Here is a 144,179-nt window from a genome sequence, read left to right on the forward strand (position 1 = left end):
AAAACCATAACATCTGCATTGGCAACTGTTATTGGGATGTTGACAAGACCTCACTTTATAGTTAATATTTCCTATACTATCAAAGAAATAAATAAGATTAAAAATGACTTTAGAGAAGGTTGGGCTATGATATGTCTGTGATTTTCTTTAGGGGAAAATTTTTTCATGTTCTACCCATGAATATTCTAACCCAGAGGAGTTCTTGTGGGAAAACTATCCTCAGTGTGTATTTGCTTGTTGGTTCCTGGAACCCACTAAACCTGCTTCAAGTAATTTGATACAATTATTAGTAGAATGGATCACATCAAATTATGCCGAAAGAGAAATGTAAAAGTGAGTTAAATGACCTTTGAATCCCCCCGCCCGAAACATTTTTCCATCACCAAAGAATTTTTTATCCTTTTTATTTTTCTTTTAAAACTGGATGCAAGTGACTGGAAATAAGATGGTTCAGTGCATAAGAGCACTTGCTGCTCCTCCACAGAATGAAACTAGATAGATAGATAGATAGATAGATAGATAGATAGATAGATAGATAGATAATAGATAGATAGATAGATAATAGATAGACAGACAGACAGACAGACAGACAGATAGATAGATAGATAGATAATTAAAAAGAGTTTTCAGGTCTTGGTAAAATTAAACCAGACTTGGAGAGATGTAGAACATTGTCCATTAATATCATTTTGTCAAAGAATGAAGAACAATGAAAGGAAGCTGCTTTACTTTTAAGGTGAACTGTTCCCCACAGTGCCTGTGTTTGATCACTTGGTCCCCAGCTGGTGGCACTGAGGGTATGGAATTTTTAGGAAGTGAAATCTTGCTGGAATAATGTGTTCCTGTGACCTCATTTTGAGGTGTGTAAATACAAAATTCTTGTCTGTAAATACAATACGTCCAGCTGCTTCCTCTTTCTGCCTTCATGCCTGCCTCTAGGCTACTACATAATCTCCACAGTGACTGACAGATCTTCTTGCCTGGAAGCTAGAATAAAGCCTTCCTTGTATTGTTTTGGCCAAGTATTTTGTTACAACAGTGGTATAAGTAAACAGAGCACAATTTCAGACACCAATCTCTGATCATAAAAACCCTTTTGTTTCCTATTTGCAAAGAATAAAACGTAAGTATGGCCACGGCTATGGCTGGCACCTAAAAGTCTGAGTCATTGTTTAATGATTAGTAAAGAACAGCATAATAAAGCCAATCAATATTATTGGCTGGAAGCTTTCTGTACACTAGAAGATATTCTAGCCTTGGCTGCGCAACAGTTAGTCTTTTGAGCTTCACTCAGGTATGTAAGAAATTTCAAGTCCCATGTGGTATTGAGAAGTATAAACCATGTTCAAAATCTGGGACATCATTGATGTTCCACATACACAGTAATTTTACACACAGTAAATGGGACAGATACAAGTGCAATAACCTAGCCCTTTTGAAGATAATGGATTATTTTAAGGATTTTCTGAAATTAGAAACTAAATGAAATCATATCCTTTAATGTAATGTTATGGTGACATTAACAAAACTATGATTAAGTATGGGACCAATTTTACTAATTTATAGACAAGTGTAAAATACAAGATGAAACATTATTTTTAAATTGCTTAAGAGAGTCTCTAAATACTTAAGAGAGTCTCTAAACACATAAACATATGTGTTTGAAATACAATAAAGTCATGTATTGAACAAATTGGAGAAGAAAACAACTTGGTATAGTCCTTTGGTTGTCATAGTAAAATGTTCCTTGTGCATAATGCTGTACTCCACCTCATTAGCTTGTAGATTAGTGTTCTAGTCATGACATGGCCATTGCACCATTAAAGTCTATAGATGTAATTACCTAAACATTTAAACAAGGTAGGAACTAGCAACAATGTATCACAAAGTAGGGAGGAACCTCAAACCTTCACACTTCCCTAGGGATTTATAAGTAGTTACTAAAACATGAGCGATCATATAGAAATATCTGCTTCACAGGCCTTTTGTGAATAAAATAGCAGAATACACAGTAGATGTTCAATAAAATCTATGATTGGTTGATCTGCAAAACATATAGTTGCATTTCATGCTCTTCATTTTTAATATAAATTACTTGTTATATTTATTAGCATATATTCATAATATATACTATAGAATAATGAATATTATTACTACATTTTCACACATGTATATACCGCATTTAAATCATATTTGTTTCCATAACTTTCATTTGTATTTCTTCCCTTCCACTAAGATCTTACCTTTCTCCTTACAGCTCTTCTTTTTTCTTCCAAAGTGTCTCATTAGAGTTGTTTACGGGACCATGGGCAGCTTGCCACAGCACCTCTGCCACCAACAAGTAACTACTTATAAATCCGTCAGGAAGCCTGAAGGCTTGAGGTCTCTCCCTACTTTGTGATACATTGTTGCTAGAGTCAGTCTTGTTCAGATTTTGTACGGTGACCACATCTGTAGACTTTAATGGTGCAATGGCCAGGCTGTAACCAGAACACTACTCTACCAGTCTTCCTGCCACTCCTCCACCCTTTTCTTCTGATGTTCCTTGAGCTTGAAGGGCATAGATGTCTTATTTGTGGCTGAGGACTTAATAATTATTCATTTATTTTATTCTCACATATTTCCTACTTATGAAGTAGGTTGAAATCAAATAATTGTCAGGATGTGTTGATCTAAGTGTTGTTGGCAGAGTCTTGCTTAGTGTTTTACCTGAATATTATTCAGCAGAATTTGGGTAAAGAACTATTTTTAGCTTTGATTTTAATGTACAAGGGATTCATTAATCCAAAATAAGCTTAAAGTGAGTTTGCTTCCTACAGTTTACAGAGGTTTTTTTTTTTTAAATCTACTTGAAATGCAGTTCACGTGAACATAGATAACTACCATGGAAGAGAGAAAGAAATACAGAACATAGTCCTATTAATCAAATCAGGACACCGACATGCAGTACTTAGATGAAGAAGAAAAAAGACTTCAAAGTACAAAATAAACTAAGGCTAGTTGTTCCTAAAATGTATATAAAGAATAAAAATTAACCTTTTAGTCATAAAAAAGTGGAAACTTTTGGAAAATAAATAGACACTAGATACATATAGTGGCCAAATACACTAGCAATGCAACTATTAGATAATGTGTTAATAAATGTATATTTCAAGTGTTATATCAGTTGCCAATGTATAAGCAGATTTTACTTTTGTGTTTACTGTCAAATTTTTACATTTATTTATTGTGTATATGGAAAGGGCAACATGGTGTGTGCATAGAGTTCAGAAGACAACTTGTGGGAGTCAGTCCTGTCCTCCCATGGTGTGGGTTCTGGAGCTTGAACTGAGGCTATCAGCTTTAGCTGCAAGAAGTTTTACCGACTGAGCCTTTATGTGGCCATTTCTTCCATCTTGGAGGAAAGTTTAAACCCAGGATTTTGAAGGAGAGGTAAAACAACCTGATGTTCAAAGGAAATGTGAAACATTTTATGCTGCAGGGGAAGCTCAAGAACAACACAACTCAATGACTTCAGAATGCCCTTGAAACTGTCCAGATTCACTATACCCCCTCCTTCCCAAGCATATGTAAGTAGTAAGAACTGCTGAGACTGACTGTCGGACAAGTTGAGCTGCCTGGGAGAAGCAGAGACCTTTTGTTTTATAGAACACAGCCATTCTATCAATCAGAAATATATTATTTTTGTAGGTTAGTCTAAGTTTTATCAGTACAAGTCTTTATCTCTTTATATATAATTGTTATGCGAATATTATATAGGTATTTGAGAGGGATATATTTTTAAAAGGTTCAAAAGTGAAAAAAATAAAACTTTCAAATATTATTCAATCATTTTTTGCTTTGTATAGTGATATTTAATTTGTAGTTTAATAAATAAATCTGAGTTGAAAACAGAGTGCAGGGCTAAGCCATTAGAGACCAAAGAGTGATGGCACATACCTTAATGCCAGGACTCAAGGCCACTTGAGATTGAATATGTCTAAAAAAAAATCGAATACACACAAAGGTGGTCCCAACACTCAGGAATCATACGCCTGTAATTCCAGCGCTTGGGAGGTGAAGACAGGAGTGATATGACTGGGTGGAGAGAGAGATATGAAGCAGGAGGAGACAACAGCAATGTAGTCTGAGGTTTTGTGGAGAGTGCTGCAGTTTGTAGTCACATTGAGGATAGGATCCCCCGCTTTGTTCATCGGAGACTTGGTAGATGTAAGAACTCTCTAGTGGTTTGGCTGCTTTGCTTTTCTGATCTTCAGCTTCAAACCCAATATCTGTCTCTAGGTTTTTATTATTCATGCTATATCTAGCACCCAATGTTTGGGGTATACATTAAGAGAAAAGCCATTTGACTGTGGTTTTGCAGCCACTGACACAGGCCATTGCTACATACAGCTAGAGTCACTGTCCTACCAACAAGGTTTTTCTTTCATCTCTCGTGGTGGGCTTCTCCTGAACCCCCTGCTTGGGATCCAGACTTACAGTGGAGTCTCTAGTTCAGAGAAGAGGCTAAGACTATTGAGCAACAAAGTGACACTAAAGTTAGCCAGCCTTTATATGAAGACCATGCCCTGGGTTCATGCCATGAAGCAACTTTGAGTGCTTTGGTCAGAACTGGAGAAGTAGGAAAGAAAATTGAGTCATTTACTAAAGTTATGCAGAGCCCAAAGGAAGCCTTCACAGATTTCTTACATAGACTGACTTCAGCAGCAAATAGAATGGTATCAAATTCAGAACCTAGCAAAATGATAATTGAACCTGTGGCTTTTGAAAATGCTAATTCTCAATTCAACAGGATAACTAAGCCTTTAAAAGCAAAGTCAGAACACTTGGATGAATAGATCTGAGATACAATCAATATTGAGTATCATGATCATGATGATGCTTGTTTAGGTTAGGTGATTTCCCATTATTTGAGGAATAATCGAAATGTCAAGTGTTATAATTGTGGCATCTCCATGGCTTCTTCCTAACTCTGTCTCCTTTCTTCTAGCATTCAGTATAGTTTTCTCCACCTAGCTCTATTCTACCCTATCACAGCCCCAAAACAGTTTCTTTATTAACCAATGGTATTCACAGCATACAGAGGGGAATCCCACATCATAAAGCAAAGAAAACCACCATACAGTCCACAATCCCAGTGAACCTAGACAACAGTGAGGACCGTAAGAGAGACACATGTATCTAATCTAAATGGGAAGTAGAAAAAGACAAGATCTCTGAGTAAATTGTGAGCATGGGAACCATGGGAGAGGACTGAAGGGGAGGAGAGAAAAAGGTGGGGGGGTAGAGAAAACTGTATATCTCAATAAAAATCAATAAAAAAGAATAGCATATAAAATATGAATAAATAATGTTGTCATGGAATTTCTGGTAGACATGGTTATTTGTGTAATAATAATTTCACCAGAATCTTGGATCTAAATTGGCCTCTTTAGGACATAAATGTTCAGCTTTTAGTGGTTTGAGTTTTATCTCAGGAAAAACAGAATGTAAGATGGGTCAAACATATAGAACTGGCAGGAGAGAAGGAAAATTAAATTCATATGTAACTTTTTGTCATGATATGAATGGTCATATAAATTACGACTAATTCTTAAAGAAGGTTTCATCTACCTTCCTGTACATGATTTCAGGTTTGATTCTCTGTTTTCTGAAATGAGCCATGTATATGCCTAACAGTGGCCTTTAACATCTCCAAAGGAGGATAGGGCCCCACAACAATAATTCCTCCAGGACAGTGGTAACACCACCAAATTAAAAAACACTACATAAATATCAGCTTTGGACTACAAACTGCTCAGAACAATTTCAAGGTGGCTAGCTGAGATAATCCAGCCTCACAGACTACTCTAGTCAGGACTGGAGACAAGACCTTCACGTTTCTATTACACAGAGACTGGACAATAAGTGATAAAGCTACATCTCCCAGGACTTGACAATTAACCCAAAACAAATGATAAAATACCACTCACAGGACTTGACAATTAAACAAAATTTTCTTTTCAGGATCCCCTAAAATTGTCATTGCCAGCACAGTGCAGAAAGTCATTTAAGAATACAATGACAACATTCCCAAGTTGTGTCTAGGTGGTTTTTAGTCATTCAATAGATTATGATTATTTGTCAGATGGAGTTTACTTTCTTTATCACAAAAGTAAGTCACTGGACAAGAAAATATTCTTGCCTCAACTGCTGGTAGTATGCTGTCCTAATTGGACAAGCAAAACACAAAAGAGAGTGACTTCCAAACCTTGTCAAGATGAGACAAGATAGTCCTTCAAAAATCCTGCTTCAAAGAAAAGTCTGTCAAATATTTTAGGCCTCTAGGCTGAAGATAGATATCCCAACATTGCAGAGAAACTTTGTGTGACTGTCCAGGTAGCCATCTGTTTCAGTCAAAATTTAACACTTTTTGGAAGTCATTTTCTTGCACTTCCTGCTTACTCAGTTAATATTATCTTCTTCTCAGGTCGTTGAGGTAGTTGAGGACTAAAGAGTTATAGATATAGGTTTCTTGTTCATAACTCTCAGAAAAGAAATTCACTACAGAAGTGTAAAGTGTATATGGTTGAGAGATACCAAAAGATAGTTTGAATTCAAGTTATAATAGAAAGCAAATTAAATATAAGACTTTGGACTCAGTAAGATAATATAGATAATGGAGTATTTTTTCTCACATGGACTAGACATTGTTGATGTACTTATTGCCTGTATGTACAGTATCTAGATATTATACTTATTGCACATAGTTTTTTATATTAGCTAAGACCTTTTTATCTATGACAGAAAAAGGAAATATAGTGATATTTTATTTGTGATTTAACAAATAAAGCTTGTCTAAAGATCAGAATGCATAGCTTCAACCCTAGAGGCCAAAAAGTGTTGGCACACACCTTAATCCTAGGACTCAAGACTACCCTGGGCTACGTGCGATTGAATCTGTCTAAAAAGATAAGTAGAGCCAGGAGATAGTGGTGCACACCTTAAATCCCAGCACTTTGGAGGCAGAGGCAGGTGTTTCAGGTCAGCCTAGTCTATAATAGCTAGTTCCAGATATATAGCCTGCTACTACAAAGAGAGGAACAAGAGGTAAGTGATCAGCCACCCGGTGGAACACTCCACTCTCTAGGCCCTCCATACTGAGACAAAATCTTGGGCCTCTCCCCCACCTGCCTCAGCTTCTCCAGCTAGCCAGCAGGAGAGTTTCCTGCAGATAGGATGCTCCAACACCCCTACCCTGCTAATCTCACCCAACCCCAAACTTGCCTATCCCCCCAGTAACCTAATGGGACTCTGAAACACAGCCAGCTACTATAGAGAGAGGACCAAGAGGTGAGTGGCCAGCCACCTGGCAGGATACCCTAATATCTAGGCCCTACATACTGGAGCAAACCCCAGGCACCTCCTCCTCCCACTGCCTCAATTTTTATAGAACCTCAGCAGGTGGGTTTCCTGCAGATAGGCTGCTCCAAAACCCCTGAGACTCAGACAGTGACAGTACAGAGCAGACCAAGAACAGTTCCCAAGACACAGACAGCCACTGCAGGGATTGGACCAAGATGTAAAGACACTGCCAGCATCAATTGAAAGAAGAGATGGATATGTGCCAATGCAAGAATTTATCTAACAACCTAAAAAGCAACATGGTAACACCAGAACCTAGTGGTCATACAACAGGAAGACTTGATCACCCTAACCTAGAAGAAGCAGAAGAAAATGATTTTAAATGAAACTTTATAAAAATGATGAAGACCATTAGAAAGGAAATAAAGCTATCGGGGTTCCCTGCCCTGTGGGAAGTCCAAGGACCACCCACCTCCATCCAGGTCTAGTAAGGTGAGCATCCAAACTGCCTAGGCTCCCACAAAGCCAGTACGTGCAGTAGGATCAAAAACCCATTGCCATTGGGCAGGGAACCCTGATAGCTCTATGGTCTGACAAGGGAGGGGAACTTGATTGGGGGAAGGGGAGGGAAATGGGAGGCGGTAGCGGGGAAGAGACAGAAATCTTTAATAAATAAATAAATGGGAAAAAAGAAAGGAAATAAAAAAATCTCATTTAAAGAAATGGAGAAAAATGTAAACAAAAAATTGGAATAAATTAATAAATCTCTCAGAGAAACCAAAGAAAACCAAGAAAAAAAATCAAACAGCTGAAGCAAACAGTTCAAGGCTTGAAATCAGAAATAGAGGCAATAAAGAAAACACAAATCAAGGGAAGTCAGGATATGGAAAATCTGGGTAAACAAATGGAAACTACAAAAGTAAACATAACCAACAGAATATAAGAAATGGAAGAAAGAATCTCAGGGGTTGAAGATACTATAGAGCAAATAGATTCATCGATCAAAGAAAAGATTAAATTCAATAAATTCTTAACACAAAACATCCAGGAACTCTGGGACACCATGAAAAGACCAAACCTAAAAATAATAGGGATAGAAAAAAAGGAAGAACTCCAGCTTAAAGGCACAGAAAATATATTTTAAAAAAAACATAGAAGAAAATTTACCAACCTATAGAAGGACATCTCTATGGAAGTACAAGATGCTTACAGAACACCAAATAGACTGGATCAAAAAAAAAATTCCCCTCACCATATAATAATGAAAACACAAAACATACACAACAAATCAACAATTTAAGAGCTGCAAAAGAAGAAGGTAAAATGACACACAAGGATAGACCAATAAGAATAACACCAAACTTCTTAGTGGAAACCATGAAAGCCCAAAGGTCCTGGGCAGATGTACTGCAGACACTAAGAGACCATGAATGCAAGCCCAGACTACTATACCCAGGAAAGCTTTCAACCACCACTGATAAAGAAAACAAGATATTTCATGACAAAATCAGATTTAAACAATATCTATATACAAATCCATACCTAAAGAAAGTACTAGAAGAAAAACCTAGCAAGCTAATTATACCCACAAAAACAACAGGAAAACCCAAAGAAGGGAAACAAACACACTACCACTAACAAATAACAGAAATTAGCCATCTTTGGTCATTAATATCTCTGAATATCAATGAACTCAATTCACCTATAAAAAAAACATGGGCTAAGAAAATAGATACAAAAGCAGGTTTCAGCTGTCTTCTATCTTCCAAAAACATACCTCTACCTCAAAATCAGACATTATCTCCTAGAAAATGATTGGGAAAAGTTTATCCAATCAAATGGACCTAAGAAACTAGTGTGTGTAGCTATCCTAACATCTAATAAAATAGACTTCAAACTAAAATCAATTAAAAGAGATGGAGAAGGACACTTTATACTCATAACAGGAAGTTATGCTCCATCAAGATGAAGTCTCATTTTAAACATCTATGCCCCAAATTAAAGAACACCTACATATGTGAAAGAAACATTACTAAAGCTTAAATCACAATCAAACCCCACACACTAATAGTTGAAGATTTCAACAGCCCACTCTCCCCAATGGACAGGTCAACCAGACAGAAACCCAACAGAAAAACAAGAGAACTAACAGATATCATGACTCAATGGAATTAACAGACTTCTGTAAAACATTCCACCCAAACACAAAAGAATGTACCTTCTTCCTTCTTCACAGCACTTCATGGAACCTTCTCTAAAACTGACCACATACTCAGTAACAAAGTAAGCCTCAACAGGTACAAAAAAAATGGAGTAACATCTGTATCTTGTCGGATCACCATGGTTTAAAATTAGAGTTCAACAGCAGCACTAATTTCAGAAATCCCATAAACAAAAGGAAATTAAACAGTTCTCTATTGAACCGTCCCTGGGTTAAGGGACTAGTAAAGAAATAAATTAAAAACTACATAGAATTCAATAAAAATAAAGGGACAACATACCCAAACCTATGGAACACTATGAAGCAGTGCTAAGAGGATAGTGCCTACATAAAGAAAGTGAAGAAAGTTCACATTAGTGACTTAATAGCACACCTGAAAGTTCTGAACAAAAAGAAGCAGACTGACCCAGGAGGAGGAGAAGACAGGAAATAATCAAATTGAGGGCTGAAATCAATAAAATAGAAACAAACAAAATACAAAGAATCAATGCAACAAAGAGCTGGTTCTTTGAGAAAATCAACAAGAGAAACAAACCCCTATCCAAACTAATAAAAATGCAGAGAGAGAGAACATCCAAATTAACAAAATCAGAAGTGAAAAGGAAGATATAACAACAGACACTGAAGAAATCCAGAGAATCATTAAGCCATACAACAAAAACCTGTACTCCAAAAATTGGAAAATGTAAAAGAAATGGAAATTTTTCTGCATAGGTACTACATACCAAGATTAAATCAAGACCAGGTGGACAATTTAAATAGACCTATAACCTGCACGGAAATAGAAGCTCTCATAAAAAGCCTTCCTACCAAAAAAAAGGACCAGGGCTGGATGGTTTCAGTGCAGAATTCTATCAGAACTACAAAGAAGAGCTGGTGCTTATACTCCTCAAAGTGTTCCACATAATAGAAACAAAGAAATTGCAAAACTCTTTTTATAAAGCTACAGACACTCTTATACCAAAACCACACAAAAACTCAAACACAAAAGAGAATTATAGACCAATCTCACTCATAAACATAGATGCAAAAATACTCAATAAAATACTGGCAAATCGAATCAAAGTACACATAAGAAAAATCATCCATCATGATCAAGTCAGCTTCATCCCAGAGATGCAGAGATGGTTCAACATACAAAAATCTATCAATGTAATCCACCATATAAATAAACTGAATAAAAAAAACCATATGATCATCTTATTAGATGTTGATAAACCATTTTACAAAATCCAACACCCCTTTATGATAAAGGTCTTGGAGAGATCAGGGATAGAAGGAACATATCTAAGCATAATAAAAGCAATATACAGCAAACGGACAATCAACATCAACTTAAATAGAGAGAAATTCAAAGTGATCCCATTTAAAAAGTAACAAGACAAGGTTGACCACTCACCTTATTCAACATAGTTCTTGAAGTTCTGGCTAGAGTAATAAGACAACAAAAGGACATCAAGGGGATTCAAACTGAAAAGGAAGAAGTCAAACTTTCATTATTTGCAAATGATTCGATAGTATACATAAGTGAATCCAAAAACTCTACAAGTAAATTTCTACAAATGATAAATACCTCAGTAATGTAGCATGATAAAATATCAACTGAAAAAAAATCAGTAGCCCTTTTATATGCAAATGATAAAGAAGCTGAGTGGGAAATCAGAGTAACACCACTATTCACAATAGCCACTAATAACATAAAATACCTTGGGGTAACACTAACCAAAGAAGTGAAAGACCTGTTCAACAAGAACTTTAAGTCTTTGAAGAAAGAAATTGAAGAAGATATCAGAAAATGGAAAGATCTCCCATGCTCTTGGATGGGTAGGATCAACGTAATAAAAGTGGCAATCCTGCCAAAAGTAATCTGTAGAGTCAATGCAATTCCCATCAAAATCCCAGTAGGATTCTTAACATACCTTGAAAAAACAATAATCAACTTCAAAGGAAAACAAAAAGACAGGATAGCCTAAACAATCCTGTACAATAAAGACTTCATGAGGCATCACCCTCCCAAACATCAAGTTCTATTACAGACCTACAGTAATGAAAACAGCATGGTACTGGCATAAGAACAGAGAGGTTGACCAATGGAATAGAATTGAAGACCTGGATATTAATCCATACACCTATGCACACCTGATTTTTGACAAAGAAGCTAAAATTATACAATGGTTAAAAAATGCATCTTTTACAAATGGTGCTGGTATACCTGGATGTCAACATGTAGAAGAATAAAAATAGATCAATATGAATTCCCATACACAAAACTCAAGTCCAAATGGATTAAAGACCTCAATATAATTCCAACCACACTGAATCTGATAGAAGAGAAAGGGAGAAGTAGCCTTCAATTCATGGGCACAGGAGACCACTTCCTAAATATAACATCAGTAACAGAGACACTGAGAACAACAATAAATAAATGGGACCTCCTAAAACTGAGAAGCTTCTGTAAAGCAAAGGACACAGTCAATAAGACAAAAAGGCAGCCTCCTGAATGGGGAAAATCTTCACCAACTCCACATCTTAGAGAGGACTGATCTCCAGAATATATAAGGAACTCAAGAAATTAGACATCAAAAATTTTAAATAACCCTATTTAAAAATGGGTTACAGAACTAAACAGAATTCTCAACAGAAGAATCTCAAATGGCTGAAAGACACTTAAGGAAATGCTGAACATCCTTAGCTATCAGGGAAATGCAAATCAAAAGAACTCTGAGATACCATATTACACCAGTCAGAGTGGCTAAGATCAAAAACACCAATGATAACTTATGCTGGAGAGGATGTGGAGTAAGGAGTACACTCATCCTTTGCTGGTGGAAATGCTAACTTGTACAACCACTTTGGAAATCAGTATGGCAGTTTCTCTGAAAATCAGTGTTCTCCAGGACCCAGCAATACCACTCTTGGGCATATATCCAACGATTCACAATCATATTACAAGGACATTTGTTCAACTATGTTAATAGCAGCATTATTTGCAATAGCCAGAGCCTGGAAACAACCTGGATGCCCCTGAACTCAAGAATGGATAAGGAAAATGTGGAAAATTTACACATTAGAGTACTACTCACCAGTAAAAAACAAGGACATCTTGAAATTTGCATGCAAATGGATAGAACTAGAAAAAACCATACTGAATGAGGTAACCCAGACCCAGAAAGATAAACATAGTATGTACTCACTCATAAGTGGATACTTGCTGTAAAGCAAAGTATATTGAGCCTATATTTCATGATCCTGGAGAAGCTAAGTAACAATGTGAACCCGAAGAAAAACATTTATAGATCCACCTGGAAAGATGGAAATAGACAAGATTGCCTGACAAAATTGGGAGCATGGAGGTAGGAGGAGTAGGGAGGATTGAAGGGGAAGAAGAGGGAAGAAGGGGAAGGGTGAGAAGAATTTGAGGGAACAGTATAGTTGAGATGGAGGAAGGACAGAGATGAGAGCAAAGAAAGATATATTTTGATTGAGGGAGCCATTATGGGGCTAGCAAGAAACCTGGCTCTAGAAAAACTTCCAGGAATCCACAAAGATGATCCTATTCTTGACAGTTTACAAAGAGGATTAGCTTATGTATTTCTTTTCTCAGAGTCAGTATCATTTACTGGTTGTAATTCTTTAGGCAAAATGGCCCTTATAGACTATTCTGTCTGAATTGTTATGAAGGGAGTATGAGGTGTAACCTTGGAGAAGATGAGTTATTGGGGTCAGACATTTAGGGTGCAAATCTATTCCACGTGCCATTCTCTCTCTGCCTCATAATAGTATCTCAAAATGTGAGATCTCAGTTATTGGTGCAGCTCTATGTCTGCCTACTTGCACACATGCTCCCTGCTCTGATGACCATTTGAAACTCTAAGCCCCAAATTAAAGTTTTATCTTAAGAAGTTGTCTTGGCCATGGTGTTTAATCAAAGCAAAAGATAAGTTATTATGGCACTTGAACTGACTGTGTAACTTGGGATGGCCTTGGACTACTGATCCTCCTATCTCCTCTCAAGAGCTGGGATTATAGTCACATGCCACTTTACCATGTTTGATGCAGAGACTGTCATGAAGGGCCTCATGCAGGTAATTGAGGTCTGTGACACATCTCAGCCTTACTCTTAAAACTCTTAAGGAAAGTCTGAAGCTGTGGAGAATGATGACAACTTGACGGGGGATGTAGAGAGAGAAGAAAAGAATGAGAAGAGTGGGTACTTGTGCACAGCAAAGCTGGCAAATGATGAAAAGCATTTGGATGTCACATTCGAGGAAAGGAGAGAGAAATTTACTAACAATTTCATTGAATTCTGATATAGAAACCTAACTAGAATAATATAAATAATTTGGAAGCTAATTAATATTCTAGTTATCGACTTTAAGGGTTAAAATTTTATCCATAGAAATAATAAAATGACAATTATTTGTTCATAGATCTATTGTCATTGATTTGTAATGGTGCCTGATATTTGACTGCCATGCAAGCGTGGACTGATTATAAAAAATAGCATATTAACACATATATGGATTAAAACTTCATTTAGCTTTTAATATTCATATATTTGCAATGAATTTATCAGAAAGAACAATAAAGACTAATTTTAAATTAATTAAGTAAATAAATACCTCTAAAAAGTAAATGTTGTGTGCCTTTTCTTATTTTCTTATATGTGTGAGTGTGTGTGATATTCATTGTATGAATGTGCTTAAGCATATGTGTGTGGGAATATATGTGTACATGTGTGAGCATGTACATGGAGACCCAAGGTAGATATCACAAATCATCCTGTGTCTATCTCTCTACCTTGTTGACTAAGGGAGGATCTCCTCCAGAACTCGTTGATATCCAGCTTGCTTGTCTCTGCCTTCCAAGGTTGGAATTAAAAAACTTGTCATTTATGTGTATGTGTTAAGGGACCAGACTCTGATCCTTTTGCTTGTAGATGAGTGCCTAACCACTGACCCATCACCCAGCAAATGTTAAACAAAAATCAGTGAATAAACTTTTTGTTACACAGTATTCAAGTGTTCTTGGTAAATAAAACCCAGTCTCAGCTCAGCGGTGGTGGTGTGTGTCTTTAATCCCAGAACTCAGGAGGCAAAAGGGGGTTAAATCAGTTCAAGACCAGCATGATCTACAGAGTTCCAAGATAGCCAGAGCTACACAGAGAAACAGTGTCTCCCAAAATAAAAACAAAAAGAAACAGACAAAAACAATTCCAATAGGTTTATGAACAAGTTTTGTAACTGAAAAAGAAATACATGCAGAAAGAAATGCATGGCTTGGGAGCAGAGGAAATTAGTTGTGGAAGTGAATATTTATGATTTCTTACTTAAAATTGGTCAGGAAAGCAGGTAATTTTTGAGGCTTCAAGAAGTTATTGCTTCATAACAAAGGAGAGATTTGAGGGGCAGATTTTCTTTCAGCATCATCTTTTAAGTTCCAAATGTGTAACAAAAATTAGCAAGTACACACAAGCACACACGCACACACACACACACACACAGAGAGAGAGAGAGAGAGACAGAGAGAGAGAGAGAGAGAGAGAGAGAGAGAGAGAGAGTCAAACATACAAGAACAAGAAGCATACTAGTAAATAACATGGTAGTAGAGGAGACACGTGCCTTCTTCCTCCACACTCAAACAACAAATAGGTCTACAAATAATCACAACCTTCGGACAGGATCAAATGTTAAGTATTTCTGAGTTATTGAAATATATATCCAACTTTCTCACACACTCATAGGATGAACAATATGCATTGGTGTAATAGAAGTGCAATCTGTCCATTTGTCATGGTGTGAATAACCTTAGAAAACATAGGTTAAGTAAAATAAACCAAATACACTTGCAAAAGGGCTCCATAATGCTGAACTCACAAAAGTATTGGAGATTCAAAAGGATAGAGACAGGAGGAGAGTGGGTATGAGGGACAGAAAGTTGCTGTTAAGAGAATGCAAAATTCTGATTAGAAAAAGGAATGACTTCTAGGTATCAACTCCAGCATGATGGGCATAGTTGATACTGGCATAACTGGGGATTTGTTGTTTTCTAGATTTAGTATGTGTATTTCATCATCTGAGAGTGCCATGGAGGCCAGATGAGACCACTGAAGCCCCTAAAGTTGGATTTGCTGGCAATTGTGAGTTACCAGTCCCAAGTCTGGAAATTTCTAAGGAAATGGTCTCACCATTAATGATGATAAATATGTGAAGTGATGGCTACTTTACTATCTTAATTTAGTCTATAATATACAATATTCCTTTAATACATTTAGGTTTATTCATTTAAAATTATAAGAAGATTGCTTACAAGTATTTTAGGAAAAAAGTTAATATTTAAGGTACTAAACTAATCCAAAAACATGAAAAACATGTAAGACACTGTCATAGTGAAGTCTATCATTTTATAACATAAATAATTTCATGAATAAATGAAAGTTACAAATGAAATTTAAAATTATATTAAAATTAAATACACTTTTAATCGCAGTGCTTGAAAGGCAGAGACAGGTGGATGTCTGTGAGTTTGAGGCCAGCCTGGTCTACAGAACAAGTTCCAGGACAAGCTCCAAATACAGAGAAATCCTGTATCAAATAAACAAAACAAAAATTTATAATTTGAATATATCAAAATGGCATATTCTATCAGAGAATAAAATGCTGACAATTTTAAAGACAGTGAGCAAAATTAGTTTCCATAATGCATGAACTCTTTAATAAATAAAAAGTATATATATTTGATATGAACATAGTAAAATATCTAAACAAAGAATTCTTTTTAGAGCACAAACAATGACTGTGATAAAAAGACACCAGTCTGCAAATCCTGTTTGTCTAACAGAATAGAAAAATAAAATATTTACAATTGTCTTCATTCAGTTCCTGAAGCACAAATCGCCAAATATATTAGAGGTATTTATACAATGTTAAAGTATTAAGGCATTATGTTGCCTAAGTGTAAAGTTCATGACTTTTAAACTTCAAAATCACACTTCTAATGTTTTGTATTTTCAAAAATCATAACAAGCACTCGAGGGCATGATCTAAAGCACCATTTATAATACAATACAGACAAACAGTTCTTAAAATCATCTCTGTGTAGAAAGTTGAAAAGTTGGAGTACAGGTATGGAAGAGCTACTGCAGAGGAAAGAGCTTGTCATGCATCATGGACGAGGAACTGAGTTTGAATTCCCAGAACCACATAAAAGCCAGACACAATGGCAGCCTTCCAGAATCCTTGAGCTCTTGCAATGAGGGGAAAGCTACCAAAAGTTCCGGGGCCAACTGGACTGCCACATGCAACTGTGAACAAAGACAGAGTTTGTCTCAAACAAGGTGAGGGCCAACAATGAGGTTGACCTCTGACTTCCTTAGTTGCCTGGTACATGTTTATCTATACCTTCAAGCTATACACCTGTTACATGCATTCCCAGGAGAGAAAAAGTCAATGTAGAGCCATATGATATAACACAACTAAAATGTTAAATAAAAAGTTAGTGGTTCTTGACAAACTAATGTATATAATCTCTATCATTTTTTCATTGAAACATCCTCTAAGAACTTTGGGAAGATAAACTTACCACGCATGCTTGTCAAATTCACTGTCTGTTTGGCAATGTGTTAGGTATGTATTGGTGTAGACTTATAGAGAAATGTCTTGAAAGACATTCAACGCCTGAGAACAAATGCCATTTCAGGTGAGTACAAAGACCAGGTTGTGTATAAATAGCATGTGTTGTATGTGTACAATTGCTATCCTTTAGAAAGACTAAGTACTATATTTTAATAAAAAATGGGAGCCTTAAAAGTGAACAAATAGAATTAATTTGTTATTTGAAAGGAGACACCTATAAAACTGCTGACATTAAAGACATAATTTAGTGAGAGATGAGATTTCTGTTTGTGATAATGTCTCTATTGGTACATATATCATGGACTATTATAATAAAGGTGTTTGTACACATCAGTGAACAAACTTTTATATTCCAGCAATCTCTGAGTAATTCTGTATAGTGCACAATCCATCAAAATTATGAGAACTTCCCTTATTCCTTTTCTATCTTACTAGGAATAATGGATACTTTGTTTGGAGATGAGAAGTTGCTCTTAGAACTCAGTGAATTAAATCTGTGAGTTAACTGGATAGGCTAATGCAAAAAACCCTGGAAGTTAGAAAATATCTGCATATCAGGTTTGTCTTTTTGTGGTAAATACAGTCTATTTACATAGAAAACATGAAGCAGAGAACACATTGGGCTAGAGGCACTGCAGAGAACTCTGACATACAGAGTTCTGGAATTCTGTCTCTCAGAGTAAAACAGTTCTTAAAATTAATTTAAACTGAACTAAATTTCTCCTGGAAACAAATCATCATTTTAAAACACACTTCTCCAGAAACAGAACTTGAAAAGGGCTTTAATAAAAAGTTGATTAATAGCTGGTTATTGAAAGGTTTCAGCACTTATAAGGAAGTGATGTGTATCTAATACAGGATTTGAAAGAGAGAGTGTAGTGACATTCCATTTGTATTTTAATAAATAAAGCTTGCCTGAAGATCAGAGAGTAAAACAGCCACACTGGTCAGTCTTACAGTCCAGGCAGTGGTAACAGACACCTTTAATCCCAGTGGCCACACTAGTTTGCTATGGAAACCAGGCAGTATTGGTGCATGCATTTAATACCAGCCCTAGAGATGAATATGAGACAGGAGGAGACAGCTCTCACATAGTCTCATTCTGAGATTTCTGGAGTCAGGATCACTATTTCAGACTGATGTAGGGGTGAGAGCCAGAGGCTGGCTGTTTTTGTTTTCTGACATTATTGTTGAACTCTAATATCTGTCTCTGGGAGAGTGAATGCAGGTTGTTCAGCTTGATAGAAAGCACCTTTACCCACTAAGGCATCTCACTTCCCCAGAATTTGACTTATTAACCACCCAAGTGGGAATTATTAGCCACAAAAGTGGAAATATGAGTTTTGTTGTTGAATACCAAGGCATGAACATGATGAGAAGCTTGAGGAAGTGGAATTCTTTCTACTTAAACCGACATATGAGGAGAGAAATGGTGAAGCAATTTAGAGACAAGCGTGTCAGAGAGGTTTCCAGAAATTACAGTACAATGGCTGAATGTGGAGGTTTCCCTGTGACAGGATTGAAACTTACACCCTAGCAGATATTAGTATGTTCTGTGGGAGCTCCTTCGGCTCCTTCAGCCAACAGCCTTTAAGATACCAGCCCACTTGGGTGTAGTCTTTCTGGCTTGAAAAAGCAGCGGGAGCCATGTGCTCCCTCTCTTGCTTCTAACTCCCTTCCAGTTACCAGAGTCTTTTCCTGATTGTGCAGCTGTAGTAGGAAAAAAGGCCATGCAGTTTTAAAATGCTGGCTTTCTGGGCTGTGCTCCTAGCATGGCCTCTGTCACTTGCAAGAGACAGAGCATTTAGATGGGGTTTGTGAGTAAAGTGCTACAGTGTGCCTAAAAGGGAGCAGAGGTTATATCTTTCTGAAATCTTTGATAGAGTTGAAGGATAAATAGATATAGTTTTCCTTTGTTATGATAAAAGATTATATATATATATATATATATATATATATATATATATATATATATATATAGTAACTAATTCTTGCTTGATAACTGTTTTGTTATATGTAATTTTACTATGTTAAAGTTGAAGCCTTCCTTTTTGTTTAAACAGAAAAAGAGGAAATGGTGTAGGAGGTTTTTCTGTCTATGTGCTGCTTTCATTGGTTGAATAAAGAAACTGTCTTGGCCTTTTGATAGGGCGGCACTTAGGTAGGCAGAATAGACAGAACTGAATGCTGGGAAGAAGGGCAGAGAGAGAGAGCCGCCATGGAACTACCAGGTCAGACATGTTGAATCTTTCCCGGTAATCCACGACCTTGTGGTGACATACAGATGATTAGAAATGGGTTGTATCAAGATGTGGGAGTTAGCCAATAAGAGGCTAGAACTAATGGGCTAAACAATGTTTAAATGAATACAGTTTCTGTGTGGTTATTTCGGGTGTAAGCTAGCAGGGCAGCTGGAATGAAAAGCAGGCCCGCTCTTTCCTACTACAAGTATGCCCATATGCTGGGTTTTACATATGGGGAAACTGAAGCCTAAAAGTTAAGGGACATGCTCAGCTCACCTTGCTAGAAGTTCTTATTTGAACCCCAACAATTATGATTCACATGTGCTGTTGAATGCTATCCTCTGGACATGCCAATGGCCTTCTTGAAATGTCACCGTAACTACCCATGGAAGACCTGCACAAGATGGGGCTTATTGACTTTCCACAAGAGACTGAGGTAGGGATCCTAGGGCCCTGCATCTCCCTGAGAGGGTATACAGGCAGTTAACAGTTACTGGGAGAGGGAATTCTCATTTCCTTTAATAGTGTGGCCACCAATAAGTTGTCCATGCTTTGGAAGCAACCTCAGTTAAACTCATTGGCTCACCAAGCTGGACATAGCTGGACATGTTTCTGTCATGGGAGTCTTATCTGGGGTAAATAGACATTTATTTCACGTATCCCAAAAACATGTTCACGGAACAAAGTACCTGAACTTCATATCAGCACGCCATCTCACTCAAAAATAGTTCTTTCTTTTTCTGTCCTCTGCTTTCCTCATAAGTCTATGCAGTTAATCAGACCTACTAACATCATTCAGCTTTTTGGGTCACCTAGCTCTACCCACTATGCTCACTTCCCAATGTGGGTGAGGAAATAAAGAAGGCCGTGTGCACTGTAACTCAGTTGTTACATATCAGTCTCATCATTGCCCGTTAAACAGACCTCAGAAGAGTTAAACTATTCAATTCTCTAACTACATGCTTGCAAAACACTAAAAATAGCACTTACTTCATAGGCTTTTATGGTTAAATCAACTAATTGATATGAAGCAATTAGAACCCTGTTCACACCTATTAATACTGTTACTGCTTTATAAAATCATTTGAGATGCAATTAATACACTGTAAAAGTCACTTTTTAATACATATAATTTAGTGGTCATTAGCATGGCCATGCAATAATTCAACTGTCACCAATGTCACATTTTCATACCCTCAAAATAAATTGCATGCCATTAATGGTCATTCTCCACTTTCTGGTCTCCTGGGCCCCAGCAACAACCCTCACTTTTCCTGTCTCTATGGGTTTCTCTGTTCTAAACCTTTCATGTAATGGTATGATATAGTGCACAACCTTTTGTGACTAGCTTTCTTATTTGCCACATGTCCAAAATTCATCTGTGCACATGTTTTAGACTGCATTTTTTATTAAATTAAATAATGCATGATGTATCTATATCTATACATTTATCAATCAATGGTAACTTTTTATATCCATTTAACTACTACAAATAATCCTTTTAAAATTATCAAGAACTTGGGCTTGGGAGATGGTTCAATCCATAAAATTCTTGCCATATAGGTAATGGGATCTGATTTCAGTTTGCAAGTCTCTACATAAAAGCTAGGTATGGGGGCTTGAGGGATAGCTCCTGCATTAAGAGTCTAGAGCAGAGAGGGCAGAGAAGGGACATTATAGAACTCATTGTTCATCTTGACTTGCCAAATGTGCCAAATTGGTGAGTTCCAGGTTTAGTCAGATATCTTGTCCAAAACAGAAAGTGAAAAACAGTTGCAGGAGATACCCAGCATGGACTTGTGACCTCCACATATATATACAGATACGTTCATGCACATACATGTACACCATGTATATGTAAACACATACATGCATCCAAAGATTATAACTTCTGTGTCCTGATATATTTTCACTTTTATTTGGTATATACCTGGGGATAAAGTAGCTGAGAGATGAAGTAATTTTATGAAATGTCTGAGGTATCATAAAATGGTTGCTATAGCAACTCCTTCATACCCCACTGCTACTAACAATATTTGTGACTATGGTTTCTTCACATACTGGCCAATGATTACCATATTTTTAAATTTTTAACTACTGTAGATGTTGTAAATTAATATCTCATTAATGTTTTGATTTCCCTAATTGTTAATGAAGTCAAACATATTTCCATGTTTATTAATCAGTTTTACATCTTCTTTGAAGAAATGCTTTATTCAAATTATTCATCAAATTTTTAGGTAGATAATTTATCTTCTACTTCTTTTTGTTTGGTATTGGAAAATGTTTACCTTCATTTTGGGATATATTTTCACATACTTGACAGTTTGATTTGGAATACACTTTAGAAATGTTTTGTCAATGATTTTTTATCTACTTTTTCCTTGTGTTGATTTTGCTTGGTGTAGTATTTATGAATATAATGCCAAAGACATATCATGAAAGTTTGCTTCTGTGGTTTCTTCTAAGAAGACCTTTTTTGTTTTACTCATAAGTATTAAATTAGTTAGATTTATTTTATTTATTTTGTGTATGTTTCTATGCTTTATGTATGAGCATGTGTGTGTGTGTGTGTGTGTGTGTGTGTGTGTGTGTGTGTGTGTATGAGTGTAATGGTGTCTGCACTTTACTCTGTACATGTAGAACTCAGAAGATGGTCTTGGGTATCAGTCCTCATATCCTTGTTTGAGATAGAATCATTCTCTGTTTGCCACCATGAGGCATATCCAGGCTAGTTGGATCCTGAACTTCATCTTGTCTGTACTTCTCATCTCATTGTGGGATCACTGAAATGATAAGATGTGAACTACCACCTGTTTTTATATGGGTTCTGAGGATCCAAACTCAAGCTGTCAGGTTTCTATGGTAGGTACTTGTCTGCCTAACCATTTCCCTGGTCCAAGACCAACAGCTAATTTTAGCATATGAAATGAAATCTGACTCTACTTACATGGTTTTTGAGAAAGTATTTTACTTTCCATGTCATTTATTAAGAAAGATTGTTTTCCTTTTGAATTATCCTGACATTCTTTGTATTTCTAACATCACACATCAAAAAGATAAAATCAGCTGCAAAAGCAGATTGAAGAAGAAAAGGTTTGTCATGGGTCACAGGTTGGGGACACAGTCTGTCTTGGTGGTAGTCCTAGTATCGGGAGTGTGAGACAGCTGGTCATGCAGCATCCAGACAACAAGCAACGGACCCCAGTTCTGCTCAGCCCAGGACCCCAGTGTATGTGATAGCTATGCCAATATGTAAGATCCTCTCTTTAGCTCAAGTAATCTTGTCTAGAAACGGCGTCATAGACGTGCTAGCACTTTGTTTCCACAGTGTGTCTACACTCTGTTAAACTAATGGTCAACATTAGCCATCATGCTCTTGTAAAAGAAGGCATCAGCCATAAAGATGGGAGGATTTATTTCTCAACTCTTTCAGACATGTTGCAGTTCTTCTTGCAGATCCTTACACTACCACCCCATGGACTTAGTTACAAACCCATGCAGCACAGCTTAAATCTTCAGGTACAATTCTAAAGCTTGCTAGTTGTTTCATATCCTTTATACATTCTTATGAACTTTGGGATTGGCAAACAAACTCAAGAGGAAAGTGCACTTAGGATTTCAATAGGATAGCACATCTAAAGACATCAGCGTTCTAATCTTTGACCATAAATACCACTTCATTTGATTATGTATAATTTCATTTCTTTCAGAAATTCTGTAACTCTGCTAAATTACTCCTATTTTCTTCATCCTGGGCTGTGATGATTGAAATTGTCTAGTTAATAAACATAAATTTTACACTGACAAAGTAAGTAAAATGTATTTTGTGCCTAGGTACCATTGTCTGCATTCTTATTAGATCAGTTCACTAGACTAAAAGTTCTAAATGTGTATTCTTCATAGCATGGCTTATATAACATTGTGTTATTTTAAGATAAAGGCAGGTTTCCTTTTTTCAAATAGATTTCCTTTTTCATTCACTGACACTCAGTTACTAGTAGAATGTAAATTAAGATAACAACAAAACAGTTGTATTGTCCTTATAGAAAAATCTATCTGTGTTTCATCATTGAGTGTGAAGTTACCTGTGGGTCTTTCTCTATTCCCCATGCCTAACTGAGAAAGATGCCTTCTATTGATAGTTGACAAGTATGCTATGCACACTGGACTGCCATCACAAAATTGTGTAGCGTGTTTACACATTTTAAATAGTAAGGATTTGGGAATTCATTATCTCCCTGCTGGAGGCTGGAGCCCTAGCTCAGTGAGCTGATATGGCCATTTTCAGAAATAATCTCTTCTCCTGCCTTGTAAATGATTGTCTTCTTGCTGTGTTCGAGCACGATCTTTCCTATTGTATTCACTTGGAAAGAGAGAAGTGGAGCTCGAGGATATTTCTCCAGTCTCTTTTGATAAGGCCATATTTCCTTCATAATAAAATCCATACCTCTTAACTCTTTGAATCTCAATTACATTTTATAAAAAACCTAATCTTCAAGTACAGTCAAATCTCAGTGTTAAAGATTTGACATATGAATTATAGAAAGATATATAGCATCAAGTCCTTAACATCAAGTGTGGAGATTTTTATAAAAGGATACTATATATATCAAAGGTCGCTTCCTATAATGACAGAGTTCTATTGGCTTATTCTTTGGTGAGCAGTGTATTAATTTTCATATGTCAAACTGTTCTTAAGATAAACCCTTCCTTGCTGTGGTGGAGAATGTGTTTGAGATGTTGCTGGAATCAATCTGCTAATATTTTATGGGGGCATGCGTTTATGCTCATAGGAATTGCTGCTGGGCACATGGAGGTGTCTTATAAGGTCTTTTTTTTTAAAGCTGAGATAGCAGTACATTTATTGAAACAGTTGGTCAACATCCCCTACTTGTGTGTTCTAAGGCTTGATGCAGCATTTTCTTAGCTAGAGTTTCTATTGGTGTAAAGAGACACCATGACCACAGCAACTCCTATAAATGAAAAATATTCAGTTGGGATAGTTTACATTTTCCGAGGTTTAATCCATTTTCATCATGGTGAGACATGGTGACGTGCAGGCAGATGTAATGCTGGAGAAGTAGCTTAGACTCCTACATCTTGACCAGCAGGCAACAGGAAGTGGGCTGTCTTACTGTACTTGGCCTGAACACATATAAGACCTCAAAGCTTGCCTCCACACTTCCTCCAACAAGACCACACCTAGTCCAAGAAGGCCACACCTCCTAATAGTGCCACTCCCTTTCGGGACCATTTCATTTCAACACTGCATGCATGCATATTAATTCTATTTTGTGTACTCAGTAAATGGAGGCTATGAATCTTTGACCATGTAAGCTTCTATGAGTTTACTGCTTATTAACTGAACCCTTTTGTGATAGGTATATTCAGATGTTAATATTTCTGGACTCAGTTCTATTTATTTGTGTTTGTTGTCAGAGGTAAAAGAGGTTAAGATATTTAACAGTTGTTTCTCTTTTAAGAGAAGAAATAACCTGTGGATTCCTGTCTGTTCCTGTTCTTCCTTTAGGAATCCTTGGAGATCGTCAGTACCAACTGCAGCATTTCAAATGAATGCTTGGAAAATCCTGTGAAAGCTTGCTAAGGTGAAAGGATTAAAGTGATGGGAGAATCGGTGAATCCTGGCATCCACTTGAGAAGACAACACATGACTCAGCTGTTACAATGTTTTGTCTATTGTTTACCCAATTAAATTTCAGTGTATTACCATCATTAATGTGTATTATTTTCTTCATCAGGCAAAATTTTCTCCATTCTGAAACAGTCAAGCTGATATTTATGATACCCATGTGTTTGTGGGGAAAATAAATAACTAACAATAAGGAAAATTTAGAACAAATTCTGCCTTTTGGGTAAAGATAATTTCCATATAGAATCTTAAGTCACATTATGACAAAATAAGTATAAATCAAATATCAAAGCAGAAGACTTGCAAGGAAATACATTATCCTCTGCAGATACCTCTGCGGAGGACATGCAGAGATCAAGGGGAAACATGTTGGAGTTGTTTCTTTCCACCATGTGGTGAAATCAACTTGAACCACTGAGTCATCTTGCTGGCCCTCATTCAGGGACTTTTATGATATGAAAGAAATTCAGAAAGCTCCTACAACTTTAATGTGTGTATGTGTATTGTGTGCCTATGTGTGTGATGATGTGTATAACACATTAATGTGTGCGCGCACATGAGTTTGCCAGTTTATTCACCTATGTGTGCATGCATGTGGAGGCCCAGTCAGAGGCTGACATTAGGATGCCATTTTGTAGCTAATTTTTTGAAAGAGGATTTCTTACTACAATTGAAGCTAGCCATTTAAGCTACACTTCCTGGCCACTTAACCCCAGGTATCCCTTCTTTCTTCACTCTCGCTACAAATCTGAGTTGAGCAGATTTACATGGATGCTGGGATCTGAACTCAGGTCCTTGTGCTTGTGCAACAAGCACTTTACCCACCTGTGCCTCAGAGACACTGAAAATAGGGAAGTAAAGGAAAGTGCCTACATCTTTGAGCAGTTTTGAGCAATTATATTGCTTAAAATTTATCACACAGGCAAGCAAGTATCATTGATTTAAAGAAGAAACACATTCTATATTCCTGCTTCATCCTAAAATCATTTTGTTGAGAGTCGGGGTCATGGGCATCACAAGTGAATATCATTGATTTCCGACAGACTACTTAATATGACTCTCAACCTTTTATTTCACTCATTGCCCAACAAATAACATATTTCTAAATCTACTAAGCTGTTGTAAGATGTGTGAGTGCTGCTGTAATTCCAAAGAGTCTTCAATCAATCTTCATGTTACTTTAACACAATACTGGTTCAACTGAAATATTTCAATCATGGTATTTAAGAAATACCTTCTACTCAACTCATTAACTTTAACCCAAAATTTTACCTCAAATTGAGGAAATAAAGAAATGTATGTATTTCCAATCTCTACTGTTTCTTGAGATTTTAACATTTTTTGCACTTATCCGGTTCATTTCCTGGGTGATTACTGAGTAATCATTCTGAATCAGTTGGATGGAGAGGAAGGAGGCAGGTGTCCAGGTGACTAGAAAGTCATCTGGTATTTATACAGGTTTCCCCAGGTGTTTGTCTTGCCTTTCCTTTCTTGGAATGTTAAAAATTACCTAAAATCCAGTTCAAGTGACATGCCTGTACTCGTAGCACTTGAAACGGAAGTAGAAACACCAGAAATTCAAGGCTAGCCACAGACATCTAGCAAGTTTGAGGAAAGTCCTGTCATAAAAACAAAAGAAGAGGGTGGAAAACGTGTTTGCAGCAAAAGTTCAACAACCTGGGTTTGGATCCTCAGAATCCCTGTAAAAAGCCAGCCATAGGTGGTACATGCCTGCAAACCTGGAAGTGCATGGAGTCAAGCAGCCAAGACAGATAGAGGCCCAAAGTTCTTTGATTAGACATCCAATGAAAATTCATGAGCTCCAGGTTCCAGAAAATATATGATTCAATATTTTAAAGGTGGAGAGTAATCAAGGAAAGATTTCAACTATCTACTTCTGGCCTCTATGTTTACACACACGTGTTTAAACACCACACATAGAAACACACACACACACACACACACACACACACATGCATATATCTGTATGCACCACGTGGACTGGATGCATCTATGTTAACAAGTACCAAAACTGTGTAACAATACACACCTCACCACCATCCCCATGACTCCTACAAACAGCAAATATATAATGTACGTATGTATGTGTAGCTCACCCCCCTGTATCATTGCAATCCTTGACTTTACCAGGTATAGTGGTGACTTTTTCTTCTGTACCTCACAGACATGGAAAATACTTTCAAATGTGTGTATAAAGGTTACTTGTAATTAAATTTCATCCAGAAAACATTTCCCTTCCCAAACAACATCTCCGAGACTCCTAAACCATCTAAATTCCCCTTAAAGACAGAAGGCTGTCTTCTACCTTCTACTATATAGTCTAGTAGGTAGAGAATTTGCCTTACAAATATGAAGGCCAAAGTTCTGAACTCATTGGAAAAATGCCTGGTCGAGTAGATGGTACTTTTAATGGCAGCATCAGGAAGGTAGAGACATGTGGATTACCAGAGCCACTCTGCCTTACTGGATGAGGGTGAATCGGTTATCTGAGAATTCCTATCACAAAAAGAAAGGTGGCTATCTCCTGACATGTAACATTCAAATTATTTTCTTGCCTTTACTTGCACACATACTCAAATGCATGCACACTCACTAACACACACACACACATATACCTACACGTACACATACACATATTTACACATGCTTATACACACATAAAAACACAGAGAGGGAGAGATAGAGAGACAGAGAGAGTCAAAGAGAAACAGGGAGACAGAGAGACAGAGAGAGAGAGAGAGAGAGAGAGAGAGAGAGAGAGAGAGAGAGAGAGAGACCATGCCCCTTTTGTGAATATACCCACACATAGAAATGCATACATACATACATATAATTTAAAATAAAAATAAATCTTTAATCTTCAAAATATTCAGACAATGAAAAATGAAAGTAAAAGTTTCAGAGCACCACCTTGCCACCAAAGTCTAGAATGGGGTGCTTGTGCATGGAAAACATTGGACTTAGAGAGTTCCAGGTGGCTGTGAATTTCCTGACATAGGAGCTTGGAGCCAAACTCGGGTCCTCTGAAGAGTAGTGCACAGTCTTGATTGAAGCAGTATGTTTTAATAAAAAAAAATAAGTTCTAATGAATGGCCAGGGAATGTGTTATGATACATTTTCCTTCTTTTCCATGCACTTGTTTATGCTGGTATAATGTGGACATATGCATATGTACCCAGAGACAGACATTGGGGTTCAACCTGAAGATCAGAAAAGCCAGCCACTAGCTCTTACCTCTACCTGAGACAAAAAATGGGAGATACTGCCTCCAAGAATCCTCAGATTGAGACTGAGAGTGAGAACATTCTCCTTTCATCTTACATTCCTCTCTAGTGCTGCAAATAAAGGCTTAAACCACCACTGCCTGGCCTCAATAGCCAACTAGTATGCTTGTTGGGATTAAAGGTGTGTGCAAACACTGTCTGGCTGTACGACTGACTAGTAGCTGCTTTAACTGATATTCAGGCAAACTTTTAAAATAAAAGTATTATACTACTATATTCCCTCTTTTTGTCTAAAAGAAAAAAGAAAAACTATATACAACAAGTACAATAACTCTAAGTAATAAATACAAGCAATAAATACATCAACAATGTCTGGTCCATTTGCATTTGACAAATTCAGAGAAAATACTCCATATCTATCACATCTTGGTGAGTTCAAAGTCTTGTATCTAATTTACTTTCTATCATAACTTGATATCCTCATCTGGCAAACAAGGAAAACTGAACTATAACTATTTAGTCTTCAACTTCCTCAGAGACCCAAGCAGGAAATATTATTAACTAAATAAACAAGAAATGTGAGCAAGTAACTTTTAAAAAATGTGAGAAATGACAAAAGACAACTGGCTTCACGAACAATCACCCAAAGTTTCTCTACAACATTGGGTCATCCATCTTTGGCCTACAGGCTTAGCATATTCTACAGACTTTTCTGGGAAGCAGGACATTCTGAAGGGCTGTTCCTCCTTTTCTTGACAATATTTGACAGTCACCTTGTTTTGTGACCTGCTTGTCCAGTTAGGACAGCATACTGTCAGCAATCGAGACAGGGGCATTTTCTTGCCCTTTGACTTATTTTTGCCACAAACAAAGTAAATTCCATGTGGAGCTTTTTCAATACCCATTATCTTCTTTGAAGTCTATTGGTGCTTCCAGGAGCAGACAAGTCTCATTGTCATAAAAATAACCTCTGTTATTAAAACGTCTTAAATGCCATATTATGTACATCTCAGAAATGATTGCAGGTGACATGTCTATCTAAAATATATGTTTGCTTGACCTTGAAAAAATACCTAATATGACTACTAGCTCAATTGTAATAGGTGATTAACTACTAACATGTATTTTCTTATTATCGCAAACAGTTAGTAATCATAATTTTCATGGACTAGAAATTTGTATTACAAATTCCTGGAAGAATCATCATCATTGTAGGGAACTCATCTTCCTTCTGGAGACTTCAAAGGCATACCTGTAGTAGTAAGGAGCAGCGGGGCTAGCTTTATACCCGAAATAATTACACGGAAACTGTATTCTTTTAAATACCGCTTGGCTTGGCCCATTATATCTAGCCTTTTCTCGGCTAACTCTCGCACCTGGACTAGCCCATTTCTTATAATCTATGTAGCCCACAAACTGGCTTACCAGGAATGATCTTAACCTGCATCTGCCTGGAGTGGGAGAATCATGGCAACTCCTTACTCAGCTTCTTTCTCCCAGCCTTCTGTTCTGTTTACTCCTCCCACCTATGTTTTAACCTATGAGGACCAAGCAGTTTCTTTATTGCTTAACCAATGAAATCAACAGATTGATATATGACACTCCCCCATCACATACCCATGGTTCACTGCAGAAAACTGATAGACTCAACCCCAAAATCATGTACAAGAAGGTAGATGAAACTTTTTTCTAGAATTAGTACTGCATATTACTATTAATATCATGACAAAAAGAAATTTTATACCTTAAGAAAAGCTGTTAAAGAGTCAATACAAACCCAAAGGATTATGAGATTAAAATAGCTTTAAGTACTTGTTTTTCTTCTGTCCCATATCAAGTGACTCTTCTGATATGAGACAGAGATTTTGGAATTCACTTTAATAAGCATGCTTGGGTTTAGAGAAGGAGAGAGCCGCACTCCAACTCCAAAGTCAGCTTTAATCTTTAATTGGACTGAACTACCAAAAGACTATTTTCATTGTATGTCTTTAGAAAACAGCATAAACAAGCATTTGGAAAGATTTGTGAAATTTTATCCTGTTGGAAATGTGATATATCAATAGATCAATTGATTCATTTTCTCAAGATACTTTTTTTTTGGATAATTTGCCTTTTGTTATTCAGATGTCTCATTTGTCCAGTAGTCTTTAAATTCCTCAGCTGGATACTTTTATTCTACTGGAAAGACCACAACAAAACCCTTCCTCAACCCTAATTTTGGGGAGATTCTCTTTTGCCAAGTTATATCTGATCAAATGGGAAAAAAAATTCTTTTTTTTTTGGATAGATTAGTTAAGACTAAACAGCCATGGTGCTTATTGAACTATCTTCTAATCTAATTAAGAGGTGTTTTTTTTTCAAATAGAATTTCAATTTTGATGGTATCCATAGGTGTTTTTTTTCCCCCCTGTGGAAATAAAAGCAAAATTCCTTCCCTAATGTGGCACATGTCCTGATTTCCATTCTGAGGTCAGGTCAGGACATCATTAAAATATAGCAGCTGATTTAATTCTTCTATCCGTTGTCTCACCACATTGTTCCTTTCTCATTAACATTAAGAAATCTCAAAGGCAATAAAGCATTATGCAATCTATTTCAGGGGGTATTTATTATCCCTTTCTGTTTATTTCACATACCCTTTAGAGTTTGATTTGATCTTTCTATAACTGCCTGCCCTGAATGATTGTGTGGTATACCTGTAATATGCTTTATATTATAATAAGCAAAGAAACTGTTTCATTTTCGTAGAGACATGTGCTAAATAAAGCATTGTCCATTTTTATTTGTACAGGTATACTCATGATATCCATAATTTCTATCAAATGTGTGATTACTGAATCAGCCTTTTCCAAACTCAAAGCAGTTTTCCATTGAAAACATGAATAAGTATCAATGGTGTGGTGTACATATTTTAGTTTTCTCAATTCTACAAAAATGGAACACTATGATCTGTCAGATTTCATTCCTTTGCGTACCCTTTGGGTTACTTCCTGTAGGTAGTGGTGTTTGGCTGTATAAAGAACAAGGACATTTCTTTATGTACTTGTTACCACATGACAGAAAAAGTGATTTAAAAAAAAAAAACTTTTACCACTGAAAAGATTTTTTCATAAAATTCTGAGGCCTTCAGCAAATTTCCAATCAATAATTGATCAATTTCTGCATTACCTTGTGCTAGAAGTCCTGGCAGACCCACATGGAACCAGATCTGTTATGCATATGGGATTATTCCTATCCCTAATTTTATCTTGTAACTGAATAAATAATAAACTCATTTCTATATCATCTGGTACAAATTCAGTGGTTTCAATATGCAAAACAACTCTTTCTGCTTACTGTGAATTGGTAACTATATTGAGTTCTTTAAAATCTCTTAATACCATAAGAATAACATATAATTCTGACTTTTGAACAGAATCATAAGGTCTTTAAACATTTTATTTAAATTTTATGATCTGTAACCTGCCTTTTCTGGTGTACTTGCATCAATATATAATGTAGGGACACCAATTATTGATGCATCCTGTACAATTTGAGGAAGAATCCAATTAGGTCTTATAATTGAATTTTCTTGCTTTTGGAATAGTTGTTATTAATCTCTCCCCAAAAATAATACTGCAAATTCTTTGCCAGAGTTCACTTTTGGCCCATAATTTGTCAATTACATTATTATTAAAGGGTACTATAATTTCTGCTGGGTTAATTTCTGCTAATTGATGGAATCTCAATTTTCCTTTTAAAATTAACTCAAAGACCTTTTCCACATAAGATTTTACATAATTTATATGACAAAAAGATCCATTATAAGATATTATCTTCCCTTTGCATTAAAATTCCTGTAGGGGCATGTTTGGAGGGTCATATGACCAGAATGCAGTTAAGATTTGGATCCACATAAACCACATGTACCTTCTGTAATTTATCTTCAATCAAAGTCAGTTCTCTCTCAGCTTCAGATATTTCCCTGCGACTATTTAGGTTCTTTTCACCACCTAAGGTTTTATTTAAATTAATCAGGTCTCCTGGCAATCTTTGGAAGTCATTAAGAGTCCGCAATTGATTTCTCTAATTTGCCCTTTTTTGAGTCTAATTTCTTATAAACATATTTTATAACATAAATAATTAATGGAATTTAATTATTCTCCTCTTTGTATTTTTTGAGGGGCAATTGCACCAACAAGGCAAAATTTTCTTTTTCAAACATTTTTTCTGAAGTATCCAGATTTGAATCAGATAGCAAAATATTGCCCATGTAAACTATAGATTCAGGAAAATGCATATGTGTCATTTCCAATAAATGACTTATAAAATATTGGCACAGAATGGGACTATTTAATATTCCCTGAGGGAGAATCTTTCACTGGTATCTCTTAGTAGGCTGAGAATTTATTACAAGTAGGCACAATGAAGGCAAATTTTCCTCTGTCTTTTTCTTGTAAAGGTATAGTAAAGAAACAATCTTTTAACTCAATATCTATAAGAGGCCATCCTTTAGGTAATAAGGAAGGCAAAGGAATTCAAGACTTTAGATAGCCAGGTGGTGGTGGCACACGCCTTTAATCCCAGTACTCAGGAGGCAGAGGCAGGTGGATCTCTGTGAGTACGAGGCCAGCCTGGTCTAGAAGAGCTAGTTCCAGGACAGGAACCAAAAGCTACGGAAAAACCCTGTCTCAAAAAATAAAAATAAAAATAAAAGATTTTAGCAAGCTCATTGTCTGAATTACATTATTAACAGCTCTTGGGTCTGTTATCATTCTCCATATTCCAGATTTCTTTTTAACAACAAATATAGGGGAAATCTAAGGGCTGTTTGATTCTTCAATATGCTGAGCATCTACTTGCTCCTGTATCAGCTGTTCTAAAGCCTGCAATTTCTCCATTGTTAAATGCCATTGCACAATGCATACAGGTTTATCTGTCAACCATTTAAAAGGTAGGGCTGTTGGTGCCTTTGGAAGATCAACAGCTGCTGTGCTCTGTTCTTGCACAACTTAAGTGGTCAGTGATTGTTCTTTATAAGCCTACTAATGTTTTTCCCAGACACATGTGTTAATTTATGGTTTGTTTCTAATATTGATAGAATGTTAATTTGAGCAGTCCATTGTGGTAACAAATCACATCCCCACATATTAATTGCTATGTTAACCACATATGATTAATATTCTTCTCTGTCTTTCTGGCCCTATACATTTGACCTATCTTGTGTTCTGCTTTACTTGAGATAAAGTTGCAGTTCATAAAAACTGAACATTTATGTCCTGAAGAGGCCAATTTGGATGCCAAAATTCTGATATAATTATTGTTACATCTATACGTGTGTCTACCAGACATTCAATAACAACATCATTTATTTGTATCTTTATTTTGGTCTTTGTTCATTTATAAAAGTTTTCCAAAACACCTTCTTCATTGTTTCTCCTGAATTTTTTGTCTTTCTTCTATAGCTGTTCTATTATCCAGAGCAGTATGGTTGCTTACAATAGGCATTAGGTTCTTCAATTGTTATGGGAATGAGTTTCCTCTGCACTATCAGGTAAAAAAACTGAACTGGATTTGGCACAGGGGCCTACAAGAAGCCCCTCACAGAGTTTTCTGATGGCAAAGTATTGCCTTGAATCTTCCCCATTGACCTACCTCAGTCCAATGCCTGCCTTGTCACATCTTCCACACAATCCAGAAGAAAGGGGCATTTGACTGAATCATTCTTAGAAAAAAAAAGTGTTTCTAGGAACACACTGTCTACAATCACTTTTTAAGGTGATCTTGATTGTCATAATCATAACATTTGACATTTTGATTTTTTCCTAAAACCACTGAAAATTACCTTTCCTATCCATTCATCAACATGATCATGAGATTTAATATTGTTTCCCAAATTATTCTTTTCAAATAGGCTGACCTTGCCTCTAATGACCTAATTATCTTTTTGCATAGAGAATTGGCTTTTTCAAAATCCAGAGATTCAGTTATTATTTGTCTAGCTTCTGAATTTGATATTATTCTATTTACTGATGATGTCAATTTTTGTAAGAAATCTATGAAGGTTTCTTTGGGGCACTGTATAACTTTAGTAAATCATTCAATTTTCTTTCCTAGTCCTTCAGCTATGGACCAAGCATTCAAAACTGCTACATGGCAAAAAGCCAAGATGTGACTATCATACAGAGATTGCCTTTCTATAGTAGCTCAATTTCCTTCTCCATGAATTTGATCTTGGGTGATTTCCATAGCTCTAGCTTTATTCCATTGTTCAATAGTCTTAGCCTAGTCTCTGAACCAACTACTCCATTGTAATTATGGACCAGGCTCTAAACAGCTTTAATCAATTCTATCCAGTTGTTAAGGGATAAATCTATTACAAATTGATCATGAGTTTAACATTTGCTTCACTCAAGGTGAGAATATGCCATATGAATCTATTGCTTCATTCAATTCCCTTAAACCTAACAGTAGTACAGAAATCCATTCAGTTCTTACTCTGTCATTTGGCAGTTCCTATATGGGAACTGGGTATATTAAGGTTGGTTGTTTGAAAACCTTATATTGTTCCTCTTTATTCTTATAATGCAATGCTAAAATTTATTCTCCATTAAATTCCTCGTTCTGGGTTTGAAAATCTCTGTAATCTCTTTAATTAAGCTTTTCTAAGGCCTGTATTTTAGCACGCAGATTGCCCAACTTCTTTTGAGTTAAAACAAAAATGATAATGCTAATAATGTTTACACATGACCTCACGTAAACCCCATCTAAATTAGTTATCCTCTCATTTAATCATTCCAGTTTCAAACTGTCTAGCATATTATCATACAGAGACCCAAATTTCCCCATTGTAATTTTTCCATTTTAATATGGTAAAAAAATCTCTCTTTTAAATAATTCATCCCTTTAAATATTCCCAATTGTTTTACCATATCTGCCACCAATGATGATGAATATGTGAGGCTTATTGCTGTTGTGTAGAACAATAAAAGCCTAACTGGATTTCAAGGCAGCTACATACTTTGGCAGCAGCCCAAAAAGAGGGTTCAAAGAAAGCCTGCTAGAATAGAAGAAAGAAAAAACAAGTCAGTAGGGCAGTGACTCCAGTCACAACTAGTTCTGGCCTATTTTGGTGACTGTAAAGACACAGCCCAACAGCTTTTTCATTAATTTGTACCCTAAACATTGGGCACCAAATGTTGTAGTAAAAATAAAAATCCAGAAACAGATATTAGGGTTCAACCTGAAGATCAGAAAAGTGAGCCACTAACTCTTACCTTTACCTTAGACTGAAAATGTGTGATTCTGCCTCCACAAATCCTCAGTTTGAGATTGAGAGTGAGACCTGTCTCCTCCTGATTTTTATACCTCTCTAATGTTGGGATTAATGGCTTGCACCACCACCACCAGGCCTCTATGGCTAACTAGTGTGGCTGCTGGGATTAAAGGTGTGTGTAACCATTACCTGGCCTGTATGGCTGACTAGTGTGTCTGCTTTGACTGATCTTCAGGCCAGCTTTATTTATTAAAAACACAAATAATATAGCATCATATACACATGCAGTCCAGAGGAAAACTTCAGCTCTTGCCCCTTAGATGCCACCCATCTTGTCTTATTAGACAGACTTTCTCTTACCTGCAACTATCCCAGAAGGCTAGACTGCCTAGGGTATCCTAGGACACCACCTCTCTCTTCTCTACCTATGATATCTTGTGGCCCCATAAAGTAATTTTTAGCTGAATGTGATGCTTCCATCTCATAGGCCTCATATATAATTTCTTCCCTATCATAGCTGATAGCTTTCACATTTTTGTATTGAAACTACAGAGGTAATGCTTCTTTTAGCCTTTGTCCTTAATTAAACTGAATCCACAATAAGGAATTCAATCATTTATTAGTCCCGTCTTTACCTCAGATTCATGACATCAGAATTTCTTGTTAAATAGATTGAAGAGTGTAGTTGGCTTTTGAAGGGAGCTGACACCCTCTCTTGAGGAATGATGTGTATTGACACACAGGGCCTCAGGATCATTATCAAAACTTGACATGAGAAAGAATTAAAAGGGAAACAATATAATATAATATAATATCAGAAACAGCCTAACAGAGGCTTAAAGGGAATGGGAGGCTTCCCTTAAATTCCTGGAAAGGAATTTTATCTAGAAGGATTGCTTAAGAGTCAAGGAGAGAGTTATCATGGGTAGGATGTCAGGGTGCCCAGAAAGGAGACTTCAGAAAAATCTCCTGAACAAAGGGGACTATCCGCCTTTTACATCCTTTCAGGGGCTGGTAGGAAGCTTTGGGCCCTTGATTTCATCTGGGATAGTCTACATGATGAAGAGCATGGAGAAGACAGGGACTTGATAGCACTGTGAATTAGGAACTGTAAAAGTGGGAGAACTGACTGAAAATTAAGGACATCTGCTGTTTTTGCAAAAGACCCAGGTTTGGTATCCAACATGTACTTCTAGCCACTTTCAACTGCCTATAACTCCAGTTCCAGGCAGTCTGATGACCTCTATTGGCCTCTTCAGGCACCTGTCTGAATGTTATATGCATACACACATGCACATATACACATACAAATAGAATAAGAAATAAATCATAAACACACACACACACATAAACAGATATTTCTTAACTCTCAGTCCCAAGGGGATGAAACTTCAATTGGAAGTGACCTGACATTTTTCAGGCTGTGAGATCTGGCCTCTTCAAGCATCAGGGCAAGTAATAACCTAACATTTCCTTCTGACGTCACCATCAGAACTAATGTGCATGTTCTTGGATAGTATAGCTAAAATGTACCTGCCCCCTTCACTCTTCAGCACGATTCTCCCTGGCATAAAATTCTTGGGACACTGGTTTATTCAGGAATCCTCTTTTCCAGAGGACTCCAAATGCTGGTTTAGCAGCTGATTTAGTTGGATGTTTGGTAACGTCATTAGGATGTATTTCAGGGTTAGCAGCAATCATGTGTCAGTTCTTTCCCAGAATTCACAGTGCTCTTTGATATCTAAAACTCAGTCTGCTTGTCTCTGTGAGAAAACATGGAACTTTATTCAAATTTTGATGTGTCATTTCTCCTGTTTAGAAGCAACGGTTTTCTGTTCAGAAACAACAGCTACAAGATCCTCTCTCTGCAGCTGCTGTCAGCATTTCTGGTCTGTAGAACAACCTTTCTTTAACTTCCTTACACTTTGTTTAACCCAGTGTCCCACATAGCATCCTAAGATTCTGTACAATATTTATTTGATTCACATGGTTTAAAAGGTTATCTCCATTTTTTCATTGGTTTGATTTTTTTTCAAAAATTTCTTTTAGTCTTGTTATATTTTACATCCACTTTAAGATTTATTTTTATTATTTATTCATTTATTGTGTATGTATGCGTGTGTGTGTGTGCTCACACTCATGTGCACCTGGATGCAGATGCCTATGGAGTCCAACAGAAGGCATAAAGTCCCCTGGAGCTGAGGTTGCAAGCTTTGTGACTCACTTGACATGAGTACTAGGAACCCAGTTCTGATACTCTGAAAGAGCAACAATTGATCTAACTACTGAGCAATCCCCCAAGCCCTAAATACTTCTTGCTTAACTATGGTTTATCTGATTTGTGTTCTTGTTTCTTCTTAAGACATTCTTTCATTACTCTTTCTATTTCTCCCTTCTATTATTTTATGATAACTGGGACAGTTTTCAATTATTCAGGACCAACAGTTGTTACCCACCAACAGTGCTAATTTTGCATTGACTAGATTATTTAACCAGTGCACAGTGATGCACACCTTTAATCCCAGCACTTGAGAGGTAGAGGCATGAGGATCAGGCATTTGAGGCCAACCTGGGATGTATGAGGCCCTGTCTCTAGAACAAACAAAATAAAGCAAAGCCCAGGCTGATGTCATAGTTCGGTTGGTAAAGTGCTTGTCTAGCAAGCCTGAAAACCTAAGATCCATCTACAGCACCACACAAAGGGGAAGGATGGTACAGATTGGTCAAACCAGAGCTCAGGAGGTGAGGGGCAAGAAGATCAAGAGATTCAAACTCATTTTTAGCTACATAAATATTTTGAGATTAGCCTGTTGATGAACGGCGGGCTGGGTTCCACCACCCGGTTAGCTTTACCAGAAATAATTACACGGAAACCGTATTCATTTAAACACTGCCTGGCCCATTAGTTTTGGCCTCTTATTGGCTAGCTCTTACATATTGATCTAACCCATTTCTAATATTTTGTGTAGCCCACGAGGTGGCTTACCAGGGAAGATCTTAACCTGCATCTGTCTGGAGTGGGAGAATCATGGCAACTCACTTTACTCTGCTTCTTTCTCCCAGCATTCTGTTCTGTTTACTCCACCCACCTAAGGGTTTCTTTATTAATTAACCAATGAAAGCAACATTTTAGAAAGAAATCACTCCCACATCATTAGCCTAAAATACATAAGATACTATCTAAAATAAATTAATCAAAATATAGAAAGTCTCTAAGAATTTCAAAAAATGAAATTATGTAAAACCCAAAATACAAACTCAAAATAATACAAAATATGTCATGCATTATATTATCTGAAAGTGTAAGGAAAGTAAGACAGACCCTCTTCCAAATGTTGCTGCAGGTAGATTGGCTTAGGTCTCAGAGCTCCTCAGGCACCAGCCCCTGGTGCTTCTTCATTTAAGGGATACTTTCATTTATATCTCCATTGTCAGAAAAGTATACTTTCAAGATTTATTTTCTTATTTTTAATTATATTCATGTGTGTGTCTGTGTGGGGGGTTGTGTGTATGAAGTCAGGGACCACAGATTCCAGAAAAGGACAGCAGATTCCCGGAACTGAGATACATACAGTTGTGAGCCACTCAACCTGGATGCTAAGAACTGAATTCTGGTCCTCTAGGAGAACAGTACAAGCTCTTCCCACTGAATCAATTTTTCCCGGCTCTTTTTTTTTTTTTTTTGGTTTTTTGAGACAGGGTTTCTCTGTAGCTTTTGGCTCCTGTCCTGGAACTAGCTCTTGTAGACCAGGCTGGCCTCGAACTCCCAGAGATCCGCCTGCCTCTGCCTCCCTAGTGCTGGAATTAAAGGCATGCGCCACCACCACCCGGCCTTTCCCGGCTCTTTTAAAGTCACTTTCCTTTATGTATTATTACTGTCTCCCTTTAATTTATATAAGTGGGCATGCATGGCACAGAAAATATACAGGGGTCAAAGGACAAGTTTGTGGAGATGGTTCTCTCTTTTCCCATTTTTTTCAAAGTATCAAATATTGAATTCTGGCTTCTGATATTGCACAGCAAGCACCCCTATCCATGGAGCCATCTAGATAACCTAGGAAAGACATTCTAAATGAAAGCTCCAAATGCATCTCTCCACTGTGCTTGCTGATGTAAGGAACCAGAACACTGGAGGATGCATTCTCCCAGTACTCTGCCAGTGGCCAGCAGCCCTGCTTATTGCTTTTAAATATTAAGTTTCTCCCTCCCTTTATGGTTCTAAAATAAGAGGAATAATAAGTGTTCTAGAAAATGAATCAGGAAACTACATGAGGAGCCTAGATCTGCAGTCTCAGTGACCAAGTGGTAGAAGCAAATCATGGAATTTAAGGACATCTTGAATTGTGTAGCGATGCATTTTATATATACACAATATATGATTATATATAAATATATATTACATATATGATTATATATACACACATATAATAGAACTTGCCAAAGCCTGGATACTTATGGTATGAATATAAAAGCCCCACTGGCTAATGTATTTAACATTTGGTTCCAACAGCTGGTGCTATTGAAGGAGTCTGTAATTTTTTTTTAAATCTAGTTTGCATATTTCTCAAATAGGAGTAGTCCTTGAGAGTGACAGCCAGACCCATTTCTGTCCCAGTCATTCCACTTCCTGAACAGTCACTATGTGACCAGGCACTTCAAAGATTCTTCTCCTGCCTCCATGACTTCTCAGCCACGATGAACTGTTCCCTCCAAACTGTGTACCAGAACAAGCTACTCCCGCTTATAGGTGTATTTCAGGAATTTGGAAACAAGAATGAGGAGAGTAAACAGCACATATTTAGACCCACAACCCAGAGTCAAAACAATAAACCAAGCCCAGACAAACAAATGAAAAACGACTTTAACAATTCTTCCACCATAGAAGCTTGCAAAAGTGAGTGCTCAGTACAATATAACTCTCATCCTAGGCAAAGGAATGGCACAAATGAATGGGTTTCAAACTCTTGCAATGGGGTAGGGTGCAAAATTTGAGTGGTAAACTCAAGTGCAGAAATGGCAGTAGATTGATCTAAGATCCTAAAACCAATTTCTCTCAAGAAGGCGCTGCTACTGTTGAGAATGAGCATGCTTGAGCTATTCAACTGTATTTAGTTACTGTTTAAAACACATTGTGGCAAACAAAGCCTTGTAAACATTTGTGAGAGATGCTGACATCGCGTGTAGTAGTTCAAGAAACAAAAATTGATTGCCTTAGGGTGTGGGCATTGGAAATGTACTCAAAGTTTACAAAGCCAAGCTCAAGACATTGCCAGGGCTTGGATCCTTTCTAGGAAGCTAGAAGGCCAAAGTCCCCATTTTCTGATTGACTGGGAATGGAGAACCATTCTCGGATGGTACAACCTGAGATGTTTCTTGGCCCCAGCCTGGTTCATCTCCTGTGAGCAGAGGTTTAAGTCTTCTGAACTATACTTCTGTGGCCATCTTAAGTGTCAGGCCTGTTTTCTTCCTCAGCTAGGGAAGATTTTCAAAGACATATGTGATATATTGTGTTCAACTCTGTAGCTGCCCAGTGTGTTAGCTCCATATATGATTATATTGAGCTCATTTAGATAGCTCAGTGTATTAACTACTTTTCTCATTGCTCTGACAAAGTACCTGAAAAAAAGGCAACCTAATTGAGGAAGGACTCGTTCTGACTCACCTTTTGAGGACACAGTCATATGGGGTGAGGAAGGCACGGCAGTAGTAACATGAGGCAGCTGCTCATGCTGAATGTACGCTCAGGAAGCAGAGGTGAGTGTACACCAGTGGTCCACCTGCTCTCTTTTCATTCAGTTCAGGACTACCATAGGATGGCAGTGCTCACATTTAGGACACGACTTCCCATGTCTATTAATGCAGTCTGGAAGAGCTCTCACTGACATGCTCAGAGGTTACCTCCTAGGTGATACTTGCCATGTAGAGCAAGTGGAATATCAATATTGACCAGGGAACCCAGGAGGATCTTTATGCCTTCTTATTTTTCATCAATAGGCAAAAGTGGTCAAACAAATAAGACACTTTACTCGTACTGGAATAGATTCCTTATAACCTTTACTTCATAAATACACAGCATGAGATAATATGGAGCTAGGAATAGATAGAAATGAATGTGACCACTAAGTGATAAAGTTGAAACTATTTAAATTAATGAGACTAGAGAAACTAATCAATAAATGGTCTTAAGACATTAAGATAATTTTGCAGTTAAAAAGACAATAATTACTTCAGTTCTCTCCAAAAGAATCAGTATGGATAAACCATGTTGCAACTTCAGATCTCTAAAACAATATATGTTGCATTTACACATATATTTGTGTATATATATATATATATATATATATATATATATATATATATATGAATAATAAGGTATAAGATTTATATCTTGTTTTGTATCTAAAACAATGTAAAACATTGTATAAAATCTTTGATGAAAAAGATGCAACTTGGTGGTCGGATTGACAGCCCGGTGGTTAGTAGCACTTGCTGTTCTTACAGTGGGGCTAGGTTCAGTTCCTGACCCCCATGTTAGGCAGCTCACAACCACCTCTAACTCTAGCTCCACGGGATCTGATGCTGCTGGCCTCCATGAACACCTGTAGATAGAGATGTATACATGATTAAAAAAATAAAGTAAATCTTTAAAATATGCAATTTGTTTCTTGCTTTTGTTTTATTCTAGAACATCTGAAGTGTGCTTTTCATGATTTTGTGTGACTCGGAGTGTGTGGTGAGAAACCATACTTAGTAGGTTAACAATAGTTGTGAAGGTCTCTCTGTGTATGTTCCTGCACATATGGCCACACTCAGATGTGCATCATGACATGGTGGATATTTGCATGACTGTGGCTAGATTGCTAGAGGAAAAACAACAAAGAGATTTCTTGAAAGTCTTAAGAAAATGTAGGCTTTATTTAGGAATTTTTGAGTGTATGTCATTGAACATCTAAAGAAACTCTCTAACCTTATCTGGTTATGATACATTGTGTTCCTCAGACTATTGTTACTATAATAAATGACAAAATTATTAAATTATAAAGAAGAGTTTTACTTTGGCTTATAATTTTAGAGGTGGCCACTGGCATGTTTTCCAAATGGCAGTGTTTGAATTTCAACAAGGAGCAAAATATCTCCCTAAAGAGATTTCAAGACAAACAGAGGAAGTACAGCCATCACATTCAAGTGCATCCCTTCTACAAACCAAAGACTACAAATTGCATCTCATAAGTAATGGTCCCATCAGTTCACAATAGCATCTCCCTGATAAGCAGATCTATAACTTACCAGCTTTTGAAAAGTAGCAAGAACCAAGATATAAAATAGGTGGAGGGTGGCTTGTTGTTTCTTGTAATGCAATACACCCTCAAGGTGGAAGTAACAATTGTTTATCTTTCTATTAGAAGATTATGTGGCTTACAAGGATGTCTCTCATTGTTCATTGTTGCCTGGATAAATAGACATCACAGAATCTACAACTGTTTTCACAAAGACATTTCTATTCTACTTACAACTGACGCTAAACAAAATCTCCTTATAAACTAATTTTAAAAATATAAAAATAAACTCAACTTTACTTTGAAGACCACAGAAGTGCAGATAAGCCCCACCGCAATTCTGAATGGAAAAAAGAGACTTTTACTCAACCTTCACATTGCTTTGTTTTTCTGCCAGTATAATAAAGAGTAAATGGAAACACTTAATGCCACCCTAGCACTGAGCAATGGGACATCCATTTGCTTGTATAAAGATGGATGAGTTAGGTGACCTACCACGAAGACAGACAGAAATAAATTAATCAGTTTTATTGAGTCTTTGGCTTTTTTCCACATTAGAAGTACCAAGTCAGTCTGACGTGTATGTCAATCACAATCTCATAGAAAATAGCATTTGACGTTTTAATCTGCCAAAAATAAGTCTTGGTATGTTCAGCAATGCCAATCAAAATTGCTTTTGTTTGTATATAGAACCTTCAGATGAAAAAATAATTCACTAATTCACTATTCTCTTTCATCTGCTGGATTGTCGAATTCATCTCTAAAGTTGCAGGCGGAAGTTTTAGGGAAATAAAAAGCATTTTCGAAGGAATGTAGTTTTAATATTTAATTAATGTATTTGTGTGTGTGTGTGTGTGTGTGTGTGTGTGTGTGTGTTTGTGTATTCATACTTGCAGACATGCATATGGAATCCTCCTTCTTGTTTGGTGAGCTCCCCAAAAAGAGTGCTGGGAACTAAACTCCAGGCCTCTGCCTAGTGTTACTTTTGAATTGGTTTCATTTGTTTACTACCTGAGAGAAAGCAGGTTTCCTGACATTTGAAATCAAATATAATTACAATTTCAGTCTCTATAAATAAAAGACTTTGAGCATAAAATCTGGCTCCCTAGTTAATATATTGTTTGTGAGTATATCTTCCTCTTGTCACAAAGAAGAATTGAGAAATTAATTGCTAAGCCTACAGTATTTACTACCCTTTCTTTGAAAGAAAAGAAAAGTGGGCAACTTCCTTCCTGAGGTCAGGTATAGTGATGATTTATTTGTAATTTAGCAATTGAAGCTTGGCTGAAGATCAGAGTGCAAAACTAAGCCATTAGAAGTCAGGGAGTGATGGTACAGGCCTTTAATCCCAGCACTGGGAAGACAGAGGCAGAGGGATCTCTGTGAATTCAAGGCTATACTGGGATATACAAAATCAATACAGAAACAGACCCAGATGGTAGTGGTATTAGGGAGGTGGATACAGGGGTGTTATGGTTGGACAGATAGAGACAGGACTTATTAGAGTGTGGGGTCTGAGGTTTGATGGAGACGCAGTGCAGTCTGGGCAGTATGAAAATTGCCCCTTCAGTGTGACCATCAGCAGAAGGAAAAGGTCTCTCTAGTGGTTTACTGCTTTGCTTCTCTGACCTTCTGGGCCATCTTTATATATTAAAATACAAATAAAATATTACAACAACCCAGAGGGGCAGCATGGGGTGTTTCAAGGAGATTCTACCTCTACCCTTTTGGATTCTGTTCTTCCTGTTTGACTCCTGCTACTTCCTGTTTGGCCTTGGCATAACTAGTACCGTTAGCATTCAAGAAGTTATCTGAGTACCTTGACTTCAGTTTGTGTTGTATAAATCACATTGGTGGCCAGTTAAATTAAATATGTCATGTGTGGGGCAGAAAAGAACCATCAAAATGTGTAAATTCTATTTTTAGATTTTTCCCTTGTCTTTATCAGAGCTCAGGAGACTGCAGAGGTTATACTTCAGACAGCTCCTCTGGGTGCTTCTGGCCCACTCTTACCTCTTCCCTGGCTACTTTAAACATATTAAAGCTCACCTTGAAAAAATAGTAAAAGCTGTCAGCTCTTCCACTCCTAGTGGCTGCAATTTCAGTCCTTGTTATCTGATCCTTTCCTCCTGGGAAACAGTTGTGCTTTTATCCTCAGGGAAGTCCCAGTCCTGGCTTCAGGATGTTTCGGGGCATTTGTTTTCTCCTCCTACACAGACCTGCAGAGAGAACCCAGGGCCTAGAACAGAAAGTGGGAAGTGTGGGAAAAGGCTGTGCTTCTGAAAGGGAGAGGAGACTGCTGCCTCTTTTTCTACTTTAAAACCCATGATATCTTCTTTGGGGCCCAGGAAGATGACTCAACTTGCAGAGGCCTGAAGACATGAGTTTAGTCCCTGGAACCCACAGGGTTGAGGGAGAATTGCCACTCAGAGTTGCTACTTTATCGCCTCTCTGACCACCCCATCTTTACCATGTCCCCCGTATGCCTCCATTTGGCAAATAAATAAACAGACTATTTTCTTTATAGATCGTTGTTAGGGATTGTGCTGGTTTAGTAAGTTTGTGGTTGTATATTATTCTCAAATAGCACACCTATAAAGTCTCACCAAAATGACTGCCAAAATGTGAGCTGAACATGGGGTGATACCAATGAGCATCCTGAAATGAACAGAGAAAAGCCTGTAAGGCCTCAACCCTTCACCAAGAACTTCAGACAACTGAGGAGAGCTGGGAGTGGGAGGGCTAGTCTCTCCTAGGGAGGAGCACATCAATTGGTTGTCCACTAAAAGGTCAGCACTAAAAACATAAAGAAAAATAGCATTATATGGACTCAATGGGATATATTTAAAAATATTGATGTGATAAACATAGGGATCTATTAATACATATGTGCATGCACTAGCAATTGATGAAAAATAAGACTGAATTTGAAGGAGAGTTGGAAGGGGTTTGGGGAAGATTTGGAGGAAGGAAAGAAAAGAAACATTAGAATCATATTAATCTAAAAAAACAGAAAAAACAATTTATTTTTCTTGATTTATATTATACAAGTATCAAAACTGGTATAAAATAATTTGTAGTTCTTTTCAATATAAGTTTGTAGTTTATGTTGATATTATATAACTTTCAAAATGTGAATTTAAAACTTTAATGCCAAACCACGCTTTCTTTTTCAGTATATATATTTTCCTGTTATGTTTTTCTACTTGAATGTGTTTATGAATAAGTTGAATCTTTGGAAAACCAGAAAGGACCTTTCTTATTCCATTACTCCAACATTTTGACTGCATCTCAGGCAGAATCAGCGAGCTCAAAGACCAATTAAACACTTGGCTTTGCTTATAACCCTGTTTGCCTTTAAAAGGATGCTAATTTTCAAACTCCCTGCAGATTGATCTCGAGCACAGATGTGCACAGCAGTAAGTGCACACTATGTAGGCTTGCACCTTATCTTCCAAAGTAGCAGTTGAAAATGGCTCTCAGGCTAATTAGCTCTCAAAAATGATTTAGAAGGACAGGAATTGGGAAAAGAGTCAGAGCCAGGCAATATGTTACTAAATTTCAAATAGAAATGTGTCTTTGGTAGAGTCCTTAAAAAGATTCATAGAAGAGCATGAAATAAAACGTTATTCAGGGGTCAACTATCAATTCACCCACTGTCTTTCAAAAGATCCACAATTTGTTACAACTGAGGTCAAAGTTACAATGTAGTTCATTTGATAAAGGCTTTCCTAATTTACAAATAGCCCTGGGTCTTATCCTCAGCATCACATATGCCAGGCATGATAGTATATGACAGTAATCTCAGCAGTTGGGAGATGGAGGCATGACCAATCAGAAATTCAGGAATGCCTAAGGTTACATGAAAAGTTTGAGGACAGTTTAAGCTACATAATATCCTGTCTCCAATAATTAAAAAATACTATAGAGAGTAGTTGTTTGGATGGAAAATTCTATCCCTAGTCCCCCTCCCCTGGGAGTTGCCTCATTCCAGTCTCCCTCAAAGAAAGCCAGCCAAATGATGACCCCTCCCCAGAGATGCTCAAGATCACTCCCATAGGCTATTTGAACTGCCCCTAGAGAACAAACATGTGGTTTTCTGGCCTTCCTTCCCCATCTCCTCTCTAAGGGCCTGGAAGGCCACCTGGGAGCTCTAATATCCATTAAGTCTGGGTTTTTTTCTAATTCAGTTTGATTTGGATTATTGTATTGGCAGAGAGGTTTATTGGGATGCAAAACTTTTTGGTAGTGTTATTTTGAGCACCCAGCTCTGGGGTTGCATAGGAATATAGTCCACTGGCCCCATCCTCATTCTATTCTGAACCTCAACCTACTTTTTCCAGATATCTTTTAGTACCTGCAGTTTCTATGACTTTTGTTACATACATAGGTCCTAACTGCTGATTTAATCACTTCTGTCTACACTCTACCTCATGGATGGGCTTTAAATTTGGCGTAGTGCCTCCTCATTTGAGATGGATATTGTCTTACTTAGAGTGTCTATTGCTGCAACACCACCATGGCTAAAAGGCAAGCTGGGGAGAAAAGGATGTTTTTGGCTTGCATATTTTTATTATAGTCCATCACTGGGGGAAGCTAGAAGGGAAACACAAAGATGGCAGGAACACAGAGGCAAGAGTTGAAGCAAAGGTCTCTTACCATCTTACTGGCTTGCTTGCCGGCTCGCTCAGTCTGCTTTCTTAGAGAGCCCAGGACTACATGTCCAGGGATGTCACATACAAAGACCCCTCCCACATCAATCACTAATTTAATAAAATGTTCTACAGACTGGTCCACTGCCCAGTCTTGTGAAGGCATTGTCTCAATCAAAGTTTTCTCCTCTCAGATGGCTATAGTTTGTGTCAAGTAGACATAAATCTAGCCAGCACAGATATCTAAGAAAGTTTCCAAGAAATAGACTCCTATCTCCTGAAAGATGCCTTATTGAGCAATAAGATGATAAGACTGACAATAGCCTGCTTTCACAAGTCCTGAAGACATGTGATTTTCTCTAGACAGCCGGGGTTTATGTAGTTCATTGTTGTTGTTGTTAGGGCTTTCCAGAATACATCATTTGAAAAAGTATCTGAGGCTGTTTCTAAAAGAATAATTCTGTCTCCACAGTCCAGCATTAGGTCAAGCTCTGGGAATCCCATTTCAGAGAGAAGGGGGATTTTATGAGCCACAGGGGTCAAAAGTGTGACATGTGAACCCAGAGACAGCTGACCTGAGCTCATGGAAGCTCACTGGCTCAAGACTGATTGTTGGGGAGCCTATATGGGACTGAACCTGGCCCTCTGCATGTGTGTGACAATTGTGTAACTCGGCCTGTTTGTGGGATTCCTATCAGTGAGATCAGGACCTGTCCCTGGTGCTTTAGCTGCTTTGGAGGAACCCATTTTCCATGCTGGCTTGCCTCACTGCCCCCCTTGATACAGGGAAAGGAACTTGGTCCTGCCTCAACTTGAGTGCCATAACATGTTACTTATATGGAAAACCTGCTCCTGTCTGTGTAGAGACTGAGGAGGAGTTGGTAGGGGGACTGTAAAAGGGAGGAGAGGGGAGAAGAGAAGAGGGGGGAAACTGTGATTGGAATTTAAAATAAATGAAAAAAATTAATAACAAAAAAGGGGTGGAGAGAAAAGTCAACAATTGCACTGGCTGCTCTTCCAAATGTTTCTGAGTTCAATTCCCAGCCATGACATGGTGGCTCACAAGCATTGATAGTGGGATCAGATGCCCTCTTTTGGGATAAAGTCAATAGAGTACTCATATCAAACAGAAGAAGAAGAAGAAGAAGAAGAAGAAGAAGAAGAAGAAGAAGAAGAAGAAGAAGAAGAAGAAGAAGAAGAAGAAGAAGAAGAAGAAGAAGAATAATTCTCTCAAGTTCTGAGAGTCTTAGAACAGAGAAAAATTAAAGGGAAGATGGACAAACTGCTGTCATTGTCACACTGCAAACCACTACCTCACACTTCTACATCATAGATGCAAAGAAACATAATATTTACATGTATTGCTTAAAAAATCACCCTGGGGTCTGAGAATACGTTTTGGTGACAAAAGTATTTGTTATAGGAATATGAGAATCGGAATCAGACCCCAGTATGCATGGAAAATCTGGGTGTGGTGGCCTTTATCTACAATCCTGGGCATGGCGGACATGTATGTAACCCTGGGAGTGGTAGTGCATGTCTGCAACCCAGATAGTTGGTAGGAGTGGGTGGGAACAAGATGCTGCATGGAGTTCAAAGTTTATCAACCATGTATTCAGTGAACTCTGGATTCAGTGAGAAACTTTGTCCTCAAGATTAAATAAGATGGAGAGAAAAAGAAGACCCATGGACATGTACATACATGACATGTGAATATATTCAAATGCTACACACATACATAATAATGTGGGGGGGTGTTTGAGTATATGTGTGTATGATTGATATATATATATATATATATATATATATATATATATATATATATATATTTGTGGGGGGGTGTTGAGTGTTTTTAATGTGCATACTTTGTTTGCCATGGGCCTAGACTCTTTCTCTAGCACAGTGAAATAAGACAAATAGTTCTGGCATATACTCATCAGTTCATTCATTAATTGATGGAGGGGGGTCATCTGTCTATCTGTTGCTTTCATTGGTTAATTTATAAAGAAACTGCCTTGGCCATTTGATAGGCCAGCCCTTAGGTGGGTGGAGTAGACAGAACAGAATGCTGTGAGGAAGAAGGCAGGGAGCCAGGCGCCTCGGGCAGACGCCACGGAGCCAGAGGCCAGGTCAGACATGCTGAATCTTTCCCAGTGAGCTACCACTTTGTGGTGGTACACAGATTATTAGAAATGGGTTAATCAAGATGTGAGAGTTAGCCATTAAGAGGCTAGAGATAATGGGCCAGGCAGTGTTTAAAAGAATACAGTTTCCATGTTATTATTTTGGGTAAAGCTAGCCAGTGGCAGGGAGCTGGGTGGGAATGTAGCCCACAGCTCCTCACTACAATTAATTAATAATTATTAACTAGAAGAGTATAAATTGAAATAAATGATTTTAATTTTATTCTTTAATTCATAGATTTAAAAACACCTTCAAAAGTTATCGAAACAAACTAAAGGAGATTATTTAGACTTCATGATGTGTTATTTCCGGTTACTACATTTGGCCTTGTCTGTATAGTTTGGAGGCAAACAGAACCTGCTTCAACTTGAAGAATCACACTATTATGGACTAGTGTGTTCGTGACTTTCTCACTGCTGTGACAAAACATGTGACAATCACAACTTAAGGAAGGAAGAGTTTATTCTGGTTCCCAGGCTGCAGGTTCAGTCCATCCTTGCAGGGAAGACATAGCCTCAGGAGAAGGAAGCCACTGGGCACACTGACCTGCTGTCAGAAGCAGAGGGAAATGAGCACCTCCTGCTCAGCTTTGCTCTCCCTTTTTATGCAGTTCTGGCCCCAACCTATAGTGTCACTCTCATTCAAGGTAGTTCTCCTTACCTCAGTTGATTTAATCTGGAAACCGCTTCACAGAGATGCTCGGACACTCGTTTCCAAGGTGCTTCTATATCCTGTCAAATGGACAAAATTTGACCATCGCAGACTGCTTCTCAGTTCCATTCTTTACCAGCTATCTCTTCATGGACATGTGAGCTTTCTTCCTTCCCTTGCTGAACATTCAATCATTGATTTGTCCCCTGGGACCCACTAGACTGGAATACACATGACCTTTACATAAAAATGGCATAAACTTTGCACATGTAGATGTATACAGCATCACTGTGAGGCTCTCTGAATTACTTGTAATTCCCGAAGCTATGCATGGCCACACCTCTCTGTGTAAGCCAGATTATATCTGATCTCCGTTCAGCAGTGTGGGAGAACATTCTTCGAATTTCTAATGTTTAGGGAATAATAACAAGGACAAAATGTCTGTACTTGTTCAATACAGTTGTTCCCTAAATGATTCTTTTCCATGGCCAGTAACATGCAGAAGGATATAGTGTTGGTTACAACAACAGAACATTATATGAACATCTTATAGCAAATTTAACAAAGGTCACACCACTTTTTCACCCAGGAACAGTCCTGTTCCACACACCCTAGAGCTGGTTCTGATAGTTGTAGCCTTTTTAATTCCTTCTGGTTTTACTTGTTACTCATACCAAGTGTAATTCAGGGTGCTCTGTATTTGGCAATAAGCTGCAGTTGTATTTTCCCAGTCCCTTCTTGTTCGCCTTAGGTTGTCCTCCACTGATGAGTACCTGCTTCCTGTTCAGCAGAGAACATGAACAGATTGTCTACGGTGAGGCACTTACTCTGTCAGGGTTATAGTCAGCCATGATAACCCTTATTTTCATGCCTTTCTTTAGTCAAGCTTTTGCCATCTATAAAATCGAAGAGAAAAAGTTTCATGTAAAGGAAAACTATGCTATCCTTTGTTCTAATTTTGGAAAAAAATAAAATTTTCTTTTCCTTATCATTAAAATTGACTACTTGCTGCGTAAGCACTGTGATGGCTAATTTGGTTGTCAACTTGACTACATCTGGAATGAATGACAACCCAGAAATAGAGGACACAGCTATGGGAACTTTTTCTTGATTTGAAGTGGGTGAATCCACTTCTAACCCTGACCTATGCAGTAGGAAGACACACACCTTTGAACTGGATCTTGAGGTGGGAAGACACGCTTTTAATTTGTGCCATGCCTTGTGCTGGAAGTCTATAAAAGGACATAGAAGAAAGAAGCTTTTTCTCTTTGCCTTCTTGCCCTCTCCTTGATAGGACATCCATTGCTTCAGTGGCATTAGAGCCTACTTTGGGGTTTCAGCATATACTGAAGAAGAGTTGAGACATTCAGCCTTATGGATTGAATAACGGATTCCTGGATTTTCCACTCACAATCAGCCTTTGTTGGATTTGCTGGACTGCAGCCTGTAAGTCATCCCTATAAAACCCATACACAGGTGCGCACGGACACACACACAGACAGAGAAAGAGAGAGAGAGAGACATATACATATATATTCATTATATGTGGTATTATATATATGCCATATATAATGAGAAAAAGATTCATTCTATAATTTCTGTTACTCTAGAGACACTTGATTATTACAAGCACAAACACACATATACAGAGGGCATTTACTAAAATTTTATAATAATTACTTTTATGTTAAAAATTCTTAATAAATAAGCCTCCCTAACTTAGTCAGACAACAGCTAGACATACTGATACACAGTTTTGATATCTTGTTTATCCTTTTCCCTTATTGGCACCAATAAAAGAGATGATGAGTGTTTTGCCTTTCGGTTGATGACTTGGCCTCTGTATTGGAATTTCTACCAGAACCCTAGGGTTATACTGGCTGCTGTTCAAGCAGCAGAGTCAAGAGGCAGTTTCATCCATATGGGTAGGATGAACTTCAGCCTGTCATTGCTGAGGGTAGAAGCATGCTAATAACCAGGAAGCCATCTTCTATGCAAACTTCTGGAGAAGTGGTGAGAAGCAGGGCATAGCCAGGCATCCTACAGCCCTTGGATTCATCTCTTGTGGTGTAAAGGTGGTCTGTCCCCTGCCCATTACTTTTTTGCTACTTGGTTTACAGCGTTCTTCTCAGAGACTCCTCAAGCCTGGAGTCAGGGAATCTATGACACGCGCAGCACACTTGCTGGATAAACATGCATTAGAAAACTGTACTTTCTTGATAAAAAAGTTAAAGTTTTCAAGGTCCTTTATTCAGTTCACCATGGGTGTATTACGAGGAAGTCTCCTATATTGTGAGGAATCTGGTCTAGACCCAGCAGGAGTTTTAATTCTTGTGATTATGAAAGAATTCAGATAGGGCACAGAAGCAGATAGAACCAAGTGTAACAAGGATGAGTAAGAAATAAAAATATAGGAAAGGATCAGAGTGAGTGAAGGAGCAACAACTCCACAAGTTGAAGCTATGAGGAGCATGTATACCTCTCCTCCTTCTCATACCCATTTCTGCATCTCTCCCAGGTCAGAACTTCCAAGAAAGAGGCATGTGGGCTGGCAAGAGGGTTCATCAAGTAAAGACACTTGCTTCCAAGCAGGAAGAACTGAATTTGACTTCCAAGACTTACACTGTAGAAGGAAAAAAAAAACAGAGTCTTGAACATGTCAGATTGTCCTCTGACCTCGAAACAGGGGAAGTGGCAAGTACACATCCTCTCTCCCAACATAAAATAAGGAAATGTCATAAAACAACTTTTAAGTTTCAAAGGGGCATACATTTCTTAGAAGGCCATTTTACACAGAATTCAGCGTGCTATAAGCAGATGCATGAAATACAAGAATTTACATTTCCATACGTTTAAATACTTTGAAGGCTGAAAATTCCACTGGAGTGAAGGATGACAGCATGCTGTACATGCTCCCAGGAATAGAAAGTCTCTGAAGATGATTGGGCCCGACTCAGCGAGTGTTAACTATTACCTAGCTTTATTTACGTTCTGTCTCTGGGGCCCTCAGCTGCATCTGGCACTCTGTATTCATCATATTCTGTTTGAGGGAATCTTGTCATCATCCCACTTGAACCCACTTCCTGCATAAAGGATATAAGCAATCTTTGGTTCCGAAACAAGTGATTAGATGGTATATCCAGAACCTTGTAATTATGCTCCCACTTGCTCACTTGTTATCAAAGCTAATTGCTCATTTAAGAAGTGAGGTTCTGACTTTATGAAAACTAATTCTTTCCTCCCAGATATGGGTCCCAGAGACAACAGGAAGAAGTGAAATCATTTAGGTAAACAAGGCCAAAGATGTGGCTTTTCTGGAGCCTAGATCAGTCCTAGTTCAGTTCTGGATCCTAGATCAGTCCATGGACTGAGAACATCTTGGTAGCATGGTGCTGAATCCTGCTTCACCCTCATGCTTCAGCCCTCATGCTGCACCGACAGATAGCATAGCTTATAGGAAGGGTGTGACTTCCTTCCTTGGGCTGAGTACTGGATGTATATGTCAATATTTTGAGCTCTAAAACTCAGTTTCATTGCAGAAAAAAAAAAAGGCTGATCGCATGGCTAATTGGATGAGGGTATTAGGTGAAGCCCAGGTAGTCCTGAGCAGATGGAAATCTCTAATCCACACATCCTTTGTGGAAGATGGAAAAATACAGTTGAGAAGAACCCTCTTGGAATATAATTTCTGATCATGCATTCATCTTATTGGTGGTTCACTAATAGTCACTTTTCTTTTGGTTCATCCAATAAGATCCCTAAAGAGCAGGATTTGGAAGGTTATTGAGCACTTTCTTGACAGTAGCTTTTGAGGAAGCTGTAAGGAAGAGTCCTATTGCTAATGAGGAGTGAAATGCATTGTGGGAGTGAGACTACAATAAGTAGGGTTTAAGGGGTATGAGGTCACCTGGAACAACCTTGAGTACTTCCTTTTGGAAAGGCTAGAAACTTTCCTATTTGCATTCTCCTTCTTATGCTAATCCAAAAGAGCCCCAATACTAAAATCCATTCTCATTTTCGCACATGGACAAGGAAATGCAAGCCTCTCACTTATCTCCCACAGTAATTAGGCATATGCAAAAATAGACCAGAGTCTAGGGTATTAAGTCATCAGAAATTTTCTGGGAAATAAAACACAATTGGAAGATAGGTCTTCTTTTTTTAAAAATTAAAATGTATTACTTTATTTGTGTGTAGGCGGATATTGCACAGTTAGAGGACAATTAGGGGACTTGGTTTCCTGGAACAGAGGTTTCTCTGTCCCACCCCATCCAGCAGCATGATGTGGGAGTCCCCTCTGTGTGTAAGCTAGCCAGGCAGCTGGGACAAATAAGCGGCCTCCCTCCTTACTACGAGCAGCCACTTTAAAATACTCACTCAGAGCCTTAATGTTTAACTTCAGAATGCTCAGCCTGTGGCTCAGGCTGATTACTCACAAGCTTCAACATTTAAATTACCCCATTTCTATTTATCTCTGTACGGCCACGTGGCTTTGTGCTTTTACGGATATGCTAGCATCTTGCTTCTTGGTCACCGGCTCATATCTCTCTCCCACTCTACCCTTTCCCTCCCTATACCTCTGTTTGGTTTTCCAGCCCAGCCTTATTCTGCCTGCCTACAGGACAAGTCAGCTTTTATTATCAACCTTTGAGAGCAGCAGAAATTCCCAGTACACAGACGGATTATCCCCGAGCAGTTTCCTCCTTATACCGTGTGGTTCCTAGGGAACAAACTCAGGTTGTCACGCATGGTGGCCAGTGCCTTTATCCACTAAGCCACCTCACAGACACAGAAAAAGATCTTACTGGTAGGTAAACTTTATGCTATTACTAAGTAGAGACGGAAGAATTTTCCAGAAAATGTAAAAAGAAAAACACGTTTGATGGCAAAAAAGGCTAACAGCTACCACACAACTATTATCAATAGTTGGGTTAGCTCACATGTTAATCCTTACTGAGACAACCTCCCCCACACACACACCATGAGCATTACAATTGGGATCTGCCCTCATTTGCATTTCTGCTGCTATGGGAAAACTCTGAAACAAAGCAGCCTGAGAGGAAAGGGTTCATTTTGTCTACCAAGTTATCATCTGTCACTCAGGGGAGCCAGAGCAGGAGCTTGGGCTCCTGAAGGAAGGAACTGAAGTAGAGACCATGGAAGAACACTGCTTACTGGCTTTCTTTTTCTGGCATGCTTAACTTCCTTTCTTACATAGTATAGTCTTTCCTGCCAAGGGATGGAAACCCACAGTGAACTGAGCCCTCATAAATCAATTAGCAATTAAGAAAATGGCTTGCAGAAATAGCCATAGGTCAATCTAATAGGGTCCCACTTCCTGATAATGTCTATGTTTGTGTCCAACCAGCATAGGGATGGGTATATTAAAAAAATATACCTGGAGGTGAGTATATGATGGAGCAAAGAGTGTTAGCAGGAGGGTTTGAGGCACTGTGTGGATGTTCACCACGAAGCAAAGAAAGTGCCTGGGATATCTCCTGCATCAACTGGAAGTAAACTACACAGGAGAAGAAAGATCATCTCTCTAATTCCCAGCTCTGCCCAACATGTAGAGAACACAGCTGTGCAACCACTTGTGTTACTCTCTTTTGCTGTGACAAAATGCTAAACAGAAGCAATATAAGGTAGGAGGCATGGTGTCAGAAGTACCATATTAGGAGCGAACTGAAAAGGGGAGTTTATCACTCAGTTGGCTTTCTCCTGTCTCCCCCAATCTTGTGAAAAAAATGTTCTATGTATATGTATACGTGTCTGAGTTGGGTATGTCTACTTCAGTGCCCACAGAGTCCCTGGAGATAAAGTTGCACAGTGCGGTAAGTTCTACCACATGGGCACCGAAAACTGAGCTTGGGTCTTCTAGAAGAACAGTACATACATCGCTCCACCTGCTTCCAGCCCTCGGGACTCTTTCTACTCATATTCATGATGTGCCTTTATGTGTTCAGTTAATCCTCTGTAGACACCTTCACAGGCATCTAAAGGTATACTTTATCTTTCTCCTAGGTGAATGAATGCAACTTAGTCAAGTTAAAAATGAATATCAATTGTGACGATATTTTTTGGTAAATGAGCAATGATCATATGGAAATTGCTTGAGCTCTTAGTCATTTTTTTTTCATGGGCAAAATGTGGAATATATGTGCCAGTAGGTGATAAAAATGACAAATGTGAAGTGCTGGTTCCAGGCATGGCACAAAATAGGTTCCAACAAGTGCCATGCTGCTGGAAAGGAGTGGGAATGAACACCACTGGACCCCGGAAGAGGATCTCAGACAATATCCTGGTGTGTTGCATGATAGCTTAGCCAAAATTAAACATAAAGATGGAAACTGCAATAGAAACCCATACAGACCTCATAGGCAAATGGAAACGGCTTGCTAGAAACATGACTGAGATCACAGAGAAAGAAACACACTACTCCAACAGAAGAGTCCAAACAAGGCAAATGTACTCTTGAAGGAGAAGGGGTGCTGCTCACTAGAGCAGAAGAAGCACTGGGGACAGGAAGTGCACTTGGATTTTAGTCTAAGGCTGGTGGTGGCTGGGTATTTTTACCATTGGCAGGAGTCCAGCATCACAATCTTTTGTGATTGACTGGGTTTAAAAGAATAGGCACAGAGGAAACAAAGGAAGAAGGGGCCACTGTAATCTGAGAATGCACAGGGCCTCTGTGTGAACTAAGGTTTAACTGTCGATTGCCTTTTGGGGGGTTACTCAGTCTAGGGGTTGTAACCCACCCGGCAGTCAGTTATTCCAGGGTCCCGGAGAGGCACTACCTGTAAGATATGGGCTAGGAGACAAGAAGAAGGCCATGCTAAGTTTGTCAGAGCCTCCGTTTATTAGAGATGGGGGACAACTTATATAGAGTAAAGAGTTGGGGGATGGGCACAGGGGCCTGGGCTCTTGCCACGTGGTTCACGTTGGTCACATGGTCCGAGTTGGTCACGTAGGCAGGAGGTTATCTTCGGTCAGGTCACTGTAGGCCAAGAAGTCACGAGTTGACACACCTAGTTCTCTAGATAGTTTGGAATGTGGGGTGGGTTCCGCTAACAGATAGCTCTCCATAAACAGCCAATTTGGGTGTGGGGTAGGCCCTGTCAATAGAACTATTCCTAACACAATTAAGGGTGTGGGGTTCTCTGCAGACTCCCCAGGGTGATGGTTCTTGTAATGATTTTAGGAGGAAATTGGCTCCTGACATTTAACTGGGTGGGGAATTAAAACATTTGCACAAATGTCTTACAAGTTTGGGAAGATAAAAAGATTTAAATTCTATGTTTATAAGATTCATATTTGATAGAAAAGTTTCTTACAGGGTAACCGACTGCCAAACTCATGATTATAAAGAGAACACTGAGTGATGTGTGGCATTCTGAAGCTGATGATCATTTTTATACAAAAGTCTGAACTTCTGTGGACTAAGCTTAGCAGGCACATTTATAAGGACACAGTGGGTGGAGGGCAATAAGGACAATCGGCTTACAATTCCAGTCATAGTTATTCAGTGTTAGTGATTGCAGAAATGGAGACAGGGCTCTAGCTTGTCACCTGTCACCTGACTGAGAAATCTCTTTAATCTTTTAGGAGACTTGAATGAGATTAAACCAGATTTCTGGCTTACATACAACAACAACAATAATAATATCTGAAAAACAGCATGAAGCAAAGTTGAAGACTGTACAAAAATAAATTTCAATATATATTTTAAGATGGTTATAAGAAACAGAGGCATTTGCAAAGGAAGACTTCTGAACTCATACAGGGGTGTAGGCTCCTCAAACTTCTCAAAGAGAGGGACCCCTGTTGCCTTTAGATATGAGTAGGAACGTGATTTTTTTTTAAGTCATTGTGTTCAAAAGGTTGCTAAGGAATTTGAATGAGACCACAGCGTGATTCCTGAGACACCTGACAGGGTTGCAATTGCTGGAACTGTCAGCTGGTGGGAGGTTTAAGAGCACTCTGGGGAGGTGGGCTCTTTCCCACCTCTTGTTTTATAATCTCCCTTCCCTTCCATCCTGTCTCATTTAGTATTTTGCTACACAAAATGGCAGTACTTAAAAGACTGAAAATCAGCTCATGTTTTGAAAGTTTGTCTCACGAACAGAAAATATGGCTCACTGGATATCGAGCAGCCTGAACCTAACAAACGGCGACATTTGAATGCTGAGACACATAAGCCACGTGTCAACCGCCTCATGCATTTCAGTTCTGGGCCTGTCTTTCAGTGGGGCAACAGTGTGCTTAGAACTCTGGCTGTGGACTGGGGCAGATGGGAACTTCAGCTGGAGTTCAATCCTGCACTCACCGTGTGGCTACAGCAGAGTGCTCAGGCTCTCTCAACCCCGATTTCTCTCTTCATAAAGTGAAGTTGATGTTACATTGTGTTAACAAAACAAAACCTGCTAGCAAAGCCCTTGGTGCTATCGCTGGAGAATTTCAGGATTCTTTCCATAGGTTCTTAGTCTTGTAATAAACAAAGTCAAGTCTGAGTCAAGGACCATTTTGACAGAGTTTGAGAGAAGGACTATAGAACAGGAAAGCAGAAAATCTTGGCAGCTGCCTGGAGGGAAGAGATGGAAAGGACAAGAAAATCACGGGAAGCAAGGTTACCAAAGAAGCTGCATAGCAGAAGCAAGAGAAAGGCTTCAGAGAAAGCACGACAAAGTACAGAGGGGTCGGGGAAGTTATCAATTTTCTAAAAATTTTATACATGACAATGAATATATGGTTGTATCCAATCCATTTCTCCCTCCACTTCCCCAGCATTTCCCCAGCACATCACTCCCTCATATCCGTCTCCTTTTTTTATGTGCCAAGGCTGAAAGACCACCAATGAAGGGGTGTTAGGAAGGAGGAAAAGGAGTGTTGTGAAATGCCACCCTGTGGGTGCAGCAGGGCCATTGCCCCCTGCATTCGCAGCAGCTCTGGTGGATATGGCAGGGCCATTGCTCCCATGCTTTCACAGCAGCTCTGGTGGATATGGCAGGGCCATTGCTCCCATGCTTTCACAGCAGCTCTGGTGGTCTGCACATGGTGAAGTCCATCCAGGTCCAGCTTTCTAAGTAGAGGCCAGTACTTCCAGGAAGAGGAGTAGCTAGCGAGTGTGCTGCAGGACACAGATCAAGGTCGGGCTAGGGTGGTCTACTAACTTAATAGAAAGCTTCTATCTATTAGTAAGAAGATATTAGTTATGACGTAGAGGTGCACAAGGTACCCAAGGGTTTAAAGCTGGCTGGAGACAGGGTAATCAGCCTCTGGACTTGGCAACATTCCCACCACTCCATATCACTGCAGTTCTAACCAGTCAGGCTTTGCAGATCTAGTTTCTTTCCAGAAATTCTCATTCATAATGGAAGTGCCTTACTCACAGGGCCATGTAGGAGACCCCAAACTTGTTACACTTGCATGTTATTATTGATGTAGCTTTTGTTTTTAAGTCTCTACTATACTACCCCAGCAGGATGCCTTGTGTCTGTGCATGTTGCATTCTTAAGCACATATACACATGTATGTATGCTATATGTGTGTGATATACATGTATGCGGTGTGTGTATTACCTATGTGTATGTACATGTAAGCCTGTGAGTGTATTTGTGTGTTGGTACACATGCCTCTCTTTGTGTAGAGGTCAGAGGGCAATGTTGAGTTCTTCCTCTACTGCTCTTTCTTTCTAGGATGGCGGTCTCTTGCTGATCATGAGAGAAAACTTGGAGGCAAACTTGGTTAGCCTGCAGGCCAGCAAGTGTAAGGTCCTACTGTCACCTCTCCTCAGTACTGAGACTGCAGGCACCTGCCAACATGTCTAGCTTTTGACATGAGTTCTGGGATCCAAACTCAAGTCTTCATGTTCATGGCACAAGCCCTCCACCCACTGAGTTGTCTCCCAGCACCGTTAGCACAGTGCCTTGTGCAGAGCATAGGAAGCCCCAAGTCAGTGTTAGCTGTCCCTCCCAATAAGATGAACTTTGAAACTTACATATGACTTGTAGTTCTCAAGCCCGTTCTATTGCTAGTGTAGCTTTAGCGTAGTTTTCTCATTTTTTATCTTTGACACAATTCCTTCCCTATCTTCGAAGATTTAATTTGGACTCTTTCATGATAATTCCAGAATGGTCCAGGGATGACTCAACTGCCATGAGAGAAAAAGGAGCAGAAAAGAGGAGCATGATGCCCAGAGAACAGAATCCTGGGCACGTAATACTGTTCTCGACACATTTTTGTGTATTCTAACTTTCTCATAATAACAGAATTTGAAATGCCTTTTCCGTGGTTTTATATGTAAGACATCCTTTCTGAGCATTTGTACAGGAGAGACTTCTAGTGAAAGACTACTTCTTGTTTATTGTGGCCTGAAAGGTTAATGTTGGTGTTATTTAGAATCATAATACTCAAACTGGTCAATGAAGTAGCAACTAAAGCTGAGGAAAGTGTCTAGGTCTTTCTTTTTAAGCTGGCTACCTAGGCACTGATGGAAAGAGGCCCTGCACCTGTGATTCTGATTGGCAGAGCAGTATCAATGAGAAAGCATTACCGGAATAAAGATGGAAGGAAATGAGCACATAATCTGTGTGGACAACAGAAGAAAAGGTAATTCAGTCAGAGGAAAGAACGTACAACGTTCTCCCGATGGGAAGGGATTTTCTGGGTGTCAGGGAGGCCTCTGGGGTACAATGAGTAGATGAGCACCTTAACAGAGGGCCGTGAGACCAGGGACAGGGAGTGTGGTGCATGGCAAAGCGAAGGAGCTGGGCCTTTTCTGTGACATGGAGTTCAACAGCAGGGCTTAGAACCAAGGAAGAAAACACACTGCTTCAGATATTTAATAGTATTTCAGTTTTTATGCATTTAGAAAATTAAGAAAAGATAACAGTCTATTCTTGAATTAATGTCCTAAAGTATTTATTTATTTATTTAAAACATAATTTTTTAATTCATTCTTTGGAAATTTTACATCATGCACTGGTAAATCCCACTCATTTTCCAGTCCCTCTACACCTGTAGCTTCCACTCAAAGGAAAACTTAAAAAGAACTGATTAAAAAATGCAACTTGTGATGCTGGTACATGCCTTTAATTCCAGCACTCAGGAGCCAGAGAGGCAAATCTCGGTGGTTCAAGGCCAGCCTGGTCTACAGAGCAAGTTTCAGGACAGCCAGCATAACATTAGGAAACCCTATCTTGGGAAACACACAAACAAAAAGAATATTAATTATGAAACAAAACAAAAACAGCAGATAAAAATAAAAGCAGCAAATAAACAAAAAGCCTACCTTGCTCCTAGGCTCCTCTGTCTTTCCCACCTCTTCCTCATCTCTCACTTCTTCATTCATGTTACTGGCCATAGGAACTGCTGAGTGTCATGCAGTACACCCTTTTGTCCATTGTGTAATGTGTTTTGGGTCAGATTTAAGGCATCTAACTCCTGGTACACCAACAACATTGGACCCTCATGAACACTCCTCTCAGATATCTTGCTGTTGCCCCAGTCATGGCGATCCTGTGGCTAGGACCAGTCCCTTCACTTACTGCAACAATTCATACTCAGAGGGACTGGGTAGATGTTGGGGAGTGGCAACTCAAAGCCCTGGATGTGTGCCTGGGCAGTAGCTGAGTTGATGAGTCTCAGCTACTGGGACTACCCCCTGAGTTCCTCAGATGAGGAGCCGAGCCAGCTTTCCCAAGTTGGCAGTGTCAGTTCTCCTATGTGGAAAGGGAAGTTCTCCGCTGCTGTACATTGTCGGAGACCCTGGCTGCGGTAGGGCCACGGATCCAGACATGGCCCTCAGCAGCAGTGCTGGCTGGACAATACCATGGCCACGGACCGCAGTGTAGGCCACTCAGGTTGGCATGGCCCTGGTGGCAGCTTATCCCTCAGACCCTAACAAGGCCACAGGTGGTGGCTCAGACCCCAAGCATTCTCATGCACTTCAGTGATAACAGAAGCCACAGACGTTAACACAGTCCACAGTTGCAAGCAGAGCCACAGATCCAGACATGGCCGTTGACAGCAACTCAAGCCCAGATGTCACCATGGTCCTAGGTGGCAAGCAGGCCACCCATATCAGCCCATTTCTCACCATTTTCATGTTTTCAGATTTGCCTCTCTCTACAGGACCAGAAATAGTCTGTCTTTCTCTTTCTCCATACCTCAACATATATTCGCTCACCATAATGGCATCCACTGCCTGTCGTTTCTCCTCCCTAACCAGGGCAAGCGGCCCCAGGTCAGCATGTGTGTGCCTTTTACCTGCTTGGTCATAATGGACAAGTTGCTGTAGTCATAATGCATTGTTGGGTATGCCACAGAAGTGACGATGAAAAGTAGTGTGTGTGTGTGTGTGTGCGTGTGCATGTGTGTGTGTGTGCGTGTGCATGTGTGTGTGTGTGTGCGTGTGTGTGTGTGCGTGTGTGTGTGTGTGTGTGTGTATGGTATAGTACAGTACATGGTGGAGGTTAGAGAACAAATTTGGATGCCAATACTCACGCACCTTTCATTATTTGTCTGTGACATCATCTTTTAATAGCTTAGAACTTCAGACTGAAAGCTAGGATACCTGGCCTGTCGGCATCCAGGGTTCTGCCTATTTCTGCCTCCTCTCACCATTATAGAATCACAGGTGTGCCCCATCATAAATGGCTTTTTATGCATGTTCTGGAGAAAAACACAGCTCCAAGCATTTACCAGGTAGAACACATTACTAACTAAGCCATCTTTTCAGCTCACAAAGGACTTTTAGTTGGTTTAGTCCAGGACCTCAACTACAGCAAATGTCAAGCTGAACTCAGCTATTAAGTATCACGTGCCTGAACACAGGGCCACCACTTCACTCTTGGTCCCTATAGATGCAAGGTTTGTGGTGAAAACCTATAAATATGGCAGCAGAAGCAGAGAAAAGTGGAAAATTCATAAACTCTTGCTTTCTACTGCAGAGCAAATAAAGGCCAATATAAAAAAATATTTTCCAGCAAACCTTGGCTTGGGAATTTGGTATAGAGTTTGGCAGATGGAACTGGTCATTTTTACAAAGAGTCAATCTGCTACTGGATAAAACAGATAAAGTTGAAGCCAGTTTAGTTCATATAAATCTCCATGTTGGAAAAGATACATGAATGATGTCATTGGGGATCATAAAAATATGCTGGATATGACATAGGGTGCCATAAAAATTGTTTAATTGAATTGGGCCCCTGCCAAAATTGTGTATCATATCCATCAACAAGGAAAAATCCCTATCAGATTGCTTGAAGAATATGAAAAGTTGCCCTGTCGACTCACATCTATTTAGTGGCTGTATTGATCCAGCAACATGTTGACTCCCTGCAGAGTTAATTTCTTACTTCTCTGGATTGTAATATCTCCACTGTTGTTCATCGTTCTGCCTCTTTCCTCAAATGATCACCACAGAACAAAATGCAGAACTGACTACATTAAAACTCTGCACTCTTTCCTGACAATTACAAAAAGATTAATCACTTGACACTGCTTCTGTGCTGTAGCTTCAGCCACGATTCTATTTCGTACCACTGGGAGGTAAGCACTTCACTAAAATGATTTATTTTATTTTAAGTTAAGTTGGTATGTGTGTTTGTACACATGCTACCCATGGAGATCCTAAGAAGGCATTGCATCTCCTGGAGTTAGAGTTACAGGGCACTGTGAGCCATCTGATGTGTTTTCTGGGAACCAGACTCTGATGCTCTGGAAAAAGCAGCAAGTGTTCTTGGCCGTTGGGCTGTTCTCCTTCAGCCATTCATATGATTTGACATTAAGTACTCAGAGTAGGAAATATCTGATGTGTGTAAAGAGGTGCTGATATCTTTGCTGTAGAAAAATCCTGAGTGTCATAACCCTTAGGAGTTCCTATAAGTCAGAAGGGTGAATGAGCCCAGGAAAATCAGTTTTCCAGAAATTTGCAGTTAGCTTCCCATGGCATCAGCCTCTGAGCTTTGAGGCTTCCTCATGAATTTTAAGGTTACCTGCTTCTACTCCTGTGAGCAAAGCCATTACAATTTTAATGGGGCTAGCACATCTCTAAAGGGCACATTCAACACTCCACTTCCTGTAGGCTAAGGCCTTCCATGCCTGGGATCCATTCACTTCATTTTCTTCATTGATCTCTTTCTTCCTGAGCCCAGGCTAGTGGGAAGACAGGCCATCACTATGCTCTTCCTATTGACTGTTCTCTCCTGGCAAAGCTTTGGAGACCTCTGGCAGAATATCACTTAAGAATTAGGTTTGAAATATGATAGGGAATCTCTTGGGTATATTCCCAAGAGTGGTATTGCTGGGTCTAGGGGTAGATTGATCCCGAATTTCCTGAGAAACCGCCACACTGATTTCTAAAGTGGTTGCACAAGTTTGCATTCCCACCAGCAATGGATGAGGGTACCCCTTCCTCCACAACCTCTCCAGCAAAGGCTATCATTGGTGTTTTTGATTTTAGACATTCTGACAGGTGTAAGATGATATCTCAAAGTTGTTTTGATTTGCATTTCCCTGATTGCTAAGGAGGTGGAGCATGACCTTAAGTGCCTTTTGGCCATTTGAACTTCTTCTGTTGAGAATTATCTGTTCCGTTCAGTGCCCCATTTTTTAATTGGGTTAATTAGCATTTTAAAGTCTAGTTTCTTGAGTTCTTTATATATTTTGGAGATCAGAACTTTGTCTGTTGCGGGGTTGGTGAAGATCTTCTCCCAGTCAGTAGGTTGCCTTTTTGTCTTGGTGACAGTGTCCTTTGCTTTACAAAAGCTTCTCAGTTTTAGTAGGTCCCATTTATTCAATGTTGCCCTTAATGTCTGTGCTGCTGGGGTTATACAGAGGAAGCGATCTCCTGTCCCCATATGTTGTAGGGTACTTCCCACTTTCTGTTCTATCAGGTTCAGTGTGTTCAGATTGATATTGAGGTCTTTGATCAATTTGGACTTGAGTTTTGTGCATGGTGATAGATATGGGTCTATTTTCATTCTTCTACAGGTTGACATCCAGTTGTGCCAGCACCATTTGTTGAAGATGCTTTCTTTTTTCCATTGTATACTTTTAGCTCCTTTATTGAAAATGAGGTGTTCATAGGTTTGTGGGTTCAAAACCGGGTCTTCTGTACGATTCCATTGGTCAACTTCTCTGTTTTTATGCCAGTACCACGCTGTTTTCATTACTGTAGCTCTGTAATAGAGTTTGAAGTCAGGGATGGTAATGCCTCCAGAAGTTCCTTTATTGTATAAGATTGTTTTGGCTATCCTGAGTTTTTTGTTTTCCCATATAAAGTTGATTATAGTCCTCTCCAGATCTGTGAAGAATTTTGATGGGTCCTTGATGGGTATTGCATTGAATCTATAAATCACCTTTGGTAGAATTGCCATTTTACTATGTTGATCATCCCAATCCAAGAGCAGGCAGATCTTTCCATTTTCTAATATCCTGTTCAGTTTCCTTCTTCAATGCCTTAAAGTTCTTGTTAAATAGATCTTTCACTTCCTTGGTTAGAGTTACCCCAAGATATTTTGTGCTGTTTGTGGCTATCGTGAAAGGTGATGCTTCTCTGATTTCCCTCTCTGCGTCCATATCCTTTGTGTATAAGGGGGCAACTATGTTTATAGCAGCATTTTTTGTAATAGCCAGAACCTGGAAACAACCTAATGTCCTTCAATGGAAGAATGGATGAAGAAAGAGTGGAATATATACACATTTGAGTACTACTCTGCGATAAAAAAACAATGACTTCTCGAATTTTGCATACAAATGGATGGAAATAGAAAACACTATCCTGAGTGAGGTAACCCAGACCCAAAAAGATGAACATGGGATGTACTCACTCATAATTGGTTTCTAGCCATAAATAAAGGTCACTGAATATAATTTGTGATCCTAAAGAAGCTAAATAAGAAGGTGAACCCAAAGAAAAACATATAGTTATCCTCCTGGCTATGGGAAGTAGACAAGATTGTCGGGCAAAAAACTGGGATATTGGGGGTGGGGTGGGGTGGGGGTAAGGGGAGATGGGAAGAGAAAAGTGTGAAGGGGAGGATGGGGGGAACTTGGGGAAATGGGATGATTGGGATAAAGGAATTTTGGATAGGGGAGCAGGGAAGCACATATCTTAGTTAAGGGAGCCACCTTAGGGTTGGCAAGAGACTTGAAACTAGAGTGGCTCCCAGGTGCCCAGGGCGATGTCCCCAGTTAGTTCCTTGGGCAGCTGAGGATAGAGAACCTGAAATGACCCTATTCTATAGCCATACTGATGAATATCTTGCATATCACCATAGAACCTTCATCTGGCGATGGATGGAGATAGAGACAGAGACCCCAACGTCCCAATGAGGAGCAGAAGGAGGGGGAACATGAGCAAGGAAGTCTGGACCACGAGGGGTACACCCACCCACTTAGACAGTGGGGTTGATCTATTGGGAGCTCACCAAGGCCAGCTGGACTGTGACTGAAAAAGCATGGGATAAAACCGGACTCTCTGAACATGGCGGACAATGAGGGCTGATGAGAAACCAAGGACAATGGCACTGGGTTTTGATCCTACTTCATGCTCTTCGGACTGGAGAAGGAGGGGGAGAGGAGTGGGGGAAGGGGAGAGGGGCAGGAGGAGAGGGAGGGAAATCCTGAGACAGGCATTTATTTTTTTTTCTCAGAATCTTCCCATTTCTCAGAACAAAACTTCTTATATAATAGTAAATTTTGCTCTATGATTGTGTCAGGAATCCACCACATATCCTATGCCATTCCAGATCTTAAAGATGCAGAGATTAAAAAGTGGTCTTTCGTGAGGACTCCCAGATTTTCCCATCACAGATCTGGGGAAAGAATAACTTTCTCTGTTTCTATCCATGTGCAATGTACGTTTGTTTGGTTTTTTTTTTTTCTCATTTGATTTAGCTATGTAATTTGTGGCTTTTATTTCAAAGGTAAGTGTATTCTTTGAAAAATTTGGAAGTTAAAAGTAAGAAAAACAGACTAAAATTGTCTCTTCCAAAAATATCTTAGGAAAAATTGATCAAATCCAAATCAGCTGGATAATAATCATGACCTAATTAGAAGAATAATTAAGGAAATTAGAGTAAATTAGAATTGAGTATACAAGGCATGCTCATTTATAAAGTTTATTTACAGCAAGACAAGGAATAACTATGAACTCACAGCTGTTATTATATGCAGAAGATCCAGATAAGATGAAAAGACAGGTCTCAACAGCATCCCATCATGGAGCAAGGAGGGACTGGTATAGAATCATAGGAATAAGTAGTTAGTGGTTGCTGAGGCATGGGGTCTCCTTACTTGTGTACCCACAGAGAAGTTGCTTTTACTGTGTTCTCAAGTTCGTGAAGAACACCAACTAAATTAAATGGGCCACAAATAAGCAAAAAAGGCATGATATTTGGAGGGGGTTTCTGGAAAGACAAAGAGGAGTTCCGTTGATTGGAAGGGAAGATAAAGAGGGCAATATGATCAAAATATATTATATGCGCATATGTGTGTGTTGTGAATGTGAGAACTAATATTTATAGAAAGAAATTAGAAGGGGAAATGAAAAATGTTGCACAAATGCTGAATGCTAGGGCTTAGTGAGTTTTTTAAAAAGTCATTTTCTATAGATACAGATACTGATTGTTGAGACACCTAACTCAAAATACACTTAATTGGCCTTTGTGACACTTCTGCATCTGTAAATTCAGCTTACTACTATTTAAAAATATTTGGAAGCTTATTGCATGAGCTCACTCACATGTGGAATCTAAAAAGCTGACATCACAGAAGTTGATCATAGAATTATTTTTATCAGAGCCTGGGAAGGGGGATGTTGCTGTGAAATAATCCTTTTGTACACTGTGAAGATTTGTCACTTGGATTGGTTTAATAAAAACCTGACTTGCTGGTAGCTAAACATGAGGAAACATAGGTAGGACAGTCAGACACAGATGCTGGGAAGAAGGAGGGCAGAGTCAGGGAGAGAGTTATCAGTTAGATGGAGAGAAAGAAAGACATGGCAGAGAGGTAAGTGCTATGAGCCTTGGGGCAGCACATAGATAATTAAAAATGAGTTAATTTAAATTTTAAGAGCTACTTAGTAATAAGCCTGAGCTATAAGTCAAGCATTTGTAATTAATATTAAGCCTCTCTGTGTGGAAATTTCAGAGCCAGCTGACAGGACAGGAAAATTGCACATACAGGATGACAAGGTAAAATCTTGGTAAGGTATACCAAAAGATGTCAAGTCGGGCAGGGAAAATTGCTCAGTTAATTAGAACCCTTGTGAAGCATGTTGGAATCCCAGGGTTCCACCTCCAGTGACAAATAAACCAGCATGGTGGTGCACACTTATAGTAATAGCACTTGAAGGGTAGAAGCAGGTACATTAGAAACTCAAAGTGATCCTCTGCAACCTAGTGAGTTCTGCTTCTGTATAGGATGTATGAGTTTCCATCTAAAGAATATAAATAAAGCTTGCAAGAAGAAAATTGATGGCATTAATTTTCTCATCAACCAACATTTAAATCTAGATATCAAGACATCCTGGTGATGGATGAATTGTCGTTTTTAACTACATGAGTAGTATTTGAAATAAGTTTCCAAAATATAAGCCAGGGTCAGTAAAGGCATAGAAAATCAAACCTAATGGTCTAACTTCAACCCCTGAGCACCCTCATGGTGAAAGGAGAGAAATGACTTGCAGAAGTTGTCCTCCACACACATCTTGGCATGCACTCAAAAGATAAATAAATAAGTAAATAAATATTCTAAGTTTTTTTTATATTTTTCAACATGATTTATAACATTGCTATTTTACATTACCAATGATGTCTGAAAATCAGAATGAAATGATTTGAAATGCTAATGGTATTCTATATTTCTGATTAAGTCAACCAGATTAATTTTGCACTTATTTGCAATTTATAGCAAAATTTGTATTCATTTTTACCACTCAGCCTACTTGGTACAGTTGCTAAACATTCCTATCAATATTACAGACAAGACGGAGCACCTGATTAATCCAAATACCTAAACATAGTTTGCCTGATCTTAGCTAATTTATTTTGTATTGACAAAATCAAAAGTGCTTAAGTAATAAGCACACAAAATGTTACTTGCCATCTTGTAAATGTCAACCATATTGGGAGGTGATATTATGTGTGAAAGCTTGCTTGATTTAAATTTCCCAGTATAATTGAACTGTTTTAATAAGTCTTACATATTAAAAATAATCTGGTTGCAACAGGACAAGAAAAATTAGCTTCATTTGATAACATCCTCATTTAAATACTTAGCACTACACTTGTACTCAATGATTATATCAAGTAAATCCTCCAAATTTGCAGTAAAATGTAATTGCCTGAGAAATAATACAGTAAAAAGTGAACAACAAATTTATAGGGTATGCATTACAATTACAGAATGAGTCAATAGCAAAACAATTGATGGTGTTTTGTTTTTATATTTTAAAGTTATAATTTTCAACTACTTATGTCAGCAGCTCCATAAATTTAAGACAGTATCAAAATTTCACAACGTTACATAATTCATTTCTTGCTTCCTTGCTATCCCTTAAAGGCACAGAATATAGGGTTGGAGAGAGGGCTCAGTGGTTAAGAGAACATGGTGCATTTGAAGAGGGTCTGAGTTCATCTCCCAGCATACACATTAGATGGCTCACAACTGTTTGTAACTACAGTTCTAGGGAAAATGATAGCTTCTTCTCTGCACAACTGCAATCACATGTGCATATCCACACACACACTCACACGCACATACATGCACATTCAGACAACTAGAAATAGAAATAAATATTAAAAGTACAAATGCACAGAAAAAATGCTCACATCCAAAGTATTTCTTACAGGTTAATTTATGACAGACTCGGCTAGAGAGAAAGCTCAGTCAGTAATGCTTCTTACGCAGGCGAGAGCTTCTCCAGTGTGCACAGTTTCTGACTCACCCTTTACTTTCAGTACTGGGGATACAGACACAAGTAGAACCCCAGAGTTCACTCACTAGACACTGTAACTAAATCAGTGAACTCTGTGTTCAGTGAGAGCCTTTGTCTCTAAAAATGAGATGCAGAGTGATGATAGAATATTTCTGTTCCACGCTCAGACCTCTACAGGCATACACAAGTACAGTGTTTATGCAAACAGAAACACCAAAAATATTCTCTCTCTCTCCCTCTCTCCCTCCCTCCCTCTCTCTCTCTCTCTCTTACACACACACACACACACACACACACACACACACACACACACACCAAGGAAGGAAGGAAGGAAGGAAGGAAGGAAGGAAGGAAGGAAGGAAGGAAGGAAGGAAGGAAGGAAGGAAGGGAAGGGAAGGCAAAGGCAGGAGAGAGGGAGAAAGAGAGGACAATCTCCATTGAAAAGAGTCAAGCTAAAGCCTGTGGAGTTAGAACAATACATAGCTTTTAAACTTTAGTGACGGGAAGGATAAGATCAACAAGAACCACTATCATTTATTCTCCCTAACAATTCACTGGTACATGCAGGACACTAAGACCATTTCTGACAGTACTGAATCATGAGTCTCTCTTTCTTAAAATCTGTCCCATCTTCTCTTTATATTTTATTTTTTTATACATTTATTTTTATTTTATTTATTATTTTTATTTATTTATTATTTTATTACTTTATCTTTCCATTTTGAGACAGTGTCTGTTTCTCAAACTAGTCTTGATGTTATATAGCCATAGTTGTCTTGAACTCCTGATTTCTTGCCTCCACAGCCTCAGTGCCATGGCAAGTATGCACCATGATAGCCTGTTTATTCTGTGTTGGAGATGGCACCTGGGTCTTGCCCATTCTCAGTAAGCACTCTACAAGCTGAGCTATAATCCCAGCCCTGAAACGGGCCTTTTTCAAATATGATATTTAAATGTTCATATTTGAATATGAAATTTAAAGTTTGACCACTGTATGTAGGACATAAAAGGTAATAGATTTCCTGTTTCTTCCTGTGACACATCATTTCTCACTTGCATCCTAAGTCAAAATCATATGAATTTAGATTAATTATAAAAATGTTTGACAAGACACAAGTCTTGAACAACAATAAAAATTTTTGGTAAGCCTCATACTTTCCAGTTTTCTTCCTTCTCAAACATGGCTTGTCTAACAGCCCAATGAGACTGTGGTACCTCTTTTCAGACAAGAACTCCACATCCCCCATGGCTCCCAGGTCACTTCCTTTTGGGCTCTGGAATTGGCAAACAACACATTCTCAGATGGTGCCCGGCATACCAAACTCTGTAAGATGACTCTGCCCCATCTTGTTGTCTGAGTTGACTCTGAAGATCTGTGTTGCGGGAACTTTCCCTGGGTAAGTATGAATAAACATCTTCTCAACCCACAAAGGCCATCAAAACCAGATCACAGTAACAATCCCACTCAAATCTGCCTTTATGGAGCAATGAGGTTATTGGTTTTATAGATAGCAGCATGGGAGATGGTCTATTTATAAGAGTGTGGAGACTCCCAAACAGCTATACCACTGAAAAGTCTTGCCCAGCCTGGATAATGACTTCCCTATAGCTGCAGAGATGGTGTGACCTCTTCAATAGACTTATACTCTCCATAGACTCTAGTTCCTACCAAGACCACATGCAGATGGGTCAGAGCTATACACACTGCGGAGTAATGTACCAGAAGACCTGCATGGAATCTCAGACAAGAGTCTAATGACTTTCTCTGTAACTTGTCTGAGACAGCATCAATAGACCCACTGTTCTGGGTCTTTTGTGGGTATCACAGTTGTCCTGAGAGGACAGCATTCTCAACAGCCTGTGACTCTGAGTTTAGACCTGGTGTTCTACAAAAGTCTTTAGTTCCACAGCAGGATACTTATCACTTCTGACCTAACTCTGAGTCTACATATTGAGTCCTGTGCTATTTTTTCAAAGGACAGTAATTGAGTTCAGACAGAGAAATGAGGAAACGAGACCTCAGCTTGTGGAGTTTGCAGTCTTTGGACATACAGTGCAAGCTTTCCATTTGCCTGGTTCTTAGAAATCCAAAGCATGATTTTTCATTACCTTTATAGTATCTGTATGTACATTCCTGTGTAGTTTTGACTCTATATCCATCACCTTCTCAATACACACACACACACACACACACACACACGAGGGCAGGGTGGAATGAGAGAGAGAAATTCCCTAATACATTATTTTTCCTGCTATCAAACTTCTTCTAGTTGTATCTCCATCATATTTTCTTTCCCTTTTTACCATATATAACATGGCATAGGACACAAATTTTTCAAAGAGCACCTGCTTAGTAATAGATAAATGAACGAACAAATGAATAAGTAAGGAACTGAGGTTTGTAATCAATTTCTGACACGGAAGCAATTACAACCTCTTAAAAGCCTGGTCGTTAGAAAGATTACTAATACTAAATATTGGATGTGTCTGTCTGTGTAACAGTTGTTCTTCCTGTCCCTTGACACAGCCTTGGGGTGTGTGACTTGCTCTTTCCAATAGAATAAAGCAGGGGAGACATTACCAACTCCTCAGGAGAAATGTATAAAGCAGCCACTGGTATTCATCATCTCTCTTGCTTTTCTGTGTTCTGAAACTGGTACATCCTAAACAGGAATTTTCCTTCACCAGACTCTATGACTCAGGGGCAATGGAACCTCAGCTGTACTCACAGGTTACATAGTCAGAGGGTAAGAATCCAGCCTTTGTTGACTGTAGTCATTGATGCTTATGGATTGATGGATGATTAGAAATTCAGTGGTGTGATGGAAGAATTACCCAGAATCCTGCACTGTGAGAGCAACAACTGTTACCACTGGTTAGGTTATGGGCCTTGTGTTTTCACGTTCTTGATCTCTTATTCGAGAAAGAAACAAGAACATATTAGAAATGAGTCTTTGCTGAAACAAACAGAGGCTATATGAGTGAAGAGTTTAAGAGCTCCAAATGTTATTTGGGTCTTTATTGTTCTTGGGGTTTAATAGAAAAAAGAGTTTGATTGCTAAGGGTTTCACTTGAGTGCTTCTGTATTTTTATTGGCAGGCTTAGATTATGCCAGCTTCTGCTAACTTTTTGTGTCCCATGTATGTATGATTTTAATCATATGCAAGTCCCTTACACACAGGCATAGGATAGTAAACAGGTGATTTTCTCCAAAGGTTTACTTTGATCATATAGTTTGACTTACTCCACATACATTCCTTACAACCTAAGGCAGATTAGGCCTCTAGTTCCTAGATCGTGTTCCAGGATGTTTTTCAATAGAAACTAGCAATTAGCAAGAAGTTTCTATGAGAATTAACTCATCCATTGTTTAAAGCAGGTATAGATGCAGTTGTATATAGGTGTGTGGGTGCAGGTATTCTAAGATTTTAGGTGCATTGTTTGGAAGGTATATATGCAAAGTACAAGCCAAGGTGGAATTCCACATTGCTAAACAATTCCTGATAATTTCCTGCCTCAAATTGCTAAAGGAAGGAAGCTATCAATATGTGATAACCCATGGGCATTAATTATTTGGTAATTTTTCCTGCATACATACACCCAGGTAGGCTTTATTACATCTTACATGTGAGGAAAGAGGTACAATTAATGATTGCCGATATGTAGTCTCTAGTTAAATATTAATTGCTCTTCCAACTTATAGGCTCTGTTGTTATTTTCAATTGTCCTGGAGTAAGTGGTGGTGAATCTATGCTTTCCTTCTGTACATGAGTGAGTCCCATATCCATATGTGACTGAGTGTTGGCAGATGTGTAAGAGATACATACTTTGTCTTTGCCCACAGCTCATAATATAGGACTCATAAACTCATTAGAAGTTCCTGAACAGCAGGGATGAGAGTAGCATATTTTGTTATTTAGATCTTTTTGGTTATACCTGAACTGATTCTAGCAAACTGATCTTCAAAGGATGAATTATGGTTACTAAGGGAGACTTAAGCTTTATGGGGTTAAAACTTGCACATTTATTCTCCTGCTTCCTGTGAACGGATGAGGGATGGAGACTGACTCATTCACTGTAGGCTGATGGCTTGATCAGTCATTTATTTATCTGCCAAAAATTATCCATGAGAATCTTCAGCAGCAGTACAGTCAAACTTCTAGGTTGATGAACATAGAGAGAGACTGCTGGTTCATCAAGAGGTAGTGTGGTGCAGTTGTATCAACCCATGCTTAGCTTACAGTCATTTTTCCAGTTGGTTCTTGTAATATCCTTAATGAGGAACTGAATCCCTGGGTTTCACAAGTCTTTAAGTGATCCAACTATAAGAAGAGACTGGGGAGCCCACTTCCCTCTAAGTGCATTGTCATGCAGGGCTTGGGACTGCCATCTAGGGTGAAGTGGCAGTCTTACAGGCCTAACCTCTTCAAAACCAGGAAGTAGACGTGGAAGTTTAGGCAAGGGGTAGAGCACAGCCTTTGTGTCTGTGGAGAACGAGAGAGAGGAACATACACAGTCATGTGAGAAGTCTTCTGAGCCAGCAAGTGAACCACAGAGCCCAGGAAGGGCCCATGGGAAGGCGTGTTAGTAACTTTTCTCACTTCTGTGGACAAGTACTAGACAAACTGCAAGTCCAGAGTGGAAAGGCTGATTCCAGCTCGTGGTCTGAAGGGTTTACTAGGATGGGGAAGGTACGGTAGCAGGAGTGTGAGACAGCTGGCCATATTGTGTCTGGAGTTGGCAATCAGAGAGACATGGGTGCTCATGCTCAGCTCACCTCCTTTTTATTCACTTGGGACCACAACCTATGACAATGGCGATGCTCATATTTAGCTCTATCTATTTCAAATGACCTACCACAGAAAATCCCTTATAAATGTACCCAGAGGGACGGATGTTTTCATCCTGGTATCTGGATTAGATAAGCCGCTGGGTATGAAGAATTACAAAGACCAAGTGAATTAAAGTGGGAAGTCCTTCCCACTGTAGATGACATCATCCCATATGCTAGGATTGCACACGGAACAGGAAGGAAACAGTGAGTGCAGCAACAGCATTCATCGTTATCTGCTTCCTGTGGATGGGACGTGAGCTGCTGCTCATGGTCCTGCTGCCACGGCTCCCCTGCCCTGTTGCACTGACCTTCAGAACTGTGAGCCCAAAGAGTCTCTTTCTCCCTGTTCTGGTCTCCTTTCTGATGCTGTGATAAACATCGTGACCAAATACAGCTTGGCAAGGAAGAGGCTTATTTGGCTGACACTTGCAGGTAACAGTCCATTACTGAGGGAAGTCAGGGCATGAGCACCAGCAGGAACTGACACAAACACCTTGGAGGAATGCTCTTTACTGGCTTACTCCCAGGCCTGCATTCAGCTGGCTATCTTTTATAGCCCACGCTCATCTGCCTGGGGAGGGGTGCTGCCCACAGTGTGCTGGGCTCTCCCACATTCATCTTCTGTGAAGACAATGAATACAGGCCAATCTGACCAAAGCAGTTCTTCCACTGACTTCCCAGGTGGTTACTTTATGTTGAGTAGATAATAAAAGTGAATCTGTATAATCCACTGAGCTGCTTTTGTCAAGATAGTCTATCATAGAATGGAGGAAGGAACCGATGCAGAAGGCAGCACACTCTGATGGGCTGCATCAGGGCACTCGTGTCTTTCACAGAGTGGCTCCGATTTCAGTCTATACCTGACTTTCTCCTGCAGGAAAGAAAGAGGACACTTCTGACAACATACACTATAAAAATACTGTGAAATCTGCATGTGAAAACCCTGTGAAGACAGTCTCATCTGCACAGGCCGGTCTTTGTGCTCCTCCGACTTGATACAGAGCAGATCACAGTCAACGATTTCCACTGAGCCACAAAGCAGACCTGGAAGAATGCAAGCATTTGCCATGTGTGTGTTCCCCATAAAGGAAAAGACAAGCCAATATGACTGGAATTTGAATCTTCTAAGTGCTCATAATTTTCCAGTATTAGATAGGAAAAAAATTGCTTCATAGACACTTTCAACTAAATGAAAAGAGCAAAACAATAAAGCACCTAAATACAGCTTTTAGCGGCATGCTTGCTGAAGGGAGTCTCATGTGAAATCCCAGTACAGAAAGAAACAAACACTTAGAGATGAAAAGACCTATTGCTTAGTATAGCAGTGAAGGCAACTGAGGCCTGAGGAGAGAGGCCTGACTGTCCAGCTTGCCAGCACACATTACACTGTTTAACAGATTTCAAGATATCAGAGTTTCGTCGTATCACTCGTGTGTGTGTGTGTGTGTGTGTGTGTGTGTGTGTGTGTGAGTGTAGGTGTTCGTGTATGCGTATGCATGTGGAGGCCAATGGACGTCCCCAGAAGTCATTCTTCAGAGACTGCACACCCTCCCTTTCCTCCTTCATTCTTTCCTTCTTCCCATCTTTTCTTTCCTTTTCCTTTCTTTTTCCAAAAAGATCTCTCACTGAGCTGGAGCTCACTAATTAGACTAATCTATTTGGCCCATGAGCCTCAGTTATCCTCCCCAGGCTGAGATTGCAAATATGCCCTGGGAATAAACATGAAGGCATGAGCGTTCATCACTTGTCTTGGCTTTAAAAAAACAAAACAAAACAAAACCCAAACCAAAAGCAAAAAAAATCTTTGGGCAGTATTTTATTAATGTGTTAAATAAGAAGAAGTAGCAAAAGTTTCAATAGCTACTGCAGGTTTTTTGTCAATATTTTAACATTTTTCTTTGAAATTATCATATGAGTATGCCCTTTGCTCCCTCTGCTTTCCTCCCGCCAAACCTTCTCATGCACCCACACCTTTCTTTCTTTCAAGTTTATAACCCTTTTTGTTGTTGTTGTTGTTTGTGGTGTGTGTGTGTAGTCCTAAGTCCTAAATAAATAAATACAACCTACACAGACCATACAATGGGAAATGAACTCAGAACTTCAAGCTTGCACGGCAAGAACTTCAAGGACAGAGGCATCAGCTCAGCCTGACATTGGAGTTTTATGGCACCATATGTAGTAGTCCTATCAAATAGTATTATAATACCATGTTCTGCATCTGATTAGAACACAGTGGTGGGGAAAACTCATCATTTGCTTCCCAAAATCTACACGTGGAACTCTTGCTCTTTTATTTGTTACATTTTGTCTGGTTGCTTTCTAATTACTCCATCAACCAGGAGCTGGATTTTGACAGCAGCTGCCATCATGTAGGAAACAAATGCATTTCTCAGGCTAACATTGCTCTCATATTTGCTTTTGTTAAGCCTGATTTTCAAATCTTAGCAATATTATATTATTGGTTTAACTTGAGAGCTTAGAGGACAAAATCATTACATGGCAGCACAACAAATAGACTATCTAAACAGAGGTTAAAACTTTAATAAACATTAAAGAAGTTCCTTTGAAAGCTAGGTATAGTGCTGTGTACTTATAACTCCAATAGTCAAGAATATGAGGCAGGAGAATCATGAATTCAATGTCAGCCTAGGATTGATTTGACTCTTGTTGGTAAGGGAAAGGAGGACTATCATTTTCCTCTGTTAAACAGCCATTGTTTTGCTTCCCATGCCCCAGTAAATAATTCCTGACCCAAGCTTAGATAATCAAATCTAATTAGATTAGTTAGGTCATACACACAAACACACAAAAATAGGAAGGATGCTACTTAGGAAGAAGAAGGGATTCAGTGAGTTTAGAGCGGGGCAAAGAAGGGGTGCTAAGCATACATTTGATCAAGATTTATTTTAGATATTACAGAATTGTCAAAGATAAATAAAAATATAACTTTAAGTATCTGAGTTAGCAAGTCACTACCATTAAACAGTTCATAAGTATTCTGAGTGAACAGTGCTTGCACCAATTAAAACAAGGCATAAAGGGTCGGATATTGTTGAATTCTAGTAAGCATTTTAAGAACCAAGCAGGAGCACAAATTTCAGGTAAAAGTTGTGATTATTTGTCAAAATCTGGGTGTTGTTAATAAATGTATCTTTAAATGACAAGTTAAACAATAATACCAAAAAGACCAGCCTTCCTTAATAATCTATTTTAAACTTTCATCTGTGAGAATATTATTAAGATTTTAAACATTGGCTCCTTACCAAGAACTTACTAGATAGCTTCAAATAACTCAGGTAAAGAACGACCTCCATGATACAGGACAGGATACCCAAAAATAACCTGGAGGAAGCTGAAGAAGTTCAATGCTTTGCCTGGTTCCTGCATGTACACAAGCACACAACACACACACACACACACACACACACACACACACACACTATACTAAAAGAAATTAACCAAAAGCCAGCCCAATTATTTAGTTTACAACTTTTCACTCAAATCGAGATCAAGAATAGAATGAAATTCTTAAATATGTACATTTCAGAAAGGAGAACCCTTTTTCATAGCTGGTGGAAGGGCACACTTCCACAACCAGTGTAGTTTCCTCGGGAAGCTGGAAATAGATATACCTCAATATCCAGCTATCAGACTTTTGGGTTTATACCCAAAGTTCTCTACATCCTTTTACAGAGGTACATGCTCATGCATGTTCACTGCAACTCTATTCACAATATTATTCACAATAGCCAGAAACTGGACACAGCCTACATATACACCAACAGATGAATTGATAATGAAAATGTGGTCATTTATACAATGGAATATTATTCAATTGTTATAAAAATAAAATTATGAAATCCACAGGTAAATGGATGGAAGTAGAAAACATCATTCTGAAGAATATAACCCAGAACCAAAAATACAAATGTTGTATTTTTCACCTACGGTGGATATTAGCTTTGCTTTAGATATGTGTGTTAAAATCCAAATAACCCACAGAGATTAGGTGTTGTGGAGGCCCAAAAATGTGACCCTTTTCCACTTTGTGTGAAGGTCAGAGAGTTTCAGGTTGCTCAAAGTGGTTGACAATAAATATAGCTATACACCCTGACCTAGGGTGTGGTTACTTGAGTATTAAGATGACCCATACAGGTAGAACCACTCCACCCTGACCAAAGGTCAAAGAATTCATGCATACTTCTGCTCCTTCTTTTAAATTAAGATGTTTGACTTAGGGAGCGGCTGCCATCAGGGTGCTTGATCTAGGGTGGCTTCACTCTCTAAACAACAGAATGTTTTTCTCAAGAATTAATGATTTGATGTGACAAGTACTGAAGTAAGTAACCATTTTAGTTTTCCTTTGTATCATGTTAAAGCAGCCGTTTGTCTTCTTCCCCTTTTGTATTGGGGTATAAAAGTGTATGGAAAATTAAACACAGGTGAATTTCAATATTCACTAGAACTCCCTCCTCATACTATCCTGTGCTTCTGTTTTACTATATTCACTCACATCTTAATTCCCTTTACTTCTTTTCCTAATTCCCAAGCCCCTACCCTAGTAAGCGGTGTACTTGTCAAAGCTGGTCTCCCACAAGGTGCCTTGTAGGGACCAAGAGCAAGGAGAGGCTCTCTAAAGAAAGAGAAAATGGAATATATTGTTGTGAAAGGCAAGGAACTAGAATGGGGGAGAAAGATAAAGGAGGGACTATGGGGAAGGACAGCTGAAACTAAAGGCCATTTGAGAAAACCTTATGGAAATCTACTACTGTAGACGCTTCCTAATACATATATGAAAGGAATCTAAATACTGTCGCCAAATAATAGGAGAGACACTGGCTCAACTAGACATCTCATTGCACCCAGAAAAATCTCCAGTTCCAAGAATGAGTCAATCTTGTTAAGTCATTAATCAAGGTGCTCAGTGGGAATCTTCAAACATCACAGGCTATTGATAAGCTCTCCAAAGTCATATTGCTGAAAAAACACTTAGGTCATCAAGCAGGAAAAGTGGCAGTGGTGCCTAACTAGAAGCTTGACTCCTACTGACTAGAGTTCATAGAACTGGAAGGCACTCTGTATGACTGGAGGAGAAAAGGAATCATCAATATCACCCTTGCAAAACCATACGACCTTCAAGAGTGACCCACCTGCAAAGATACATTGGTGCAATAGTGGTGCAAATGCTATGGGACATCTTCTTAATGGGATTTGAGCCTATTCCATGATAGGGATATAAATGACTTGTAGTGATATAAAGCTAGATTCTTAGATTAGTACCTTGCTTAATCCACATTAGAGAAGCTTTTTCTTGTAGCTTAATGGGAATTAATACAGAGGTCCACAACTGGACAAGTGCACACAGTGAGAGGCTTTGGAGAACTCAGTTCTAAAATGAATGTCTTCAAAGCACTCCACTCTGGGATTTCAGTTGAAGAAACAGATGAAAGGTTATACTAGCTACAGGCGATGAATGACTCCAAGGAAACAGATAGGAAAGGGCTGATACACACTCACAGGCAATGTGGCAAGAGACACAAAACCCATCAAATGTTAAGGATGGACTCTAACACTGAGAGAAGGAAGTGGACACAGGGTCTTAACCCTGACCAAGCAGCTATCTGCAGCTGATACCCTCTAGCAATGGAAGTATCCATCTGCCACAGTGCAGTGTTACTGGGTATGTCAGCCACAGTTCAGGCAGGTCCTATGCCCAGGAGTAGGTATCTAACATGAAATGAATTCAGTTTTATTTTGGTGGACATTTTGTTTTATTTTGCTTTGTTTTGGTTGTTATTTATTGTTTGGACATTTGGTTTTTATTTTTGTTTGTGTAGTAGATTTGTGTTTGTGCATGTTCTTCTTGCATGTGTATTTTTGTTATTTGTTCGGTTTGTTGGTTTGGTCTGTTTGCTTGAGACAGGATTTCTTAGTGTATCTCCAGCTGTCCTGGAACTTGCCATGCAGACCAAGTGGCTATGATCTCAAAAAGCTCCACCTGCCTCTGTCACCCAAATGTTGGGATTAAAGGCATGTGCCACTGTAGTAATATGGAGCGGCGGTGGGGTTGCATCCCCCCAGCCGCCTGCCCGGCTCGGCTAGCTTATGCCCCGAAATAATTACACAGACACTGTATTCTTTTAATCACTGCTTGGCCCTTAGCTCTAGCCCTTACTGGCTAATTCTGATATCCCAATCAACCCATCTCTAACAATCTGTGAGCACCGGTCTTACCGGGAAGATTCTAGCCTAAGTCCATCCTGGGTCGGAGCTGGGCATGGCGTCTCTCTGAGGTGTGTGCTCCGGAGAAGAGAGCTGTCGAGTCTGACCTCACTTCCTCTTCCTCCCAGCGTTCTGTTCTGTTTACTCCACCCACCTAAGGGTGGGCCTATCAAATGGGCCTAGCAGTTTCTTTATTGCTTAGCCAAAGAAATCAACAGATTGATATGACACTCCCACATCATGCCACCACCATCCGACATTTTGTTTATCTTTTCATTTCTCTTAGAAAGAGAGAGAAAGAACACAAAGTTGAGTAGATAGGAAGGTAGATAGTATATGGGAGGAGCTGTGGGGGTGAAAATACATGATCCAAATATACTGTACAAATTTTTCAATTAAACAAAGGGGGTGAGTGGCAGTGATACAAAACTTTAATCCCAGTGTTCTGGAGGCAGATTTCTGAGTTTGAGAACAGCCTGGTATACAGAATTAGTTTCAGGACAGCCAGAGATATACAGAGAAACCCTGTCCCAAAATACCAAAAAAAGGAAGAAGAAATTATTAAATCTTATCATTTCAGTGACTATAAAATGTTCGTCATATGGAAACATTAAAAAAGTTAAACAAGAAAATGAGATAATTTAGAATTCTTCTTTTCAGGTTGTGTGTAGGGTTATTATTTCTGTTGTAAATTCTGGTTGGTGTTATTTTAAGATGTCTCTGCTGAGATCATATGGTGTTGAAAGTATACCTTTTAAATGTGGAAAACTCAGGGATGGTACTCTAAATACTCCCAATTTAAGGTCAAAGAATAGTGAACTGCATTTGAAAGGAGCCATAGGAAGGTCTGCAAGTTGAAAGGAAGAGAGAGTTTACAAAAGTAATTCAGTGGCACATCATATAACAGGGTGCATCCAGGAGGAATATGGGTATACAGTGCAAGACTCCAGGTTGTGGCTGGCCTTCTGAGCTTTTTTGCTTATCATCTATCTATCTATCTATCTATCTATCTATCTATCTATCTATCTATCTATCTACCATCTATCTACCTATCTATTTATTTTTGCTATGATAAAATAATCTGACAAGAAGCAACTTAAATGCAAAGAGGGTGATTTCAGCTTAAAATTCCAAGTCACTGCCCATGATTGTAGTGAAGGTAAAACAAAAGCTGCCAACCTCATCCATAGTCCAGAGCAGAAAGAACAGATGCATTCATGCTTACTTGCTTCTCTGTGCTAAGCTCCATACCCCACCTGTGCTGTTTCCAACTCTCTACATGCTGGATGATAACACCCAGTATATACTGGGTCTTCCCACACCAACTACTTAATAGAGACAATCCCTAATTGACCCCTAATTCTCAGGTGATTGATTCTAAGTTATGTCAAGTTGGCAAGGCTAAACATAACAAAGTTAAATACTAGATCTTGCACCTGCTAGCTGTTAACCCTTAGTCAAGCTGAGTTGGGTGATACTCATGAGTGTTTGGAACACTGCAGTGTGTATGTGCATGGTTACGGCCTGGGGACTTGGGTCCATCTCGGTGTTTCAATGGAAGAAGCTTCCAAGTTTCTGAATGGATACCGTGGGTACAAGGAAAAGGAGAGGATGGTCAGCAGATCAATAGGTGTGATCATCCATGAGGCAGACTCACTGAGGGAAGACAGAATAGAACAGGAGGCTGTGGCTGTGTTCCTGTCCCTGAGTCTATATTACCTCTACCCATTTTACTCACGTGAGTATGGCCACTTCCTCTCTCACATCATCATAGGTTATACACATGTGTTGCTAATATGATAAGCACCTGTAGCACATGCTTATGCATGGCAAGAAAGCGTGACTTGGCACTTATAAAATGACACAGAAAACATACAGGCATGCTTTTGTTGAAGTTCCACTTCACTCTATTGAGTGTATCTGCTATTTGTCTTTATTTTTAATGCCTACCTTTATCTTTCACACTGCTTCACTTCTGACTTGTGCCCTTCCAGCATGTGAGTCATCTCGCCTTACCTAGTTGTGTGTCAGCCTTTAGTTTATAATGTATGCTGTGCTGTGTGACATGTGTGTGCACTTGTATGTGGAGAAGATATGTACGCCAGCTGTCACTTTCAGTTGATCTACACCTTGCTACTTTTTTAAAAACATTGTCTCTTTCTGAACATATTATTTACTGGTTCATGCTTGAGGGTACATGAGTGTGTGTGCATGTATATGTGAATGACCTAGGACAACCTGGAGTGTCTACCTCAGACATGTAGACATTATTCTTGGTAGTTTTGTTTATAACACAGGGTCTATTTAAACCTGGCACTGGATGGTTCAGCCAAACCACTAATAACTTCCTCCTAAGTGCTGGAATTAGAAGCATATGCTTTTATGCCTAGAGTTTTTATATCGGTCTTCTGGGAATCAAATTTGGGTCTTCATGCTCTAAGCCAACTACTTTTTTGACCTTAGTTCAAAATCTTTTTCAGAATTTATAAGTAAAAATATTTATAATGTTTATAATGTAAATTATAATCTATATACCTAGCACAAACCTGATAAACACTTTAGATTCCCAGACACTTTTCCAGATAAACCCTGCAACGTACTCCCCATCAGTGCTAAGGAAAGACTTGGGAGGGACAATGAGGAGGCTCTGGAACAGGGGAGATGCACTGAACTTCCAGCAGAAATGGGTCTGTGGTGCAGTATGTTCACTAGGAGTTTCTCTGTAGTGCCTATAGGAATCTTTCTCAGGTTCTTAAGAAACAGAACATCTGCAGGACATGTTCAAGAGCATCGTTCTGTATGCTCTTCTGCCACTGAAATTAGTCATAGAGTGTTTTTCATTGCAGTAAACATGTTCAAAATGTTTTAACTATTTCTCACTCTAATTAGATATTTATTGGAGATATTGAAAACCACTAAATACTGGCAATTAAAATGCAACTGTACATTCAGATTGATTTTCCTGTGTTAGCAAATGAAAAGACACCAATCTGCGTGATGGTCGCTCTCCACTTGGTATGGAATCAAAGACCACAGACCAAGATGCTGAGCAACCAATCTCAACAGAAGCTATTGATGTGGAAGGAGCTATGATCCTGCAAAGAATTTGTTTAGAGCAAAAAATTAAAAACATGATGGCAGAAGAAAGGCAAAAGAGAAAAATGAAGCCAAAATGCAGCCAGGCTCTTGTGATGTAGGGAACCACTTAGTTTCACTCGTACACAGACTTGGAGGTAATTGAGTGTTCCTATGCAATAAGCAAAACAACACACTGAGGAAAAGCAAGAGAAATCCCGCACAAGGCAGAAGACAGGGCTTAGTGGAGAAAACACCTGCTGTGCAAGAATGAAGACTTGAGTTCAATCCCAGGATCCCAAAGAAAATCAAGCAAGATGCTGTGTAGTTCTGATGAGATAGACAACAGCCATACTGGGGCTTGCTCGCCAGCCAGTCTTGCGAAACCAGTGATCTTTAGGTGCAGTTAGAAAATGGGACAGACCAGTGACTGAAGAAAGATGTGCTGATGTCAGTCTCTGGCTTCCACACGTGCTTGCCTGGGAAAGCACACACACATACGTACACAACATGTGCACCACATGCAAAAAGAAAAGAGAAAAATTAAGCATAAAATATTAGCACTTTTATTAGGAAAAATATAATCATCTGTCACATAATAATAAAACCATAAGTCAAAAAGATTATTCCCAAGGCACAACAACACAGAAGAAATGAAGATATTGGGCAATTTTGCTAAATAGGAGATATTCCTGTATTTTGGTTGGTTTTTACCAACAGAAATAAAGGATACTTTATTCTGAGGTAGTTTTCTTTTCTTGTGTGGTTAAAATATATTCATGCATGTAGATAGGTGCCTGTGCACATGTGTTTGTATGGTGATGTATGTGTTTGTATGTCAGCTGTTTCCCAGGATGTTGTACATCTTGTGCTTTGAGACAGGTCACTTTCTCTCTGGAGGTCACTGTTATGCCTAGTCTGGCCCAAGTGTCTTCCTGTCTCTGCCTTCCAGCCGCATACCGCACACCACATCTGGGGATCAAACTGAGGTCTTCATGTGTACTATGCAAACACTTAAAAGACTGAATTATCACCCCAGGCATATATGGTAGACTCTAAAATGTATGTTTGTGTTGCATTTGAGATGCAGTTACACAAGGTTTTGGCCAGATGGCTTCTTGCCAAATAATTTGAAACAAACAAACAAAAACACATGTTGTGGGATATTTACATACTGTGCAAAAATGCATTGCTCAGATTGGTGCAATAAAATCTGAATGGCAAATAGCTATGCAGGAGGTACAGGTGGAACTTCTGGGCACAAAGAGAGGAAGTAGGAGGAGATATACAAGTAGCAGGGAGATACCAACAAGACATGCAGGAAGTCAGATATGTAGAAAGTTAAAATTTATCAAGGCAAAACATAATTCAATATAAGTGGATTATTTTAAGTTATAAGAACGAGTTATGAATAAGCCTAAGCTATAGGCTGAATTTCATAATCAATAATAAGTCTCTGTGTCATTATTTGGGGCTAATAGAGGAAACAAAAGTCTGACTCCAAACACACTTTTCCAATAAAAACCCAAATCTGGGATATTTCTCTAGATCAAAGAAAACACAACAACACATACAAATTATAATAGTGTACAAGAGCTGCTTCACAAGATACCCAATCTCTATTTATGTTTCTAATTCTCTTCCATAGACACTTCCAGAATTGTGGGATTTAATCACTGGGATCAGGTTGGCCTAATTTGAGTTTTCTTTCAAAGCTATTAGTGGAAATTTGCTGAGTCTTAGTGGCAATTCCCATTCCCTATGCACTATTTTCTCTTGGGATGGATGCCACATCTGTCACACACAGGAAACTGTTTTCTGTTTTTCCATTTCCCCCTTTCCTATGCCATAAATCTTAGCAGAGAACGTCTGTGAGGACCATTAATATGACTGCTTTTACTTAACCAAGGGCTCTCGCCTGCTCACTGATGACTGGGTTAAGTAACTGTCAGAGTGATCATGTGGTTGGGCGTTAAAGCAGAGCAGAGAGACTGAGAAGGGTTGTGTATGTTGCTGGGTGAAGACTCTAATAATGGAGTCACTCTATGCAGAGCTGAGGAAGGAGCAGGACATAGCTCATGTGGTAGAGGGCTTGTCTGGCATTCTGCAAGTGCGATGACACGTGCCTGCAATCCCAGCACTTGGAGGCAGAAAGAACAAGTGTTTACCACTGCACAGTTTATGCAGTACTAGCAATCAAACACAGGACTTAGTACATGCTAGGGCAAGCACTCTGTCAACTGAGACACATCACCAGTACCTAAACATTCTTCATTTATTCAGCTGTCTCAAGTATCTCTTCATTATGCCTCATTCTTCTCCTCTCTTCCTGCAAGAAGAGACAAAACAAACCCCACTACCTCCTCGTTACTCCTTGTGCTCAGTGTACCCCTACACTCAGCCTCATGCAGGATGTCCTGTGCACAGTGTACCCCTACACTCAGCCTCATGCAGGATGTCCTGTGCACAGTGTACCCCTACACTCAGCCTCATGCAGGATGTCCTGTGCACAGTGTACCCCTACACTCAGCCTCATGCAGGATGCCCTGTGCTTAGGGTACCCCTCTGCTCAGCCTCCTGCAGAATGCCTTGTGCTCAGTATGCCCCATGCTCAGCCCTATGCAGAATGCCCTGTGCTGGGTGCACCCCATGCTCAGCCCCATGCACGAAGCTTGGTGAGTGCCCTGGAACTTGGCATGTTCCCTTTGCATATTTTATGCACAACTGGCACACTGTGTCCTCTTAGCTTCAGTCAACAGATATGCAGAGCGGTCCCCCAGGCTGCTTCCCTGCCATTCTTTTCCCGTTGTTCAGAGAGGGCTTTCTTGTGTGTCTAAAGTTCACCTTACAACACATATACAAACAAAACAGACACCATGGAGTGAATGCAATCAAAATATCTTACATATCCTTAAAAATGTCATAAAGAAATAAAAGCTTTAAAGAAATAAAGCCAGACTGACGAGATAGCTCAGCAGGCAAAGGCATTTGCCACTAAGCTTAAGTTCAACCTGACCTCAGTCCCTGAGACCCACATGGCTGAAGAAGGGGACTGACTCCTGCAATTACCTTCTAAGTAACATACACTGTAGCGCATGCGGCTCACACACACTAAAATATATTTAAAAATTCAGAGAAATGAAGCCAGTATGTTCAAGAGACATCAATTGTACCAAGTCTATTGCAGCATTATTCACAACAGTTCAAATGTGAAAGAAATTCTATTTACCTAGTCAGCCAATGAACAGATAAAATGTGGTCTACATCCAGAATGGAATGCTGTTCAGTATGAAATGAATCTAAACCTGCCATCCATGGTGACATGGATGACTCCTGAGACCATTACGATAAAAGAAATAACTCAGATCAGACTCAGAAAGACAAATACCACACAATGTCACTTATGTGTGGAATCTAAAAACGTTGATCTCATAAATAGAAACAGTTACCAAATGTGGGGAAGATGTGTTCGGAAGGGGATAGGAAGAGTTTGTTCAATGAGTTCTATTACAGTTAGACAAAAGGAGAAAGTTCTGCTGTGCAATCATTCAATATAGTAATGATATAGAATAAAATTTGTTGTATATTTCCAAAGGATGGAAGGAAGTATTTTGAAAATTTTTAACATAAAGAAATGATAGATGTTTAAGGAAATATATACATCTTAAAACTCTCTAAATGTTTATCAATAAATACATGTATCAAAAACTATGTAAGTGTATCAATATACACTGATATATATATGTGTGTGTATCTTGGTGTGTGTGTGTATATATATATATATATATATATATATATATATATATATTGCATTTTTATGCATTTTTAAAGTAAATTTGGGACTGGGTAAATGGCTCAGTGGGTAAAATGTTTGCATGTTTGCTGTGCAAGCATGAGAACTTCAGTTCAAATCCCCAAAACACACATAAAGCCAGCCCTACCATTGAGAATATATAATCCCAGGTATTTTATGTAAGATCAGAGGCAGAATGAAGAGAATTCCCACAAGCCCATGAGCCAGTAGGTGAAAAGTGAAAACCAACACTCAAGATTGCATTCCAATCCAAACACATTCATGTACCTAAAGTCATATCAACACACACACACACATAAAGGTAAAAGAAAAATTTTAAAGATTGATATAAAAATAAAAGGAGTTACTGGGAGGCTAGAGGGTGGGGAAAGTGGCCAGAGAGATGCGGTGAAACAGATAACCCATTGTCATAATTAGAAGGAGTTTGATCATCCGATCTGTCATGAAATTTATCACTTATCTTCAGTTACACTTTAGGCTCAATGACTTAGCCACCGCGGTGTATAGAGAGCAACTTCTGGCCTCATCACATGACCTCATATTACTTCAAAAGATGATAACTTAATAAAAGTTTTAAAAAGGATGAGGGCCTTGGAGGGATAAAATTTAGCTAAGTAGAATGGGTAGAATGGAATGGAGTATGAAGAGAGGAATAATCTGGAATACTAAATTAGAGATAAAGATATTTCTATTCATTCTTAAATAGATTTCAATATAATAGATCCAAATTTTTAAAAAATAGAAAAGATAAGTTTAATAAAAAGTAGCTATCATGAATAAAATTGGAAACTAAAATGAAAAAATGAGAAAGAATAGGGCCCTGGATGATAGCTCAGTGATTAGGAGCACATGCTTTCCTGGTAGAGGACCCTGCTCAGTTTTCAGCACCCGCATCAGGTGACCACAACTGCCAGGATGCCAGCTCCAGGGATTAAGATGTCCTCTAATGGCTTACCCCAGCACTGTACTCGTGTGTAGCAACCCACACACAGGCACACACCTATCCACATGATTAGAATATTTATTAATTAAAAAGATGAATAATAGAAAAATGAGTCCAATCACATAAAACAGGAAAAAGCGAGCTTAGGAACAAATATGACAATACATTTGCTGGAGATAACTGTATGAAGAAATTTAAAACTAAAATCCTTTTGAACTCAAGAGTACATTTGACCAGACTGGAAAAGAAGATGCTGTATAAGAATTACAGTGTCTCCTGATGATGCAGCGGTTGCTGGGTTACTTACTAACAAGAGTTGTGCAATGGAAACCCAGAGTTACTTCTGAATCAAAAAAGACACTATTCTAAAGCCAATGTAAAAATGAGCAATGCAGCTATAATAACACTGGAAGTGAAGAGAAAATGAGGGCTACAATCTTAGGAGCTGTTAACTGTATACAAAGACTGGATAATTGTGTGATGCGATACTCAGAAAATGAGTGAAAATCAAATCAATGGAGTGGAAAAATCTAGAAATAAAACAGAATATTACAGACATTTGTATGAAATGAGGTATTTAAACACTTTATGACAAATAAAAAGCAAAGAAAAATCTTAGAGTAACTGATGTGAGAAGCCTTCCCTTGGGGAGATACAGTCAGCACCTACCCACTCAGAAGGTCCCAAGACAACTCAGTCTTGGGAACCAATGAGTTTCAGGTCTAAAAGGAGAAGGATGAACCCCAAAGAAACCCCACTGGAAAGTCTTTGCTCTTCCATAGCTGCACGGATGAGGCCCACTTCAGTTAACCTCCCCACAGCCTTTATACTGTAGCACTTCCCCAATCCCAAGACTGTGTGCTGAATTGTATACAGTTGGCTTGGAAATGAATCTGAATCTCATACTAGGGTCCAGTGATCTTCCGTGCCTTCTCCTTTATCTGATTGTGTGTGTGTGTGTGTGTGTGTGTGTGTGTGTGTGTGTCTATGTTGGCATATGATATGCTTGTGTATATGTGTGAGTAAATGTCACACAAGCTGCATGTTAGTGAAAGGCAGATGTCAGATCTCCTGAAGCTGGAGGTGCTGGAGGTACAGTCTTGGAGCCGAACTCTTGTTCTTTGCACAAGCACAAGATCTCTTGACCTCTGAGTCATCTCTCCAGCTCTACTTTCTCCTTCTATGAGCAGGTCACATGATGGTCTCCTGAAATCATGCAAGCTCTTAATGGTGGGTATTCTCAGAGAACCTTATTCGGCAACAGAAATAGTTTGCAGAGCAGATCCAACTCCCATCCCTGTTTGTCCCATTCCTCTACTTTTCTCCTTTGGTTCCTAAAGTGTTCCACTTCCTCACCAAATTTTGAAAATAAATCATTGAATATTTTAATCAAGGAGCTGCTATACATCAGTGATACAATATAAATCAGTTATGGATACAGCTCAACAGTTATAAACACTTACAGCTCTTGCAAAGAAGCTCGATTTAGTTTCCAGCACCCGTGTTTGGCTGCTCACAACTTCCTACAAGTCCAGCTCTAGGGAATCAGATGCCTTCTTTTGGCACCGCTCTTGTATGGACATACCCACACACAGACATGCATGCATATGTATAGTTAAAAATAAAACCAAGCCAGAAGTGGTGATGCACACCTTTAACCCCAGTATTCAGCAGGGAGATGTGAGTTCAAGGTCATCCTGGTCTACAAAATGAGTTCCAGGACAACCAGGGCTGTTACATAGAGAAATTGTGTCTTGAAAAACCAACCAACAACAACAGAAAATAAAAATAATAATTTAATAAGTGAAGCCTAATCTTAAACCTGAGTCAGTTGTAATTATAGAAAGTCACATCTTAGCATCACTGTAGGAGGCAGAGGAGCAGTGTAAGAGCTTGTGTTCATAAGCACATCATTCCTATTCCCTTGTGTTCATAAGCACATCATTCTCATTGGCTGCCTGCTGCACCTTTCTTTAACCGTTTAGTCACAGCTTTGTTTTCATGCATTTATCTTTCTTAGAGAGGTTTTGTCTTATTAAGGAGTTGAGTGTACATTTGGGAAATTTGTAGCGAGTCTGTAGCAAATCTGTCCAGATTTGCATATAAAATACCTGTTTTTTTTTTTGCTAATGAAATGTGTAATGTACTCACTTAAGGTGAGACCATAATAATCATTGATTAGGAAAACGTTACTGTCTAGGAACTTTGCCAAATCTTTCCCATAAGCAATCTCTATAAATTAAGATACTTTATGCCATGAAAATAAGAAACTTTAGAATTTTCTTTGCATGTATTTACTGATTGTGTGGATGTGTCAATGTGCACATTTCACAGTACACATATGAATGCCAGAGGAAAAATTGGTGAGTCAGTTCTTTTTCTTCAGCATGTGCATCCTGGAGATTGAACTCAGACTCAGGTTTGATAGCAAAAGTCTTTGCTTGCTGAGCTGCCTTGCTGCTCCCTTCCTCCCCAAGCTCAGGGGTCATAATAGACAGAGGACAGAAAGAGGGGATGAGCCAAAGGTTGTGTGTGACTACAAGGAAACATTGTTATGTTGACACCGCAGGGCAGCTACACATAGAAACACACAGCAGTGTGATAGCAGGCATGTGACCCATGGACCAAGCCAGACCAAGTCTCAGCACGAGAGGGGAATTGGACATAAAGGAGCTATTGGCAAATGTCTGAATGTAGCTTCTGGTAAGTCAGTCACATTCCAGTGGAAGGTTCGAGAACCAAGAATAGTAGATGATAAGATAAAGGACAGAGTTAAAATAAAATGAAGGGCATAAAGTTGGATGTATAATGAATGAGGCGGTTGGATCCAGGGGAGTAAATATTATCAAAACCTATCTTATGATATTCTCATTGAACTAATAATTTTTTAAACCAACCATAGGAGGAGGGGTTTCTAGTTAAAGAGACAAAGGGATTAACAATAAAGGAACTTTTCCATCTTTGAATACACAATCACCATTCTTTTTTATTTCCAGCAAAGTAACTGTTACTCCTGGGAAGAAGGTTGTCCTTAACTCCAGGTGTTCACTGTAGAATATGCATATGAGCACTTACATATGAACATGAGTACACATGCATGGGAGGGGCTAAAGCAAAAGTATGTGATGCTACCTGGCTCTTCCTGGATCCTTCCCATACTCTTCAAGTGTGTGCATGCTTCTTCCTTTGTTTCTGCTGTCTTATCTTTTAAGAATTTGTGTCTTGTTTCACTTATTTGTCTGATATTATAAACTTATATTAATATGACTTGATTCCTTCTACAACTCTCGTATCACCTATTTCCTTACTCCGTGAGCTATAATTTCCAAAGTCTAAGCAATACAGATGGCAAGAAAGAGAAGAAACCCGATTAAAAGAAAGGAATGGATGGCCTAGAACTCACTCTCCATGATGGCCTCTGGGGTGAGGGAGGACAATAGAGCCATCTCAGAAAGCACTAACTAGGAAACGAAGTCATCCCATAGCACACTGGCAAATGACATCCCACACCACAGTTCCTGCAGCTAGGTCACTGAAAAATCAGGAGTTCCCAAGATGAAAAGCTAGGTTCAAGCAACATGTGAAAGAGAGTACCAGGAGTTTTCACAAGTCCAGCTCTGAAGTCTAGACTCCCTGCCCCTCAGCATCCTAAGCAGTCAGATCTGAGCTGCATAGAGGGAACAAGTTGCAGTAGAAGCATCAACTCACATCTGTCTAAAAAATCTACAGAGCCTCGGGCGGTGGTGGTGCACGCCTTTAATCCCAGCACTCAGGAGGCAGAGACAGGTGGATCTCTGTGAGTTTGAGGCCAGCCTGGTCTAGAAGAGCTAGTTCCAGAACAGGAACCAAAAAGCTACGGAGAAACCCTGTCTCGAAAAATAAAAAAAGAATCTATAGAGGGCCTTGGTAATACCATGTGAATCTCCATGCCTTGTTTTCAAGTTTCTTCTGTGTTATGTGATTATGATACTTATTTAAAGCTCTTTCCTAATAAAGTAGATAAATAATGAAAAATATAAAATATTAGTATACTACAGAATGCTCAACATATTTAAGACTCTGCCCATTGTCTTGTGGAGTGGTTTTCCTTTTCTGTGTTTTATATATATAATCTATCTTTCTTATTGTCTATCTGTATCTGTATGTTTGTATTTGAGAGATGAAATGGAGAAAGAACCAGCATTCTGTTTATCCTATAAATCCCAGTACCTGTGTCTGGACTTCAAAGCACCTATACTTCAGGTCACAGTCTGTGCTCCCACAAGCCAGGGCCAGCCACCCATCCTCAACAAGACAATCAAAGGAGACAAATTAGCAATGGAAAGTAGAACAAAAAGAAATGTATTCAACATGGACATACCAGGAAAGGAAAAGAGATCTAGTTGTAATCCTAAATCCTGGAGTCCCAAAGTGAGGCTACTGCTTAAGTTTAAATGGTCCCCAAGAACTTGCACATCCAAGCAGTGCTGGTCAACATGTGGTCTGACACACTGCTAACATGTCATTGTTAGGACTTTAATCCCCTCCTGCAAAATGGTGGGCCAAGTTGTTAGAACTGTGTGAAATCTCTTTCCAAGACACAAGTATGGTAAAGGGGAAGATTCTTATTGTAGACATGAGAAAGAGTATAGTTAGAGGCATCTGGAAAAGCATAGATCAAGAAGAGAAAATAATATTCTGAACATGGCTTGTTGCAAGGAGGAGGCCTGCTTGTTTATCCTGGCCACCAGGCCCAAAATAATCACACAGAAACTGTATTCATTAAATCACTGCTTGTCCCATTAGCTCTAGCTTCTTATTGGTCAGCTCTTACATCTTAATTTAACCCATTTCTATTAATCTGGATATCACCATGAGGTCGTGGCCTACCAGCAAAGTTTCAGCACATCTACCTCTGGCCACAGATCTCTGACTCCGCCTTCTTCCTCCTAGCATTCTGTTTCATTTTCCCCACCTAACTTTGTTCCCCTATAGCTCTGCTATAGGCCCAAATCAGTTCCTTTATTCATTAACCAATAAAAGCAACATATAGAGATGAGGATATCAAGAGTGAAAGATAGAGACTACCAAGAGAGAAGGGCAAGAGAGAGGAAAACAAAAGAGAGCAAAAGCTGAAACATAAGAAGAATGAGAAGCTGAGGGGGTGTGGGAGAACTTCCAGGGCAGGGGTTCTCAAAGTGTGGGTCACGACCTCTTTTGGGTTGCAAATCAGAAACTTCCATTATGATTCATAACAGTAACAAAATTAGAGTTATGACATAAATAATTTTTGTGATGGGACCTCATCCTGACATAAGGAAATACATTAGAAGGTCATAGCATTAGGAAGGTTGAGAACCCCTCTTCTATGTGTAAGGGAAGTAGAAGGAATAGCTAGACAGTTATGATACTGGGTGAGCCTGGAGATCAGCAAGTGCTTTGATGTTCTATGAGGCCACAGAGAGCCAGTTGTCCCCTCTGGCACTGATAAGAAAATTATTTTTTTGATAAAGGGGAAAGGCACCAGAATTTGGGGGAGTGGAATTTCCTTGTATCTGACACCTCCTGCTGGTGCATTTTCCTTCTTCTAGGAAAGGATTCCTTGGGAAATTCCCATTTCTTTGGAGTCCTCTGTTTCAATAGTTGTATCAGTAGTCAGGTTGAGAGACACTAGAGTCACATTGGGAAAGAGAGATTCAGTGACCTCCAAGTCCATTTTCCAGGTTTGTGAAACAAGGTTAAGGTTTAAGTAGAGGGCCAGAGCTGTGCATATGTACATAGTCCACTCTCAAGGTGTGGTCTCCAATACTCTAACAAGTTATAACTTTCTTTCCAGAGTCTCCCCTCCCATCTGACTGTTCTAGCCTCTAAGCCTTCACTTTGACCACCATAAAATTCTTGGAGGAATTCCAATTTCTTGGGCCAATTGTTTGCATAGCCTGACCATCCACGTGAAGACAGGAGTGATGCTGGAATGGAACTTCTTAACCCCTCACAGACTCATAGCCCCTGCCGACACTGCCTGATGAAATGAATTACATTTCCTCTCAAAAGCTACTAAATGCATTCACTATCTGGTAGGAAGGAAAATATCACATTCAGAGATCTGAACCCCCTTTATCACCAGCTCCAACTTACCAAAGCAAGAAAGCAGGAAAGGAATGGTAGTAACACAGAGATGGTCAATGTGGTGGTTTGGATGTAATTGCCCCAATAAGCTCATCAGGAGTGGCACTACTAGGAGGTGCGGCTTTGTTAGAGTAGGTGTGGCCTTTTTGGAGGAATTGTGTCACTGTGCTGGTGGGTTTTGAGGTCTCATATGCTCAAACCACTCTCAGCATTCCAGTTCACTTCCTGTTGCCTGCAGATCAAGATATAAACACTCTTGGCTCCTCCAGCACCGTGTCTGCCTGTATGCCACCATGCCCTGCCATGAAGATAATGGACTAAGCTTCTTAACTATAAGCCATGCCAATTAAATATTTTCCTTTATAAGACTTGCCATGGCCATGGAGACTCTTCGCAGCAATAGCAACTCTAAGACAGTCAGCAGTAGCTTCCCTGGCTACATCCTTGGGAAAGAAATATCCAGTTTTATTTTACATTAAATCTCCTTAGTACAATTGGAAGAAGGAATTCCAATTTCAAAAAATGAGCTGGGTTGGAGTGCAGTCTCCAAACACTCACGAGGAAAGAATATAAAAATTCTCAGAAGCAATGCTACAGGAAATGACTTTTCTTTCAAACTTCCCAATTCGCTTCTCAGAGTATGGTTATCAAAGAGCGGATCAGGGCTGTCTATCTTCTATCCACCCTGGATACCCCCTTTGCAATCTCCTGTTGGGGCCTTGAAGTCATCCGGTTCTTTTGCTCTCTGGTGTCTCCTGGTAAAAACAAAGCAGCTCAGGTGCCCAGCAGGTGCTCAGGTTGTCAGTTCTGGCTGCTAAGTGATTCAGGTAAATAAGTGTATTCACCCAAAAAGACTCTTGCATAGGTAGGGCGGGAACTATGAATGAGAAGTAATTTGCAAAGGCCAAAAGGGTACTTGCTGCCCTGAGACCTCTCCTCTGTAAGCCTTGCAGGTTCTCAGGTAGGGGGCATCGTTGGAGGATAAAGGTTGGTCAGTGAATATGCCTGTGTTTATTTGGTAGCTCTGCTGTTTGCTAATTCTGAAACTTGTGAAAATTTTATAAATGTGTGTGCATATATTTGTTTGAGAGAGTGTGTATGTGTGAGTGTATGAGAGAGTGGTTTGTGACTGTGTGTGTGAAAAAAAGTGTATGTGATTATGTGTGTGACTGTGTGCAGCTGTTTATGTCAGTGTATGTAACTGTGTGAGCGTGTTTGTGTGTGAGAGTGAGTGTAACAGTATATGGGTGAGTGTATATGAATGTATGTGTTTGTGTGTGTACGTGAAGATATGTGAAAGCGTGTGTGAGTGTATGTGAGAATATGTGTGAGTGTGTGTGACTATGTGGGTGTGTTTGTGTGTGCAAGTATGCGTAAGAGTGTGTGTGTGTGTGTGTGTGTGTGAATGTGTCTGAGATTGTATGTGTGTATATGTGAAGGCGTGTTTGTGTTAGTGTGTTGAGGGTATGTGTGTGTGGTGTTGTTGTGTGTGTGTATTTGTGTGTGTGTGTGTGTGTGTGTGTGCATGTGTGTGTATTGGGAAATTTGGAGGCCAGACTCAGATGATCAGTGTCTTCCTCAATCACTTCCACTTGAGTTTCTGAGACAGGGTCTTTCTGTAAGTCAGGGTCTTACATTTGGCAAAACTAGCCAGTCAGTGAGCTCCAGGTATCCACGCGTCTCTACTTCTGAAGCACTGAGATTACAGACACACTCTGCTGAACCTATTTTTTTTAATAAAACTATGAATACTAGAAATTGAATGCAGTTCCTGAAGCTTGTGCAGCAAGCACTTTACCTACTGAACCATTTCCACAACCCCCAAATTCCACACATTTTTGAATGTGTGTTTCTTCAACTATACAATAGAAGCAATTTAAACCTGTTACAGATGAGTTATAAAATCCAAACCAGAGGACTTCCGAAGACCCTGTCTCTGAGAAGCATTACTTTAGGTTAAAGCTGAGCTTTTGACAACACACCCAGACCTTCTTAAGGGACGGCACACTTAGATCTTTACCAGTGTTGCTGTTAGACACCCCCTCCCGTTCCTCTGTGTGGAGCAACATGTGATATCAAAGGTATTTATATGTTTTCAGATGTCACTCAATTTCACAAAACTGTGCACAGGGGAAGCATTTTCTTAGTTATCTGGTGAATCAAGAGGGTTGTTGATAGCTTCATGAGATAGGATGTCCTATGAAAGCAGCCTGGTTGCTCAGAGACAAAGCTTGCTATGCAGGCATGAGGATACAAGTTTGGACCCCAGCACTCACAAAGAACTGGCCGTGGTAACATGCATCTCAAATCCCAGTGCTAAGAGAAAAGATAGGAGAACACTTGGAGCTGCAGGCCAGCTACTCTAGTCAAACTGCTGAGGTCCAGGTTCATTGAAAGAGGTGTCTTGAACTTTAATAAAGGTAATGCTGAGGAAAACAGGATGTTAACTTCTGACATATAAGTTCACTTGCACATATGTGCATATGCTTCTCTGAACACTTGTGTACACTTGAATGCATACATCACATTCAAATGACAGACATGAATCAAGAGTACTCATTATAGAAATATTGCTTCTATTTAAATAGTCTATGTAGTACACTAGAAACCTAAGATCTCAACCTTGGCCTCTAAGACTAGTCTTCAGGAAGTTAGTGATGTAGCTCACTCAATTGGTACAGCTCTTTGCCTCAAATACTCAAAGCCCTGGGTTCAATTCCCAGCACAGTAGAAACCCAGCCCTGTACCTCCAGCACTCAGATGGAAGCAGGAATATCAGAAATTCAAGGTTATCCACAGTAAATTATCCAGTTTGAGATTAGCCTGAGCTACATGAGACTTCTCTACAAAAATAAGTACATACATAAGGAGAAGGGTTCCTGGATTTGGGTGGGTGGGAGGTGGAGGGGATCTGGGAGGAACTGGGGGAAGATGTAGGCATATTTTTCTGTTTTACCTGCCAGCTTCCAAATAACCACACCAAAACTTTGTATTAATTATAAAAACTCAGTCTATTTGAGGCTTGTTTTCACTAGCTTTTATAACTAAAATTAACTCGTATTTTTATTAATCTACATTCTAGCATGTAGCTTTTACCTCTACCCCATTTTGTGTGTCTGACTCATTCTGTGTCTGCCTGGCTTCTCTAGCCCTCTTATTCCCAGCTACCTCTGTGCCCAGAAATTATTGGCCACTCAGCTTTTTATTAAACCCCTCACAATGACACCTCTTCACACTGTTGAAGAGAATATTGCACAGCAGAAGGAGAAATGTGATGAGAATATATTGTATAAAACTTTTTTCCAAAACTCATATTTTTTTCATAAGACTGAAGTTTCTCCCTCTTCCCCACCCTATCCTCTCACATTTGGGTGTAGGAAGTTTGCACTTGCTGTGTCCTGTTTCTGCCATGTCCTTCTAAGATCTTCATATAGACGCATTATTTTCACCATTCAGTGCTCTTCTTAAATATACACTTTCTCTGAGAGACTTTATCTCTATGCAGTCCTTGGCTGGCCTGGTGCTCAATACATAGATTCCTAGGCTGGCTTCAGACTCATACACACTAACCCTGAGACTCCATCATGATCCATCATCTCTTGTGACCTCACTACTTTAGTGTCTACTTTTCTTTTCACTTTTACACAAACAAACACACTATAAATTATAGTACACAAGGTAAATTCCCCCTAAAAGCAATTTTTCTCTCATTATCTCCATATTTCTGTGAACCCAGAAGAACTTCCGGTAAGGATCCTGGGTGTTTGGGGTGAGGCCTCTCTAAAAGCGAAGCAAAGGAAAGACAAAGACTGCTTTCTACATTCTTCAGAGATAGGCTTCAAAGTCAGGATTGGGGAGAAGGGAATGGAGGAAAGTCATTTTTTAAAGTGACTAAAAATCATGAGGCTGAAAATGCAAAGGAAGACTAAGGAAGAGGGCAGCCTGGTGCTTAAGTGATATAAAGCCTCAAATGCATGCCAAAATGTCAGTGAGCCCATGCCCCAGTACCAGTGAACCATGCCCCAATACCAGTGAACCATGCCACAATACCAGTGAACCATGCCACAGTACCAGTGAACCCATGCCATAATACCAGTGAACCCATGCGCCAATACCAGTGAACCATGCCCCAATACCAGTGAACCCATGCCCCAATACCAGTGAACCCATGCCCCAATACCAGTGAACCCATGCCCCAATACCAGTGAACCCATGCCCCAATACCAGTGAACCCATGCCACAATACCAGTGAACCCATGCCCCAATACCAGTGAACCCATGCCCCAATACCAGTGAACCCATGCCCCAATACCAGTGAACCCATGCCACAATACCAGTGAACCCATGCCCTAATACCAGTGAACCCATGCCCCAATACCAGTGAACCCATGCCATAATACCAGTGAACCCATGCCCCAATACCAGTGAACCCATGCCCCAATACCAGTGACCCATGCCCCAATACCAGTGAACCCATGCCCCAATACCAGTGAACCATGCCCCAATACCAGTGAACCATGCCACAATACCAGTGAACCATGCCACAGTACCAGTGAACCCATGCCCCAATACCAGTGAACCCATGCGCCAATACCAGTGAACCCATGCCCCAATACCAGTGAACCCATGCCATAATACCAGTGAACCCATGCCCCAATACCAGTGAACCCATGCCACAATACCAGTGACCCATGCCCCAATACCAGTGAACCCATGCCACAATACCAGTGAACCCATGCCCCAATACCAGTGAACCCATGCCCCAATACCAGTGAACCCATGCCCCAATACCAGTGAACCCATGCCCCAATACCAGTGAACCCATGCCACAATACCAATTCATGCCACAAAACCAGTGAGCCCATGTCAGTGAGCCCAAACCCCAATGAAAACGGACAAATGCCACAATACTAGTGATCCCATAACCCAGTGTCAGGGGACACATGCCAGAGTGTCAGTGAACCAGACAGAAAAAAAAACAAATAAAATTTCACTTTTAGACAATGGGGACAAGGGCGAAAGCCTCGATGAACCTATTTTGCTCTAAGAGCTTCCATGGTAAGTTGTTACCCAGGAAACAGACCTGACTGAGTCACAGGCCTTCCTTTTAAATGTAATGTAGAATATCTTTTGGGTTATCTTATGTCGTAGATGTTTTAAATCTTTATTTAAATATTTTTTTTCTAATTTTTGCTCATTTGCTTTGTTTCGTGAGGAAAGGAATTATGTATCTAGGCGTCTTTCAACTCTATGAGCCAAAGACAACCTTCAACTCTTTGAAATTCCTGTTTTCATCTCACAAATCTTGGGATTACAATCCTGTGCCACCAATGTCCCATTCCTGAGGTGCTCTAGATGGAACCCAAGGTTTTGCATATGCTAAACAGTACCCCACCAACTAATTGTCCTGTCAGTTTATGTTTTGGTTTGCTCTACTTAATTTTAGAGACAGAAACTCACACAGCACATCTGATCCTCCTGCACCTATCCCTCAAGTGCTGGTAGTTCAGTATATACAACCATGACTGGTCACATCATTGTATTGTGATTCAAAATGAGGACTGTGGGAGGAAAGGACAAAAACTGCACCGAATAATTATAAACTCTCTTAATGTATAAATTTAAAGAAGAGAGAAAAAGAAATAGTAATGAAGGAAAATCTTAATAGGAAATAATGACTTAATGATGAATATCATTTAACTGTGAAATAGAGAAAGGTATGGTATAATTGGAGGTTTCTCTCCTGCCCTCCAGTTCCTGAATAAGCACTTAGAAGCTTATTTTAATTATAAAAGCTTGGCTGATGGCTCAGGTTTATTACTAACCAGCTCTTACTTTTAAATTAACCTTTTTTTAAAAATTATTTTATATAGTTTACCATAAGACCCGTGACTTGTTACCTCACATCTTGTTTCTCCAGAGGCTGCTGGCAGCTCCCAGGCTCAGCCTTCTTTTTCTCTTTATATTTCCTTGGATTTCCCTCCTAGCTATAGTCTGCTCTGTCATACCATAGTTTATTAACTATTGGTGATAAAACATATTTATAGCATACAGAAGAGTATCCTCCATCAGTATGGGACTCTAGAGATCACTCAGGTGTTAAGAGAGCTCACCAAGCTTGAAGAGGACGTATGTTCAGTTTGCTGCACCCTGGTCTATTGTCTCACAACAACTTTTACCTTCAGGGGATCTGACACATGTTTGTAGACTGTACAAGTACTTACCCTTACTGCCACACCCACATGCACACACACAAACCATACCATACACATATACTCACACATTCACAGTCAATCCTTGCAAAGAATTATTTAAATATGAGTAGCAAAACCAAAAAAATAATTAAAAGGTAAGCAAACTGAGCAGATTATAGTTAGAAATATATCCATATACATATATGCATGTAACAACACTAAATTAAGAGGAGGCAATTAAATTGAAAAAAAGCAGGTATGGGTTTAGAGTGGGGTAAGGAATTAAAAAATGATGTAATTAAACTAAAATTCAAAAGTAAAAAAAATGTCCAAAAAAGATCCTGCAATTTTTAAAAAAAAGATGATAAAACAAATAATCTTTTAAACAGTGTAGATTCAAATAAATATAGAAGAGAATGCTGTTTGTGACACTGAATTAGGCAAAGGAAAACAGCAAGTTCTAACGGACTAAAATGAGATTATTATACAGAAGCGCAATGCTAACAGCAGCTGCAGAAGACAGATACATGCAATTGTTTCTGAACAAAAACACATTGTTCCCAAAGAGGAGGAAAGAAACACAGAAATCAGAGTGTAGTCTGGTATTTTATCACATAGAAAAGCAAACTGGATTTTAGATACTGAAAAACACAATGACTCTTGGGAAAGAACTGACATGTGATTGCTGCTAACCCTGAAACACGTCCTAATGAAGTTACCACACATCCAACATCTAACACCATCTTCTAACCCAGAATTTGGAGCCCTGTGGAAAAGATAGCAAGGCCTGAACACCTGAATAAATCAAAGTGTCCCAAGAATTTTATTGCCAGGAAGAACAGTGCTTAAGAATGAAGGTGGTGCCAGGTGGTGGTGACAGAAATGCCTTTAATGCCAGAACTCAGGAGGCAGAGGCGGGAGGATCTCTGTGAGTTCGAGGCCAGCCTGGTCTACAGAATGAATTCTAGGACAGGCTTCAAAGCTTCAAAGAAACTCTGTCTCAACGGGAAAAAAAGGAATGAAGGTGACAGGTATATTTCAGTCAGACAATCTAAGAATAGGCACATCACTTTTGATGGTGCTTCAGAAGACAATGTTAGATCACAGCCTGCCCTGCCGCTCAAGGAGGCTAGATTCCCTGGCCATGTCATGGAGACAGAGATTAAAGAAGCCATTCTGCCCTGCAGTTTTTGAAGCCTCTAATTAATGGTCCTGCCTAGTAATGGCCTCCTTCGTACTCCCCTTCTGGCCCTGCTCTGTTCTTTCTGATGCAATGTGCCATTCTTTTTTCTTGGTCTTCTACCCCAAGGTTTGATGAAGACTGACTGAGGTCCTTTCAACTAATAAACTTCATTCCTGAAGGATAATTATATGATAATCTATTCCCCAAACAACCAACTTGCAGGTTCTGAAATGAGTGTATATAGCTAGTTCTGAGCATGGTCCAAAATAGTCCTTCCTATGTTTGTGTTGAGTAGTCAAGAAGTGAAATAGTGCACATCACCCAGGTCTTGTCTTTGTTCCATTACACTGTCCTTTAACAAAAACTGTATATGGGTTCATTTTATATTCTGCTTATTTTATAGCTTGTCTTGTGTATGAATATTTGATCTGGTTATGGGTGGGGTGTTAGTTACATTAGCAGAAGCTTGGATGGGAGCAGACAACCAAGGGGGCAGGCAGCCCTGAGGGCATCAGCCAGCACCATTCATCCATAGTTATACCTAAGTTGACTTAAACTATTTTTATTTTGAATGCGAACCATCTTTCTCTCAATTTGGTTATAGCATCTGATCATTTATGACATACATTAAATGTCAGGCGTTTTCTGTTATGAATTGCTATTCTAATTTATTTCCATTTATTTATGCTCATCTGTTTAATAATGCTGATCAATTTGGTGTGATTTTTAACATTTTTAATTTTTAAAAATTTATTTGTATTGGTGAATCACCTGCATATATGTGCACTATATGCATTCAGGGCCTGTAGAAGCCAAAGGATGCCTGCAATCCCTGGGAGCTGATGGTGCAGGAGCTTTCATCTTTATTATGGTTTTGACTCATTTCCCAGTTTTCTTAACTGCCTTTGGAAAGCCTTCTGCTTGTCTTCATTGTTGCTAATCCCTTTAGTTAATGCAGCTTAAATGCTTTGGTGTTCGGTCTTTATCTCCTGATGTTTCTCGTGTCCCCTTTAGCCCCAGCACACCCCATATTGTCTGCTGTTCTTCCAGGGTTTAGGTCCTAATCTCAAGTCCACTGCCCTTAACTGCCGAATCACTCTCCACTGCTGGGGCTGGTGCTTTCACGTGGCTATAAACTGTATCCACTGGGGTTCATTTTATTTTCATGTTGATACATTCTGTGCTTTCATTGGTTCTCATTGTACACATTTAGAGGTTCACATATAAATTTAAAATATTAACAAAAAGAAAAACTGTGGGTGACTCCTGTAGAACAACATTGGAATTCTGCCACTGACAAACACATGAATTCAGAGAGAGAGAGAGAGAGAGAGAGAGAGAGAGAGAGAGAGAGAGAGAGAGAGAGAGAGGTGGGAGAGGGAGAAAGAAAACTAAATATAAAAATAAAAAATCAAAAGCTGTTGTAAAAGGCCGCTTGTTTGTTCCTGGCTGCTCAGCCCCAAAATAAGCATACAGAAACCATTTTATTTGCAATACTGTTTGGCCACTAGCTTAAGTATATTTCTGGCGAACTCATATCCTCATATCTTAAATTAATCCATCTCTATTAATCTTTACCTGGAAAGCCACAAGGCTTCTATCTGACTCTCCTCCCTTTCTCCCAGAATTGTGTAGTTTTCCCTACCTAGCTCTACTCTGCTGAGCCACTGGCCAAAACAGTTTTTTTGTTAAACAATGATATTCACAGCATACAGAGGGGAATCCCACATCAAAAAAGCTACACAGTCCCTTTGATATCACTTGATAAATGATAATAATGGATGTCTAAGTTTTTTTAGTTGCATACAAGGTGTTGAATCTAAAGGAATGTAAGTCTCAGGAGCTACATGAGGGAGAGGAGGTATGACATAGTTGTTGATAGTTTTAGGTTTCAAGTCCAGACTAAAAAAAAAAAAAGAGTACTTGATGGAGATAAAAATAATGTACATTATTGAAATATATAAATCAGAAAAAACACAAAATATAGTCATGTAAAAAGTTGGAGGTGATAAAGAAGAGGAGGCCAGGTATGGTGGTGAGAATATGCAATTCCAGTATTTAGTGAGGCTGAGGTAGGAAGCTTGTGCTCCATATTGTAGACGTTTGAATGAGAAATGGCTCCATAGGCTCAGGTATTCAAACATTTAGCTCCCAGTTGGCATTATTTCATTCCCAGTGACACTATTTGAGAGAGATTGTGGAGGTAGAGGTAGTTACAAGAAATACACAGCAAGGGGCATGGATCTAAGTTCTTGCTTGCTCTCTTGGCTTGGCTTCCTGTGTGTAGTTGAGATGTGAGCTCTGACCTTTCTGCTCTGTCTACCTGCATCCTGCTCTCCTTCTGTAATAATAAGCCAATAAATAGATAAGTGAACAAACAAATAAAAATTAAAAACCTCTTTTTTCCTTTTCCCTAAATTATTGTTTTATTTACATGTATGCTGTTTTGATCACAGTGCTTACTCAAACCAAAAAAGTGTTACTAAAACAATAGTGACTTCAAGGACAAGTATAACGGGAGGTATTAGGAGTAAAGGTCTGCCTCCAGCAGCCCCAACAGACATCTATCCCAGTATGCTAATTTAAAAGACGACTATAGTGAAAAACAGGGGAAGGTGATGTATTCACTGTGGCCATTCTGAAGAGGAAGAAATTGAAGGTTCTAATGGTACCTAGAAGTTGATCAGTATACTCACATGGGTGTTAGGAACAAACAGAGAAAGAACTAAAACAGTGGGTGAAGGGTAAGCACAATTAAGCATCTTGTTTCCTGAGTGGGCCTCTATATTGTCCCAAGATACCCTGTTGTCTCAGAAGATGGCTACTTCTACCCCAAGCACACTTTCACATTCATGAGGAATTGTCTGCCCTCTGATTCTGCTATTCCAGGAGTCCAAGGTAACTCAAGAGAAAAGATTAAAGACAATGATTTATCTCTATGATGAAGTAAAGGTCTTACAAAATAAAGGCCCAAGTGGTGGGGCTTTCATCAAACTTTTAGTTACAAGTAATGAGAAATGTTGTTTAGTGAAAGCAACTTCAAAGTGCCTATGCACGGTCTGAGCTCAGCAGTGAGACCCTGCCTCAAGAAAAAAGGTAGGATAGAAGCTTTTCTCCGCCATAGAGTACTGGTTCAAGGTGTTGGGTTTGATTTTCAGCACTGTATAAACAAAAGAAGGGGTAGAGGAAGAAAAGGAAAGAGAAGAAGGGGAAGAAGGAGAAGGAAAAGAACAAGAAGGAGAAGATAGAGAACAAGGAAAAGAACAGGAAGAAGAGAGATAAGCGAAAGGAGGAGGAGGAAGAAAGTATGATACAGGCAGTTGAGAAACATGTTGCTTCTCAAGTTAATTCATTTATTGCATATATTATGTATGTGTCCACATGTATACATGTGTGCCACACTCATGCAGGTGCCTTCAGAATTTCAAACTATATGTCAAATCCCCTGGACTATACAGCTGTTAGCCACCCAATGTTGATGCTGGAAGCTGAACTCAGACTCCCTCGGAGAAAAGCAAACCATACGGAGTGTGTTGCAGGTAAAGGGGATTTGAGAAGCATCAGGAGGTACAGACAGCAAACTGAAGCATTTCAATTATAGTATACAGTGATTAGAAACCATGAAGATGCACAGAAGGCTATCCAAAGATACACTAAAGAAAACTAGGAAAACAAGTCAAAATTGTGAAACAAAACAATACACAGGGGCATTTGAAAAGGCTTTTCAGCAATCTTTGTGAATATTTAGACTGATCTTAAGAAACTCATCAATGTGTTGTTTGCTTTCATGATTCTCCTCTTTAGGAAGAAATTCTATTAAGTTTTGTGAAGTTGGCAAAATATTTTACCTAAATTCAGCAAAGTCATCAAAAGAAAAGTTAATATCAATTTTTATTGCAATACTGACTTTTAAAATGACTAAACCAAATGGATGAAAACTGGCATTTCACTTAATTTCACTTCAAGATTGGTTCCATGCAAGTAAGTGAATTAATACTAGCAAATATGCTATATCAGTGTGTGGTGGTAGATGGGACATAAAAACTATCTTGCTAAGCTCTGTAAAACTTTGTAAAGCACCATCTACAATAGCAAGAATTGGAAATAACCTAAGAGTTTAGCAGCTGATGAATGGCAGACCAGTTGACAACAATAATAATGAGCCCAGTTAGACAAAAGAGGTAGGCTCCAATGTTTCATTACATAGAAGACCGGTGGTAGATAGTGATAATGTTCTGTATATTTCCAAAAAGTGAGAAGGATAATTTTAAATGCTTTCACCATTTAGAAATGATAAAGAACATGGGTTTATATGATCCAGTTTAAAGAATACACAGTGGAGGCAGGAGAGATAGCTCAGTGGTTAACAATGTTGGCTACTCTTTCAGGGAACTCATGTTCAGATACCACTACCCACATTGGGTGGCTCACAACAGCCACTCCGGGGGCAACTCTTCTGGCCTCCACATGAACATAAATACAAGTAACACACACATATACATATTCACACATAGCACACAAACATGCACATAAATTAAAATAATATACACATAAAGAAAGCACACTACATACATGCATTGAAACCTAACATTACTTTAGGAATACATACAATGTTTACATGCCAATTTTGAAACTCAGCAAAATCTTTGTATAAATATTAGTATCTATTTGTGAAAGAAATTCTGCAATATTGCTGCATATCAACAGCCTACATATATTGAGCTCATTATATGCCAAGCTTCATTCCAAGAGCTTTATGTCTATAACTCAACCATTTACTGCTGCAATTTTGAAGAGGAATGAACAGCTGGATACCTCCTGCACTGGAACCTATAAATCCATCATTGCAAAGAATTTACTAGGAGCCAGGCAGTCTTCTGAGTGCTTTCCATATATTATGTCTTTTAATACTCACAGCACCCCATGAGGTGGCATTTCTGTCCCCTTCTTACCCACATGCATAGGAGTTGTATAAATATACTTAATATGCCAAACTTAAAAGCCTTCCTCGGGCTTTAATGAAAAAGTATTCAAATCTCGCCATTAGAAAATAGGAAGCAGACAGGAGTTTCCATTATCGCCACTGTTATTTGCCCTGGTGGTGCAGTTATGGGCAAATTCTCCACACAGGTGAGAAATATAAAAATTAGATAAGCAATGGGAGATAAAGACATTTGCAGACATGATTTCATACTTGAAATACCAATGAAATTCAATGAGAAAACTCATTTCTGTGGTAAAATAAAAATGCTCCAGACCTTTGTTATATGTTTAGTGTAGAAACAACACAAATGTACCAGACTTTGTTATGTTTCTAGTGTATAGAAATGATTTAAAAAATGTCTCAGACCTTTGTTCCATATTTACAATGTAGAAATGAAGAGCTTCCTGCTTGTCTTTACCACGCTTAGGGGAATGAATTATTCTGACAAAAAGCAACATAACAGAGATAGGGCTTTTCTGTTTCCCAGATTAGTGTCCATCACTGTAGTGAATTCACGGTGGACGAGCTTAGAGCAACTGGTCAATCACCAGCACAGTCAAGAGCAGCGAGGAAGGAACTGAGGCTGCATGTTGGTGCTTAGATTGCTGTCTCCTTATTGGTCATTCCAGGACCCAGCCCATTAAACTCTGGGTCCACATTCGGGATGGTTCTTCTCACATCAAATAACCCAACTAAGAAAATCCTCATACACATGTTCACAGGCAAAGTAATTGGAGACAGTCCTTCATTGAGAGTCCCTTTCTCTGTCAGTGCCATACCTGAAAGTATCAGAGCCCTTGCTGGATTGCTTAGAGGGAGGAAATGTTATAAAAACTATGTACAAGTTCTCCAGGGATGTGATGTGTTGCCTCCTGAGACAACAGCTCTATTGGAAATGGGACTAAAGTTCATAAACACACCAACCAAGGCTTCCAAATATAAAAAGCCTTACAGCATACTTTTCTTTCGGGATAGTGTCTCGTGTATTGCAGGTTGGCCTAGAAACCACTTATATTGCTGGGGATGATCTTGAATTTCTGATCATTCTGTTCCTACCTCTCAAGTGCTGGGATTATAGATGTGCACAACTATGCCTACTTTATATTGTGCTGGGAATTTAACAAAAGACTTTATGCATACTAAGCAAGTATTCTCCCAAGGTGGAACACCCCCAGGCCCAGACTTAAAGCATTATAAAAGCAAACACGAATTTTGATTATCTCTGTTAGTATACAGATTTCATGCTTCTGCAATAAAATTGCCAATTGTTTTTGAAGTAGTTTATTTCCAAAATCTTTACAGCATGCTTATAGAACCTCTTTAGCAATGGTTTGAAATTTCAATATATAAGGATGAGAGATAAGCCACAAATTATTCTAAACATAATTTAAACCATCAATAGAAAAATAATATCATTCTGTGCACAAAATCACATTAGTAGGAGATACTAGGACGCTGAAAAGAAAGATCACTTCTGTTGGTGTCTAAGTTGGAAAGCTATCTCATTTCATCTCTCTGTTCCATGTTTACAGAATGAAGTTAATAATGTCATTGCTAGGAGAGAAAAGAAATGTGTAGGCAGATCAATTAACTCATCAAAACCAAAATGCTGCCCTTCCATTACAGAAGTGTTCCAAGGCCATTGGTTAACTACTGAGTAGCTGGATGATGATTCTGAAGGCTGGTCCCATAGTTTAGAGTAAGTCTTCTTGGCTACTGGTAGATTTTTTTACACTCCACAGTTTCTGTAGCCAGTCAGCCTAAGTGAGTGTGATGTTTAATATTGCTCCTCAATTGGAAGACTCCAGAATTACCTAGAAGACAAGCTTCTGGGTATGTCTGTGATGAAGCATCTAGATTAGGTAACTTAGGGGAAAAGACTCACCTTGAGTGACGATGATTCCAGACTGAGTAAAAAGGAAAAAGGAAATTGAGTATCAGAATTTATCTCTTTCTAATTCCTGACTATCGATGTCATGGGCCTCATGTACCTGCCAGCGTGCCTGCCATACCATGATGGACTTTATCCTTGTCTTACCGTTTGGGGGTCTTGATGTGGTTAGTTTTCCCTGTCAGTTAAAGAAGTAAAAGGCTGAAAAAAGTCTTGAGGATAACAAGTAGTCACAAGGAAAATCTCAGACATAGCAGACAGAATTATAGAGAACAAAGGGGGAGAGGAATCACACACATACAGAGAGAGAGGGAGGGAGAGAAAGACAGAGAGACAGAGAGAGACAGAGACACATACAGAGAGCCACAGAGAGAGAGCCTCTGCTGATCATAGCAGGAACTTAGATGCCTAAAATCCAGTATCCCTTCAAGAATTGGGACTTTTAAAAAGTTAGGGGCAATCTGCTCCTAATTTAGGATCAGTACTTTAGAACACAAATAAGGTAAAGTGGCTGATTGTCCTACAACTTTGTTGCAAATATGCCCTAATCTGGCCTAGATCTTGTCTGAATTGTCTATCAGCAGGAGGGCTAAATTGACAGGAGAAAAAGACCTCCCAGTCTTTGTATTAAGTTTCCAGGCTTTCACCTCAGATGAGGGGGTAAGGAACAAGCCAGACATCTTAGAAAAAAACCAGCCATTTTGGAAATTTACCATCTTTATCACCCAGTGTTTTATTTTTCTAATCAGGAGATTGGCCTAACTCCTCGCCCCACATTTGAGCTGTGAGCCCAATTAATTCCTCCATTAAACTTAATTCCTCCAATAAACTTTTGTCATGAGTTTCGTACAGCATCAAAAAAAGAAAGCAATGGAATGAAAGTATGTTACTAAGTCCTTGTATAGCTCCAGCCATGCCTACATGGCCATACTGCTTAAGAACCTACTAGGTGATGGCAGCAACGGCAGGGAAAGGGGCCCACCATTCCCTTGTACAAGTCTCCTTATCACTCAGCTTTTAGGAGTAGAGGAGAGGAGGTTTAATAAAGGTGTCAAGATGACTGTCCTTCAGAGAGAGTTGCTGAGAGCTCTTAAGTCTGCAGTTAACAGCACGATTCTGAGGATCCAATGTTTCACACCATCAGACAAAACTAAAGTCCATCCTTAAAGGTTTCCAAGGGACACACAAGGCAGCAGGTGCAGCTAATAAGCAGTCTATACTACATATCTTTGGTCAAGTGTCTCCTGAGTAGAAAGGGTCGCTTCTTCTAAGATCTTCGGGAAACTAAAGAAAACGGTCTTAGCATAGGCAGCTGGGCTATAAGACAGGAGGACTCATGATTTGATAATATCCACCCACTATTAAATTGCTCCTCTTCCAAGGTCACCCTTTCGTGAATATTTACACAATATAGGAATGTTTCAGTGTTTCCTTCATTCGAAGAGGCCCATCTACCTGCCTCCTCCACAGACCTACTAACATTAAATTTATGGTCATGTTCTTTTCAATTTCCTGACCAAATGTTGGCTACAGTCCATTAATTGATGTAGAACCAGATCCCTGTTACGCATATTGTCATGATGTGACAGGACAAGACAGGGCAGAGCTTCTTCCATCTTGTAATCTTGCTGAGGCCATTTCTGGTTTAACTAGAATTTTATCTCCTTGATGGAGAATCCAGTGGAAAATTACCTAACTCTTCTGGGAGCTGAGAGGCCAAGATGCCCCAGTTAACTTATCTTAACTTCTGGTAAGCTGCCTGCTCTTGCACGCCTTCCCCTGCAGCTGCAGAGTGAGATACCAGGATGTGGCTTCTGCCTTTAAAAGCCTCTTGCTCTGAAATACTCAGACTACACATAAGTTCCAAATTCCTGCGTGCAGTTCCGAGCTGGTTGGCATAATGACACAATTGACTATAGACTATGTCTGCATGGTCTCCTTTGATAGGCTCTCTATAACAATGGTCAGTGCCTAAGACCTGATAGCTCTATCATAATAGGCTTAACCACCCGTCCTTAACAATAAACAAGAGTGAAAAGTATTCAATATGGTGGCACCGATAATGGAAATAAAGAAGTCTATTTATGCTCCAAGTCCCTCTTTGTTACCCTAACACGAGGTTTAGATCTAAAGAGAGGAAAAAGCAATGCATAACTTAGCAGTCCTGGTCAATGTGAGGTACTGCTCATCATTCGTTCATCATTGTCTGGGCTCTAGTCTCTCCTGAAGGTGATCTAACAAGTTGTTTAAACTATATGAAATCTCTGTCTAAGAAACAAACTCTTACTCTGGTTAGTGCCAAGCCTTAGCCTTTTCTTTCTTTCAGCATGAGATTCTTGGAGAAATTCTATTTTCTTAGGGAACGTTAGGTCAATATTCTAACAGCCAAAGGAGGAGCACACATGTCTCTTTAGAATATCTGCATTACTACCAGGATGGTTATATGCCTGGTGTTTCAGAGGCCAATCAAAAGAAGCATCTTCATACCCTTCATGAAGTTCTCCCTATTCCAAAGAATCCCCTCATCTTGCTTTCAAGGTATGACTCAGAAACCAGAATTCCTACATCTGTCTATTCCCACTGGAGCTTATAAATTATGCAGAGACACCAGGAGGAAAGGCCTGCATTTTCTCTTTCTCTGTCACTCAATTTTTAGAAGATGTCCCAGGATGCCGCAGCTATGACCTAGGAAATGTAAAAGCTATGAGGAAGTTTAGGGTACCATAGGCAGTAGACCTGCTTCTTCATGTAAGGTCTTCAGTCTTCCTGAACTGTCTGAGCCTAGACCTGCTTCTTCATGCCTTCCTAGCCTGGCTGAGCCTTTGTGATATACGCCATACCGTCTTGGTGACAGACGTTTTCTTGCTGCGTACTCTAATGCCCATTTCACAACCATGTTCAGGATACAAAGATCAAATGCAGGGCCACAATGCATATTCTTCTTATTACTGTAAAAGCATCTGTTCCAGAAAGATCAGAGTCAATTAAAATTAAAATGCTTCTTTTTAAGATTTTGTTTGTGTGCAACCACTATCTGAAGCAAAATTTGTAGTTGTCAAAATTCTCTAGGGAATCAAAGCCAAAACACATGTACCCAGAGGGGACACATCAGTTTACTATGATTCCACTGAACAAATACATTACTGGACTCTATAATGATTTCAAAGCATGTTCACGTAAGTCATATCTTCATTTTTAGTAGCTCTAGCTGAGCATGTCTGAGGTAGATTGGCAAAACTGGGCTATTCACTGAGTTAGATACAATAAATTTGTGTTCGTCCTAGTTTGCATTCTATTGCTGTCCTCAAACACTAAAAGCAGCTTGGGGAATAAAGGGTTTATTTTTCCAAACAGTGTACTGTCTATCAAGGAGGGAAGTCAGGGCAGGAACCCAATGTAGGAACCTAGAGGCAGGAAGTGAAGTAGAGGCCACAGGGAATGCTACTTGCTGGCTTGCTCATTATGACTTGCTCAGCTGATTGTTTTAGGCCGTTCTGGACCATCTGCTCTGGTGTGACACTGCACATACTATCCTGGACGCTATCACATCAATTGTTAATGAAGGAAACGCTTCACAGACTCGCCTACAGGCCAATCTGATGGAGGCACTTCCTCAGTTGAGATTTCTCTTCCCAGATGACTTCAGCTTGTGAAAAGTTGGGGACACTAACAAGCACAGTGTTCCAATGACTTTGGTAGGACACAAATCCCTCGAAAGCTGAGAACTCTCTTGTGTGGGTATGCAGTAAGGGAAGACAGAAAGACCACAAGGCAGCAGGAGACCACATTATTGCTTTTCTCTTTGTCGTGACAAAAGCAAAGGAAGGCTAGTTTAGACTTGTTATTCGGAAGTGCAGTCCATCACTGTGGAAAAGGCAAGGCAGCTGGCGATGCTGTGTCCACAGCCAGGAGCAGAGAGTGATCAACGCTGTGTTCAGCCACTTTCTCCTTGGTCAGCCCAGGACCCCAGCCCTGGGAATGGTGCTTCACAGACTGAGGGTAGTCTTCCCACCTCAGCTAACCCAAACCTGAAGCATCCTCACAGACCTCACAGAGGTTTGTTTGCCTGGTGCTATTAGATGGTATCAAGCTTACAGTCAATATTAATATCACAAAGGGGGAGAGGGAGGGAGAGAGGGAGATAGGAGTGGCTTTCTTTTAAGGAATTAGTGTATTTGGTTATGAAGGAGAGCACAGGGGGCTGCACACTCATTGAAATGTCATTTTAGGTTGGAGCTTGGTGTTGGTAAGATATCCTGTTTTACTCATTACAAACTGAGTATGCAAACACCACCAGCAAGCATGGAGTGCAGTTTGCTTCACTGAGTTAATACTTAATTGATTTAAATGTTATTGGAAGAGAAACATGTGCTACTACATCTACATACTTTCATGAAAATTGACTTATGTAACTCAGTATCACATATGAAAAGCAAATAATGTAAAATATAATGTGAATTTTTAAAGAATAAGAAATCTTTAAGTAGCATCTGTCTAAATCTCTGGTAATTTTACCCAGTCAGTTTGACATAAAATCACAATATCAAAATAAATACCTGAGTATTTTAAAACAAGTGTGCTGTCATATTGTCATACGTGATATGAATGTTTATCCAAACGTGTTAAGAATGTAATGGGCTCACATGTGTAAGGCAGCCTCAGGCATATGGTTTATAGTTAACAAACTGACAATTAGCCGTAACTCAGTGATGTCTTTTAAGATACATTTTTCAAGACAATTTTGTTGATATGGTAAAATTTTATCACTTGCTTTTATTCCTTTCTACTAACTTGCATCATTTCATACTTTTATATAAGCATAGTTTTTATGACTGCTTGGAATCTCATACAGAGTATTTACCAGGCATCTCTTATTTTCCTTGTAATGTCATATATATATATATATATATATATATATATATATATATATATAATTCTTTTTTTTTTTTGCTTTTTAGACATTGCTCCAGGCTGGCCTCATACTTGCTATATACTTCCAATCATCTTGCCTTTACATCCCAAGTCCTGGAGTTTAGGCTTGTGCCGTCATTCCTGGTTTTATGCCAGGCTGGGGATGTAACACAGGACTTCATGTATGTTAGCAAGCATTCTGCCAGTTGAAGCACATTCCCAAGTACCAGTTTTTACTGATATGAGCTGTGTTATGAATTTTGAATAAGGATGTCTGCTGAGTTTTCTTTTTATGAGTATGCTTTATACAACATTTAGAACTTCCCAAATACACATATTTTGTTGGAGTTTTGTGTGTGTGTGTGTGTGTGTGAGTGTGTGTGTGTGTGTGTGTGTGTGTGTGTGTGTGTGTGAATTTAAACTTCAGATTAAAAGTTTAAATTTAGCCAGAGAACTTTCTGGAAATATTAAAGAGATCCTGGGTACTGCACAGTCTGTGGGCTGCAATGCAGATGACTGCCACCCTCTTGACATCATTGGTGATATCAACAGTGGTGTAGTGGCATGCCCAGATAGTTAAGAAGCAACAAGAGAAAATATTTCAATGAAAAACCATCTGATAACCAAAAAAAAGTTTCAATTTAAGAATGCATTATGTTAAGGGTCTATCTATAATCAGAACTCATTTTCAGGACTTCCCAAGATTAAAAAAAAAAAGCAACTAATTTCTTGTTATCTTTGCTATTGTTCAATTGCTATGATAAAATAGCCCAACAAAAGCAACTTAAGGGAGAAAGGGTTTACTTTATCTTGCAGTTCAAGGCAGTTGCAATGGAAAGAACTTGAAGCAACTGCATGCACACTCAAGCCTCCCTACTTGCAACAGTTCCCAGACAGGAAGCAGTGCCAGGGACATTGGATAGGTCTTTCTATCTCAGTTAAGCCAGTCAATACAATCCTTGCAGGTGTGCCCAGAGGTGTGTTGCCAATTAAGGTAGAAGCACACTGGGATCGACTATAGATCTCACAAGTTTCCTGCAAAGAAAAACAGTTAAATAATCTTGCCAAAGGACCTTTGTTTTGAGGAAAAATTGTTCACATGTGTGAAGTCTAAGACAGGAAAGACATAGGGTCATTGGAGACCTGGAATTTGACAAGACTTTGAGGAACTTCAGGTGGAAAAGACATGCTATTCAGCAGACAAGGTTGCTAGGCAAACAGCAGGTGGCTGTACCCAGGAACAGGCTGCTACATACAGGTCTCCTGCAGGCAGATCACACAGAGGCAGTAACACGGGTTTGCACGTAGATGCACACAAGTGGACAGGCAGAGATGGAGGACCAGACAAAGACTCAGTCTCTACCCTCAGAGCTACCTTCATACAGAATCATACAAAAGTGGCACTCTGGAAAATACAGTCATATAACAGATTATATATCTGTTTACTTTGAAGTAAACAGTTTACTTTTATGCCCGGTATCAGCCTATTTTGTGCTGGCTAATAACCCCTCACTGGATGCCCAGAGGCTGATATATTTTTGCTGACTCATACCGGATATCCATTTGAGCACCATGTTGTCTAAACATACCCTGGCGTTAAGGCCTTGTGTTCCCAACAAAATCTCTTTTAAGTATTTCAGATTTTCTCCTCTACTCCCTACTTGACAAATATAGCCTTTTAGTTCATGGGAATTTCTTTGGAGGCCAAGCCCAGATGAGCACTCAGAGAGAAGCAGAGCCAGTAACTATGGGTTGATCATCTTATCTAAGCACAGCTGCAGGGAATGATAGTTTGATACAAGTTGCTTAGCAGAGGTTTTCCTTGACTATTTCTCCTTCATCCTCTGTCTTATTCTAAAATGTCCCCTTGCCCCTGTCCCTAGATTGTAAGGGTCTTTGGAGTGATCCTTTGCAGACGGTGAGAACATAAAGTATAATCTCTTAGATACTGCCTCTAAAATGTGCCTCTCAATTCATGTCACTATTCCACACGGTCTGTCATTACCTGGGAGCTACTCAGATATGACAGAGGGAAAAGCAACCTCTGGTGATCTTGATTATTTATTCCCAGTTTGAGCAAAACTCAACTAGGATCAGAGAATCACAATATTGTACAACAACAACCATCTCCTTTGTTCCTGTGATTTTAGTAATAGCAAAGAAGCTGAGATGGGTTACTTTATTTTCATCCCTGTGTTATTTCCACTACTGCCTTTTTAAAGGAATTATGTTCAAATTATGATTTGAAATCAGAAATATATCGCATCAGCTACAGTCATAACAAGTGTTACTAAAGGAACTAGAGAGACAGCACAGTCACAGAATCACATGGCCACCACAGGTCTCTAAATCAGGTGGCCAGTACCATGAAAACTCCAAGGCACCCATAAAACATTCTTCTTTTTACTGAAAGCAAATGTTTATAAAGATTTAAAGATTGATTTTATTATTTTATGTCTACGAATATTTTGCCTGCATGAATGTATGTGTACTTCATGTTAGCCTGAAGGTTAGAAGAGGGTATCATATTCCCAGGCATTGGAGTTACTGGTAATTGTGAACAGAAGGGGGTATGAATCAAACCCAGGTCCTCTGGAAAAATAAATGCTCTTAACTGCCAAGCCATCTTTCCAGCCCCAAACAAAAAGTCTTGGAAGGAGGGTATAATTATTTCCCTGTGGAGGAGAGGGCCGACTGCTAGGGCTAAGGTTTATCTTGCAGACCTCTAGGATATCCTAATTCACTATACCCTAGTCTAATACACTAGCCATTCTTCCAGAACAATTTTTCCTCAGCATTTCTCTGTTGCCTTTGTCTTGCCGCCCATTTCCCCAACTGTAAAGTAATATGTTGTAACAAGAGCACTGCTAATGAAAAATATTCTACTGTGATAGGTATCTCTAAGATTATAGTACATGCGAGTTAGGCTTGTCAGTATAACAATAGTGGAATATATATATATATATATATATATATATATATATATATCACACACACACACACACACACATATATATATATACACACATACATACGTACATACATACATATATTTTTGTTAGTTTTGCCCAGTTGCACTAGGGGCAGGAAGAACAAGAAAGGAAGCAAGGCAAGTTTTCCACAGGCAATAATGATCACCCCACATTCTTCTCATGGGTCAGACAACAGGAATCCTTGGCTCCCCCTGAGCGAAACTGCACTTGCAGAACTGAGAACACAAGCAAATCAGTAACGTTTGTAATTAGAGGTCAGGACTGTCTGGACTCAGGAGAAACCCTGTGAAATCACACATTTCTACCAGTGAAAACTAGTAAAGGCTAGCTGCTCATTGTGCTTGACCTGCATCTTTTATTGTTTGTATGCGCTGGTATTTCAGTGTACATGTGTGCAAACACATTTGCATGTGGGCACATGTGAAGGCCAGAGGTCAAAGTCACATGTTTCCTCAGTCAAGTTCCACATTTGCATGTGTGCACATGTGAAGGCCAGAGGTCAAAGTCACATGTTTTCTCAATCAATTTCCACCTTATTTTTTGAGACACGGTCTCTCTCTCTCTCTCTCTCTCTCTCTCTCTCTCTCTCTCTCTCTCTCTCTCTCTCTCTCACACACACACACACACACACACACACACACACACACACTTTGAATTCGCAATTGCCTAGACTGAGTGGTCAGCAAGCCCTAGAGATCATCTTGTTTCTTTATCTCCAGTACTGCGGTTATTGGTATTCAGTGCAATGCCCACATTTCTTGTGGTGTTAGGAATTGAACGTAGTTTTCATGTGTGAACAGCAGGTACCCTACCAACTGAGCCATTACTAGCTCCTGCTGTCACCTTTTAAATTAGGAAATGGCAGTACACCCACAGAGGAATCAAACTGGACTTGGGACAACGGCTGGACAAGTAAGGGGGACAGCATGTAAAATAATATGTCCTGGGAATTTGTGCACCTCCCTTCCTACAACCCAAGAAGGGGAGGGGGATAATGCAGAATTTCTGGTACTGTGTGTGTGCGTGTTTAGAATAATTCAAGACTGATACAAAGGGTTTGACCTGCTAACCTAGGTCACTGTAAGACACATTACCTAGTGCTGATGCTATACCTTCATGAAATGTTCTGAAAAAAATATAATGTATTTATGTCCTAAAGCCATTTGACTACTGTGTCTTTGTAACAGAGACAACACAAAACACCATTTCTCTGTTGTGAAATGCTGTGCTATATAAGGTAGGCTGTCCTAGGGTTTTCATATATCTTCACTGAGTTTAAATCTGGGATACGGGGGTAGAAAGAGGTGGAGCAGAGAGTTTTGGAACACTCTCAGATGTGGCTGTCCTAGTCATGGCTACTACCACGATGATGAAACATCATGACCTAAAGCGACTTGTAGAGGAAAGAGTTATTTGACTTCCAGTTCAGTCTGTCACTGAAAGACTTTCAGGACAGGAGCTCGAGCAAGGCAGGAACCTGGAGGCAGGAGTTGATGCAGAGGCCATGGAGGAGTGCTTCTTACTGACTTTCTCCTCCTTCACTGCTCAGCCTGCTTTCATATAAAACCTAGTACCTTTAACCTAGAAGTAACCTCAAGAATAATGGGCTCATCCCTCCCACATGGATCACTAATGAAGAAAATGCCCTACAGGCTTGCCTGCAGACCAAACTTATGGAGGCTTTAAAAAAACATTTGAGTTTTCTCTTCTTAGACAACTTTAGCTTATTGCAAGTTGACACATAAGCTAGCTAGCAGTCTTGCTCTTGAATGCATAACAACTATGATTACCTGCAGAAGACTCTACACACCTGGCTCATCAGCATCCACCCTGGAGTAGGGAGCAACTCGCAAGGCTTGTCCTTTCCTGAGGGTTTATGATGGGAAGAGAGATATTTTATTTCACTGTATAGCTACCGATAAGGTGCCCATGTCTCTGTAAATATAACCCTTTATCCAGGCTTGTGAGCAACCGCAGTGAAACACACGTGGGGTTCTAAAAGGAAAAGACGTGCAAGTAGAAGGGAACTAATGTGGAAGAGGAGAGGGGTATATGAGACTGGGAGGGCGCAAATGAGGGCAGGGAGAGGTCATTAGGATCAAAAGGCATTTGATACACCTGTATAAAAATGTCACAATGAAGTCTATTCTCAGCAAAATTGATGTATGCTAATAAGCAGGGCAATGGTGGCGCATGCTTTATCCCAGCACTCGGGAGGCAGACACAGGGTATCTCTCAGTTTGGGGCCAACCTGGTCTGAGGCAGTCTCTCTACCCACTAGATGTGGGAGCTAATGTGAGGATTTGAGGATGTTACACTTGAGGGCAGAAACCAAACTCAGATTTGACATTTACCTTGTAAGCAAGAGCTGCAAACATTTCAGTGGATAAGTTAGATTCTTCACTCAGCATATGCCTGGCCAAACTTTGTTCATAGCAAAACGTTAGGGTCTTTCTCTTCCACCAGGCATTCCTGTGCCCCAGATTAAAGTGCCCTTTGTCGCAGCCGAGAACTGACAATTGAGAGGAATCACCGCTTGCCACCAGGCTGGTTAAGTTCCGACTTAGTTTTAAGTTTCTTCATTTTATGTCCCATGGGACAAATGTTCAAGGAGAGAGAAAGAAAAACAGTACTGTCACGCAGCCATGTGCAAAGTTACCTCCAGGCCCTCACTAGAACACTGGGATTTACTCTAAGGAATAAGTTTCTTTAGCTCCTGTTTCCGGTTCGGAAGTCTTCAGGGCAGATAGTGCACACCAGGCGCATCTTTGGCGTCTTGCCTGAATTCTCTAGCACATTTTCACAGCAATCCCTGACAATTGCTGTCACTGAGATCAGCCTTACAGGATCATAGATGAACTGCTCCTGGGACAGTGTCATCGGTCTCTGAATTAATTTATTATTCCCATGGCAGGTGACCACAGACATAGTCAGCTAGCACATACAAATTCCTTCTTTTGACACCCTGGAGGTCGGAGACACTAATATCCTCAAAGCAGAGAGATTGCATAGTGGTGTTGTCTTCCTTCTGGTGGCTCGAGGACAGACACTGCTTCCTTGCTTTCCTCAGTTGGCTAAACACCCCAAGTTACATAGCTTGTGGACTTTTATGGCTTGAATGTGAAGTGTCTCTTTCAATTTGTGTGTTTGAATACTTGGTACCCAGCTTGTGGCACTGTTTGGAAAGATTGTGGAACCTTTAGAAGGGGGTCCCTGGGGATTTTCTAACTCTGCCCCATTTTCGATTCTGTCTCTGCTTCCTGAGTGCAGATGCCTTCCCTGCCATGTCATGAAGAATGATTGTTGGTGGTGGCGATGGGTGGCACTAGCTAGGTAACCTTAAACCAGGTTCAGTGCCTTCTTGTACAGAGATTAAACACATAGCCCTGATTGCTTCCCACCTGGTACACTGTGCAACTTGATAGGTAATTAACCCCTGCACATATTTTTATCTCATGTGCCTGCCTATAACAGACTGAAATGAACTTCTGGGAATAGCACGTTCCTTTCGTGAGCTGTCTGACCCCAGGGAGGCACAGAGGGAGGAGAATGCAAGCCCTACTCCCTCTGGACTTGGCCTGCTTCTTTTCTGAAGGATGAATTTTTGTTCCCTTGCCAAATGGAACGAAGCTGTTCTTCTTGTCATTGTAAATGGACTAGATTCTTTAATGGGGGAGGGGGATTACTGCAGTAGAGACCAGAGGGAAACCTGGGCTTCTAGATTCTTTAATGGGGAGGGGGATTACTGCAGTAGAGACCAGAGGGAAACCTGGGCTTCCAGATTCTTTAATGAGGAGGGGGATTACTGCAGTAGAGACCAGAGGGAAACCTGGGCTTCTAGATTCTTTAATGAGGAGGGGGATTACTGCAGTAGAGACCAGAGGGAAACCTGGGCTTCTAGATTCTTTAATGGGGGAGGGATTACTTCAGTAGAGACCTGAGGGAAACCTGGGCTTCCTGTAAATTATTTGCATTTCCTGTTCTCAGAACCTGAACACTCTGCCTTCATTTTCACCTCCACTTCACAGATTTCTTGGCTCAGGAAATAGTAGAAATGTGTGTGGCTGTGGAGAAAAGTAGGCACAGCCTGCGGGGATGGAATACCCAAGTGCCACACAGCACAAGAGTGCAGGTCAGAGGACAGCTTTCAGGAGTCAGCTCTCTCCTGCCAGCTTGTGGAGACAGGGGCTAGTAGGCCACTCTTCCCGGTGATTCTCCTGACTCTGTGTGAGAGCCAAAGTTACATTTTAGGTGTTAATTATGATGCCTTAGAGATCCATGAAGCAAAAATGCCTCTGATTTCATGTCCCTAGCCCAAGGACAGATAGTTCCTGAAATACTGGAAGCTACTTTTAATGGGAGATAACAAACCAGAAGTTTGCATTCCCCTAAACGAGTTTGTTTGACCCATCTGCATTGGGTGTGCCTGATCACATGTGAGCAGGAGGTACATTGGCAGGAAATATATCACGATATATGAATGCCCCTGATTGGAAATGAAATGATTATGGGTTTTCCTTTTTTAAATCCTTGCCATACTTGATTCTGAGCTATGTCTTCTGGGTCATTTCCCAGGAACCTGATTATGAAACTGGCCAGAACCCATCCACTTGCCAGTATTTAATTAAAGCTTCCTTCAAATTTGACTTTAAACTAGAGTAGTGGCCTTATTCTCCATTGGTGGGATGAATATCTGCCCCATCATCTCATGAAGAAGTGCTGGGATGCAGATGTGGACCAGCTCTGCTTTTCACTTGTGTTCTAAGGAATCAAACACTGGGTCAGCAAGAGTCTGATCATTTCATTGCACTGATCAGGGGTAATCAGCATATTTTTCTTTATATTAGTTATCTTTTAATTATCATATCTCTTTATTGACAGGTTTCTGTTGCTTAGATGTGGAGTTTCTACTATCTATCCAAAATTACTTAACCCTATGGCTTAAGTTACTTTGTTCTAATTGGCCTTCATTGGGGAATTTTTACTAGACTAGACACTACTTAATGTTTCTTTAATTGGATCTGGAAAATAGCATTCAATCAAATATTTTTTTAATTTATTTATTTATTAAAGATTTCTGTCTCTTCTTCGCCACCGCCTCCCATTTCCCTCCCCCTCCCCCAATTAAGTCCCCCCCCTCAGCCCGAAAAGCAATCAGGGTTCCCTGTCCTGTGGGAAGTCCAAGGAACCCCCACTTCCATCCAGGTCTAGTAAGTTGAGCATCCAAACTGCCTAGGCTCCCACAAAGCCAGTGCGTGCAGTAGGATCCTCCTGAACATTAACCTTCAGCAAGCAATGAAAGGAGACAGAGTCAATCAAATATTTTTAAGGGTGATTTTCAAATATCTTATTTTATTTTGATTTTTGTATGTATATTCAGGCTTGTGTGCCTGTGTGTGTATGTATGTGTGTGCAGGTTGTTGTTTTTCTCAACATTACTCCTTGAAAGAGAGTCTATCTGTGATTCTAGAGCTATATGAGGAGACAGCACACCCCAGAGAATCCCTCTTTCTGCCCCTTGCAGAGCTGAGGTTATAGGCATGTTCAAGGTCACACCCAAGGGAGTGCTGGCGATTTCAACCCAAGTCATCATGTTTGTGCAGCAAGTACTCTTCCTCACTGAACCTTCTGTGCAGCCCTATAAACTATTTTTATAGAATGCTAAAAAAAAAGTGTGGTGACTTGAAAATGAAGATGTAGTTAATAATATTGTAAGAAGAGTAAGAAAGGGAGACATATTTTATTTTATGTACCACACACCATTCCCTGTTGATTTCAGGACAAATCCCTGCCTCAGTGTGGACCCTTAAGATAAAATCTTTCTCCATTTGTAACACAAAGGCAGCAATAAGCACAGTAAGTCTGCCTTTTGAATTGCAAGTCAGGGTGAGTTTTCATGCACATATCCGCTTGGAACTTTCAGAGGGCAATTCATAAGCAGCAGATGTGGATGAGACTTTATCCACAGACAGATGGAGGACAAACAAGTTGTGGAACAGAGGGGGAACTTCACAGCTTTGCCTGAGGCCGTCCCCGAAGGACATTTGTGTGGGAAACCAAAAACTGGTTTAGTGAGTAAGGCAAGACTTGGAAAAAGAGACATTTTTCCACATTCCTTGGCAAATACACAACCACTTCTACCTCTTAAGCAACAAAAACAGAGTGCAAAAGGCAGTGATGGGGCTGACTGGTCTCTGGCCCTCTTTAACTAGTCACTTGTGATGGTTAGCTTTAACTGCCGACCTGACACAACCTGGTAAGAAAGTCTCAGTGAGGTATTATCTAGGTCAGTTTAGAATGTACGCAGGTCTGTGGGGGATTATTTTGATTGTTTACATTGATGAGGGCATATCCTGCCTAAAGTCAATGGCATGATTCTTTGTTTGGGGCCTGGGACTGTAGGTATAGCAGTATCTAGCACTCACTAGATACTAGATCAACACTAAGTATGAGTGCCTTGGTATGGATGAGATGTGACTACTACTTCATGTTCTGTGTTAGTTTCTCTGCGATGGTAGACTGACCTGAAACTATAAACCAAATAAAATAAACCCTTTTTCTATAAGTTGCTTTTTGTCAGCTTTTTTCTTTTCTTCTACTTTTTTTATAATCACAGAAACAGAAATGAACTATACTAAAACATCTTCTAATAGTCAAAGCTACATTTAATCTGTTTATGTAGATTGCTATAACAATACCCTAGACATTGATTCTGACTGTTAGGAGTCATGATAATGACATGAAGCTATAGAGTAAAACATAGGAGCCCTTGGTACAGGATCTAATACTTATATGAAGTAAAAACCATAGTTCAACCCCTCAGATGATAAGTCCCATAGTGAAGTGATATGGGACTGAATATTTATAGAATTTAACTTTACCCTAGAAAGTACAGGACTAACGGTGTAGCTAAGTCAGGAGAGTGCTTGCTAGCATGAGGGACTCCCTGGAGTCCATCCCCAACACTGTAGTCCTTGAGAATTTAGTGCTTAGCTATAATCCCAGAACTGGAGAGGTGGAAGTGGAGGACCAGGAGTACAAGATCCTTGTCTGGTAGTGAGGTCAGTCAGGGCTACATGAGACACAGTCACAACAAAAGAATAAACAATAAAGTCGAGTATAAAATATTCAACTTTACAGGAAATTATTCAGGCCTAAACAGCTTCAGTGCTTTTAAGAGTAATTAGTTAGGTTGATATGAAATATTGTATGGCGGTATGGTAAAAATTCAGTAGTAACTCCAAATTTCTTTCCCAATTGTCTGTGGGCAAAATATCTTCAGCTGGAGAACTTTTACAGCTCTCCCTTCATTCTTTCTAACATAGTCCTGGGGCTGGCCTGTTGATTAGTGAGATAATATTTACGGTGATCTCAGGTTTGTGAGTGCGTGTGCTGTGTGCATGTGTGTGTTGCAGGGATTATGGAGTACAGGGTTATCTAACAAACTTCTAAGTTGGTTCATGAAGCAAGCACAGAATTGTGTAATGAGGAAAGGCAGAAGATTAAGATGAGGAAAAAAGACCACAACAGACTCACAGACAGTGAAAGTAGTGGACTGTACTAAAACACAAACAGATTCCTGTAGGATCTGAGGGACACCAGAGTCCTTTAAAGGGCTCTAGTTTAAACATCTTATAGGGCTCTCAGGCACTCATCTCTTCTGACCATCCTCCTCTTATCCCTACTGGTGGTGCCATGACATCCTCCCCCGGCAAGCTTTTAGTTCTGTTTTTGAAGTCTCAGAATCCTCTGGGAACAAGAAGCAGATCTTTTTGAGAATTTATTTTTGAGATTATAATTGTATAATTTTTTTCCTTTCTTTCCTCCATCTAAACCTTTCCATACACTTCTCCTTTCTCACTTTCAAAATGTGGCCTCTTTTATCTTTAAATATTGTTCCATGTGTGTGTGTGCATGTGTGTGTGTGTATGTGTTTATGCAAACATATTCCAAAATACATAAAAATAAGCTGCTGAGTTCATATAATGTTCCTTGTATGTACATTTTTAGGTGAACCATTGGGCATTAGATAAGGAGTTGGTGTTCTCTTCCCTGGGGAAGACCATTTCTCCTGCTCTCAGCAGTCCTTGGCTGCCTGTGGTTCTTTGTTCAGTGTTAACCCTTTCTGGGCTTTGCTTGGCCACATTACCATGTCTATTGTCAATGTTCAGCTCATGTTTTGGTAATCATGTTGGTTAGACCGTATGGGTGTCGCTTCTGACATTCCTAGGATGCGCAATCCCAAGCACACTCCCCTTTCCTTTGACTCTTACAATCTTTTCATTCCCTATTCCACAATGATCTCTAGCCTTAGTTTTATGCATTGGATTATAGGTGTATCCTCTGGGGCTATGCTACATAACTTCATTTTTATTGGTTGTGGTTTCCCTAACGAGGGGTGAAGACTAAACTTCTTTGAGGGTATAAGGACAAATATTTAGAATGTTGTTAGAGATTGTGCTGGTTCAGTAAACTGTCAGTTGTGCGTTTACCTCCAAGATCCTTGACTTCTCATCATTCACAAAAAAAAAAAAAAAAGTCTATTGTAAAATTCACAAAGAACCACAAAAGACCCTGGATAGTCAAAACCATATTCAGGAGACTCAGTCAAGAAACTGCTGAAATAGCTACTCAATTAAGAGAAAGATTTTTATTGCAAACAAAAACAGAGAATACTTACAGACACTTGGAAGAGCCAAGAGCAGAGAGAAAGAGAAGTTGACGAGACAGTGCCGGTGTTAGGTCTCAAGAAATTCCCTTTTCCAGTCTGGCATCTAGACAAAAGCCAGCATTCCCTCAGGGACTGATGAAAATAGTTCCTACTTGTTAAAAAAAAAAAAAAATCATTCTCCTTATCTCTGGCAAAAGGCACATATGACTTTTCCATTAACCTATGCCTGTGGTGCCTATTAGCATATCAAGGTCTATGCCAGACCTCGAGGCTCCCTCAGTCCCTACTAATACATTCCTGTTACAGAGTCATCTTGGCTGTCATATTCATTCCCTAACTCAAATCTCTCCCGCCTCTGAGCTTCATTCCCTTCCTCAGCTTCTGCCATCCCTTCAGAACCCGTTTTAGCTACATGTCCTCTTGGCTCTTGTATCTCTTGGTCTTCTGATCTCCTAGCCAGCTCCTGACCTCTCAGCTGCCCCCCCCCCACCTTTCTCTCTCTCTCTCTTTCTCTCTCTCTCTCCCTCTCTCTCCACCTCTTCTCCTTTCCTCTCTCTCCTCTCACAGTTCTGTTCAGTCTGCTGCCCGGGTTCAGTCTGGAATCTTTCAGATGCCTCTGCCTAAGTTTTCCCTCACACCTATAGAAAACCTCTTTAATAATACCTTGTTGCTCGCATAGACTCTTATTTTGTTTTCCATTCAGCCAGGGCTATCTGTGAGAGAGATGAGAGAATACAGAGTGGAAAATGCGGGTTGTGAGGACAGAGAGTAACTAAGGGGTGCGGGAAGGCTGGAAGGCTACAGTGAAGTTTAAAAAGTTGAATGTGTACTTAGGAGTAGGGGCTGAGGAACCTTGGAGGCTAGTTTGGACTTTGATATGCTGATAGCTGCCAAAGTATAAATCAGTGGAGAGCTGCCTCTCTTTTGCTAGAGGCGAAGAAAATAATTCCCTTTGCTGGACAAAACAAGTTTTACAAGTTCCAGGAATGCTGCCTTTTATCTAACCTCTAGAAATCCTTCTATAGTCCAGCTTGAGCTCATTTCTAGATTAATGGAGATCCTAGGGCCTACCATAACCAACCCTCAGCAAAAAGAACACTATTGGAGGGATTGGCATTCCGGATCTGAAGCTATATTACAGAACCACAGTGATAATAGCAATATGACATTGGCACAAAAGAGACATGAAGACCAAGGAACAAAGCTGAAGACCTAGCAAGAATATATGTGACCCCAGCCATTTACTATATGGCAAAGAGACCAAAACCAAACACTGGAGAAAAGAAAGATCTCTAACAAACACTGATGGGAAAACTGGACATCCGCCTGCAGAAGTGTGAAATTAGATTGAGATCTATCTATTATCTTGTATAAAAACAAAATTCCAAGTGAATCGAAGACCTAGACTTGAAATCTGAAACACTGAACCTATTAAAAGAAAACCTAGGCATACCCTAAATGGCATAGGTGAAGAAAAAGACTTCCTGAGTAGGAAGCCATGTGACCAAGAATTAAGTCTAATAATGGACAAGTAGGACTTCATAAAACTAAAAGGTTTCAGTATGACTAAAGAAATAATCAAGTTAATAGAAAATTCACAGAATGGGAGAGAATCTTTGACAGCAATACAGCTGACATAGGATTAATATTCAGTCTGTATATACAGAACTCAAAAGACAAAAAGGTAAGAAAATAAATGGTCCATTCAAAACATGGGCCTGGAATCTGAACAGAGGACTCTCCAAAGCAGAAAAATAATGGTGAAGAGATATATCAAAAAAAAATGTTGATGATCTCCAGAAATTAGGGAAATGCAAATAAAAAAATCTTTGAGATTTTATCTCATCCCAGTCAGAATGACAAAGATCAAGAAAACAATGGGGATGTGGTGAGAAGAAAATCCTCATTCATCATCCAACATTGGTAGGGTTGCAAACTTATGGAGCCATAGCCCTCTAGAAACCAGTGTGGTGAATTCTCAAAAAGATAAAACTAATTCTACCATTTAACTGTGTTACACTACTTCTTGGCCACAGGACTTGACATCCTGTTCCAGAGATACTTGCTCAGACATGTTCATTGCTGCTCTATTTACAATAGCTAGTGTTATGCAGAGCTCACCAGAGAAGACCATTCAGTCAGTCTATAGACAGTTGAAAGTCTTCATCCCATCTGGCTGGGACTATACTCAAGCATTTAGTGTCCCGAGTGTTTTGTGCAAAGGGCATTTTAAAGGCAAAAGCAACATTCTGCTATCATGTTAAGTAGCTGCAGGATGAGGTTTTGTGCAAGCAATCAGATTTAACAGAAGCCAAAATAAGTAAACATGGACAACTTGGCTTCTGGTTCCTTGAATAGAGATGGATAATTTTTCATGGAATTCTCCATCAAGGTAAAATTCTAGGCCTCTGTAAAATGGCCTCAGCCAGAATAAGAGATAGAAGAACATCTTCAATATTTTGCCCTGTCACACTAGTAAACGGAAACAACCTAAATGCCAACAAATGAATAATGAAAATGCTACACATACTTGGAATACTAAAGAAAAAGAAAATCTAATAGGAAATGGATAGAACTAGAAAAGTCCATATTATGCAAGGTAACCCAGACCCAGAAAGACAAAAATCACATATTTTCTCTCATCTGAGGCTCCTAGCTCCAAATCTTGATATATGAGAACAATTTTGAATAATTACAAAAACCAGGAAGCTCAAAGGGGACTGTTGATGGATTTTTCTTTGAGCCTCCAGCCCCCCCCCCCGCCCACACACACACAAAGATGATATGGAGGCTCATTATTAATTCTGAAAGCTTGGCATATAGCTTAGGTTTGTCCCATCAGTTTTTTAAACAAATTAGCATATTTATATTAATCTACATTTTGACTCAGGACTTTTTATCTCTTTTGCCTTGCACCTCCTGTTTCCTCTTTCTGTCCTCTGGCATCTCTCCTATGCTTAGATTCATCTTTTTTTCTTCTCCCTCTGCTTGTAAGTCCTGCCTAACTATTGGCCATTCAGCTCTTTTTTAAACTAATCAGAAGGTTCCTTGGCAAAGACACATCTTCACAGTATACAAAGTTTATGCCACAACAGGGAACCATTGGTGGGGTAGGGGAGCAGCAAAGAGGGATATAGTAAGGTACAAGTAATCTGTGAGGAATATGAGGAAAACTCAAAGAGTGGTCTCTAATTAAGAAAGAGGACAGGGAGATAAACGCAGAAGAAGAAGGGTAGAGGGTAAAATAATGAGGAAGCATACCATTAACTATCTACCTGAAGCAAACAAACAAACTACGGTAGACATGAGTCCTTATATAAACATACAGATACAGTTTAAATGAAAGTGTTTCATCTGGACTGATGATGCTCCTTTCCAAGAGCCAAGACCATCTCACAAAAATCCCAACACCAGACAACAGAAGTCCTGTTTTGAGATGTCAGTCAGGGTTGTCAAGAGACTCCCAAAATGTTAAAGGCCTTTGTTGTTAGTTGCCTCCCAGAGGTGAAAGGAAAGTCCCTGTTGCTGAAGACATCATACACTTCAGACGAAGGACCCAGAAGCCCCTGTGATAAATCTGACCTGAAAACCAGCTTTCATGGTAGCACAAGGCTTCATGCAAGCTTCCCAAAGAGAGAAGAAGCCAACAATCCTACTCAGTTATGATTTCTATCAACTACAATGATTTATATGTATAACCTTAAGGATGCAGTAGTATCATGCCTACCTTGGGGGTAGCCAGCATCTGTCTAAATGAATTTAAGACCCAGACAGCACATAATAAATCATACTTTTGGAAACCTAGCCAACTAACCATGCTTAGTGAGGCAGCTCTCTTATTGGGGCCTGTCCTTGCTTTTCCATTCCCCATTGTTGAGATTCCTCTAATTCTAATGTGTGTGTGTGCACCTGAGCATGCATGTATGAAGACCAGAAGTTGATATTGGTGTTTTAAATTATTATTCTTTACATTTTGAAGTATTTTTTATGTGTAAGAGTGTTTTGCCTACATGCATGTATGTGCATCAAGTGTATGCCTTGTGCCTAAGAAAGCCATAAGAAGGCAGTAAATCTACCATGTGGGTGCTGAGAACAAAACCCAAATCCTCTACATGAGTAGCAAGTGTTCTTAACCACTAACCATTTCTCAGAGACAGGATCTCTCACTGAATCTGGAGTTAACCATTTAAGCTATGTTGTCTAGTCACTCGCCAGCAAGCCCCAACATTTTTCTGGCTCTGCCTCCCTAGCAGGGATTATAGGCAGACACCACCAAGCCTGGCTAATTTGTTGGTGTTGGCAATCAAGTGCTTGTGCTAGTGGGGCTTTTCCACAAGCTTAGTCTTATGTTTCACAAGAATTTAAAGGAGAAGCATTTGAACATCAGCACCTCAGTTTTCCCCATGGAGAATGTGTTCATTCCCCAGTGGTCTCCTGATAATCACAGAATTCTAAGAGCAACTATGTAATTTCCTCTTCAATGAGGTGGGGGGCAGGGGGCTTCGGGGCACCTTGAAACTGTGCATCATGGGGACTTCTCAGTCCCACACTCCGGCATCACCATTCCTCATGCAACTGCTTATAATTTAATTGGTACTTTCTTGTTTTATTTGAAAATTCAAAGATGCCCTATATCTCTTGCCTTTGATAGTTAGTATTAGCTTTCAACCTGAAAAAAATATGGGCTCTATGCTTACCTGTGGAGAACAACTTTGATTTTGTTAATTGTAGTGAGAAGACCCCTTTACTGTGGGTGGTGTTATTCTTTGGAGAGAGGGTTTGGGGCTGTGTAAAACTGAGAAAGTGTGCTGAGCATCAAACATGCATTCACTCCCCTTCATTTCCTGACTACCAATGTGATATGAAAAGACAGTTTAAATTTCTGGGGTCCTGACTCCCCAGGATGTTGTCATTATACCTAAAATAAACCTTTCTCCTCTAAGTTCCTTTTGTTAGAGTATTTTATCATAGCAACAGGAAATGAAACTAAAACACTGCCCTCTTAGGACGTTGATGTAGTCTGTTCTCTCTCAAGATTTATGCACTTTGTGTTTCTTCAAATATGCCTGTTGTGACTTATGATATATCCATGCAATACTCTTTCAAATATAAGTTTGCATCATGACTGAGACTAAATATAAAATAAATGATATTTAGTGGCACTGTGTTTTCACAAACTGACTTTTCACATTATACAGAATCTACTTCTCTTCTGTGATAGGCTAGGAATATGTCAAGCAAGGGTATTACTGAGCACCCTTCTCTAAAGAGAGAAAGTGAACCTGTTCCTACAATGAGATCTCAACCCTGTTTCTGTACCTATAGCTCTTCATTGTCCAAATATTCAGAAAAACAGTAAGTAGATTCTAAGAATAATAATTATTAAAGACATGCATTATAACAGGACACACGAGGACTGAGGATCTAGCTCCATCGGTAGAACAGCTAGAGTTCTTGCTTAGCATTGGCAAAGTCCTGGTTTTCCCCTACATCACATAAAACAGGTATGGTGATGCACATCTTCAGTGCTAACCCTTGGGAAGCAGAGGCAAGAGGGTCAGAAGTTCAAGGTCATCCTTAGTCACTGATGAGTTCAAGGCCAGCTGTGGACAAATAAGAGCACGTCTCAAAACAAAACACTAGTAGACAACACTGCAAAGCTCCTCTTTGTCTCTCTATATGTTCTTTTGAAATACTATGAAGAATTCCCTCATATCTTGATCCTCCTCTTCCTGCCAGTTCTATGGAGTTATCTTGGCCTCTTGTATGAGTTGCCTAGTGAGAGATCTAGGCTCCCACAGATTCAGTGAGTCTATAGTCCTAGCACTACCTCTGAGCAATCTGACTCCAGGTTCAGAGCCAAGGAAAGAAATACAACCTGAAAGTAAAATCAGAGCCAGGGGCAGAGACACTTTGTCCCTAAACATAGAGTAAGAGAAAAGTCCCAGAACCCATAATCTAAAACTAGAAGAATGCACTAAACCCCTAGAATCAGAGCACACCAAAGAAATTTGCTCTGGTCTAAAACTTAGAGTCAAAAAGGTAAAAGGAACTAAAGAAAGAAACACACCTTGACCTTAGAGTCAGAGCAATCTCTGCCCCTGACACAAAACAAGCCAATCCCTAATAAGGGAAAATGGGTCAATCACTGAGCACCTAGAGGCTTGAAATTCCCCTCAGGTAGTTACTGGCAGTTGAAAATTGCCCTCAGGCCTAGAAACCCACTTGTAGGGGGCAGTTAACCCCAAGTGTAGACAGAGGCTGTTCATTTGTTCCTGGCTGTCTAGACTTGAAAATCACACAGAAACTATATTAATTAAAACACTGTTTGACCAAGTACTTAGGCATATTGCTAACTAGCTCTTATATCTTAAATTAACCCATTTCCATCAATCTGTGAATCATCATGAGGTCATGACCAACCTGCAGGCTCCCATGGGTGTCTTTCTACTGTGGCAGCAAGACATAGCATTCCTTCTCCCTACGCTGCCTACTTTCTCCCAGCATTCAGTTTAGTTTTACTGCCTAGCATTATCCTGCCCTGCTTTAGGCCAAAGCAACTTCATTAGCCAACAGTATTCACAGTATACAGAGGGGAATCCCACATCACCCAAGCCTCTTCCCCTATATAAACCCTCTCTTTTTCATTTCTATGGGGCTCCCTTGTGGTGTTCCTGTTGCTGCTGCTTCTCTTGTTTTTGCTGCTGCTGTTGCTACTGCTGTTGTCACTGCTGCTGCTGCTGCTTGGATGGATGGAGGACCCAAGTTAACTCACAATAAAGATTCTTTGTTGTTGCTTCTAATACGGTTTGCTTTTAATATGTTTAGGGATCTGAACTTTGGGCATAACACTTAGCAACTATAGTACGGTCCTATGTGATATGACCAACCACACTCCCCCATTCACTATCAACCTGGAAAAGACATGGGACCTGAAAGATATTTGCTTTATTTCTGTATCTTGTGCTTTAGGTATTCAACAAACCACTAAAATCCATTATCTGTCTTCATTCCCACAGCATCATTTAAATAATTGCCAAATAAGTCAGACTTCTCATTACTCTCATCTGGGCTTGTCTGAACACAAACCCATTAGATGTAAGTACCAGGAAGGTTGGTGACTTTCTCTGTTAGGAACCAAACACCAGCACTAATTGACTTGAGTAATCAGAAAGTCATAGACTAACATAACCAGGAATTCCAGAGAATGTTCGTTTCCTGAGTTTCTTTATGAGTCATTTGGCCAAGCTCTTTATAGGTTTCCCGCACAGAAAGATAGCATCTTCTTCCGATGGACAGTGGGACTTCTATTTGCTTTCTCTTAAGGAGATGATAGTGATGGCTCTGAGTTAAAACATGGCCTCCAGGAAGTAGGGTGGCACTCACAGAACTCAGGAAATAAACTTTCACTGTCTGGGGAAACCAAAATTTGCAGATTAACTAGATATCCCCACCCTCCTATTTCCTTCTATGTGTCATTTCCACCCCAAGGGTATAGATGCAGTAAACATTTGCTGGGGAGGAGACTGACCATCAGAGAAGTTGACAGGAGAGTATTAGGCCTGTGGAGCTCCTCCAAAGTCTTGTAGGAGAGCTCCAGTAATTTTTGAGTTATCCCTGCTTCTGTCAGTAGCTCCTGACCAATACAACTGTAAGTAACCCTAATCATTCACTGGTTCATCAAATTAGACATTGATATTTACATTATTTTGCTTTCCTATGGGTCTCCTATCTTAGCTTGTGTTAGTCCAGGAAAAATCTCAAACAACCGAAACTTTCAAATTAAAATAAATCCTGATTTAGACAAGGAAAGACTTAATTGGAAAAGTTAATAGCTGTAACAGGTAAGGCAGGAGCTGTTGCAATGAAAAGAATTTTTTATGAGAGACCCGTATGCACCAGATAGGCAGAAAAGCACACTTCTCTAACGAGAAATAAATGAGACTGTGGGAGCCCACAGAAGTGGATCCATTCCATCTTTGCAAAGGTCAGAGAGTTCAGACCTATTCTTGCTTCTTCAAGGTTATATGACAGGAAGTTTGACCTAAGGTGTGGCTACTAACAGGATGTGTTGACCTAAGATGTGTTTACCTGATGCTTTGGGTATTGAGAAGGTAATTACTTGTTTGGTCATTTTATCTTAGTGAAGAAGCCTTTCGCCTTCACCCTCCTCTTTGGATTAGAATATGTAAAGACTATGAGAAATAAATATGAGGCAAATCTCAGTATTCAGTGGATGTCATCCCAACTCTATCTGTTGTGTCTTGTCTAATTTTTTTCTTAAATCATACTCGCATGGACAAATATGTCGGGCAGGACCCAGAACAATATAGGAAAAGTTCAAGCAGGCAGAGGAACTGGGAGAGCCAACAGACAAGGTGAGTCATCTCATACCAGTCCACTCTCTGCAGGACATTACAGGTAACTTGTATGCAGATGAACACAGGAGGTGGACCAGAGGGTAGGAATGTTGGAGGATGTATAATTAGTTATAATCCAAATCTATACACCAAGCATCTTCTGCAGATTGGTTAACAAATATGAACAGGACAGGAAAAATTTATTGAGGCAAGACTAGTAATGAAGTTGATATTGGTAAGCAAGAAATTAGATAAGAGGTGACCAAGAAAACTGTAGCTGGTTTTGGGCAGCTTTGTCTCCTGATGGTCAGAATGACCCTTTGTGGCTAAAAATTCTTAAAGTTGCAACTAGGTTGTTACTGCTCTATCAGATATAAAGGAAAAACACTAGAATATTCTCCCAAATATACACATGGACCATAGGTTCACATCCTCAAAAGACCTGAAGTGATTACGTCACCCACGTTGTGGTTTGGTAACCCCTTATGATTGTGGGCTTCTTTATAACACCATGGAAAGAAAAGAAAGTCTGGTTCACCATTAACTGGGGAGGATAAAGGGGTCACTTGTTCAGTGAATATGATACCTGCCTCATAAATATTATTTAAAACCTACAAACACTTCTTTAAAAATCACAGTTGGTTGCTTGCCTTGAGGTGACCTACTGCTATCTCTCTTTGGAATGTTTGTTTTGCTTAGCTTTTCTCAACAATCTGCTTGAATTGTCTATGTATTTTGGTTGAATTCATTTCTTAATGAAGACAAAAGCCAAGAGAACAGCTGAAACAAAGTGAATCTGTTGTAATCTGGTGAAGTTAAACAAGGAACATCACCAGCCAAACATATGATATGAGAAAAGTGAGACCAGGCAGCAAAGGTCGATGGCTTTGGTCAAGCTAAGATGTCCTTCTTTTCAGGAAGTTCTCTTTGTTTTACTGAGATAGGGTCTTTCGTGTTTACCTAGGCTTGATGATTCAGCTGCTGCATTGATTGGCTATCAAGCTCTAGGCTTCTTCGGACCTCTACTTCCCTAGTACTAGGATTTTGCTGTTACATGCAACTTTTTCATGGAAGTTATGGAAATCAAACTTTAGTCCTTATGCTTGCCATCAAACATTTTACCAACTAAATTTCTGCCCTGGTGTGGGATGCCCTTTTGTATGTCATGACTATGTTTTACTATCATTGGTTAATAAAGAAGCTGTTTCACTTATGGCGGGATAGAATATATCTAAATGGAAAATCCAATCGGAGAGACAGGGAGAAAGAAGGTAGAGTCATGGAGACACAAATAGCCACCTGAGAAGCAAGATGTAAAGTAACAAGCCACAAGCTTCATGGTGAAATAAACTAATAGAAATGTGTTAATTTAGTTGTAAGAGTTATTAATAATAATCCTGAGCTAATAGGTCAAATAGTTTGTAATTAATATTAAGCCTCTGAATGATTATTTAGAAATGACTGTGGGAACTTGTGAGCTGGAGAGAAACCCATCTAGCAGGACCAGGTGGGAGAGCAAGAAGACTGCAGCTATACTCAGGGTACCTTTCGGGCTGATTCTTTTACTTTCTGTATCTGTCCCTCCAACTTATGGGGTAAAGATAGCTAATGTCACCTCTCATTCCTTTATCTATTAAACAAACATTATTGGAGGGCCTTTTTTATCAGGGAACATTATAGACAATTGTCCTACCTCTGTCTCATGCAGGTGATATTCTAGGCATAGAAAGCTATCAGTCAATATAAAGGTAGTTAAATAAGGTCAATACACAGTGTCCTAAAGACTTTTTCTAAGATTAACAAAGAACAGATAGTTAACAGAGGAAGGGACATTAGGACCAAAACGAGATAAGGAATAGAACTCAATCTTGTGTCCTTAGCAAACTGCAAGTAAATCAGACTTCAGAGATGAAGATTCACTAAAAAGGTTTTTGAGAGAATAAAATAAGTCCCAGGTTGAGGAAAGAAGCAACTTGTGTGTCTCCCACACGGCAGTGGGTAGGGTGAGATCAGTGTGGAAGAGCAGAATGAGACAGAGGATGGGAAGGAAATGGGAGGCAGCTAAAGCAACTCTGACCATGCTTGTGGGCCTGTTCTGTGCTCTGATTCCATGGCAAATAGGAAACTAATATGGCGAATGTGATAAATGGAAGCTAAGCCCTGCTGTCAGTTGAGAGTAGATTACAGCTAAAGCAAGAGCAGAAAGCCTGGTGCCAAATGTCAGTCATTGTCTCAGAGTGACTATGACTCCTCGGAGTTTATGAGAAGTCTTCAGCTTCAAATTCCATTAAGGCATAGTAGAGGGTTTCCTGAGGTCCCAGGCATAATAAAGAGAAAGACAGAAGTCAAGGATTGCTCTTGGGCCAAGTATTAAAACACACAGCTGGTGAAAGAAAGGTTGAAAGGAAGGTCAGGACTCATTTGGGCTGTGCTTCCATTAGACAACCATGGGCAATGACCCTGACCCTGAGTGCCACCTCTTCTGTCTGACTTGTACACTGATTCCCAATTAGAATGCATTCATCTTCTATCCTTTTCACCTAATCATTTCTTCTCTAAATTCCAGATCAAACCAAAATTATCACATATGGAAGCCACCCTTTATGTAACTTCTATAAGAGAAAAAATGTTTCTTCATTTAAATGAGAGTGGTTTCATCTATTCAGTCAACAAAGTTCTCATGAATTTAATACTAACTGAACACTTAGTCTGTGACTGTCTACTAGAAACTGCCGAACAGTAGAAAAAATCAGCAACATGACTACTCTGGCAGAAATTTAATACCAGATGAAATAAAGAAAGTCAAGAGATAAATGATAAAAGTTTCCAGATGTAAATGATTGTGACAGAGCAATATCATTGAGATACTACATAACGATATGCCCAGGGGCTCTGCCTGTGTGATGGAGTAAGAAGCAAGCTCTAGGAGCCCATGATAGTGGGAGTAAGAAGAGGAAAAGTAGAAAGGCATCAGATGTTCAGAGAGGGAAAGTCAGCTATTAAGAGAGATCCTAACTGAGGGAAGAAAATATGCAATTAGCTGTGTGGGGAAAAGTTTGGCATGTGACTAGAGCAGCTTTCAGGAGAAAAAAACTTGACTTTAACACCCCAGAATATGTGTGGGCTGGTTAGTAATGACAGTGGCTTGTTCCTCCATGGCACAGTGAAGTCCATCAAAGGAAGGTCTGTGGTTTCCCCTGCAGGTGAGAAACATCATCTTTTCTTCCATTCAAGAACTAATATCTTTCTTTCCGCTTGTCACTCCATCCCTCCTTTATCTTCCCCTTGTTCTTCTTCCCTTCCTTTCTTGAATTATATAGTTAATTTATTCTTTGATAATGCTGTACATTTATAGAAACCGTTCTGGACCGTTCTGGTAACATTCATCTGTCTATCTCCTTTCCCCTTCACCATGTCTCTTCCTCCCCATATTTATGATTTTTGTTGTTTATTTGTGACCTGGTAGGTATGACCAGGGCCACTTAAATGGCCATGGTTGTAGCACTTTCAACTGGAACCTAAGGAACTTGTCAATGGCTGTGTCTCTGAAGGCAATGACTTCTCCAGCAGCGTTCACTGCCATTTGTTCTCCTGGTTTGGGCAGGGCTCCATGACCCTTTCACCAGCTACAGCTGAGTATTTAGGGGCTCAGTCTTCTACAGATGCTATGCAGGCAATCCCTGCTGTTGCATTCATGAGTGCAACAATCACATAATTCCAAGAAGATAGCTTTACAGCCTTCCTCTCATCTGGCTTTTATATTCATTGTCTCTTCTTTCACAGTCGTGTCTCAGCCTCGGAGAGAGTGATATGGGTGTCACTTCCAAGAAAGAACATTCAATATCACTTGTTCTCATCACCTTGACCATCCAGTCATCAGCCACTCCTTGCTACAGATTGAAGTTTCCATCACCACCGCTGAAGACAACACCAATCCAAGAGCATAAACCAGTTTTTCTTTAATTTTTTTTCTTTGTTGGGGGAAGAATAATGTCTCATTATGTAGGCCTGCATGATTATTATCTGGAACTGTCTATTTTTTCTTTTGTTTTCTTTCTTTTCTCTCACTTTTGTTGAAAATCTTATTTTTTTTACCTGTGCGTGCAGGCACAGGTGCCTCTGTGTGTGTGTGTGTGTGTGTGTGTATGTGCACCGTGAGTGTATATGTCTGCGTATCTGTGACTGTTTGTGCTTGTGGGTTTGTGTATCTGTGGAGGCCAGAAAACACCATCAGATCATCTGGAGATGGAGTTACAGGTTGTTGTGAGCCACCCGACATGGGTTTAAGGAACCAAAGTTAATCTTCTGGAAAATCCACCTCCCCAGCTGTTTGGCTAGGCAACCTATGGTGGCCTCAACTTCACAGGAATCTTCCAGTCCCATCCTCCTCAGTGCTCGAATTATAGAAGTGTGCTATCACACCTGGCTGCTTTCTGGAACTTTCCTCTTGATAGAGATCATGTGTGTTTGTGAACATGTATTAATTTAAATTTCTACACAATTTAAGGAGATAGCCTCAAGATCACTAATAGTAACTATCTGCTATATTTTTTCTAGTCAACACCTTGCATTGACCCTAGGAAAATTGCCCTCAGTTCTCATGATGCACCCAAAGTTGCTGTTGCTTCATTATATGTACACTTGGAAATGAGACTTGGGTCACATAGATGACATTCCAAGTATACAAAGAAGGCAAAACTGCTTTCTGTGTATACTCCTGTCTGTAGCAATACAGTAATAATCTAGTAATAATCATAGGGTCATTCCAAAGCCATGTCCCTGCAGAGACCACTGCTACTTCCTCTGTCCAAGCTCTAGCCCCAGTGACCAGTGTCACTGTAATTAGGCGTGGAGTGGATACTTATGTTGGGCAAGATAATGCTGTTTTCTAAAAGGAATAATGAATGTATAGAATAAGTTGTCGAACAAAGAGAATCTACTGGGGCATGTGAAATTAAAAACTTGCCAGAAGGTCAAAATTAATTTTGGAAACATTGGTGGAACAAAGAGTTTCACAAAAAGAAAACTAGAAAAAATAAAAGCTGCATGAGCTCAGCAAATAAAAGGGGAAAACATGTACCTGGAGGGTCCCTTGCCTTTGCTGGTTCCAGAACTTTGATCCTGACTTCAGCTCTTTGAGAAAGTCAAGCCTAGAGGAGTTCCTTCCTTTGGGCCTAGTGTGGTGTGGGCAATGGAGACAAAGTGAGGCTTGGTAGGTCTCAGACTGAGTAGGGGCCTGGAGCAGTCCAAGACCACCCAGGGTTTTCCAGAATCAATGGCTGCTAGAGGCAGAACGGAAGGAAGTGATTTCTGATGTTAGACAGGAAGTTGACGACCACTGGTGCACCACTGTCAGTCTCTCCTGAAAGCACAGCTGCCCTCAGAGAAGAGAACACAGCATGGCAGGGTTCTGAGGCCTCCTCTCTCCTCTTCTCCCAGCAGCTGACAAATCTCATCAACAGGACAGCTGAAAATACAGGATCCGGTTCTTGTGGGCATGCATGTGTGTATGTTCATGTCTGTGCGGATACACATATGTGTGTAGGTTTGTATACACATGCATGTAGATGCCAGAAGCCAGCCTCAGTTGTCATTCTTTAGATATTATCTGTTTACCTTGTTTTTGAGACAGGTAAACTGGTCTACAGCTTGCAAAACAGGCATGTAGGCTGGCAAACGACCTTCAGAAATCTGCCCGTTTCCATTGTTCCAGTATACACTCAGCTTTTAGAAAAATGTGATTTCTGTGGAACAAAAGATGACTTGCTTTCTTTACTGAGCCATTTCCCTAATCCCAGTTTCTAGGTTTTAGGGAGTTATTTTCATGTCTATCCTTCATCTCAATAATACTTAATGTAATAGAGATGCTAAGCACTTTGATTTACACTAATCATATTCTCTGTGCATGTATGAATTATATGTACTTATATTTCTGTATCATAGCATCTCTGTATATAGAAATACAATTTGTCAATACCTCATAGGGTACTCCATATACATAATCTTCTAAAAATATCTGTTTCACTTTGTTTCTAACTGTGTGAATGTACACACATGTTTAGTGCCCCTGGAGTCCAAAGAAGGCATCAGATCTCCTGGAGTTGGAGTTACAGCAAATTCTCACTCACCTGATATGAGTGTTGGGAACCCAACACTGATTCTCTGAAAGAATAGTAATGTCTGTTAACCACTGAGGCATTTCACCAGCCCCATATATATATATGCACACATACAACATACACACATATACACACATGTAAATTCATGTTCAAGTATATATATATAGTCAGAAATATTCAAAATTATAGTTTCATATAAACATATAATATTTAAATTTATCAATAAAATGGACAAAAAAGAAAGAAATTCCTGTAACTCCATGACAACAACCTGTATTTGGTGGCGTACTCCATTTCATTGCTGTTTGATTTTATCTCTGCCATTCATTGAGCTTTGTAGCCCTCCATGGATTCTCTGTATTTCTGTAATTTGAAAATTTCTCATTTCCTACTTTAAAATAGTGTCAGATAGCTCAACTTAGTGGTTAAATCTGCTTTTCTGGAACCACGTTGCTTGACTCTACTTATGGAGCACAGTGGGCAAACAAGGAGAGTCATAGTTCCCTGAGAATGTTTGTTGTATAATTGACCATGCTCATAGCAACAACCCTTCTTCACAATAGACTTCTCAGTAGACCCACCAAGACTTCGCCCCAGCCTCATGATCCCTGCTCATGTAGCCAATCACACGAGTCCTTCTTCAGAATCTACTTCTGGCAAAATTCAATCTAAGATCCACATTAGTAGGGATTAAAATAATTTTTCCACTTTTGTTGCCGAGCGGCAGGGCTGTGTCCAGCCACTCTGTTGAAAGCATACATTATGGCTGCATAGTATTTGACTGAGGAGAAATCAAGGCATGTTTTGCTTGTGTTGATATTGAGTATTATACTATTTTTCAATTTCTATGGTAAAATATTTTCAGTATGGATGAAATGTCTTCAATGAAACCTTTGAAAAATCAAATACGATTTCCACAGTTCAGTTCTCAAATAAGGAGTGAGTGGGTCAGCAAACAGAGTCTCTTGAGTGCAGATTGTCAGTTGTGCTTCCTGGAAGTGGCTACTTGGTCTAAAAGGTAGAATTCTCTTATTTGTGATATAACTAAGCTCACAAAGTTGTCATTTTATTGAACCTGTGTTCTCTACAAAGACTGAACTGATTTCCCAGGGCAAGTTTTAATTTGGGGGGCAGACACCGTGGAAGTAAAGAGCCCTAACCATGCAGCCAATTAGTTCCATCCCAGCGCTGCATCTTCCTTTACCTTGTTATTAGTTTAGTCTAACTCAGGAATCTTGGAATAAACTCCTGGAGAGCTGCCAGTAAAATCCTTGCAGAACTAGCTATGCCTTTCTCCACAGGATCCACAGCATGCTTCTTATGCCTTTGGGTGTCATTTATCACACACAGCCTTCTAGAAAAGAAAACAATTATGCTTGCATGCATACTGCAACTTACTTGCATGAACAACATTCACAACAAAATGAAGGTTTTACATATGTTTAAAAAATGTATGTGTTTACCACATTACTGATATAAATAATTTATTTATTGCTGCTACTATGATAATGATATGGTAAAGAAAATTATACTAATATCACAAAAATGCATCTATTGATCAACTACAAAGCCCCAAGTCTTTTACATGGTAGTTATTCAGTTGGGATGATTGATGACTAAGAATTGTCATCTAATTTTATGGATACAGTGAGTGTGAATGTATGGGAATGCAGACAGAGACCGTGCTTTTGATTCCCAGCTGCTCAGACCCAAATAATCACACAGAAACTATATTAATTATAATACTGTTTGGCTAATGACTTAGGCACATTTCTTTCTTGCTCTTACATCTTAAATTAACTCATTTCTATTCATCTATGTATCACTACAAGGCTGTGGCTTACCAGTAAATCTTTCTCCTTCAGTGGCTACATGACATCTCTCCTTGACTAGCCTGCTCTATCTATCTATCTATCTATCTATCTATCTATCTATCTATCTATCTATCATATTTCCCATCTGACTTTACTCTGCTAAGCAATTGACTAAAACAGCTTTATTTGTCAACCAATAAAAGCAACACACATACAGAAGGACATCCCACATAATGTGAAGATAGGACATGAGGATGCAACTTTATTTAGAAAAACATCTTTGCAAATGTAGATAATTTTTTTAATTTTAATAATTTTAAAAGTCTTTTTTTCATTTTATGTGTTTGAATGTTTTACCTGAATGTATGATGTATGTACATACACCATGTGTGTGCTTAGTGCACACAGAGGCCAGGAACAGAGCACCAGATCCCCTGAACTGAAGTTGTCATGTCGGTGCTAGGATTGAACATAAGTCCTCTGACAGGATAACAAGAATTCTTAACTTCTGAGACATCTCTCCAGCCCGTGAAATTTAGTGATTTTAAATTTATAAAATTCTTGATTTTAATGTTTTAGATAAATTTTTCTTAAGAACCCCTCTATTGAGGACTGTTGACATCAGTGTCCCTGAATCTGTTACCTAGAATGACATGGTTTCAGCATGAAGATGTTTTAGGGATCATGAGTGTATTTTTTTTTAAATTTTGTATTGTTTTAATAAAACACTGATTGGCCAGTAGCCAGGCAGGAAGCAGATGTAGGGTAATAAGAACAGGAGACTTCTGGGAAGAGGAAAGGCTCAGTCTGTAGTTGTCACCCAGAAACAGAGGAAGCAAGATGAGAATGCCTCACTGATAAAAGATACCAAGCCACATGGCTAACACAGACAAGAATAATGGGTCAACCAGTTTATAATTAATGTAGGCCTCTATGTGTTTCTTTGGAACTGAACAACTCCAGGACTGGGTGGGACAGAAACCATTGTCAACAACCCTAAGAAGCTTGAAGTCACTGTAGGGATGATTCAGCTGCTCCCCAGTATGATCCTGGCTTTGGGGTTCTTAGAATAGAGCCTGGAGTTTCACTGCAGTCAAGGTGAGCATTAAAGTTCCAGCTTGACACTGGGTGTGTAGCCTGCTCCTCAGAGCCCTATAGAGGGCGCAGTCCACTTGCCAGGGAACTTTCTGCCTAAACTGCTTTGGAATCTTATCGTGGGAATAATCTAGTTTCTGCTCCTTTGAACAATTAACATAAGAAATGAATATGGAAATTAGGACAGGATAAGAAGATCATTAAGAGAGTTTTGTTTAAGTTCTGGGAGTGAGAAGTGGAGATGGGGAAGACTCACCCCTGACTGCCTGCCTATCCAGTGTGAACTGGTTCCTGGTGACCTGGGTTTCTTTTTTTTCTCCTCCTCCTCCTTTTCCTTTTTAATATTATTATTTCATATGTATGAGTGTTTTGTCTGCATGCATGTATATGCACTGTAAGCATGACCCTTATGGGTTACAAAAGAGTACTGATTGCCTTGAACTGGAGTTACAAACTATGTAAAATATGGTGTGTGTGTGTGCTGGGAATCAGACATGGGTCTTCTGCAAGAACAGCGAGTACTCTTAACTGCAGAGCCACCTCTCCAGCCTCAGGACTGAGTTTTCATGAGTGTATTTTTTTCTTTTTCATTTTTAAATTACATTTAAACTATAAATTTAAGACTATTTGTGATCTTAATTTTATAAAAATGTTTTTTAGT

This window comes from Microtus pennsylvanicus, chromosome 10, assembly GCF_037038515.1.
Source record: "Microtus pennsylvanicus isolate mMicPen1 chromosome 10, mMicPen1.hap1, whole genome shotgun sequence".
Classification (NCBI taxonomy): Eukaryota; Metazoa; Chordata; class Mammalia; order Rodentia; family Cricetidae; genus Microtus; species Microtus pennsylvanicus.